This window comes from Lithobates pipiens, unplaced genomic scaffold (assembly GCF_037356315.1).
Source record: "Lithobates pipiens isolate NorthernLeopardFrog02 unplaced genomic scaffold, aLitPip1_a1.2 Scaffold_23, whole genome shotgun sequence".
In the NCBI taxonomy this organism is placed as follows: Eukaryota; Metazoa; Chordata; class Amphibia; order Anura; family Ranidae; genus Lithobates; species Lithobates pipiens.
In genome coordinates this window covers 300,606,294-300,750,472 of record NW_027507785.1, presented here as the reverse complement: position 1 = coordinate 300,750,472, position 144,179 = coordinate 300,606,294, and the positions used below count along the sequence as shown (strand labels likewise).

Below are 144,179 nucleotides of genomic sequence, written 5' to 3'. Positions count from 1 at the left end.
GGGTCAAGTGATTGATTTTTTTTTTTTCTTGATCAGCCGAGGGCTAGCGAAAAATCTGGACATGAATGGCTGAACGCTGAATAAAACCCTCCTTTAACCACTTAACCGCCCATTGCCGATTAACGGCTTCAGGGCGGTTGTTTCACTCTGAGAGGCCGTTAATTAACGGCCTCCCAGAATTCTGCTCTTGCGCGCCCCCTGGGGCGCGCACACGAGTTCACGAGATCAATCAATTCAAAATGTGAGAGCACCAAAAGCTGAAAATTGGTCTGGTTACTAAGGGTGTTTAAGTGCCCAGTGGTCAAGTGGTTAAAGCCAAAGAAGCTGCCATCTTAGCCTCTGTTTGATCTGCAGTTCCAATGGTGCTGCACGGGTGATCAGTTATGACCCCATTAATTTGATGCACAAGCAACTGTGAGAGTTATAATTCATAGCATGCCTTGAATGTAAATTTGTTTTGGAAAATGTGTAAATCCATCAATTTTATCTGTGATTACTGAAAATGGACTCGGAATCCTGCCTAAACCCCCATTGTAGCTAGAGATGCCCGTAGGTTAACTGTTTTCTTACTTTTTTTTTTTTTTTTTTTTCAGCCAACTGTCCAAATAAAAAAAATAAAAAAAGAATGGCTTCCTCCCATCCACATGAGCAAAGTGAAAGGAGGAATCCTCCCCACTGTGTCATTGCATTCTGACAGCGGGATTCCTCTGCTGTTGGATTACACTGATCAGACAAAAGTTTTCCAACATTCCAATTCAACAGAAGTCTATCATCTTCTGTCAAGCACAAAAGGCCATAGATCAAAATTCATCAAGTCTCTGCTGAACCGAATTTCGATCCATCTATGGCTAGCTTTATTCCCTGCATCATACACTGGAATTCTCGGCTATATCTAATTGGTTGCTCTCTACATACATGTGTACAGGAAGAAATGAATAATGGAATCATCACAAGAACCTCCTACTACTCTGATTTATCTTTATTTTCAGGTGTCTGATGGATTCTTTGCCCATTTCTATGCAGTCTGTGAACACATAAGTCCAGTTTTGGCCTGGGGATTCCTGGGACCCAAAAACTCATTAAACGATCTGTGCTGCTTCTATAAGGTACTGTAGACCTCTTCTGATGAACAGGCCCTCTCTTTTTATACATGGATTTGGCCTTGTATGAGAATGCAGTTCCTCTATTTTTCTCTTTCTGTTGTTTCTCTTGTTTGATGGTCTGTACAGTAGAAGTACTAGTATTTGTTCACAGAAATAATACTCTGACACTAGGAATGGAGCTTGCATACCTCCCAAATTTTGAACTTGAGAATGAAGGACATTTCAGGGAGATGATGTCCTGCGGTCACTATGGCACATGGAAGGCAGGAGGAAGAATCGCTATGGCACATGGAAGGCAGGAAGGATCACTATATTATATGGAAGGAAGAGAGAGGGATGGATTCACTCCAACTTTCACTCGCTCAAGGCTGGCTGGTTACCTGAGGCTCAGGCAGTAACTTCATGTGTACTGCTTCAAAATTCCCACCCACACAACTCCTTCACAGGCACAGCATTGGCTGCAAGCGAGGGGTTATGGGCAGACACAGGGGGGACATTGGGAGGTAAAGCAGACCTAACTTAACTCCTCTTCCATTCGTACAGGATGTAGAATGTGCGGGGAGGGGGGCTGTGTTCTGAGCGTGTCAATCTCAGCCTTGAAAGCTGCCACACGGCGCACACTGACAGGTAGAGTCAAGTGCCTGAGCTTGTTCCGGCACTGGGCTCCTCTGCTGGATTTGCGGGACACCAGGATTTACTTGAAATCCCGGGACAGTCCCGATGGGTCCAGGACGGTATGAGTTTGTCCAATAAGGTGCTGTCATTTAGGTTTGCCTAGGGGCAGTGTAATGTATAATACAGCATGTGATTGGTTGCTAAATATAATATCACATTGCTTATTGCTATTTATCTTGCAGTATAAAGTTCATTTTTAATATATTGAGAGAACATTTACTAAACTATGTCATTGTGATGGAATAATTGTATCCCTTTCTGTCCTATTAACAGGCTCAGGTTCTGCATTTTTTGAAGGACATATTTGATCTGGAGAAAGTCTGCTATTCAAATGTTGAAATCTTGATGGAAGATATTTTGCAGTGTCTCGAACACCGCGTAGAGCTGATCGAGACTTACTTGGAAAGAGACTCACTGAAACCTGTGCATGTCCCATCCCACATATACCAACCACCTAAACCTTTTCTAGCATAAATTATATATAGCTAAAACTGGCACTTACACATGGTGAAGTCAGCCATATTTTTTTTTCCCAATGATTTCATCAAAATTTTTATTTTGCGGGTTGGATGGCAAGGTCTTAATTAACATTAATATAGGGTAACAATAACATTAGGGCATAACCGAATTAATATCATTCTAGTCTTGGCTTACGAACGGGTTCCCCCAGTACTAAATGGCTGTCTTCCATGTGTACAGAACAGGTGTTCTTCAACCCTAGGCTTCCTTTATAGAGCAAGAAGCCAAACAATAAATTTATAGCTCATTAGTTTCCCACTGCCAAAATTGGCCTTCCACAATTTGTCACTAAATCTCTATACTTTTGCAAAAATGCATCACACCTTGTTTATGTTCTTTTCTAAACTCGAGTTAAGATTAACTTTATCTTATTTTATATTTCTTTGTTAATTTGTCTAGTTCAAAGTGAATGTTTAATATTTATTGTCCTCTTTCTTGGAGAACTCCGCCTATACATTTTTGGCAGAGGGCGGTAAACAAAAGGGGGTAAAGGTATGACTCCTCCTCTGGACCTTGTTCCCATAAGTCTAATATTTGCACATGTTCTGCCCCAAGCTCTTCCTTTTCCAGCCTGCTTTTATACAAGAATAGGAGGACGGATGAAAGTCATGCTTAAAGGAAACCTGTCATAAGGAGGCTGCATTTCTGACTTCTGCTTCTGAAAATGAGTTGCTTGGTTGTAATGCTGACACCTAAAGCACTTTCACACTGAGGCGGTGGAGGCATCGGCGGTAAAGTGCCGTTATTTTTAGCAGTGCTTTACCGTTGTTTGAGCAGCCCTTTTCAGCCACTAGTGGGCCGTTTTTAACCCCCCCCCCCTAGTGCCCATGTAGCGTGGCTGCTGAAGCGCTTTGCAGGGGTTTCGGCAGTGCTGGGCACCCCAAAGATGCTGCTTGCAGGACTTTTTTTTTTTTTTTTTTTTTTACGTCCCTCAAGCGCACTGCTCCAGTGTGAAAGCACTCAGGCTTTCACACTGGAGTGACAGGAGAAGCGCTTTACAGGCCTTAAAACTTTGCACCACTAACCCAAAACATGTATGCAGTTAAAGGATAAATTCACCTTTTTATGACATGTTACACTCATATTTAGGTTGTAACATGTTATGAAAGGACCGGCCCCGCTTTGGCAGATAGCGGGGGATCCTCTCCTCTTCAAATTGTCGGCTTGCTTGTATGGACATCTGCAGGAGACCTACACGGCATCAGTGATCTGCTGATTGCTGGTGCAATGCTTTACAGGCTCACAAAACAAAAAATAATAAATGTGTCAAAAGGTGAACTTATCCTTTAAAGCTTCTGAATTAATCTGATTCTCTTTATATGCGGACTTTTACTGTGTCAGAGACTTAGAAAAACGTATGATTTAAAGCCAGGCAACAAGCATTTTCAGAAGGGGGTCAGGAATAGCAACGACAGGTCTTCTGTGCAGTCTACTCTGCACTACTATAAATCATAATTGTGAATGAAAGGGAATCTTACACAAAGCAACACACCCATGTGGGAGACTATTTTCAGATTCTTAGATTGCTGCATGCTTGTTCCAGGGCAGTGGTGCTCCAGCTGTGACATCATAGCTGTAGAACTAGTCTGGGAGCTGGGGACTTATTTCCATCTGAGGCTTCTCACCTGGGTATTTTGCTTTATATCACATTCTCTTTTTACCATTTTGTGTTTTAGGACTTTGGGGGTCCTACAGAGGACTAAGAACCCTGCAGTTTAGTCTGATCAATATAAAGGACACTTTGCAACCCTAAAGTTCATCTGTCACTTATTTTAATAGAAATAAAAGTCCTGTCTTAGAACAGACAGCATAAGTTGTATGTGCCTCTCTTAGCCCCGGTTCACAGTGCCGCAAATTTTCATGCAACTTGAGTTCAAAGTTACATGACAAATTGCGCCCCATCACGGCAATGGAACCGTTCTAATCAGTGTGACTCAAGTCGCTCAAACTTAAAAAAAAAAAAAAAAAAGGCCCTGCACTACTTTGGTACGACTTGCATTGACTTCTGTTCAAGAAGTCATATGCAAGCCGGGATGAAGTCACGCAGGGATGTCGGTTTCAAAGTCGTGCGACTTTGAAGCCGCGGCAGTGTGAACAAGGGCTTAAGCTAGTTTAACTTTTTTACTGAAGACTGAGTTATAGGCAAATCCCCACCAACTACAGTACCTTTCACCTGTGGACTTTTTCATTGGTCACTAAAACAGAAGGCAAGTGGTGGGGGTTGGCCCACAAGTAAAGGCTGGTACACACAAGCTGAATATCGGCCAGTTCAACAGAAACCGGCTGACATTTGGCCCGTGTACAGCAGCCTGTCCAATAGAATCTGGTCTAATGACCAGCTTTTATCAAACGGGCATGCTGGAAAGCCAGCATCTGATCAGCGCTTGCAGCCAATAGAATGGTGTAGCAACCTCAGTTTTTTTTTTTTCTTCTTCAGCCTGCCGAGTTGAATAAAAAAAAAAAAAAACTCCCCGTGTGTACCTAGCATAGCGGAAGAAGTTACATTCCATTAGCAAAAAGAAACTAATAAAGGAGTTGCAAACCGAGGCCAAAAACTGACATTGTCTGGCTGATCTTGTGGGGTAGGCTGTTGGGCAAGACTTTTACTTTTAAAAGTTAAAAATGGATGACATGTTCAGTTTAAATAACCATAGAAGACGGATAGATTTGCTGCTCTACCCAGGTGCCCCACAGGAGCTGTTGGCTGTAGGAAAGGAAAACAGCCCAATCAGACAACTGTCATCTCATATCCATGTTTATCCTTCGAGCATCAAACCTTTACTGCAGTGTCCAAGGAGAGACAAATAGGATGTCTAACTTACTCATACAAGAGATTTCCTCTGTGATGCAATTATCTGAATTCCCTTTCCTTGTTATGTTGATCCAGAAGAAATTCATATAGATATGTTTATGTTACTAGAATTTTGCACCTAGGGGCCCACACGCAGCAATGTTCCATTTCATGTTTTGTGGGCTACAATCTATTTAAAAGTTCTATAGCCTTGGTGTGACTCAGTGTCTCCCTCCTCAAAGTGTTCTGGTGCATTTTAAAGGTTAGATCCACCTGAAAATAATATTTTAGCTTTTTGTGTATGCCTGGTGGTTGAATAAGCTGGCAGCATCCTTCATTTTGTGTGTTGGGTGCAGAATCCAAAACCCTCCTATATTCGTGGATGTGCCATAACCTTATAAGGCAGGCCATAGACCAGGAGTCTCCAAACTTTCTAAACAAAGGGCCACTTTACTGTCGTACAGACTTTAGGGGGTGCCGGACTGTGGCCAGTGGCAGTAGAAAATGTCCCAGTGTCAGTGGGAGGAATATTGCCCCATGTTTAGTATCGGGGGAGAAGTGTGCCATCAGTGGGAGGAATAGTGCCCCATTGTTGGTGTGAGTGGGAGCAAAAGTGCTCCATGATTGGTGTCATTGGAAGGAATAGTGCCCCAAGAGCTGAATAAAGGCATGCAAAGGGCCTCACCCAGCCCCCGGGCCACAGTTTAGAGACCACTGCCAAAGACGTTGCAAATTTCTTTCCTGCAATGGGTTGCAGGAAAGAAATTTGCATGATTTCCCCACCAAAACAGACAGCGCTGACAAAGGAATCACTCCTGCTGTGACATTGCATTCTCCCGACGGGAAAACACTGCGATTATTGCTAGCGGGGCTATAGCAGCCACAAGTAAATCCAGCAGGCTGGTTGTACCCAAGTTAATGGTACATTCAGCCTGCCCATACATTGTTCAAATCTCAGCCGCTTCCTGCTGAACCAGCTGCAATTCGAACCATCTATAACTGGCCTGAAATTGAGCCTCATTTATCATGTCCAAAATCAGAACTTGTGTTCCACCATAGCAACCAGTCAGTTTCAGCTTTCAGTTTGCCAACTGTCATTGACTAGAGAAAGTTTGAATAGGGCATAAGAGAATATTCTTTCTTTATGCCTCTGCAATTAAGTCAGATTGCTTTTGTTGCTAGATGGTAGTTCTGAAGATTCCAATCTACCTTGATAAATAAGAATGCGAGTATGGACTTTTGATACTGGTTGATCAGTTGGGTCATTGAGGTTTAATTTATGAAAACTGGGGCAAAGCATGTTATAGATATCAGTAGGATTATATATTCTGAAGCAGCCTTTCTCAACCTTTTTAACATGGAGGAAACATTAAAATAACTTTCTGGTCTCGGGGAACCCCTACTTATAATTAATATATCTACAGCTCACTGTATATTAGTATGATGGTCAGTGTGAAGAGTGGCCCTTACATTTGTGGTCAGTGGGATGAATCCTCCCTCTTACAGATGGCTAAAAAGATGTCGGTGGGAACGTATCTGAGAGGCAGAAATTGCTCCTTGTTCAAGGAACCCCTTGGCAAACTCTGGAGGAACCCTAGAATTCCACAGATTCCTGGTTGAGAGAGGCTGTTTTAAAGAATTGAATGCAAGTCCTATTTGCTTGCCATGGACAGCTTGGTTATTTGTTTCAAATGTGATATGTCGGGCCAGGAGCTGGCCAATAAGTGACTCCGCTCACCGGTATCCAATGCTAAAATATCATTTTTGAGTGGACTTGTACTTTGTTTGCTTTGTTTTTACATCCACTGGAAATGTGGTGGCCTTGACTGAGAAGGTGCTAACAGTTTATACTGTAATCTTGCAGTTTACATGGTTCTCAGGGAGATTCTTGAGAAAAACAAGACCAAGACATGTTGTTTACATTGGAGGAAGGCGGCCTATGACCTTCCTTCTCTTCTTCAGATCCCATCCACCATGCCGGCTGAATGGCATGCTGGGAATTGTTGATCAACAAGACAAGAGCTGGTTGGCCACAAGCTGACCTGGCTTGGTTTACATTCTTGTGTGTGTATATATATAACTGTAAATAATTATGTGGTTAATGTGAAGAAAAAAAAAATGTTACATGCTATTGCACTTTTTTTTGCAAAAAGTTTACAGAGGACTGCCATTGCTTTCTGGAGATACGTGTGATCTTTCCGTTTTCATTCACTCACTAGGGCCTTATATATTGCCTACAGCAGCCAATTAAACCAAGAGAATAGTAATAGTTAGAATTGGATTGGCTGCCTATGGAACATCAACAGCTTGGTGGTTGTTCTCATTGTACAAGTTTAAGGGTATTTTTGAAACTATTGAATCCCTTGCTGAACGTAAGTTAAAGTCCAAGTGATGTCATTTATGGCTGCAAAAATTGAAGTAATTGAGGGCTCCTTTTTCCTATTTTGTAGGGTGAATTCACACTTGCACTGCGTGAAATTGCAGAGCCGCAAGAGTGATTTGGCGCTCCAGCCGCACTGCGTTACTGGCTGCTAGGGGGCAGCACATTGCACTACTCCCTTTTTTTTTGTTTTCTGCAAGCTTTATTTGAAGTGTACAAAACATACACCTCATTCACTGCCATGTCAGACAGTGTGCTGTGATTCAGCCCGCTGCGCTGCGATAAAGTGCAGCATGTCTAGGCTGTGTTGCAGTGCGAACAGAACACATAAACACTGTGTGTCCCTGCAGTGACTGGTGATTTACCATGTGGCAAAATGTCTATCAATGCACAGTGTGTATAGGCACTTAAAGAATCCTGGTTGCTGCAGCAAGGGTAAAATGCCCTGTGCTAGCACCACACTAGAGCGTCCGAACGTTGCTCAGCACACAGCAGAGTACACCAGGTCCAGATTTGGGGAGTTGTTGAAATGCTGAAGATCCGGTCCACTGTGATCTTTGTGCAGCAGTCCAACTGTCTAGCACGCTGGGTTTTAAAAAAATGTAAAGTGAGAATCCGATTGCATGTTGTAAGTAATGCAATGAGAGTTAATTGGGGTAGTAGGTGTGGCGATGTTCTATAGATGAATGTGTCCTTTTAATAGGTGAAATATTTATTCTCAATTGGGTCTTGTTTATGTTGTGGTACTTCCTAAAATGTGTGTCAAATATTCTTAATCCACAATCATAATTAATAAATAAATAAAAAATAAATAAAACTTACAACTGTAAACCATATGCAAAATAAAAACGTAAAAAGTGACTGGTGCTCTTTTAAACAGCTAATCAATCTTTGATATATACAAATTAATAGTCTCTAGCGTGTATGCAATTGATTAGACCTTCCTTATATTTATAATGGTTATTCTTACGACGTATTAAGTGCTCATATTCCTTCCGAAAAAAATACACAGATATAAAAATTATTCCAAACCGAATATAAATGGACCTTTAAATGTGCAAAAAAGTGTTGAGTAATAAAGTGACTGGTGCTCTTTTTAAAACAATTGATCAGTCTTTGATGTATGCAGGCAAATTATGAATTTTTGATATATGCACAAATAGTCCTTATTTAAATTTTATTTACTCTGTGAATCGCGTGGCATGTGCTCTTCAGTTTATTACAAATTCACGAAATAGGGGAAAGATTTGGGACTTTATATGAAGCATGCAGTCGGGGAGGTATCACAAATAAAGTGTGTCTGGCAGGTGTGTTGTAGGTTAGAACCAAATACATTACATAATGGTATGATACCTACAACAAAGTATAATATGTAAAATTTATTTCATACATAATATATAGTAACGTGATCACATAATGGCATAGTAACATTGGTTCATATTATTGACATTATAAAACACCAAACTCATTATTTAGAGTCTCCACAATATAAAACCATAATTGAATAGGTACAAACCAAGGAAACCCGATCAGCAAAATTTTGATGACAATCTTGAGATGTAAACAAAGGGCAGCTATATAGCTTGACACGTTTGGTGAGAAGATGCAGGCTAGGTGTTAAGAGTCGGAAGCTGTCCAGCCCCAGGAGCTTAGGTAGTAAACCCCATGGAAAATTGATGGAAAACCACCAGAAGACAAATGTCCCTGAGGATAGGGAATTAAGGTTTTATATTGTGGAGACGCTAAATAATGTTTGGTGTTTTTATAATGTCAATAATGTGAACCAATATGTTACTATGCCATTATGCTATCATGTTACTATATATTATGTGTATATATCATGCCATTATGTAATTTATTTGGTTCTAACATAAAACACACCCGCCAGACACACTTTATTTGTGATACCTCCCTGGCTGCATGCTTCATATAAAGTCCCAAATCCTTCCCCTATGTATTATGTATTCAGTAAGGCCGCGTACACACGGGCGGACTGTTCGCCCAACTTTGTCCGCTGAACAGTGTTTGGGCGGACAGTCCGCTCGTGTGTGGGCTTTCAGCGGACAGTTTGACGGACAAGGTTTTTCGGAATTTCCGAAAAACTGTCCGCTGAAACCTTGTTTCAGCGAACAGTCCGCCCGTGTGTAGGCTTGTTCGTCAAACAAAGTTGCACGCATGCTCAGAAAGGATTTACACGCCGAAAGTTATAATGCAGTGTATAGGACGTCGTATTTTTCGTCCCGTCGTACGTGCCGTTCACGTCATCGCGCACGGTTTCAGCAAACTGTTCGTTCGTCGTGTGTGGGCATGTCCGTCCATGCTAATTTTGAGCGGACTGTTTGCCGAAACTGTTGGACGGACAAAGTTGGGCGAACAGTCCGCGCGTGTGTACGTGGCCTAACCAGGGATGGAGGTACTTGTCTCTATGTCCTGTGCCTCATAAAGTCCCAAACCCTCTTTTCTTTATTATTATTATTATAAATTCATGCTTGTGCTCCTGCTTGTTGTGCTCCCCCTGTGGTGCCAGACTCACCAAAAAGCTATCCCCTCAAGGGGGCGTCCCGCATTCACAGTGTATGCCACTGTGTAGCATGTCCCAGATTCTCACCTCTGTGACTGTCCTCTCCTTTCTCTTTTCAAAGCTCAGCCTCTCCGTCTCGTCCACGTGCAAAGAAAATATTGCATCCCATAGCATGACTCAGTTTTATATCCTTATTATTTGGTGTATGCAGTTGGAAATATACTCACAATTTTACAGTGTTAAGAAAGCATTTAAAAACCAAGTCCGGGACAATATGAGCTCCACGGCTTCAAACAGGAAGTTGCGCTCCTGATGATGTCGTGCTGGCGAAACGCATAGAGCGGAGCTTTCAGCGTCGCTTCATATATCAAAGATTGATTAGTTGTTTAAAAGAGCACCAGTCACTTTTTAGGGTTTTATTTTTTTTTTTTTGTTTTTTTTGCACATGGTTTAAGGTTCATTGATATTGTTTTTTTTAATTTATTTTAATTGTGGATTAAGAATGTTTGACACACGTTTTAGGAAGTAAAACAACATAAACAAGACCCAAATGAATATAAATATTCCACCTATTAAAAGGACACATTAATCTATAGAATTCACACTACCCGAATCAACTCTCCTGCATACTTTACTTTGGTAGTTCTATTAGTAGGGGGAGCAGTTCTCATAATAGATAACACCTAGCCATTTAGCGTGGAACCGTCCCAATTTTTTGTTTCCATGTTGTAAGTAATGAGGATAGCTCTTCCTTTGAATACTTGTTATTAGTGAGGTTGAGTTTGCCCACTATATGTCACTGATAGCCCTATGTACAGCACAATTTATAAACATTTATTCAACTTAATGATCACAAATTTGTGACGCTTGCACTCAAGGAAACTTAAACCTGAATTTAATACATAGAAAAAAAAACTTTGTTGTTCCATAATACATCTTCTGTATGAAAAACAGTTGATGATTCAGTTCTGTGAAGGAGCACACAGTGCGGGGAAAAGTTTAAAGTCAAAGTACATCTATCTGATTTTTTACCACTCGCACCAGTTTTGTGCAAAAAGCTTTGTTAACCCCCCCCACATTAAAACTGCAAACTTCTTTAAAAAAATTGATGACTTGATTAGAATTAAAGAATGGTGAAACAGTGTGTGATTCTGATCAGCGAAATGCTTCCCTAAATTTTAATGCACTTCAGGTTTAATTAAACCTTCACTTAACATGATTGAACATTTCACTTGTGTACATTCCTTCCGAAGATTTAAAAGCACATTTTTTTTATTCACCTGTTGATATTTTATTAGTAGAAAGAGTGTAGTTCTAAGCCTATTATACAGCAATACAACACAGTGCACAGGACTAAATAGTACACTGCAACAGAACATAATATATCACAGAGTAGCTTGTAGCAGCTATAAAAAGAATTATGGGTGCACTGGCACAGCAATGTAGCATATTGCATAAAACAGTTCAAGATATTGGGAGTACAAGATAAAACAGTGTGCAAAAAGATAAGGACATGCTGTGTATGGCAGGGTACCCAACCTTTTGAAGAGCGAGGGCCACTTAAGCGACTTGGTAACTGGTCACGGGCCACAATGAGCAGAGCGGGTGGATGACTGGTCCATGTCTGCTCCGCATATGCAGAGTGGACAAAGCCCACTCTACTCTACTGACCCTCTGATCCGATCCACCCAGATAGAAGGGGACGGATCCCCTTCTTTTTTTTTTTTTCTTTAGCAATTTGGAGGTAAGCGGGCATAAACGGACACAAGTCTGTTTACTTCTGCTGCTCCACAGGGGTGAATGGAGGGTCAGATTGGGTTGGACCAATCGTGTAAAAGGGGCCTAAGGCTGCTTTCACACTGATGCGCTGTGGTTTACCCACACCGAAGGTGCAGCACAGTGCACCTGTGGCTTTCCTGCGGGTTAGCTGCACTTGGCCATAGACCTCTATTTTATCTTGCAGGTGTGGTGCACTTTTCTCAAAGCTCACCAAACCCACAGGTAATAACAGAAGTCCATGGCTCAGTGCAGGTAACCCGCAGGTGAAAGCGGCCCAGTAGCCAAATAGATATGTCCATATATACACTGTAATTTTAGTAATAAACTTACAGTATCTCACAAAATGAGTATGCACCTCACATTTTTGTAAATATTTTATTATATCTTTTCATGTGACAACACTGAAGAAATGACACTTTGCTACAATGTATAGTAGTGAGTGTACAGCTTGTATAACGGTGTAAATTTGTTGTCCCCTCAAAATAACTCAACCCACAGCCATTAATGTCTCAACTGCTGGCAACAAAAGTGAGTACACCCCTAAATGAAAATGTCCCAAAGTGTCAATATTTTGTGTGGCCACCATTATTTTCCAGCACTGCCTTAACCCTCTTGGGCATGGAAGTTCACCAGATCTTCACAGGTTGTCACTGGAGTCCTCTTCCCCTCCTCCATGACGACATTGCAGAGCTGTTGGAAGTTAGAGACCTTAAGCTCATCCACCTTCAGTTTGAGGATGTCCCAGTTTAGATCTGGAGACATGCTTGGCCAGCCCATCACCTTTACCCTCAACTTCTTTAGCAAGGCGGTGGTCATCTTGGAGGTGTGTGTGGGGTCATTATGTTGCAATACTGCCCCGCGGCCCAGTCTCTGAAGGGAGGGGATCACGCTCTGCTTAAGTATGTCACAGTACATGTTGGCATTCATGGTTCCCTCAATGAACTGTAGCTCCCCAGTGCCAGCAGCACTCATGAAGCCCCAGACCATGACACTCCCACCACCATGCTTCACTGTAGGCAAGACACACTTGTCTTTGTACTCCTCACCTTGTTGCCACCACACACGCTTGAGACCATCTGAACCAAATACGTTTATTTTGATCTCATCAGACCACAGGACATGGTTCCAGTAATTCATGTCCTTAGTCTGCGTGTCTTCAGCAAACTTTGCCAGCTTTCCTGTGCATCATCTTTAAAAGAGACTTCCTTCTGGGGCAACAGCATTGTAGACCAATTAGATGCAGTATGCGGCATGTGGTCTGAGCACGGACGTGCTGACCCCCGACCTCTTCAACAATGCTGGCAGAACTCATACATCTATTTCGCAAAGACGACCTCTGGATATGACTCTGAGCTTGTGCACTCTCCTTTTTTTGTCGACCATGGCGAGGCATGTTCCGAGTGGAACCTGTCCTGTTAAACTGCTGTATGGTCTTGGCCACAATGCTGCAGCTCAGTTTCAGGGTCTTGGAAATCTTATAGCTTAGGCCATCTTTATGTAGAGCAACAATTCTTTTTTTCAGATCCTCAGAGTTCTTTGCTATGAGGTGCCATGTTGAACTTCCAGTGACCAGTATGAGAGAATGAGAGCGATAACACCAACTTTAGCACACCTGCTCCCCATTCGCACCTGAGATCTTGTAACACTAACAAGTCACATGACACTGGGGAGGGAAAATGGCAAATTAAGCCCAATTTGGACACTTACACTTAGGGGTGTGCTCGCTTTTGTTGTCAGCGGTTTAGACATTAATACGAGCTGTACACCCACTACATTACATTGTAGCAATGTGTAATTTCTTCAGTGTTGACACCTAAAAATATATAATAAAATATTTACAAACATGTAAGGGGTGTACAAACTTTTGTGAGATACTATAAGTGGGCAAACTTACAAAATCTGCAGGGGATCAAATAATTATTCTCCCCAATGTATAGATACAAAAAAGAATTTGTGAACCTATTGGTTCACCCCCCTCAAAAAAAAATTATACTGGTCTAGATCGCTGCAGCACCGATGCCAGCTGTAACTGTCTCCTGCCAGCTCTACCCCAAGAACTGAGTGATTAAATACCGCTGATCATTCAGTTCTCCCCCTCCACTCTGAGCAGAAAGCCATGGCCAACAGTGACCTGCTCTCTGCTCTGCCCCTCCTGCACTCACTGGAGCGCTGGGCTGCAAGAGGGGCTGGCTTGCCGGTCCAGGTTCTTGGGCAGAGATCCGGTCATATGGTGGGTTTTCAGAGCCTGTACTGGCTGAGTAATGTCAGCTGACAGCGGACTTTTTAAATGACATTGACATATTAAACCTTGTATGAGATTTTATTGTTTGGGTTTACTCTAGCTACTCTAAATAAACCTCATCTCTTGCATATTTTATAGGAACTATTTAAAGAGAGAGACTGTTTTCACTTACAAGGAAGGCCTGTTCAGAGTCCTGTAGTCCTCCGCTCATTACTTCTAATGAGGACTGAGTGAAGTCTGCACTTTTACCTTGATTCAGAGATAGTGAGACGGACAGGTTGGTGGAGAAAGTGATGTCATAGATACAAATAACATTGTATAGGCATCTATAATAGGGCATTCCCTACCAGCCGGATGATTTTAGATAAAGTTCAACTACACTAGACTAATCAGAAGTTGATGAGCGGGCAGGTGTAAATCTGTGGACAGCCCACCTCAGTGTGTGAGTTAAATGTTTTTTGGGGCATTTTTAACTTGACTGTTATTTATGTTATTTAAATATAAGTAAGTCCGCCCGCCATTACCTGTAGCTGCCCAGTATATCTCCTAATCCTGCACGGTTTAGGAGCCATCCCCTGTATTTGCATGTGCCGACGTAATCGGCACATGCGCACTGACACAAACTGAATAAATGGCACGTATGTGCCGTTGCTTGGGTGAGTGTGCCGTTACCGCGCGCATGCGCGGGAGTGACATCATCGCTGCTCCGGCCAATCACAGCACCAGAGCCACGATACCCGGAAGTAACCCCCGGAAGTGATGTCGCCGGCCGGTGCTGTGTGCGGGCACCGCAGCGAGGGCTTCGACCTCAGGTGAGTATTACATAATGAGCAAGTATGCTATGCATACTAGCTCATTATGCCTTTGTCTTGCAGGTGTTAGTTTTTTGATTTTTTCAAAGTGGGTTTACAACCACTTTAATGTAGATAATGTATTAAGGTAAAAACCTTGTATATTTACAACCACTTTAAATTTGGCCTGTGTTTGTTTTATAAATAGGCATTTAGCATATGACCAAATTAGCCTTAAGTAACCTGGGTTAGCTAAAGAGACAGCACAGCAGAAGTATCTCCCTTTTAGAATCCGCTGTCTCTGTTGAAGCTTTGAACTTATCCCACTGATAGAGACAGTAATTGTTCTGACTTTACATAATAATCGTATGACATATTTACTTCTCAAAAAGCTAAAACTGTTTTTCACATTATCCTTATTTTTAATAGAAAAACAAATATGTACAAAACCCCTTTAACCGCTTCAGTCTTGCAAGATTTGGCTGCTCAATGACCAGGCCATTTTTTTCGATTCAGCATTGTGCCGCTTTAACTGACAATTGCTCGGTCGTGCGACGCTGTACCCAAACAAAATTGACTCCCCCCCCCCCACAAATAGAGCTTTCCTTTTGGTATTTAATCGCCTCTGCCGTTTTTATTTTTTGCGCTATAAACAAAAGAGCGACAATTGTGAAAAAAAAAACACTTTTACTTTTTGCTATATTAAATATCCCACATTTTTTTATCAAAAAAAAATGTTTTCCTCAGTTTAGGCCGATATGTATTCTTCTACATATATTTTTGGTAAAGAAAATCGCAATAAGCATATATTGATTTGTTTGCGCAGAAGTTATAGCGTCTACAAAATAGGGGATAGATTTATGGCATTTTTTTTTCTTTTTTTTTTTAGTACACAGTAGTATACAGCGATCAGTGCTATAATAATGCACTGATTACTGTGAAAATGTCACTGGCAGGGAAGGTGTTAACACTAGGGGGTGATCAAGGGGTTAACTGTGTTCCCTCTGTGTGTTTCTAACTGTGGGGAGAGGGGACTGTCTAGGAGAGAGATCAGTGTTCATACTTGGTATGAACACACGATCTGTCTCCTCTCCCCTGAAAGAACACACTGGTCTTCCCAATGAAAAGCTGTAAGGGGGGGGGGGGTGTCACAACAAGTTTGAGCATTGAAAGAGAGCAGCCTGAGTTCCCAGCACAGCTAGAGAACTGACAACATTGAGCTCTCCTGCCTAGTGTGGTCAGTTTGCACTTTCTCATAAAAGTACAGCAGGCACATATCAAGAACTTGAAATGCTGTAACAAACGCTTTAAGGTGTACTATTAAGAAAGCAGCCACAACCTTATGTAGCAAAGCCTGTGCCCCACTGGCATGCTGTAGAGAAGGTCCCTTCCTCTTTGTGTGGAAAGAATGATCTCTGCCAAGGTCTGACACACCCCTGATGAGGCAGACCTATAATTGTGCAAGCAGCAGGGAAGGTTGGCTGATTGGAGAGCTCTAGCCCTGACTCAGTGGGGGGGGGTGTTGGATCTCTGCAGAGAGACCACTGCTTCTACACAGGGCAAGGGTCCTTCGCTACAGCATGCTGGCAGGGGACAGGCTGTTCTTGGCTGCCTTCTAAAGAGAATGACAAACGCATTTGTTTTGATGCAACTGGAATGTGTTTAGCGGATTTAAACGAAAAGTTCAATTGGGCTTTAATGTGAAATAAATCCATAACATAGAAACTAGTGTGTACTTTGGCACTTATTAAACTATTACAGTATCAACCAGTAGACTAAAGCTTTCTTGATATCCGTATACAAATAGATGCTTGTTGGGTCCTGTCAACATGGCCTGTGATAGTCAAAAGCAAAAACCTAACATCTTCTGTAGCTATACGTCGGCTATAACCTTCCACTGCTATGAATATTCAGGTTCCTGCCATGTCAGAACTTGTGGTCTCTTGCAATCTATTGAGCTGCCAATTTCCGTGTGATAGAATGCTTCTTTATATATGGCTGTGCCGTGTATGGAAAGATACTATATATTTGATATTTAATGTGGACATTGTATTTTAGCAGAATACTGCATGGACAGTTAGTTGAATGGGCCCTTTGTGCCACTGACCCGTCTAGTGAACTGATGAGTCGTTTTGTATCTTTAATAATAAAGGATACCTGCAAAAAGAGCGATACCTAGACTGCCACTGCTGGCCTCCTGGTAAAAATGCTAATTGCTTGGCTGTCTCTGCCTACAGTACTTTCTGAGACACTGACTCAGAGCAAGCGAACAGATCCAAAATCCAAAAGCATTTCTAAATTCATATTTGCAGTGGTGATCAGCAATGGCAGCCTCTATGCTTCCGCAGTACAGGCATTCCTTAAAGGGTCACTCCACTTAAAATCAATATAGATTGTTATTAGATACTAATGGAAGATCTAACTTTTTATGTTTCTCTGAGACTCCGGAGGACAATTCTCCAGCACAGTTTTTATGGATCTGCCCACCAAAATGGAAGTTCAATCATTCTGCTGCATTTAAAGTGTTGCTAAACCCAGGACCCTGCATTCACTATATTTGGTGTCCCACAGTACACAGAACGTGGAAATGCAATAGTTTTAGTAAATATAAACTGCTAAATACCTTTTGTCAGCAGCATATAGTCTTATGACTTCTGTCGGTGTCTGTAGCTTAAGCTTGTAGGAGTTTTCATTCCCCTGACTGTCCTATGAGGCTGCAGGACCCCTGACCCTCTGTCTGAACAGTGCACATGATCAACACAGGGCCAATCGGCACTTTCCAAAGAAAAAAAAAACCTCTCTAGCAATACACACCAAACTGAGCATGTGCAGAGTGTCCCAAGGGTTTGTTCTACCAGGAGATGGTTTGGGGACTGTGGAAGAAGGGAAGGATCAGAGAAGTCCGGATCAAATAGCCTTATTACACAATGCGGAAAGCATGCTTTACTGCAATTACAGACTGATTTTACTGTTGTGGGTTTAGAAACGCTTTATTGTATTGTGAGCTATACGTCATTGTATTGGCTACAGAAGGTGGAAAGAGATCTCTGTGCCCGAGTCCCTGAGATATGTAAAAAGCCTGTAAGGGATTCACCCCAATCATATCTGTACACAGCAAAAATATCAAGTAAAGGGCATCTGTCATGAAGCAATATGTGAGAATCCTTAGATGGAAGCAGCCATTCTGATGCTCTGCATAATAATTCCAGGGATGCCAACCGCAGTTAAGTGAGAAGTTTTGCCCTCGTGCACCCAACTGCCAGGGGCCTCATGACATACAATTTGTATGAAATTCTTGCCCAGGAGCAACAAGTGCCACATACAGCTGCCCATAGAAAGCAATGGCTGTACATGCCGGTACTTGTGAATGCATGTGTACGGATAGTCTACATCCAGGGTCATAAATCTACACACCTGTGTGTTTGTCTGAGTACCTGGGCATACTCGTCTTTTATGGGCAGCTGTGCCTCCTGGATAGAGAAACGCACCCAAATTTTCTCTTACAACCCCAAGCGTCGGTGTGCATGAGGCTTAACCGCTTCAGCCCCGCAAGATTTTACCCCCTTCCTGACCAGAGCAGTTTTTGCGATTCGGCCCTTGCGTCGCTTTAACTTACAATTGCCCGGTGGTGCGATGTTGCACCCAAACAAAATTGACGTTTTTTTCCCCCCACAAATAGAGCTTTCTTTTGGTGGTATTTGATCACCTCTGCGGTTTTTATTTTGTGCGCTATAAACAAAAGAAGAGCGACAACTTGGGGAAAAAACTTTTCCTCAGTTTAGGCAGATATGTGTTCTTCTACATATTATTGGTAAAGAAAATCACAATAACCCGCCAATTAAAGGGGATGTACAGGTACGCCCATTTGCCCACTGCTACTGTTGTGCCGACATATATCGGCGTGCAGCGGTTGGCAAGTGGTTAAAGATGGCCATACATTTAGACAATTTTCTTGTTCAATTTCCTTTAGATTTACATTCAACTATATAGTGCAAGGGCCTGACTGCATACAAACTGAAGTGTTTAGGTTTGACCTCATATTATATGTGTTGGTAAATCTAGAGGAAAATTGTGCAAGAAAATTTGTATCGTATATGGCCAGACTAAAGCCTCTTAAACACAGAAGGGGATTGTCTGTTGACAGACTGTTGTCCTAATATCTTACCGTTGGTGCGCTCCTTTTGACAATTGTTGTCCAGCGTTTGGCCAACAAATGTTGGATGACAGGCTAGTAAATTTTTGGCGGACAACGGTTTGAAGTCAGATTTTCGTATGGTCAGTACACAAATCCATCACACAAAAGTGGAAAGTACAAACACGCATGCTTGGAATCAATGCTCACCAAACTTGAAATTCGCAGAAGGGGCCCAAAAGGTGGCGCTCAAGAGCTGAAATTCCTTGTAGTACATCGCTACGTTCATGTTTGTGGCACGACAATTGTGTACCGTTAGTATGCAAGACAAGATCCTGACACACGCCCTTTTGACAAAAATCAGACGCTCAATTTGGGCAACAATCGTAATGTGTGTACGAGGCTTTACTGTCTGCAAAGAATATATCGGCTGGGTGCCATAGAAATGCATTTCTACCTACTGCTTCTCACACACAAATTTTGCTTTGTTGCAGATTGCCTTCAAGGGTGGACTGACCCTTTAAGTCTTATAAGGACAAGTGTATTACTACTGATACATAACATGACATTCTAACTGCAACATACTCAATTTGTACTAAGAAGAAAGGGTAGAGATATAAAATTATATGTACATTTTCTACTGTCTATATTTGGAATATACTGAATATATTTGCACAATGTTAAAGTTTGATTTGGTGACTTGTTACTCTTTGATGTACAGCAGTTGTATTTTTGTGTTCGTCTTGCGAGCGGTTTGTATCTATTACAGAAGAGGACAAATAAGCTAAATAACAATGTATATATCCTTGGTATGTTTTAGTAAATAAACACCAATAACAAAAAATATAACTTGTGTAATGTCTTCAGTGGAAATTATATTTTATTAAAGATTTTTTTTTTTCTGTGCATTTTCTATATTCTAAAATATGCCTACCACCACCTTCCAATGGTATTAGCCCACTATACTAGAAATATGGAATGGTGGCCACAGGGGGCCCCCAGGCTATGTGAGATCTCAAAACAAGGCACCCTTTTTAAAAGTATTGTACTGTGCTAATGGTTCTAAGTTTTCTGCACCCCTGGTGCCTGGGAGATACCTGGAATTAATAGTTTGTGTAATCTACCTGGAGGAGGGGGCAGGGGAGTAGGTTGTAGTCTTCTGCTTTTATAGACTGGTAACCTGGTCTTTCAAACCCCACATAAAAAAGACCAGTCAGGCTCATCCATGTCTTAATGGACCTTGCTTTGTGCACTGGTGCGAAGTCATATTGGAACAGGAAGAAACTAACTGTTCCCACAACGTGAGCATGAAATTGTCCAAAATGTCTTGGTATGCTGACGCCTTAAGAGTTCCCTTCACTGGAACTAAGGGGCCAAGTCCCACCCCTGAAAAACAACCCCCCACCATAATCCCCCCTTCCCACCAAATGATTTGGACCAGTGCACAAATCAAGGTCCATAAAGACATGAACGAGAGAGTCCTGACCTAAACCCAATAGAACGCCTTTGGCATGCATTAGAGCGGAGACTGCATTCCAGGCCGGCTCGTCCAACATCAGTGCCTGACCTCAAAAATGCACTTCTGGAAGAATGGACAAACTTTCCCATAGACACACTCCTAAACCTTGTGGACGGCCTTCCCAGAAGAGTTGAAGCTGTTATAGCTGCAAAGGGTGGGCCAACTCAATATTGAACCCTACGGACTAATGAGACTGGGATGCCATTAAAGTTCATGTGCGTATAAAAGGCAGGCGTCCAAATAATTTTGGTTATATAGTGACAGCTTGTGAAAACCCAAATTTCAGTATCTCAGAAAATTTGAATATTACACAAGACCCAAAAAAATAAAAAATTTTAATACAGATATGCTGGCTTAAGCCCCATACACACTATCAGTTTTTCTGCTCTGTTTTTCCTTCAGATTTACCAAAACCATGTAGTAGAAGGGCCGGCCTGATTGCATACACATTGAAACTCCTAAGGTTTGACCTCATATTATATGGTTTTGGTAAATCTGAAGAAATCAGCAGAAAATCTGATGGTGTGTCTGGGGCTTTACTGAAACATACGTCCAAGTACAGTATAGTATGCACTCAATACTTGGTCGGGCTCCTTTTGCATGAAGTCAATCAGCCTGTGGCACTGCTGAGGTGTTATGAAAGTCCAGGTTGCTTTGATAGCAGCCTTCAGCTCGTCTGCTCATTGGGTCTGGTGTCTATCATCTTGACAATATCCCACAGATTCTCTATGGCAGTGATGGCTAACTTTGGCACCCCAGATGTTTTGGAATTACATTTCCCATGATGCTCATCTACATTGCAGAGTGCTGAAGCATCATGGGAAATGTAGTTTCAAAACACCTGGGGTGCCAAGGTTCACCATTACTGCTCTATGGGGTTTAGGTCAGACGAGTTTGCTGGCCAATCAAGCATAGTGATACCACGATCATTAAACCAGGTATTGGTACTTTTGGCAGGTGCCAAGTCCTGCTGGAAAATGAAATTGGCATCTCCATTAAGCTGGTCAGCAGAAGAAAGCGTGAAGTGCTCTAGAACAGTGCTCACCAACCCTGTCCTCAGGGCCCACTAACAGGCCAGGTTTTCAAGATAACTGAAATACATCACAGGTGATATCATTTGCTGATCAGTGATTGCCGTATTCTAGTCTGCATCTCCCCAAGGTAATACATAAAACTTGGCCTGTTAGTAGGCCCTGAGGACTGGGTTGATAACCACTGCCCTGAAATTTCCTGGTAAATTTCCTGACTTTGGACTTGATAAAACACAGTGGACCAACACCAGCAGATGATATGGCTCCCCAAATCATTACAGACTGTGGAAAATGTTCAGATAAAAGTGTGTATAAGGGCGCTCTGAGTAACAGACCAGGAAGATATCAGTCTATGTAGAAATAGAAGAGGGACTTCAAGCAGCACTTGAAGGCCTGATTCACACCTATGCATTTTTAGTGCATTTTGCAGATTTCCACTACAGAACGTGTTCCATAGGAAACCATGTTAAATGGACCGTAGTGCAAATCTGAAAAATGCAAAACGCACTAAAACTGCATAGGTGTGAATCTAGCCGAAGAGAGAAGCAATCTCTGCAAGTAAAATTAAAATAAAAAAAGGCGCCTCTAAGTGCAGAATTAAAACTTTATATTTCCCAAAAGGGTTACAAACACTTACAAAAGGGTGAATGGGTAGGAGGACATCATATACATGCAACGCGTTTCGTAACAGCTAATTGGTTCCTTCTTCAATGACTTTGATGACATCACTTCCGGTTTGCTGTCCACACTGGTTGTTTGTATCCCTTCCCGCTGAGGTCACTTCCTGGATTCGGTTTCCATGCTGTCTCAGACAGCCTAGCTGTCTTTCCAGTATTCAGTTTGTTTTTTTATTCGTCTTTTGTAATTTTCAAATTTTTTGAGATACTGAATTTGGGGTTTTCACTAGCTGTAAGCCATAATAATTTAAAAGAATGAAATATCAATCTGTGTGTAACGCATCTATATAATGAGTTTCACCTTTTGAATTGAATTACTGAAATTTTATGAGATGTACCTGTGTGTACATATATAAATAAATATATAGACACACAAAAGTGAGTACACCCCTCACATTTTTGTAAATATAAAATATCTTTTCATGTGACAACGCTGAAGAAATGACACTTTGCTACAATGTAAAGTAGTGAGTGTACAGCTTGTATAACAGTGTACATTTGCTGTCCCCTCAAAATAACTCAACACACAGCCATTAATGTCTAAACTGCTGGCAACAAAAGTGAGTACACCCCTAAGTGAAAATGTCCAAATTGAGCCCAATTAGCTATTTCCCTCCCCGGTGTCATGTGACTCATTAGTGTTACAAGGTCTCGGGTGTAAATGGGGAGGTGTGTTAAATTTGGTGTTATCGCTCTCACTCTCTCATACTGACCACTGGAAGTTTAACATGGCACTTCCTGGCAAAGAAATCTGAGGATCTGAAAAAAAAAAAAAATTATTGCTCTACATAAAGATGGCCTAGGCCAGTGATGGCGAACCTTGGCACCCCAGATGTTTTGGAACTACATTTCCCATGATGCTCAACTACACTGCAGAGTGCCAGAGCATCATGGGAAATGTAGTTCCAAAACATCTGGGGTGCCAAGGTTCGCCATCACTGGCCTAGGCTATAAGAAGATTACCAAGACCATGAAACTGAGTTGCAGCACAGTGGCCAAGGCCATACAGCGGTTTAACAGGACAGGTTCTACTCAGAACAGGCCTCGCCATGGTCGACCAAAGAAGTTGAGTGCATGTGCTCAATGTCATATCCAGAGGTTGTCTTTGGGAAATAGACTTATGAGTGCTGCCAGCATTGCTGCAGAGGTTGAAGGGGTGGGGGGGTCAGCCTGTCATTGCTCAGACCATACGCGGCAAACTGCATCAAATTGGTCTGCATGGCTGTCCTAAAAGGAAGCCTCTTCTAAAGATGATGCACAAGAAAGCCCACAAACAGTTTGCTGAAGACAAGCAAAATAAGGACATGGATTATTGGAACAATAAATGTTCTGTGGTCTGATGAGGCCAAAATAAACTTATTTGGTTCAGATGGTGACAAGTGTGTGTGGCGGCAACCAGGTGAGGAGTACAAAGACAAGTGTGTTTTGCCTACCATCAAGCATGGTGGTGGGAGTGTCATGGTCTGGGGCTGCATGAGTGCTGCCGGCACTGGGGAGCTACAGTTCATTGAAGGAACCATGAATTCCAACATGTACTGTGACATACCAAAGCCAAGCATGCTCCCCTCCCTTCGAAGACTGGGCAGCAGGGCAGTATTCCAACATAACTACCTCAAACCCACCTCCAAGAAGACCACTGCCTTGCTAAAGAAGCTGAGGGTAAAGGTGATGGACTGGCCAAGCATGTCTCCAGACCTAAACCCTATTGAGCACCTGTGGGGTATCCTAAAATGGAAGGTGGAGGAGTGTAAGGTCTCTAACATCCACCAGCTCCGTGATGTTGTCCTGGAGGAGTGGAAGAGGACTCCAGGGGCAACCTGTGAAGCTCTGTTGAACTCCATGCCCAAGAGGGTTAAGGCAGTGCTGGAAAATAATAGTGGCCACACAAAATATTGACACTTTGGGCCCAATTTGAACATTTTCACTTAGGGGTGTATTCACTTTTGTTGCCAGTGGTTTAGACATTAATGGCTGTCTGTTGCGTTATTTTGAGGGGACAGCAAATTTACACTGTTATACAAGCTGTACACTCACTACTTTACATTGTAGCAAAGTGTAATCTCTTCTCAGTATTGTCACATGAAAAGATATAATAAAATATTCACACAAATGCAAGGGGTGTACTCACTTTTGTGAAATACTGTGTGTGTGTGTGTGTGTGTGTATATATATATATATATATATATATATATATACATATACTCACTGGCCACTTTATTATGAATGCCTGGCACCAGGTTGGAACCCCCCTTTGCCTTCAGAACTGCCTTTATTCTTTGTGGCATAGATTCAACAAGGTGTTGGAAACTTTCCTTAGAGATTTTGTTCCATGTTGACATAATAGCATTATGCAGTTGCTCCAGATTTTTCAGCTGCACATCCATGATGTGAATCTTGCATTCTGGCACATACCAAATGTTGAATTGAATTGAAATCTGGTGACTGCGGAGGCAATTTGGGTACAGTGAAACCAGCGTTAAATGATTTGAGCTTTGTGACATGGTGCATTATCCTGCTGGAAGAAGCCATCAGAAGATGGGTACACTGTATCATAAAGGGACGAACATGGTCAGCAACAATACTCAGGTAGGCCACGGTGTTTAAACAATTCTCAATTGGTACTAATCGGCCCAAAGTGTGGCAAGAAAATATCCCCCGCACCATTACACCACCAGTGCCTGAACCGCTGATACAAGGCAGGATGAATCCATGCTTTTCTGTTGTTTACGCCAAATTCTGACCCGACCATCAGAATGCTGCAGCTGAAATCAAGACTTATCAGACTAAGCAACTTTTTTCCAATCTTCTATTGTCCAATTTTGATGAGCCAGTGCGAATTGTAGCCTCAGTTTCCAGTTTCTTAGCTGACAGTAGTGGCACCCGGTGTGGTCTTCTGCTGCTTTAACCCATTTTCTTCAAGGTTCGATGTGCTGTTCGATGTGCTGTGCGATCAGAGATGGTATTCTGCATACCTTGGTTGTAAGGAGTGTTTATTATTTGAGTTACTGTTGCCCTTCTATCCTCTTAAACCAGTCTGCCCATTCTCCTCTGACATCAACAAAGCATTTTTGCCCGCACAACTGCCGCTCACTGGATATTTTCTCTTTATCGGACCATTCTCTGTAAACCCAGAGATGGCTCTGTGTGAAAATCCCAGTAGATCAGCAGTTTTTGAAATACTCAGACCAGTCACCAACAACCATCTCAAGTTTGAAGTCACTTAAATCCCCTTTCTTCCCCATTATGATGCTCTGTTTGAATTTCAACAATTCGTCTTCACCACATCTAGATGTCGAAATGTACAGAATTGCTGCCATGTGATTGGCTGGTTATCAGTTTTTGTTACCAAGGAATAGAGCGGGTGTACCTAATAAAGTGGTCAGTGAGTGTGTGTCTGTGTGTGTGTGTGTGTATATATATATATATATATATATATATATATATATATACACGCACATACACGATATTGTGCAAAAGTTTTAAGCAGGTCTGAAAAAAAATTTTGAATTAGGAATTCTTTCAGAAATAGAAGTGCTAATAGTTTATTTTTATCAATTAACAAAAAAGTAAAGTAAATAAACAGAAGAGAATATTTGGTGTGACCACCATTTCTTCAAAACAGCATCGATTCTTCTAGGTACACTTCCTAGGTCCTGACAGGAAATGACGCAATTTAAGGCAGTTGCCATAACAATGGGACGGAACCTTCCTCAGTCACCACCCGTTGTTATGGCAACTTTAGAAACAATCGGCGCCACGACTGCGGGTGAATCGCACATGCGCGAGTTTGAGAGGTACATGCTGGCATGCAGCTCTCCAATGATTATTCCAGACGCGTTATTGATTGGGCTTCACATGCCCACAATCATGATGGTAAGGGCCACAACAGGAGGTACAAAATTGTGAGTATAAAATATATATTTTAGCAACATCCACTATTAAACTTTTATAATATTTTTATTTTATGTAATAATGCATTATCCTCGGATCAATAAAAAAAAAAAAAAAAGTGTCGGGAACTCCGCTTTAATGACATTGGCTGTATGTTCTGCTGTAGAATAAATTTGGGGCCAATCATACATCTCCCTGATAGTATGGCAAGATCAGGCCCAGACTGGGACAAAAAGTAAGCCCGGTTATTTTAGACTGAGCAGCCTTATTTTTTCTTTTTAACCACTTCCAACCCACGCTATAGCCGAAAAACAGTTACAGGGCAGCTGTGATGTTCCCTGGGGTGCGCATCTGGCATGCTCTGTGATTGCTGTGTCCTTTGGCTGATCACAGATCATGTTAAAGGGCCCGTAATCGGGTCTGAACTGATCACATGTAAATAAACTTTCCAGTTATCAGCATTCCTTTTCTCACACGCTGTCACAGCATGAGGGTATGGAGAGACGGAAACCGGCAAGTGTGACAGGGGACATGCACACAGATAGGGCACTGCTTATCAGTACCCCCCCCCCCCCCCCCAATGCAATTTAGCTCTCTGCCCCAACATCCCAGTGCTAGCTAAGCCTGAAATCTCTGCTACTTAAATTGAAGGCACAGGGGAAAATGACCTCCAACAAACACCCACAGGGGCGAGGTCACTACAGCTGCCTGCTGCATGCCCCCAACTCCCGCTGCACTCACCCCTGGAGGTGCGGCCTTCTCCACTACCTCCTCCATGCCAATGCAATGGTGAGCTGTCCACCAGGCTCCCTCTGCAATCTCCACTCACTCTTCTGCAGTTTCAATCTACTCTCTCCTCCAGCAGTGATCCCCACTCTCCTCCAGTACTCAGTCACAGCCAAGATGGCCACTGAACAACAGCTGCGATCCTGGCACTCCTCCTGCTCCAGTTCATACCGGCCTCATGGTTTCACTGCTCCAGCCCCGATGGTCACCGCTCCAGCACCTCTGGCCTCCCCGCCTAGCACACAAAACGTACCATCACAGCACATCACCCTGCATTAAAGACGGCCCTTGGACATGAGGCCCACTGGGCAAATGCCCAGTGTGCCCAATGGCCAGCCCGGGCATGAAGTATCTGCCTGTATCTCTCATCATTGAGGACACTATTGATCATGACCGAATGTCCAACTCCATTTGCAGAAATGCAACCCCAAACTTGCACTGCACCTCCACCATGCCTCACTGTTACCTGCGGACACTCCATATTGTACCGCTCTCCAGCCCTTCGGCAAACAAACTGCCTCCCACTACAGCCAAATATTTGACATTTTAACTCATCAGTTCAGACCACCGGCTGAAATTTTCTGCACCCCAGTTCCTATGTTTTCATGTATAGGAAGTGGAAACAAGGCGAAGCAGCTCAACTGTGCATGAAAACATGGAAACATAGGAACTGGGGTGCAGAAAAATGGCAACAGGTGCTCTGGCCTGCAAAGCCAGCATCTCAGTCCAGGAAATAGATGCTGAGCCTGGATGACGCCTGAACCATCATCATCATCCTTCTGGAGAGAACTGCACTGCCAGGGGAAGTACTGTGATCGCTGTGAGATGTAATATACTGTATACCTAGAAGTGTTACACTTACACATAGCGTGCATGAACAAATATATCTGATGTTAGGACTATTTTAAAGCCAAACTTCATGTTTAACCACTTGAGCGCCAGAAGGTTTTACTTCACGATCAGGCCATCCTTTGCAATTTAGCATTGTGCTAATTTAACTGGTAATTTTGCAGTCATGCAACGCTGTACCCAAACACAATTTATATACATTTTTTTCACACAAATAGAGCTTTCTTTTGGCGGTATCTGATCACCACTGGGGTTTTAATTTTTTGAGCTGTAAACAAAAAAAGACCAAAATTCTTGACAAAAAAATCTATGATAGAAGACATGGATGGACAAACACAGGACAATCATTTTTTTAAACTTTACAAAGATTTTATATCTTCACGTTATTCATATCGATATAGGCAAAAACAAGAGTAATATACTGTACAGTTGTTTTATGTAAGTCATGTAGGATCACTGTGATCAGCCTCTCTTTCTGATCTCTTGCATTGTGGGAACAATCCAGGGTTCCGTGGAATTCCAGGGTTCCTCCAAAGGTTGCTACGGGGTTTCCAGTTTCTACTTCTCAGTTAAGTTTCCACTGAAAAACAAAAAATAAAAAACTATTTTTAACTTTTTGCAGTAAAACATCAAATAAAACAATTAAAACAAATACAATGTCTTATAGCGTCTACAAACTATGCTACAGATACAGACAGTTTTTTTTTTGTTATATACTATTAATGACACTAATCAGCGACTTATAATAGGACTGCAAAAGTGTGGCAGGCAATCTGACACTTAACTGACACTGGGGGGAAACTGACTAACTGCAGCAGACATCACCAGGGACACTAATACAGTGATCAGTGCTAAAAATATACACTGTCACTATACTAATGACACTGGCTGGAAAGGGGTTAACATCAGGGGTGATCAAAGCCATAAATGTGTATCTAGCAATATGTAATGTGTGAATACATTGTATTTGTGTTTTTTTTCTTTTTGTGGTGTATTTTGTTTAATTGATTTATTTGTCTATGTCTTTAAAGTGGAAGTAAAGTTGTATTTTAAACAAATGTTTGACGGGCACAATATTTATGACAGAAGAGACCCTTATTGGTCTCTTCTGCAATAAATGCCTCCTTCTGCCTGTTGGCTGTCATGTTCATTGGGCCACGCATGCACAGCTCAGGGAACATTTATGGCCCCAAATGTGCCGCAGCGATGTGACTCCCGTGTGCATGTGCGGGAGTGGCGTCATCGCAGCCTGACCTATCAAGTGGCTGAAGTCACGGGACCTGGAAGGAAGAGTGGGAGAAGATGGAAGCTGTGCTGAAGGACATCTTATGATAGGTATGTCTGCCATAATGTACTAATATGCTGTGCACACTATGACATAACCCTCCTGGGGGCCTTAAAAACAAATATAGCGGACTTTGCTTCAGCTTTAACACTTTTTCAAATAAAAGTAAATCTGAATCTAAAAAAGGGAGAAAAAAAAAACACAAAACGAAAAAAAAGTGCGCTGTTTTTGGTTCGAAGACAAATTGCCTTAAAGTGGATTTACCGGCACCGTCTAACCCTATCCAACTGGATATCTGATCTCAACAAGTGTGTTTCTGATGAGAGACACACACTTATTCTCTTAGAAACTCATTGAAGCAGTTTAATGCAATTTGGTCACCTTGGCTAGACCATATGAGCTCTGTATTGAGTTAAGCTGGCCATACATTATACAATTTTCTCATTCAATTTACATTAGATTTTATTCAATTTACATTAGATTTACCTTCAAGTACTGTATGTGCTGCAAGGGCATGACTGATTGCATAGAAATTGAAAGTGTTTATGTTTGACCTCATATTATATGGTTCTGCTAAATCTTAAGGAAAATGGTACAAGAAAATTGTATAATGTATGGCCAGCCTTAGGCTCTTGTCGGTTTAGCTGTATAGTTAAAACATTTTTTTAAAGCAGAGTCTATATGCAAAGCAGGCTGGTATTACTATGCTATTTAGACGCCTATTGTTATGATGGCTTTTAGGTATGCTCTATTTTTTTGTAGTGGTTTTGTATTTGTGTTTTTTTTTTGTTTTGTTTTTTGTGGTGTATTTTGTTTAATTGGTTTATTTGTCCATGTCTTTAACCACTTAAGGACCACCCACTGCATATATACTGCGGCAGGGGGGACCTATCACGTGAAACGTCGTACCTGTACTCTGTTTCGTGCACAAAACACTGCGGGCGTGCCCGCTGCATGGTGGGGGTGCCGATGCACAGGTCTTTCGGCAACCCGCGATCGCTCCTCAGAGAGGCCGAACGGGGATCTTCCTATGTAAACAAAGCAGATCCCCGTTCTGACAGGGGAGTACAGAGAGATCGTCTGTTCCTAGTGATCAAGAACAGCGATCTCTCTCTAATCCCAGTCAGTCCCATCCCCCCACAGTTATAAACACCTCCATAGGACACACTTAACCCCTTGATCGCCCCTAGTGTTAACACCTTCCCTGCCAGTGTCATTTATACAGTAATCAGTGGCTATTTTTAGCTCTGATCCCTGCAATAATGTCAATGGACCCAAAGTGTCAGAAGTGTCCAATCTGTCCGCTGCAATGTCGCAGTCTCGATAAAAATCGCTGATCACAGACATTACTAGTAAAAAATAAATGTAAAAAAATGCCATAAATCTATCCCCTATTTATAGACGCTAAAACTTTTTTGTACCAAAAATACATAGAAGAATACATATTGACCTAAACTGATGAATACATTTTTTTTTTACATTTTTTTATTGGATATGTATATGCAAAAAGTAAAATATATATTGTTTTTGTTTATAGCTCAAAAAATAAAAAACGCAGAGGTGATCAAATACCACCAAAAGAAAGATCTATACAAAGGTTCCTCTGACTGGCTGAGGCAGAGAGGCAGGTGGATGATATCACAAACTCTGAGCCCAATCAGAGGAAGCCTGCAGCGCTCAGCCTGACTTTATATTATGTTCTGGGAGTGGGAAGGGAAGTTCCTATCCCACTGCCGGAAAGCAGCGCTGTAGCCGAGGCTACATTCCCTTAATAGCACGCACCCAACAAATGAACCTGTTGGTGTAGTAAATTGTTCATTTGAGCCAGCATGGCCCAAACAAACTATTTAAAGGGACCTTAAATGTGCAGTTAGGCTTTAAGGCTTCATTTACATGGATGCATAGACCCTTACTTCTGTGGTGAGGATTGCGTTTATGCTCCCAGGGAATGACAGGCTTTTCATTTGCAATACATTATTTGATACAGATATATATCAGCCATAGTAGATTGTAGAAGAAAAAGTCTTCCACAGTTGAAGGACAAAGGGTTGGAAACGGGAGCATTTAGTGAACGTGGTAGTAAACTGCCAAAATGTTAAAAAAAAGGGTCTCCTGCAGGTTTTTGGCATAATGTAGCACATTAACACATTTGTCTGCAAACGGAAACGGAGCCCTCCAGAGCATGGCTCTGTCACGGCTTCCCCAGCGCTTCTATCTTCACCCAATTTTTCTTCCAGGTTCGTCGACTCCGCCATTGCACGGCATACTGTATGCCCTGAATGCAGAGCGACACTGCGCATGCGCGGGGGGAGAGTCATCGGCTGTTGCTGGTGTGAATATTACCTAAACGGTGCTTTATTGTAAGCTTATCTGTAGGTACAGGTTGTTTTTTTTGTACCACTTCCGCATATCTAAAGACAAAACTTATTTTTTCATTTTGAATAAAAGAGGGTTATATATTTTTTTTGTAAACTGTCCCATTGGGGAGATTTCCCTTCACTTCCCTTGGCTACAACAGGAAGAGAGGGAAAATCCCTCCAAAGTGAGGGAATCCCAGGCTGACACCAGACCTAGTGTCTCCATTAGAAGATTTCCCTCTATTCATTATCTGCTGACAGCCCAAAATTTGGGATTTTCTTTTACTTTCACTCTCATTGATAATGGTCACCAGAACAATTAAAAGGGGTGAATCTCCCTAATGGGGACACACAGCAATAAAAACCTGTCAGGCATTCTAATCCCTCTCCACACTAACAAAAATACAAGATTTTGCCTTTTATTACAATTTAACTTTCAGTTTCTGTTTCCAGACCGCAGGCTAGAGACTCCGCTTGTCCTGAACTTTTAGAAACTTGTTGTGAGGGAAGCAAATATCTAAGAAAAGTTTTGAAAAACTTCATAAAAAGTTATCCGCTTCCCTTTCTGCAAAGGAGGGGGGAGAGTCCAGGAGGTACGGATCCAAGAGACCTCATGTCTGGATGATGGGAGAACGGATCCTGCTTCCAGCATCCTGCACCAAGGGGTTAACCCCTTCTGTGCCACGGCTCCCATCACCCTACGCTCATTCATTGCCCAGGAATGAAGTGGTTTCCCATGCAGGGGGTCACAGTGGGAAGAGTCAAGGCTGTATGTATGTGTATGTGTGAGTGGTGAACAGCTGAGAGCTGCTTTTGGATTGTCTGGAATGTGGTAGATGACCTGACAGCAGGACTTTTATGGAAACTCGCAGGCTGGGAGTTAGTGCAGCCAAATGGCATCCCGTCTGATGAGAGCAGCAGACCAGGAGAAGGACAGCTCTGCAGCAGCACACAAGGAGCAGCTCAGTGTGGACTAGTGGAGGGGATCTGCTTCAGCTCAGGGTGACAAAGGACAAGCCAGGGTGCAGCTTAATAATATCCCAAGTCTGGCACAGCAAGAGGACAACTCAGCCAGGAATTACTGGAACTGTCTCATCCTAAGCATATAACTGACCATAAAGCTTTCCTCTGGAGCAAGGTAAGATCCTATTAACAACTTGTATGAGTAACCTCTTTGTACCTCCTGGGGAACTACAAGTCCTAGCATGGATTTAGAATCAAGCTTTGGGTCTCCAGTTATCCAGAAACTTTCAGTTCCCAGTTAATAATGGAAACTGCTGTGGAACCATGAGTCACAGCATAACCACCACTCCTTTTGTACCCGATTGTCCTTTGTAAATCAAAAGGTTTTTTGATGACTTTGCTATCAGATGATGTATAAAATGCCTCAAACGCAATTACATTTTTTTAAGCTGGACACCTTGTTTTTTTGATAAATCCTGGATTTTCAGACATCGAAGTTGCCAAGTTATCGAGGAGAAATGCTTGCAGTAGGGCTGAATTAAAGGAAATCTATACCTGCGCCTGGGCAGGAATATTGTTTTTTAGGCACTGACACAAAACTATATAGATCAGAAGACTGCAGCTGTCTGATCTGCGTTCTAATTTAGTGACTGAATAGCTGAAGCCATTGACAGCCAGGAAACAAGTATTTTCAGAAGGAGAGGTCATCAATGAAAGCCCCCTGACTTCTTCACTATAGGTTTCTCTTACTTCAATTCTTTTTTGACACATGGGCACGCAACTCTGTATGATGATCACATGTAAATCAACACGGTTTGCAGTAAACAGTGATGGATCATTTTTGTGAAAACAAATCACCAAAACAACAGTGTAACATTGTATGATGTCAGGGCTCATGTGGAGACAGTTGACAGTTTTCAGTTTTTACTAATAGAGAGCGTAAAGGAAAGAATACACCTAATTGGGGGTCAATAGAAAGTGAAGAGCAACAAGAGATAGCTCTATGATAGAAGACATGGATAGACAAACAGGTCAATCATTTTTTTTGAAACTTTACAAAGTTTTTATACCTTCACATTATTCATGAGTATAGCTAAACATACATACACTTTGTTGGAAGAAAAAAAAAAAAAAAAGAGGAGAGTATAGCTAAAAGAACAAAAGTAATATACTGTACAATTGTTTTATGGAACCCGTGCAGGATCGCTGTGATCAGCCTCTCTTTCTGATCGCTTGATTTTGGAAACTAAACTGTGTAACTGTATAGACCAGCCTTTCTCAACCAGGGTTCCATGGAATCCCAGGCTCCTTCAGAGATTGCTAGGGGTTTCTTGAAAAATAAGCAATTTTCTGCTTCTCCCTTAAGTAACCGCTGACAATAATGATCTTTTTGGCTATCTGGGGGATTCTTCCCAACGACCACAAGTGTAAGATGTTTCTCCCAGCGACCATCACATTTATATACTAATGTAGCAATAGTAATTATTAGTAAGGGCTCTCTGAGACCAGAAAGTTATTTCAATGGTTCTTCCAAACTAAAAAAAAAAGGTTGAGGTTCTGTGGACCCCTTGGGTTCCACCAGAGGTTGCTAGGGATTCCTGGAGCTGTCACCGATTGACCTTCAACCTGTTGGTGCCTGCATAGTTCGGAGTCTAACGCCACTTAGCGAAGCGAGCGGAATGGCACCATTTATCTTTTTTAAGCTTTCTTTAAGGGAGCATTCTTCCCACTGAACATCAATGTAAGGGGCGTTTTCTCAATGACCCCAATACATTTGTATTAGGAGGGGTTCCCTCGGACCTGAAAATGACAGGTGGCTCTAAAAAAATATTAGTATTGATAAAGATTTTTGAAAGCAATCTTCTGCAGGGAATGATTTTTATCATAAAGTTGGGAAATCATTTTGGCCGATATCACTTCCTATCCATCCTCAGTAATCATTTTGGTAGCAAGCTTACAATTGTCAGTTGTGTTTGTTGAATCCTACAAAATGCTGGTTATTTTTTGAACAACTACAGCCAGATGGAGTTTACGTTTTATTTAAAACAAACAAAAAAGCAGACTCTTTTTTTCCCTTTCTACTATATGGACAGGTTGGGTCAGGAGTGGCACTGCATCTTTGAGCTCTTTATGTAGAAATAAGGTATTGAATCTCACAGACTCGTCCTCCTCCTAAACCACAGGCACTCTCTCCCTGCTTTGGGCCCTTAAAGGGGTTGTAAAGGTTCAATTAAAAAAAAAAAAACATGTCATACTTACCTCCGCTGTGCAGTTGGTTATGCAGTGGCCCTCATCCTGCTCTTCTGGGGTCCCTCCGTGGCACTCCTGGCTCCTCCTCTTCTTGAGTGTCCCGTCGGAGAAGCGCTCGTTCGACACAGAAAACAGGACTCGGCCCCACCCCCGCCTCATTTTGATTGACAGCAGCAGGAGCCAGTGGCTGCACTGCTATCAATCTATCCAATCAGGACACGAGACACCAGCTAGAGCTGGTGAGCTTGTCCACGGGGAGAAGATATCCAGGTTCAGTTAAGTAAAACTGGGGCACTGGAGGGCTGCAGCACTACAGAAGGTTTTTCACCCTAATGCATAGAATGCATTAAGGTGAAAAACCACAAGGGTTTACAACTCCTTTAAGTAAAACTTGAAATGAAAAGGAGTGACAATAAGAAATTCTGGTAAGTTATTTTTATTGTTGATTAGTACCCCCAAAAGAATAACATATATATGGACGTCTTTAATTACTCTTTTTGGAGTTCTACTCTCTCTACATTACAACTTAAGATTTTTTTTACTTCATTGGGAGGTTAGGCTGTTTTTGACTATTTATTATAACAACCCTTTGACAAAAAAACGGGCATTAAAGGAAAGTCTTAAATGTTTTTCCATCTACTATTTTTCATACTCCTGTATGAATCTGAGTGCTTACAATACTAGAATATTTTAGCCTGAGGATCTCTTTGCTGTAGCTGACCGTATGGTTCTGGACTGTACAGAAGTTGACAAGGACAGGCTGAAGATTCAGATGGTGGGTGAGTCTTCAGAACAGGTGACAGCTGTCACTGTCATACTAACCCTCCTGGCTGACAGCAGTGAAGACAAATTAACCATTTAGCCCTAGCTGTTTCCTACAATGCAAGTGTGAACAGGGAACCAGCTGAAAGTTCATGGAGTCCGAGTCTTGTTTCTGAGTTCACTTTCCTCTCTGACCAGGCAATAATCATACTGCATCTTCCCAAATACAAGAGGTGATATCACTGTTGCAAACTGGTCAAAATTCTGACTATTTCTCAGTTGTAGGAATGCTTGTGTAGTGTTGGATTACTGTAGAGTTACGCATGGTGGCCTAGGCCTGTACCTGCAAAGGGGACCCTGATATTTCCCAGCTGAAGTACAGTTAGTGTTTGCAAACCCTCACCCTTGTAAAACAACCATAGTTGTGTGCAGCCTATTGCATTATAGTGTGCACCCCCAAGCTCATACAGACACACACACTCTTATAAATTAATGTAAACAAACTTTAAAATGTATAAAACATGGGCGGTGTAAGTGAGGCAGAGGTTGGTGTCAGTAGGGCAGTGGACAGTGTCAGGTGGCAGTAGACCAGTAGACGGTGGCAGTGGACGGTGGCAGTAGGGCAGTGGCAGTAGAGCAGTGGACGGTGTGAGTAGAGCAGTAGGCGGTGTGAGTAGAGCAGTAGGCGGTGTGAGTAGAGCAGTGGACGGTGTGAGTAGAGCAGCGGACGGTGTGAGTAGAGCAGTGGACGGTGTGAGTAGAGCAGTGGACGGTGTGAGTAGAGCAGCGGGCGGTGTGAGTAGAGCAGTAGGCGGTGTGAGTAGAGCAGTGGACGGTGTGAGTAGAGCAGTGGACGACTTTGTCATTACAGTGGAGGAGTGTCAGTAGAGCAGGGGAATGTGTCATTAAGGTGGAGATTACTGTCAGTAGAGCAGTGGATGGCACCAGTAGTTTTTTTTTACAATCTTATTTTTAATAATAATTTTTTTGCAAATTTTTTTAGGAGCCCCATTGGGAACCTTTCTCAGGGGGTCTAAAGAGAGCAGCAGCCGGAAGCAGAGAAGAGGAGGGAAACAGGAAACGATGCAGGGAGGGTGGGGGGCGCAAAGGGAAATCTGCACAACATGGGGCAATTAGGGTGTGCCAGTATGCACAGTATGGAGGACAAGGAGACTCTGAAAGTCTCCGAAGAACACCGTCTGCGCACTGAGTCTAGCTTGAAGCCCCACCATCCAAGTGGACATAGGGTTGCTCGTACGTGGGCTCGCTTCACTCGCCACGCTTCGCTCGCCGCGCTTCGCTCGCCACGCTTCAGGCACGGCTTCGCTATTTTATATTCTAACTCTATGTCCACTTGGATGGTGGGGCTTGAACCTGGACTCATAGCGCAGGCGCTGTTTATCTTCGAAGATGTTTGGCTTCTCCTTGTCCCCTGTACTGCGCAAGCGCAATACAGGGTGGACACTATGTGATGGGGGACACTATCTTATCGAACACCGGCTAACCCCATACACATTCTTAAAGAAACAACCGCTTTAAAAGATAAATAAAAGGCAAAGAAGTTGTGTATAGATATAAAAAAGGAAAAGGTATTTTTGTTTATTGCAAGTGATAACATAATCTCTGTTCTCAGCTGCAATAAAAGCTAAGGGAGGAGAAACAGCAGCACCAGTGAATGGCTGTGCACGGGGCATGTAAGGACAAGTCTGATCATTGGAGAAGAGCAGACTGAGTTCCCAGCACAGCTACAGTACTGACCATGCTGTGCTCTCCTGCATAGTGTAGTCAGTTTTTAATAGGAAAGCAGAAAGCCTGGCAGGAAGAAAGCCTGGCAGGGATTTCACACAAAGGAAGCAATACAAAGAGAACTGGAGACTTTTTCAGACAAATACATGGTACAGCAGGCACAAAATAGGAATATGAAATGTTGGGTTTACGTTTTCTTTAAGATGAGCCTCCCATTAAAACAGAAGTGAGAGGCCGTTATTACCGTGTCACCATCTGGGACTCTTTTAAATTGTGACCTAAAGCCAGTTATCATCAGAACAGAAAATAAAGAGATTTTATACAATTAAAAAAACAAATCTCCCAATGGACCCGTGTTGAGTGTCAGCTGGATTTCCTTTTCTTTGGGATGGCTTCCTCTTGTGTCTCCAGGACAGGTAATTAAGGGAAATATCTGCAATAAGGACACAGAACGAAAGATAGCAAAAAAAATAAAAAATGATAAAAATTACAGACAACCCCCCACCACTGTAACATCTATGACACGTGACTGTATAGTTTACCAGCATTCTAGCTGTCTTTTAAAAAGCACCAAAGTGTGTTGGAATTTTAAGCACACGCTATAGGACATTTTGGAAAGTATCTGTTTGGTAAGCTTTAAGGCTGGATTCACACCTATGGCATTTTTAGTGATTTTTGCATTTTGCAGATTTGCACTACAGAATGTGTTCCATAGGAAACCATGGTGACTGGACTGTAGTGCAAGTCTGCAAAATGCAAAAAGCACTAAAAATGCATAGGTGTGAATCCAGCATAATGGGGCAGATACCTACCTAAGTGCAAAGTGTAGTGTAATGTCTGCCCTTCTCAAATGTACCACTGGGACCTGCGATGATCAGATGTGTCCAGCAGCTGTTATTGGTGATTGTGCATTGAAAGATTCATATCCTTTCCTTCATAAAGAATGTAAACATAAATGATCTGTCAGGCTGTAAAAAATGGTTTGCATTTGATTATAGTTGTGGTATGTGTGGTGCTTTCTAACCACTCTTTGATTTCATATTTCTGAAACCTGAAGTTTCCAGCAAATCATTAAATGTTGAAAATCAACATTTGGATTGAATCTTAGCAGTATTAAACACAGAAACAAAAATATATATATAAAATGTATGTAAAATGTATACAAAATGTATATATTGCAGCTTACGTATTAATAAATGGAGTGACTGCATTCATTTTCTTTTATTTTTGGCTTTTCTCTCTTTATTTTCACCTGGTGATCCAGCCAATAACACACATGGTGTCTCTGCTCTAGATGGAGGAGCAATGAAGATGTCATTGGACAGCAGCATTGTCAGTCTGCAGAGAGGGAAGTTTCCATAAACTTCCACTTCTGTTAAAGGAAGTTGACATATAACAGATATACTGGCTGGATCAAAAGGTGAATACCACTTAAAGGTTAATACCACTTTAAACAAATACAGTGTAGCCAATCATATTTCAACTTTTTCTTTTCGGCAATTGCCATTATGCTATTTCCTGCCAAATCTTTTACAATGGTGGGGATTTATGGCTTTAACATGATATTTCCTTCTACTTACATATTCTGGTGGATGTTTGAAGTGTGATTTGAATTGTTTTTATGAATAAGGAATAGTCTGGAATGTTGGGAGCAGTTGCCTTTATGTTATATTTGTGGAATTTTGAGTTATAGGGTTTTTCTTCGTTTTGCTACTTTATATTGTTCAGAGCAATGTCTAATCTTAAGCATTGGGCTGACTTGTGTTTTAAATATTGAAGAAAAAAAAAAAAAGAAAAAAAAGCTCATTCCACTAGAAAATGCTTAATTATACTTATTTCTGGAGTCCTGTTGCTGGACGGGTAATGCAAACTGAAATGTTGACCATTGTTGCTTCCTCACTCTGGGGTAGATAGGCGGTTGTAAAGGTAAATTAAAACAAAAAAAACAAACACGTCTATATAGAATTGAACAGAGTGGCCACAAACCTTCTCTTCTCGGGTCCCCTGCTGGGGCTCCTGGTCCCTCCTCTCTGTCCAGTGCCACCATGGGAAGCCGCTTGCTCCTGAGCCCTGCTACTGCATCCATTGGCACAGACAACAGGACTCGACCCTGCCCCCTTCGTCACTGGTTTTGATTGACAGCACTGGGAGCCAGTGGCTCCTGATGCCCCAGCAAAGCCAATGAGACATGGAAGTGTGGTGAGAGAAGAGCTGTAGATGTGCACAGCGTTGGATCGAACAAGGGCCCGAGAAAGTAAGGGGGGGGGGCTGATGCCAAAACATTTTTTACCTTAATGCAAAGAATGCATTAAGGTAAAAAATGTTTAGGCTTTAGAACCACTGGTGGTCACCAGTGGTTGTAAACCCTCTTATATACCCAATAGCCTCAGGTGATACAGAGATGAAACAAATCCTCCTGCACAAGTTTTTCTTGTTTGGCGCCTTTCAAACGGGCTTTCCGATCAGCTCCAGGACCCTTCATTCACCCCTATGGAATGGCGGATGTTAGCGGTGACATGTCCGCTGACATCTGCCGCTATCCGATCCTGTCTGTGAAATCCTGACTGATGGAGACTCTATCTTCCATCCGTCTGGAGAATTGGATCAGATGAAAGCGGAAAGGCTGTCCGATTTCATATGATCTCCCCATAGAGAGCGGGACTTTGACAGGTCCGTCTCAGCACAGTGAGCGGAGACGGAACTGTCATCAGCCTGCTCAGCATGGGATCAATGAATCGATACCCCACTGAGCAAAGCAGAGTCTGTCGGGTGGACCGCCTGTGTGAAAGAGCCCTTAATCTGTAGTCTTCTTTTGATCCCTTCAAAAATGCATAATTGTTATAAAATCCTTCTTCATCTATCAGTATCACAGAGGAGGGGGCAGAGAGCTGTAGTTAGAGCTCATGTACTGTGTGTGAGAGCTAATTGGAGGAAAGGGACACACCCCCCTATACACATGGCACAGGAACAAAGGTAGAAGAATGAAGCACCAGACAGAAATGGCACTTAGAGCTTTGGAGATAAACAAGTAAAAACTACAGATATATGTGCTTAATTTAGACTTTGTGACTGAGGTTTACAACCACTTTAAGATGGCAATATGCTATTAAATTGCGGGCAGAACAGATGGACAAATCCCTCCTATCCGAGTAACGTATCCTGACAGCTGCCTGCAGTGGCTGTCAGAATACCTGAACGATTTACCACCAGTTTTTCACCAATCTTCTTTGGTTTTCTATTTGAAGGACATTGACAGGATGGGGCCAACAAGGCCACCCACAGTGTAAACTTCAGCCGTGTCATCAATGAAAATTGTATGGCCAGCTTTACTTCATTCACTTCACTCTGACATTCATCTTACTTTAGTGGGACAATCAGGCCGCGTACACACGCGGGGACTGTTCGCCCAACTTTGTCCGTCAAACAGTTTCGGCAAACAGTCCGCTCAAAATTAGCATGGACGGACATGGCCACACACGACGAACGAACAGTTTGCTGAAACCGTGCGCGATGACGTGAACGGCACGTACGACGGGACGAAAAATACAACGTCCTATACACTGCATTATAACTTTCGGCGTGTAAATCCTTTCTGAGCATGCGCGGAACTTAGTTTGACGAACAAGCCTACACACGAGGGGACTGTTCGCTGAAACAAAGTTTCAGCGGACAGTTTTTCGGAATTTCCGAAAAACCTTGTTCAGCGGACTGTTCGCTGAAACTGTCCGCTGAAAGCCCACACACGAGCGGACTGTTTGCCGAAACACTGTTCAGCGGACAAAGTTGGGCGAACAGTCCCCGCATGTGTACGCGGCCTCAGTGTTTACAGTGGTTTAGGGGGAAAAAAAAAACATTTAGCCCTAGTTTGCACTGTTTCCAAAAGCACTTTAATGCTTGACATTCAGATTTCTATGTTACTCTATTGCATCCTTCAACAAAATGGTGCCCATCCACAAACTGCCTTGGCATGTAGTGAGCTTCTCCTTTGAAAAAAAATGGCTTCAGCCTGGACTCCTACCCATGGATAGGAGTCCAAGCTTAAGCTATTTTTTTTACTAGGAGGAGCTCACTACATGCCAAGGCTGTGTGTGGACACGCACCATTCTTTAGTCCTAAAGCCGCGTACACACGGGTGGACTGTCTGGCCAACTTAGTCCGTCGAAACACATTTCAGCGGACAGTCCGCTCGTGTGTGGGCTTCAGCGGACTTTTTCAGCGTGCAGTCTGGCGGACTAAGTATTTCGGAATTTCCGTAATATTGTCCGTCGTACTTTGGTTTCAGCGGACAATCCGCTCGTGAGTAGGCTAGTTCGACGGACTAAGTATGGCGCATGCTCAGAAAGGATTTACACAGCGAAAGGTTGCATTGCTGTGTATTGGACTTCCTATTTCTAGTCCCGTCGTACGTGCTGTACACGTCATCACGCAAACTTTCGACGGACTGTTTTGCATCCGTGTGTGGTCAAGTCTGTTCATTCGAAAGTAGGACGGACTGTCCGTCGGATTGTCTGACGGACTAAGTTGGCCATACAGTCCGCCCGTGTGTACGCGGCTTCAGTGTGCTTGATAATAGGTTGAGATATTTTGAGCAGTATCCGTTTTTTTTATACTATTGGGTCCGTTCACATTTGAGAAATGTGCTGTCATTCAACATTCAGAAAAAGTAGAGAAGCTTCTTTGGGGGCACCCAATACACTTCAACGTGAGCACTAAAAAAAATGTAAATAGCGTATGTTTTTTGAACAATCTTGCACCTAATAGCTGTTTCCTCCTAGTAGCTACCTTTCCATTCGGTAAAACAAAAACACTCAAGCCTGAGAATGCACAAAAAATGCAAAAGAAATGCATATTTAACTGTGCAAAAAAAGCATGAAAAATAATGACACTCAAGTGTGAATATAATACGGGATAATTTTTTCACACTCTGCAAAAATGAATATTTTACCAATGGGTTGAGCATTCCTTTGTTTATTTTCAGAAACTTTGTACAGTCTTGGGCACCTCTACTTGTACTGGCCTAAATCTTGCTATGGTGACTAAAGACCCTATGTACAAAGTAGCAGTATGGCCTTACTGCCACATAACCAGTTTTCAGGAACAGTGAGGCATATTACAAATCTGCCTAGTGTTCAACTTGCATGAGGACACTGAAGCAAAAAAAAATAAAAAATGAAGAGGCCAAGAGCCATTTGACCTGTCAAAGTCATGCGACTGGGCTTTCCTCTAATCTCTCAGCTATATTAAGAAATAACTCTATAGGACACCACAGGTTTCACAACATGGCCTACAGATTTGGAACGGGTCATAAAATACAGGCCACAGTATGGAGTACCATTGCAGTTTCCAGCCTAAAGTAGCTATGGATATTCACTCTCCGTTTTAAATGGGCCATTGAGACAGAATATCTGTATCTATATCAATATCTGTGCTGATAAAGCCCAACTCCAACTGAAAATTCTTCTGCAAAGCTTGCATAGTGTGGGAAAGGTATGGAACGTTCCCCATGATTTCCAATGACAGCCATTCATATTAGTATGAGTTCAATTCATGCCGACTTCAAATTAATCCCTGCACCACTTTGGTCTGACTTTGATGCAAGTTGAGGTCTAGAGACCTCAAGTCTCCCTGAAATCGCGGCAAAATTGCAGTAAAATCACAGGACTTTGAAGTCTCAGTAGTGTGAAAGGGGCCTTAGGGAGATTTACCTCACTTCCTGTTTTGTTTGAAACCAGTCACCTGGACAGAAAGTGAGAAGTCTTCACATTGGGGACACAATTCTGTAAGCAATTCCAGCACTACTAAAAATGTGGCCAATAACGTTTCTTCTCACGCTTTGTTCTAAGAAAAAATATGGGAAATTTTAATGAATAACAGTAAAGCGGTATACATACAAAAGAGAAGGAAAAAGTTTGGGCTGGAGTTGTTGTGTGGCCCAGTCGTCTGCATCTTATAAACTGATGAGGGGTGCAGCCAATGAGGCAAACTAAGGTGAGAGCATCAGACAGCACAGAGCCTAGTGTCCATCCTCACTGCAGCTTGAGTAACAATGCCCTGTAAGCACATGGCAGCATTTCAGAGCTGGTTGCCAGCATGTTGGCACCACCTGTTCCATAACAACCAACGATGTTGTGTGGTCCAGTCGTCTGCATCCTATAAACTGATGAAGTTGTGTGGCCATGCCTCCAGAATACTAGCAACCAATGATACTGCCCGACACATGGCTGCATTACAGAGTTGGTTGCCAGGATGTTGGCACCACCTGTTCCATAACAATCAATGATGTCGTCTGCATCCTATAAACTGATGAAGTTGTGTGTCCTAGCAACCAATGACCCACAGCTGCACCGCATTATTGGTTGCTAGGGCGCTAGCAACTAGCCCACAGTGTCATCTGTTGCTGCTCCAGGAACCAAAGGGGGGGGGGGGGGGGGCAGCAAAAATGGCCACATGGAGTGGCAAAAATGGGGTTGCATTTAGAGTGTTCAAGGTACACAGTGTAGCATGGTTACCAGAAGCATTCAAAAGCTGGTATAATCTCCAGTGGGGTTCTCATTACCATGGTAACCCAACCCACAAACCACCAAACAAGAGGCAAAAACTAAAAGCAAAAATGTGCTCAGGCTGCAATTAATCTAGGCATGCTCCTGGTTCCAAGCAATGCCATCTGTAGTTCTCAGAAGGGGAAATAATACACACACATCAAAAAAATCATGTGACAAGAAGCTGCATACAGTATCTCACAAAAGTGAGTACACCCTCAAAATTTTTAAAAATATTTTATATCTTTTCATGTGACAACACTGAAGAAATTACACTTTACTACAATGTAAAGTAGTGAGTGTACAGCTTGTATAACAGTGCAAATTTTCTGTCCCCTCAAAATAACTCAACACACAGCCATTAATGTCTAAACCGCTGGCAACAAAAGTGAGTACACCCCTAAGTGAAAATGTCCAAATTGGGCCCAAAGTGTCAATATTTTGTGTGGCCACCATTATTTTTCAGCATTGCCTTAACCCTCTTGAGCATGGAGTTCACCAGAGCTTCACAGGTTGCCACTGGAGTCCTTTTCCACTCCTCAATGACAATATCATGGCGCTGGTGGATGTTAGAGACCTTGCGCTCCTCTGCCTTCTGTTTGAGGATGCCCCACAGATGCTCAATAGGGTTTAGGTCTGGAGACATGCTTGGCCAGTCCATCAACTTTACCCTCAGCTTATTTAGCAAGGCAGTGGTCATCTTGGAGGTGTGTTTGAGGTCGTTATCATGTTGGAATACTGCCATGCGGTCCAGTCTCCAAAGCGAGGGGATCATGCTCTGCTTCAGTATGTCACAGTACATGTTGGCATTCATGGTTCCCCCAATGAACTGTAGCTCCCCAGTGCTGGCAGCACTCATGCAGCCCCAGACCATGACACTCCCACCACCATGCTTGACTGTAGGCAAGACACACTTGTCTTTGTACTCCTCACCTGGTTGCTGCCACACACGCTTGACACCATCTAAACCAAATAAGTTTATCTTGGTCTCATCAGACCACAGGACATGGTTCCAGTAATCCATGCCCTTAGTCTGCGACTAACTGTTTGCGAGCTTTCTTGTGCATCATCTTTAGAAGAGGCTTCCTGCTGGGACAACAGCCATGCAGACCAATTTGATGCAGTGTGCGGCATATGGTCTGAGCACTGACCCCTCTACCCGTTCAACCTCTGCAGCAATGCTGGCAGCACTCATACATCTATTTTCCAAACACAAACTCGGGATATGACACTAAGCATGTGCACTCAGCTTCTTTGGTCAAGTATGGTGTGGCCTGTTCTGAGTGGAACCTGTCCTGTTAAACTGCTGTATGGTCTTGGCCACCGTGCTGCAGCTCAGTTTCAGGGTCTTGGCAATCTTCTTATAGCCTAAGCCATCTTTATATAGAGCAGGGGTCTCCAAACTGTGAAAAAAAGCAAAGGAAGAGGCGCCTCTGGGTGTAGAGATAACATACACTTTAATTAAAAAAACGTATTTAATACAGGCAACTGACATTTTGGATGTGGTCTATGAGCATTCAGTCACTTTAAAAGCTGAGCATGGATGTGGTCATCTGATAGTCCGTCAAGCTGAGGCGCTGTAGCCGCTAGTGGCCAGGAAGTGGCACAGACGCCGGGCGTGGAGCGCAGTTCAAAGCAGAGCGAAGTATGGAGCGCCGGCGGAGAGAGATGACATCATGAGGTGGGTGCGACCGGTTTCGTGAGCGTACAGGCTTTGCTTGATGAAGGAGCGCAGCTGTCAAACAACCTCAGCCTGTACGCTCAGCTTGACGGACTATCAGATGACCACATCCATGCTCAGCTTTTAAAGTGACTGAATGCTCATAGACCACATCCAAAATGTGAGTTGCCTGTATTAAATACGTTTTTTTAATTAAAGTGTATGTTATCTCTACACCCAGAGGCGCCTCTTCCTTTGCTTTTTTTCATAGACTTTGGAACATGGTTTCTGTCCTTCACTGATGGCAGCCCTGGATATGGAGCTCCTGGTTTTAAATGCTTTCCTTTGTTCTACTGGACAGTAGCTTTTATATTTATAATCATACGGATCTTTACATAATATGGACTCTCACTCATATAATTGGATTTTTGGTTTCAATTGGTGAGAGACTGGTGGACATTGGGAAAAATATTTGACCCTGTTTTTGCGCATTTACTTGTGTATAGTCTCCAAACTGTGGCCCTTTGCTAGCCTTTATGCGGCCCTTGGGGCACTATTACTCCCACTGATATGAGGCCCTTTTCCTCCCATTGACACCAACAATAGGGCACTATTTCTTCCACCGATACCAGTGATGGGATACTAGTCCTCTTACTAATAGGGTCACTACTCCTTCTCCTATTGACCACCAACCCTAAGGCCACATTTATTCTCACTCATGCTGGGGGCATGTCATTTTCTGCCCCTGCTGGCCACAATCCGGCCCTCCTCAAGTCTGAAGGACAATAAACTGGCCCTTTGTATGAAAAGTTTGGAGACCCCTGATGTAGAGCAAAAAAATTTTGCCATGAGGTGCCATGTTGACTTCCAGTGACCAGTATGAGAGAGTCAGAGCGATAACACCTAATTTAACACACCTGCTCCCCATTCACACCTGAGACCTTGTAACACTAACGAGTCATGACACCAGGGAGGGAAAATGGCTGAGTCCAATTTGGACATTTTCACTTAGGGGTGTACTTATTTTTGTTGCCAGCAGTTTAGACATTAATGGCTGTGTGTTGAGTTATTTTGAGGGGACAGCAAATTTGCACTGTTATACAAGCTGTACACCAGCGGTTCTAAACCTTCCTAGTGCCGTGACCCCTTGATAACATTTCCTAAGTTCTGGGGACCCCAAACAGTAGAATTATTTTGGTAGCGTGGATTGTCAGTACCCAAGGCAAGACAAGTAATTTGCACCCCTAACTCATGGATATTTAGTGCTCCCTGAGTCCCTTCCACTCATAGCGTATTAATTAGTATCTCTATGTTCTCCTTTCTTTCCCTTTTATCACTCTCTATCCTAATTTGTTTTTTCCCCCCCATCCCTCTCTCTAGTCGTCTTTCTTGTTCTGTCTCTTCTTCTTTCTCTCCCTTTTTCTTTGTTACTCCCTCTCTTTTCTTCTCCCTTCCATGTATTCTTTATATTTATTCCTTCTCTTTCTCATTGGTGGGGGGGGGGGGGGCGGAATGAAATGAGTGGCAGTGCTGGTGGGGAGTTGGGATGAGTGGTAGTGCTGGTGGGGGGTGGGATCAGTGGCAGTGCTAGGGGGAAGTTCTGATCAGCCAACGTAGGTGCTCTTGATCAAGGTCATCTCCTGATCTGAGAACTGTAGTGGGGAATTTTGATGGCAACTATAATTGTGGGTAGTGTTGCTCACTGTGTCTCTGACTTTGTGGTGTCTCGCAGCAGTAACACCTATGCCGAATTCAGGAGATAGGGTCTCTTTCAGCCCCTCCCACTTCACATTCCTCACCAGTCAGTTGACCTCTAGAATCTGCCCCCCCAGCCATGGCCTGAACTGAATAGGCGGCTGCTAAGAGGCTGAGTGGGTGGCCGCAGGCAGCAGGAACAGCCCAGCTGGGTGGCTACAGGCAGCAGGAACAGCCGAGCTAGGTGGCCACAGGCTCCAGGGACAGCCATGCTAGGTGGCCACGAAAAGGCTGGGAGAGTGCTGCGGGCTTCAGGAACAGCCCAGGATTCGGTGACCCCTGGCAAATCATCATTTAACCCCTGAGGGGGTCCCGACCCCAGGTTGAGAACCACTGCTGTTCTTTACATTGTAGCAAAGTGTCGTTTCTTCAGTGTTGTCACATGAAAAGATATAATGAATTATTTACAAAAATTGTGAGGGGTGTACTCACTTTTGTGAGATACTGTAGTCACACAGAAGCACAGTAAAAAGCTTGTTGAATCTGGCAACTATAAATTATGTAAAACTCTGATTAATTTTAATTCACTGGCCAGCTCACTTGTAGTGTTTGTTTAAGGACTGGTTTTGTTTGTTTCCAGTAGGTGTTCTACAAGCAACATGTGCAAGGAGAAATGGGTAGGCTATTGTTGCCGATGACCTTCTGAACATGCTATTTGCCTGGTTTTCATACAGCTCAAATGGCTTTAGTGTTTCCTGAGCCAATTACTTGGAATAAGCATAAATGCTGTCAAGCTAAAACCGATCCATACACTTGTTGAAGGTCAGTGCCTTGGAAAGTATGGAAGCCACTGTGCACAGCCAGGGAACTAGCATTTTCAGAAGGAAAGGTCAGCAATGGAGCCCAGATGTTAGCACAGGTTTCCTTTAGCCTTGTTTCAGCAACATATTAGACTCTCTTGTTCGCATGCAAAACTTTCCTTGTACGTTTTCGTTGTGCAGAATGCAAGGAGCCTCCTGGGACTCTACGGCTGTCTGCTGGCCCTGGCACAGCGCCACGTCTGAAAGAGGAGACTTCGGCGTACAAACTTATGTTCAGTTTGGCTATTTTGAGCCTCACACAGCTGAGACCCCCTCCATCCCCTCATGTCAGCTTCTGTTTTTCTAGACCTTTCTACTCGCTGGGAAACAGTTGTGTAGCCTTCTAGTAATCACACAGCACAAACGGCTTGCCTGTATTTGTCACCCTCCCTAAACAAACAGATTACCTAAATGGATTCTGAAAAGAGAAAGGTCTATTTAAATGTAAAAAGTTTGAAAAAAGATTCTGTGTTTCAGCCAGAAGCTGCACGTTATATGTATATATGTTATGTTTTCCTTTTATTTTTTGGCAGTAGAAGTCTGGATGTCCATGCCAGGAACACAGGCCTTTGTTTTATTGAATTTGGAAGCTGAAATTTACTGCAACGTGGCTTACAGTTTGCCTATTGTAGTGGGGTGTCTGAGAGCTGGATCTACAGCTTAATCTGGTCCTGTTTTGACAAATAAAAAGTTTTGGGCACACTGCAAAGCCAAATGGTTCTTGCCTAAATCCAAACTACAAGGATCATTCTTGCTAAAAAAAATCAATTTTGTTTATGTGGAATATTGTTAAAGAAAACATTCACCCCCCCTTTCTCGAACCATCCACTAATCTCCAACTCCCCCCCCCCCCCCCCCCACACCACACACTTACAAATTGTTGGCAATTTTTTTCAGGGTACCTATTTCTGACAGAAAACTCAGCACAAGGGACATAACTTATGCCGCGTACACACGACCGGACTTTGACGGACTTGATCAGGTGGACAATCCGACGGACTTAGCAGCTGAGGTCCGCCCGACTTTCAAACGAACGGACTTGGCCACACACGATCACTCCAAAGGTCCGACGGATTCAAACGTGATGACGTAGAATAAGGAAGTTCATAGCCAGTAGCCAATAGCTGCCCTAGCGTCGGTTTTAGTCTGTCGGACTAGCACACAGATGAGCGGATTTTTCGACTGGACTCGAGTCCGTCGGAAAGATTTGAAACTACTCTTATTTCTAGGTCTGCCGGACTTTTGGGAAGATAAAGTCCGCCAGAGCCCACACACGATCGAATTGTCCGACGGATTCCAGTCCGTTGAAAAGTCTGGTGGTCGTGTGTACGCGGCATTACTGTCAGTAGGAAATGTCCCTTGTGCTGATGCCTCTTCTGTTAACTTTACCCCTCCATCCAGGACCAGCACCGCAATCTTCTATGAATGGATGATGGCGAATAATTGATTGCTCTGCCCCCTCCATTCATAGATTATATTTCATTCACAGATGCTGTAGTACAGCTCCTATGAATGAAGGAGCTGGATGGAAAGGGAGGGCATAATTGGGCACTCTTTATGAGAACCTCTATTAACCCCCACCGCATCAGAAGAATACTGCGGTGAGGGAATACTGCGGTGAGGCTGGGGCAGGGTCAGAGGAGGAGTTATACTAAAAGAAGAGGAATCCACACAAGGGACACATCTTATTGACTGCATGTTATGTCCCTTGTGCTGATTTTTCCGTTTTTCTTTTTCATCTTAGCTGCACTTAGGCTTTCAAACGCAAGTCAAATGCATTGATTTGCGCCAATGGTTATATTTAAGTGTCTTAATACATGTTCAAATATGTGTTGATATTTTGATTTCAATGGAGAACTCGTCATGGAAAAAACGCAATAGTGTGTTCCCAGCCTTTGTCATCTATTCATGCCTATCACAGTTAGGTAGCCCCATCCTCATTTCTATCACACTCCACTTGTAGAGACCTATCACAATTAGGTAGCCCCCATCCTCATTTCTATCACACTCCACTTGTAGGGACCTATCACAGTTAGGTAGCCCCCATCCTCATTTCTATCACACTCCACTTGTAGAGACCCAGACTCTACAAGTGGAGTGTAGGCAGCAAACCACATGATCAATGCTCTGGCAAGTCACATGCACAGAACTGTTATACTGAACAATAGTAAACTGTTATTGTCTGATTCTGTCAACTTTATGGCCCACATTCATGAATTGCTTTATTAGGAGAAACTTATTTTTAGTGATAGTTTTGCTTTAAACTGGCCATTGCGCTATTTAATCCATTGTCAGTTTACAGTGGCCACCTCCACAAGATGAAGGTCAGGAGATCATTATTGCTTATCAGAATAATTGTCAGTGCATGAATGTTTATGTACCATGCGGACACACCATGAGACAGCCTAATCTCAAGAAATGATTGGGTGAGAAAAACCAATATGGCTTTTTGGTTCTTTGCCCAAGGTCAATTGGTCAGGGTCTCTCTGCACAGGTAGCATAGTACACACAAGAAATTACTTATAAACCAATCACTGGACTGCACAATGATCATGTCATGTTTGTGGGAACTTTAAAACTGAAAAGGTCCTCAGCTAAAGTGATATTAAAAGCTTTCTTCTTTTTTAAATAACAAACATGTCATACTTAACTGCTCTGTGCAGTGGTTTTGCACCAGAGCATCACTAATCCTCCTCTACTCGGGTCCCTCGGCAGCGCTCTTGGACCCTCCCTCCTACCTAGGACTGAAATCTCAACCTTATAAAACTGAACACATATTACACAGGTTCTGTGTCTGATTAAGGTGATATTTAAACTCACTTGGTGCCTTATCTGCGTTAAATTAGCGTCAGAACCTGTGTAATTCATATGTGTTCAGGTTTAAAGTGATGAGGTGACAACCCTACTCCTGTCCCAAGATCAAGCAGCTTGCAATGAGGACACCCAAGCAGGCTAGCTCATGAGCTGCAGCTCTGCATGTCCACTCACACACAGAGCCGCTGCTGGGCCTCTTTCTCCTCATTGGCTGTGATTGACAGCAGCAAGAGCCAATGGCTGTCTCAGCAGATGAGCGAGAGTTCCCGGAAAGCCGAGGCTCTCGTGCACATCGCTGGAGGAAGATTGGGATCAGGTAAGTATTAGGGGGCCGCTGCACAGGGGAGGTTTTTTGCCTTTATGCAAAGAATGCATTAAGGTGTAAAAAACTTTGAGCTTTTAGCCTAGGTTCACATTGATGCGATTTAGCATGCAATGTGACATGTTAAATCGCATGCCAAATCGACGGCTATTGCCAGCAATGGCACCCTCTGAATCTGTGTGGCGCTGACTTTGCGGCGCTGTACCGATTCCCAAAATTAGTTTCTGTACCACTCTTGGTGACTTCAGGGTGTGATTTGTATAATCTGTGCAGGGACCCCTGAAGTCGGACTGACATGTGAGAATTAATTTGTGCGAGTTCATCTGAACTCGCACAATTTCAATCCCGCTGTCAGTGTGAACCTAGGCCAGTGATGGCAAACCTTGGCACCCCAGATGTTTTGGAACTACATTTCCCATGATGCTAAACTACACTGCAGAGTGCATGAGCATCATGGGAAATGTAGTTCCAAAACACTTGGGGTGCCAAGGTTCGCCATCACTGACCTAGGCTAACAGCCACTTTAAGTGGACCCAGGTTTCATTTTAATTAGCTTTAAAGTTTAGTTAAAAAGTTTTTTTTTTTGGCTTGAGCTTTAATCACAGAACTCTGTAATGAAGTGAATCCCACACCATGTTGATTGCTCCTTAGTGTATAAATCTTCTCTCCAGTGATGCCGGTCCTTATCACAGTGCTGAACTTCCAGCACTGCATGGATAATTGCCTTGGGCCTAACATTGCAGTACATTGAGGAAGTTCTGACTGTTGTCAGGCCCTTTCTGGCCGCATTCATAAAAGTCCCTGCATTACTTTCACTGAATGCAACACATTCTGCGAATGGAGGAGAGGCACATAAATGACAGGTGACTTTCCCACCTATCATAAAACACGCTGCATCAAGTCATAATAATGCAGGAACTTTTATGAATGGGGTCCCTCCCACAGCTCTGCTCCCTGCACAGGGTATGTACAGCACAGGGATGACATCACTGCTGCTTTTACAAAGTCATTTGATGTACATAAAGGGGATTTTTTTTCTTTGTGTCTATTTAAAAGAAATTTTATGAGCCTGTAAATGTCTATTTAGAAAATGAATGCGTGTATGTATGAATGGTTAGTATAGGCCTAGTAGGATTGTGAAGTGACGTAAATGGTGACAGCAAGACTTAGGCCTCATACACACAATACGGAAATCAGAAGGATCGTTAGTACGGTGTTTTCGACAGCCGATTTGACTTTTTCATCAGACAAAAGCTGGATGAGAGGACTAGTAAATTTTTGACAAAGCACAGCTCAACGTCTGATTTTCGGATTGTCAGTTAAGAAATCCGTCACACAAAAGTCGAACGTACAAAGACGCATGGTCGGAACGAAGGAACGAGCCGGAAGAGTTCGGTCTTGTAAACTACTGTTCGTAATCGAGAATTAACATTCGTGACGTGGAAAATGTTGAAATGTCAAAATGCAGCGCACATTCTCATCTTCTTTAATGCGTTAATAATGAAGCTGCTTTCATAAACGTATTTTAACCACTTACCGACCGCCTCCTGTACATATACGTCGGCACTTTGAAGAGGAATATCTCGGTAACGTCAGCAGCTGCTGCCACAACCGTGATATCCATCTTTACAGGAGGCGGCCGTGTTTACGATAATGGTGGACTCTGCGGCGGGTTTGCAGCGGGATCACCGTTATCGGCGGCTGGAGAGGGGCCACCCCCTCCCGGCACTCTGTTGCGCCCTCCGCCGCTTACCGGAGCCGTCGGTAAGGGCGATCGGGTCCTTTCCGTGCTGGGATATGGAGACGAGTGAGACTAAGATGGCCCTCACTCGTCTCTATACCATAGGAGGGCGGAAGTGAAGTCAAAACGTCACTTCAAACCATACCTCTTAAAGGAAATTTTTTTCAAATGACTTTTTTTTTTGCATTTAAGTCCAAATATGAGATCTGAGGACTTTTTGACCCCAGATTTCATATTTAAGAGGATCTGTCATGCTTTTTTCTATTACAAGGGATGTTTACATTCCATGTAATAGGAATAAAAGTGATCCTTTTTTTAAAAAAAAAAACAGTGTAAAAATAAATAAAATCAAGTAAAATAAATAAGAATTTTTATTTTTTTTATTTATTAGAACACCCCGTCCCGACGAGCTCGCACGCAGAAGCAAACGCATATATGAGTAGCGCCCGCATATGAAAACGGTAGTCAAACCACACATGTGAGGTATCATCGCGATTGGTAGAGCGAGAACAATAATTCTAGCCATAAACCTCCTCTGTAATGCAAAACATGCAACCTGTAGAATTTATTAAATGTCGCTTATGGAGATTTTTGAGGGTAAAAGTTTGACGCCATTCCACGAGCGGGTGCAATTTTGAAGCGTGACAGGTTGGGTATCGATTTACTCGGCGTAACATTATTTTTCACAATATAAAAAAAATTGGGCTAATTTTACTGTTGTCTTAAAAAGTATTGCAATGACCGCCATTTTATTCTCTAGGGTGTTAGAAAAAAAACAATATATAATGTTTGGGGGTTCTAAGTAATTTTCTAGCCAAAAAAAATGTTTTGTAGTGATATAAATAATATTAATATTATGGCTGTTATGGTTTTTATTGTGCAGCAAAAAACCCAACACAAATTAAATTAGAGATGCTATCTGCCATCCAAATAAAAATAACTTAACAAAAAAGTGCGAATCAACGCTCACCAAACTTCTACTAACATGAAATTAGCAGAAGAGGCCCAAAGGGTGGCGCTTGAGAAATAAACTTCCTCTTTATACTCTCATAGTACGTCACTATGTTCGTGTTTGTGGAACGACAATTAGCGGATAGTTCGTATGCTGGACAAAATCCTGCACACGTGCTTTTGATTAAAAAAAATCAGACGCTCGTCGTACAACAATCGAACCGTGTGTACCAGGCTTAAGTCTGGTCCACCTGTTCCACCATAAACCAGCTGCAACTAGGACTGTTTTGACCTCTTCACAGTATTAGTAACTGGTGACCTGTAGTGTTTATTGCCTATCAGCTGTAACAACAAATAACGTACTCTCCCCTGTTAACCTTTTCTAAATTGGAGAGACCTGTTTGCTGTTGTCATTTATTCTCTAATGGAGCACTGACAACTGGGTGCACTGTTGTTCTTATATTTTTGTTGTATTATGACCTGATTTAGTAACGAGGTCTACTCAGTGGGGTTGATTTACTAAAACTTGAAAGTGCAAAATCTGGTGCAGCTCTGCATAAAAAAAAATCAGCTTACAGGTTTTTTTTTGTCAAAGCTTAATTGAACAAGCTGAAGTTAGAAGCTGATTGGCCACCATGCACAGCTGCACCAGATTTTGCACTCTTCAATTCTAGTAAATCAACCCCACTACCCCATAATGACAACGTGAAAACAGGATTTTAGAAATATTTGAAAATGTATGAAAAAGGAAAAACTGAAATATCACATTGGTATAATTATTCAGACCCTTTGCAACAACACTTGAACTTTAGGTGCCTTCCATTTCTCTTGATCGTTGCCTGAGATGTTTCTACACCTTGATTGGAGTCCACCTGTGGTAAATGAAATTGATTGGACATGATTTGAATGGCACACACCTCCATGAAAGGCCTCACAGCTGACAATGCATACTGAATCAAAGCAAAGGCCATAAAGTCAAAGGAGGTGCCTGCAGAGACAAGATTATTGCAAGGCACAGATCTGGGGATGGCTACAAAAAAATTCTGCTGCACTAAAGTTTTCCACGAGCACAGTGGTCTCCATTATTCTGAAATGGAAGACATCTGGCAAACCAGATGACCAAAAGCTGGTCACCCAACCAAACGAATCAATCAGGGAAGAAGGGCCTTAGTAAGAGAAGTGACCAAGAACCTGATGGTCACCTTGACTGAGCTCCACAAATCCTTTGTGGAGATGGGACAAAGTTCCAGAAGGGCAGCCATGACTACAGCCTTCCACCAATCTGGGCTTTATGGCAGACTGCCTAGATCAGTGATGGCGAACCTTGGCACCCCAGATGTTTTGAAACTACATTTCCCATGATGCTCATGCACTCTAGTGTAGACGAACATCATGGAAAATGTAGTTCCAAAACATCTGGAGTGCCAATGTTCGCCATCACTGGCCTAGATGGATGTCTCTCAGTGCAAAATACATGAAACTTGGAGTTTGGAAAAAAGTTCCAGAAGGACTCTGAATGTGAGGAACAAGATTCTCTGGTCTGATGAAAGCAAGATTGAACTGATTGGCCTCAGTTCTGAACATTATGTCTGGAGAAAACCAGGTACTATTCATCACCTGCCCAATACCATGCCAATAGTGAAGCGTGGTGGCGTTAGCATCATGCTGTGGGGATGTTTTTCAGCAGCGGGGACTGGGTGACAGGTCAGGGTTGAGGGAAAGCTGAATGGAGATTTCCTCAATGAAAACCTATTCCAACAGAGCTCGGGACCTCAGACTGGGTCGAAGGTTCACCTTCCAACATAACGATAACAAGCACACATATATAGCAAAGAGAAATAGGGGAGCTAATAAGCTACACGTCAGTAGTTAAGTATAGGGGGAATAAATGAATTCCAATTAACCCTTAAATCAATCGTCACTTCTCAATAAGAGATAAAACTCCTCTAGACTAAAGAAACAATAATTAGGAGGACTGCAGATCCTCAAGAATCAAATAGGAATGATGTGGGTTATATTACAAATAGAAAATGCTGTATTGAAAAAAAAAACATTTATTATAAAAACATCAAACACTTTCACCATTCCAATAGTTAAAATATGACGTTGTTAGCACAGACAAGCAGCTGCAACAAACATGCCTCCATCCCCACACATACACCTGAATCTAAGTATGCAATATGGGAAGTAAGATTGATCTGTGAAGGAATGCCAATCAGTCCCGAGGACCACAATAGCAGTAATGCTGGGGATGTCAGTGTGAAAAACCAGACCTTGGAGACAGGAGCCAAACACAGTGTTTATTTTTCAATAAACCATTTTCTGTTTTTCATATACCCCGCATCCTTCCTTCTTTGATGATTCTCTTGAGGATCTGCAGTCCTCTTAATTATAGATCCTAAGCACACAGCCAAGACAACATGGCTTAGGGACAACTCTGAGTCCTGACTTGAACCCTATTGAACATCTCTGGAGAGACCTTAAAATGGTTGTCCAACGGTCCCCAATCAACCTGAGATTGAGAAAATTTGCAAAGAAGAATGGCAGAAAATCCCCCAGGTGTGCAAAGCTTGTCCCGTTATACCCAAAAAGACTTGAGGCTGTATTAGCTGCTAAAGGTGCTCCAACAAAGTACTGACTAAAGGGTCTGAATAATTACAGTAAGTACATGTTTTTTTTCTATTTAATAAATTCACAGACATGTTTTCACTTTGTCATTAAGGGGTAGATTAATGAGAAAAATACATGTAAACAACTGTAGCGTCAATATTGCCATTATACCGGTTTGTGAAATCAGTCTTTGATGACTTGTAACATTTTGGAATGTATATCTTCCTGTTTGGGACAATAAACACTTTCTTTCTGAACAAATGTACAAAAAGTGAAGGGGGTCTGAATACTTTATGAATGCACTGTATATATGGTATAGCAGTGTTATAATTAAATCTAGTTATTAGGTCAAGTTGAGGGGCTATAAGAACACCTTTTGAGATTTGGGGTGTTCAGATTTCCCTGGGATATTGCCTAAAGGATATTGACATCACTCCCAGCACTACATTAAATGGGGAAAGGTCAAACCCCTGAAAGTTTATCTTTGCTGTCTGTGTACCACTGGGACATTTTTCCTCCATTCTTGTTCCAGAGATGCCAGTTTCTCATCTTTTATCTGTATTTTTGTAATTTCAGTTATTCTATTAATTCAGGCCTGTTTTCTGTTGTCATTTAGTTTTTGCTGACTCGTTCCCCTTGCATGCTGTAATGCCTTTTAACTTATAATCTGGTTTGAGCATGCCTCCTTTTTACATATTTGCAGCTCCTTGTCTCTGGTATGATATGTCATGTTGTGTTTTTTTTTTTTTATATTTGGATTTGGTCAGCTATTCCCCCTCTCCTATATATCTCTGACAGCATCAGACATTAGAGAGAGCTGTTATACGACCCCATAGGCCCATACATCTGACATCATTATGCTATTCTGATACCGCTACGGGACTTCCGGTTTCACTATGCGTTCCATGCTGTCCCTAATGGCATCCATACATCCGCAGCTGCTTCCTGGCATCACTTTGCATTACCTGGTCACTACCCCGATGAGCTCTGCATATGCTCTACAGCTGCTTTCTGCCATTACTCTGCAACACCTGGTCGCTTCTCTGGCGAACCCTGCATATGCTCTTGGGACAGTCCAGTGGTGATCCATACATTGAAGGATGATGTGCCTACTTTTATCTCATCACATGTGAGTGCATATTGTCATTTTAACCTTATATTTTAATAAATATTCACTGTCTTTTCCTTTTCTTTATAATCATCATGTCTAATGGTCAGGTCAAATTTACTAAGTTTAATAATTAGGTCTGTATTGGAATCATATTGTAATGATGTCCATTGGTAATGTTGTATTACTGTAGCACCCATCCCTGAAAAGAACTGCTGGATTTTATGGATCCTCCTAGCCTTTCTACTGGTGATCTGGCCTACAGCTGCTCCAAAAAACTTACTGACCTACCAGCAGTGACCATAACACAGACATCCACTCCGTCAACTTTCCTGGCTCAGTGCTCAAGGGAGAGAGGGTTAGGGGGCTACAGGATAACCAAAAGCAGCAACAAAAATTCCCTCTGTTCAGTAATACCTTTTAGCACAGGTACCCTCAGCCCTTCTCACAGGCTAGTGAACCTTTAAGCCTAGACCCTCAGTCCCTAGTTGTGGACCTTTAACCGGACACCAGAATTAGACTGAACATAACTCTTCTGAAGGTGCTCCCCATTAGTAACCACCTTCCGGTACATAGGTCATATTACACTCCACTTAAGCTGTTTAGGTTTGGGAGAAGACAGGATGCAGAATGCCAAAGATGTGGAGACAGAAGAGGGGATCTGATACACATGTTATGGCGATGTCCAAGGCTATACAGATATTGGAAAGAAGTAATAGGAAAAATAAATCAGGTGTCTGGGACATCATTAGAAGCAGAGGCCAAAATCTGTATACTGGGTTTGATAGAAGGGGAAGGAGTGTTGGAAGACACCCAGGAAAGAAGCACCTACAGTAAAAGAATGGATGGAAATAGTAAAAGATACGATAAAGAAAGAGGAATATATATATAGAAAAAGAGGTAATTATAGGAAATATGAAAGGATATGGAAAAATTGGTGTGAGAGGGGATAGAAGTATGTGCAGGAGTGGAAGGGATGAATGGTGAAAGGATGGTAGAAAGTGGGAATAAGGGGAAGGGGGGGGGGGGGGGAGGGGAGAGGGAGGGAATAATGAAAGAAGAGACCGCTTACTTTTTTATTGTAATGATAGGGGTGTTCTTTTTTCCACTCTGTCTTGACAAGTTCTGTATTTATTGTCTCCTGTTGGGGGTATAATTGTTTAAAAGGGAAGGAGGGTACACATAAAGGGAGTTCTTGATGTATGTTTTGGGAAACATTTGTATATTTTGTGGTTGTCTATTTCTTAACTCAAATAAAAAAAAGGAATTGATTAAAAAAACTACCTTCCGGTATTTCCAGGCCCTAGCATAGACTAGGTTCCTATCCTTTGGCTTGGCCCTAAAACTGTGTCTTCCCTAGGCAGCAGGCCTGGGGGACAGAGGTAGCCTGGGAGGCAGGAGCACAGAAGGCTAAAACCAGGATCCCTCACAATAACATACTCTCCAGGCAAATCCTGGGGGCGAAGGACTTTTGTAGGTCTCCTTAAATCTAGATTTTTTTTTTCCATAATTTTTTTCATTAGGTGTTTTTCAAGACAATAAACCAGTGTATTGTAGGCAAATAACAGTAAGTGAAAACACATCCGTGAGAGTATAGGAACAAACAGTAAAAAGGAAGGTTACAGTATTATAAATCACATGCCAATTACAATATACTCTTCTCAAACAGGTATCCCAAAATGATTGTCATGGCTATGCAGTAGTTTTTGTCTGTCAGCTTACCTCTCCATGTGTTCAGATTAAGAGGCCAGCCACTCTCACCTGGCTGCTTAAATAATCTCTACTCAAAGCATGGCCTCACCTCAGCCCCTATCGGGGAACTCCATATTAACCTGCGCACTGCAAGCCAGTCCTGCTGATCAACTATTGTGATTTGGCTTCCGTGTGCTCATTGCTCTTATGTCTGATTCCAGTTACCGATCTTGGCTTGTTCTCGACTATCCTGCTTGTGACCCTGACCTTTTGCCGTGTTCCTTGTCTATCCTTGTCTGCTAGTCTCCCCAACCTTTTGCTTATCTCTTTACTATCCCTTGTCCTGGGCTGCTGCTTCCTCTCTGTCCTCCTGTAGCCTACCGGGAGCTGGGAGACCCTGGGGGCCGCGCCTTGGAGTCAGTTGCAGCACAGTCCATCCTCACCACTGGAGGCTCTGGTGAACACCTGCTGGCTCTTAGACTCTGTGCCCTGGGGAATATTATGCTCTAGCTCCCAGTGGGATCAGTGTTGGTCTGCAGTGGACCTGCCTTCCTGAACCACCCAGAGTTCCATCCGCAGCAGTCAGCCATAGGGTCCATTATCTTAGTGGTGCACTCCTGACTCCAACAGTGTGCATCTGTCACCTGGACTCAGGTGACCTGACAATGATGTTGTATATGAGTTCTCATGACATAGCCACATGAGGAAGCCCAAAGTGTGTGCAATAAAGGTGTGCCTGATACCCAAAGGTGTTACAAGGCTAGGTTCTACAGAAGCTTTGCAGTGTTGTACTCCAGGGTCTCTGTCAACTAGAATCCTTTAGGAGTTGAGATGGGTTGCTGCAAATGGTGTATGCATGCCTGGGAAAAGGGGGTGCTCAGGCAGAAGGAGGGCCAGCTATACTGCCTTATTGCTGACAGGTATGGATTCCCCTGCAGCACTGCCAGCTTCTGCAGGTGTAATTGGTTTTAGAATCTGCACCCCCTTCAACCCGCTGTTGGCCCTCCCCTGTGTGCCCCTTTCCTCCCGCAGCGCTGTCAGCTTACCCCCCCCCCCCCCCCCCCGGCAGCTGCTGCAATCAATCAGGGGTATGTTTCAGGATGGAGAGTGGGGGCCAGAAAATATGTAATTTACCAGCCCCTTCCTTTTCTGGATGAACACCAAGAGCGATTGGTCCAGATCGTTCCTTTGTCCAGTCATCACTAAAGCATAGTAAACATTGTAAATGAACAGGAAGCCTCCAAGCTTTTCCTATTCATTTACTGTCCAGGGCAGTAAATAAATAGGCAGAGAAAGGGACTTATGAATCTCAGCCCTCAGTCCCTTTCTGTTTCAAATGTAACTCAAAAGGTCTGTTTAGACCCCTGATATTTTAACAAAGGCCCCTTCAACAGGGCATTTAAAACATTAAAAAAAAAAAGTTAAAAAAAGCAGTCAGCATTTGTATAGCTCTTCACAGACAGGCAGCGAGGAGGCATATTGCCTCCTCACTGCCTCCTTTAATGCCACACTAGCACACTACAACTGTGTACTTTGCACACCGATGCGGGGTGTTTGCAGTGCTATTCAATTGATTGATGAGGGTATCATTTCTGCGGAGCATAGCATCATGGCCATGGCATTTTATCAAAAATAACATTTCATTTTTATTGGGGGGGGGGGGGGCTTCCTGTCAAGTAGGCTGTACAGGGCCCCCGTGATTTCTAACAGCATGCCTGGGTACAGCACTGGGCAAAGTGAAGTCAGACCAGAGCATTGGGACTTCTGAGGATTGATGACCATTGGTGTCTTCTTCAACACAACATGCATTCAGTACATTAAACATAAAACTTGCAGAAGCCCAAATGATAAGTATGCAGGACAGTGACAGGGTTCAGGGGGCCAGGAATCTGGTGGGAGTGATGGCAACAGAGTGGGTATTAATTCATGCTGCAGGAGATAACAGAGGAATTTAGTCTTTAGCTCTGATAACATTTCAGATTGGGAACATGACCCAACTAACAACTCACATACTCTCCTGGCAGCTGTCCACCTCTCATAATGCTGAGATATATGAATAAAGCACAGAACACAGATACATGAATATGTGTGCAGAGCATTATCTTTTTAAATGATAATGAAATTAGTTGTCTGTCTGAATCTTAAAGGCTGGTTCAAAAAGAAAAAGTTGACCTTCTAAAGAAGACCATGGGATCCATTACAGTCTAAACTGCCTGTAAAAAAAAATCCTGCTTACTTTAGGACCTTACGATACATTTTCGTATAAGCAGTTTTCCTTGCCTAGACACAATTCAAAAGAAACTTGCCAAAAATATGAAAGTTGGTATAGCTGACTCGTTGATGTTATAGGCTATGGGCCTGTCATTCTCACTCCCTCTACTACTCAGTATTATTATAGTACAGGATTTATATAGCGCCGACAGTTTACGCAGCGCTTTACAACATTAGGACAGACATTACAATACAATACAATTTAAGACAGGGGGGATCAGAGGGCCCTGCTCGTTAGAGCTTACAATCTAGGAGGGAGGGTGAAGTTATACAAAAGGGTAATAGCTGTGGGGGATGAGCTCATGGAGAAAATAGTGCAGTTGTTAGATGGAGGCAGGATAGGCTTCTCTGAGGAGGAAAGTTTTCAGGGATTGCCTAAAAGTGGATAAATTTGGAGACATTCTGACAGATTGGGGTAGTGAGTTCCAGAGGATGGGTGAGGCTCGGGTGAAGTCCTGGAGGTGGATATTGGAGGAGGTGATGAGGGAGCTATAGAGCAGGAGGTCTTGGGAGGAATGAAGTGGGCGATTAGGTTGGTATTTTGAGACTAGGCTAGTGATGTAGCTGGGGGCAAAATTGTGGATGGCTTTGTAAGTAAGTGTTAGTATTTTGAATTTAATTTGTTGGACAAGTGGCAGCCAATGGAGGGATTGGCAGAGAGGGGTAGCAGACACTGTGCGGTTTGTAAGGTGGATGAGTCTGGCAGCAGCATTCACGATGGACTGAAGGGGGGATAGTCTATTTAAAGGTAAACCAATGAGGAGGGAGTTGCAGTAGTCAAGGCAAGAGATAATCAGGGAGTGAATTAGGAGCTTTTTGGTTTCATTGGTTAGAAAGGGACGTAATTTAGAGATGTTTCGGAGGTTGAGGTGGCAAGCTTTGGAAAGTGATTGGATGTGGGGCTGAAAGGAGAGTTCAGAGTCCAGGATAACACCTAGAACCCTGACATGTGAGGATGGGTTGATGGTTGTGCCATTGCTCTTGACAGAGATGTCAGGGGAAGAGGTACGTGGGGGAGGAAAAATTATAAGTTCGGTTTTGGACAAGTTGAGTTTGAGGAAGTGTTGTGACATCCATACAGATATGTCTGTTAGTAAGTTAGTGATGCGTGAGGAGACTGATGATGTGAGTTGAGGGGGTGGAGAGATAGATTTGTGTGTCGCCAGCGTGGAAATGATATTGAAAGCCGTGAGGGGCTATCAGCTGACCCAGGGAAGAGGTGTAGATTGAAAATAAGAGAGGTCCAAGAACAGAACCTTGGGGGACTCCTACAGAGAAGGGAAGAGGAGTGGAGGAAGCAGAATTGTGCCACTGAAGGTGCGTTGGGATAGGTAGGATGAGAGCCACTGAAGAGCACAGTCACGGAGACCAAGGGAGTAAAGTTTTTTGAGGAGGAGGGGGGTGGTCAATTGTGTCAAAGGCAGCTGAAAGGTCCAGAAGTAGGGGTACAGAATAGTGTCCGTTGGTTTTTGCAGTTAGTAGGTCATTTGTGAGTTTTAAAAAAGCAGTTTCTGTTGAGTGCGAAATCCAGATTGAAGGGGATCAAGAAGGTTATTTTTAATGAGGTAGTCACTCAGTTGGTTGTAAACCAGGCGTTCAAGGAGTTTAGAGGAAAAGGGGAGCAAGGAGATAGGGCGTAGGTTGTTAAGATTGGTAGGGTCCAAGGACGGCTTTTTAAGTATGGGGTGACTAGTGCAAGTTTTAGAACATTGAGGAAAATGCTAGAGGTGAGGGAGAGATTGAGATGTGAGTTAGAGAGTGTAGGATAGAGTCAGATGGTGACCGTAGTGTTTGAGGGGGAATAGGATCCAGGGGGCAGGTGGTTAGGTGGGTGTTAGAAAGGAGTTTAGCAACTTTGTCTGTAGTGGCAGTTTTGAATAAGGGGAGTGTTAAGCGTACCTGTTGTAATGGGGTCTTAACTGGGGGGAGATACCTGTAGAGTGGAGATTTCATCACGGATTGTATCAATCTTGTTTTTGAAGTGATTAGGAATCTCCTGGGCAGTGAGTGAGTCAGTGGGTGGAGGTAGTGGAGGACGAAGTAGAGAGTTGAAGGTAGAGAAAAGTTTACAGGGACTGGACGAGGTGTTAATAAGAGTTGTAAAAAAGGTCTGCTTGGCAGTGTGGAGGAAAGAGAAATATTTTTGGAGGGCAGATTTGTATTGGTTGAAGTCTTTGAGAGACTTAGTCTTGTGCCACAGATGCTCAAGTACGCGATTACGTTTTTTGAGAATTCTAGTGTCATCTGTTTGCTAGGGTTGTAGGGGTCGAGGCCTGATCCTGCGTGTAGTGAGGGGAGCGAGCTTGTCCAGGGTGGAGGACAGGGATTTATTGTAGATGGAAGTGGCTTGGTTGGGGCAGGACAGGGGAGAGATTTTGTCATAGAGGTGGTCAGCAGCAAAATAGAGGAGAGAAGAGTTGAAGTTGCGAAAGGGTGATGGTTAGGCGATTGGAGGGAAAGGTGTTGGAAGACAGGGAGAGAGAGAAACTAATAAGGTGATGGTCAGAGAGAGGAAAAAGATTATTTTAGAAGTTGCATGGAGTGCAAAGGTGGGAGAATACAAGGTCAAGGGTGTTGCCATCAGAATGAGTAGAAGCCTGTACCCATTGCTTCAGATCAAATGAAGAGGTTAGACTAAGAAGTTTAGAAGTAGCAGGAGTGTTTGTATTAGCAGGGATGTTGAAATCACCAAAAAGGATTGTGGGAATTTCTTAAGAGAGAAAGTAGGGTAGCCAGGCAGAGAACTCATCAAGGAAAGTCGATAATGGTCCAGGGTCTAATGGTCTCAGTAATAGATTCCTGGGTAGAACAAGCATTCAGGGTGAGAGTTCTAAATTTATAGATTGGTTAGGATAATGCCGCGTACACACGACCAGACTTTCCGTCAGACTAGGTCCGACGGAATCAGTCCATTGGCCAAATACGACACAAGGGAAGCTATTGGCTACTGGCTATTGAACTTCCTTTTTTAATCCTTTTCTAGTCCTGTCTTATGTCATCACGTTCAAAATAGCAAATAAAAAAAATAATATAGCATATACAATTGCGACATGAGTCATACTGTAATTGAATGTCATTAACCGCTTGCGCTATAGCCGAATGACGGCTACAGCGCGGTCGGCTAGTTCTGGGAGGCCATCATATGACAGCTTCCCGTGATTCCACTCACCTACTGTGGGTGTGCTCTGTGATCAGTGTCCTCTGGACACTGATCACAGATTGAGGTAAAGAAGCAACCAGCGGCTCTTTACCACGTGATCAGCTGTGTCCAATCACAGCTGATCATGGATGTAAACAGAAGCCGGTTATCAGCACTCCTTTCCTCACGCTGACAGCATGAGGAGAGGAGAAGAGAGCCGATAACCAGCTTTTGAAAAAAAGAACATATACACTGATAACCAGTGCAGTCCCACCAGTGCTGCTAATCAGTGCCCCCTTATCAGTGCACATCAGTGAAGGAGAAAAAAAATTACCTGTTTGCAAAATTTTATAACTATGAAAACCTTTATTGTTTTCTTTTCAGTCTTTATTCGTTTATTTATCAAAAAATAAAAACCCATTGGTGGTTAAATACCACCAAAAGTAAGCTTGATGTGTGAAAAAAAATGATAAAAATGTAGACAGCGCTGAAAGCTGAAAATTGGCTGAAGGGCAGAAGGGGGTAAAAGTGCCCAGTAGCCAAGTGGTTAAAAATGACCTTTCCTTTTCAATTTGCAGCTCTGTAATTTTCTGTAAAATGCAATATGGCTACCTGGAGGTGTTCTGTACACCTGTGTGCAGAACGTCCCCAGAAAATTCATTTCCTTCTTGTGTGATTGGCTCACCGATTTTCCCAGAAGTCTGCACTAAGATACAAGTCAGATTTCCATCATCCTCCGGCATCTCATTTTTGGTGAGATACTCCCAATAGGAAATCACGTCTAAAAGGACGCAGATCCTGCAAATTTCCTCATTACAGCCCTGCAGGTGCAGCAGCCGGTTGATAATTATGAAACAACTCCCTTTAGATTTACTTTTCACATGGACACAGACATGTTCAGAATAACAAAAGGTAGAAATCTACAACAAACTTTGTTTAAATCCTTGTAATGTACATACTGTAGATCACCCAGAGGCAAATATTTTTTTTTTCCCTTTAAAGGAAGTGGTACAGCTTGTAGGGTGTATGGCGAGCCTAAGGGTCGCATTGTGATCATAAGCCAAAATAAAAACAAGTCAATCTCCTGTACATAAGTGTGTAGCCTGATGAGGGGGACGGGACAAATAGCTAGATAAGCGATTATAATTTAGGCATTTGTGAGTGTATTTTATCTTGTTTTAATAAACATTGTGGGATAATGCACTAGGCCGGTGCGCCCTCTTTTGGTTGTTTTTTTTTTTTTTTTAGTGCCATTGTGATCACCACTGTAAGGGGGGCATTCTTCTCACCGATTACCAATGTAAGGGTTATTTTCCCACTGACCTCCAAAAAAAATGGTTTTAGTAGGGGAATTATTTGAAGGCTGCCTTTAGGATAAAAAGTTTGGTCAAGGCTGCCTTAGATTAAAAGCTCCTTGAGGGCAAGGACTGATGTGTAACTATTATATCCACTCATGGTACAATATCGTCAACAGCTGAACTATAAGAATAAATAAAAGAATACGTAATGTAGCATACTTTGCATATTTGACACCAAATCTATATGAAAATTATTTTCTGTAATAGTAACAAAATAAAATAAAAATAATTAAGGTCAGAAAAAAGGTAGATAGTGAACATTGCATTGTTCCTTGCAATTAGTGAAGGGACTGGTGGTCAGAGGGAAACAGGCCACCTTACATTGGTAATCATTGGGAGAATGGCCCCATTACATTTGTGATCTGTGGGAGAAGGGCCCAATCAAACTGGTGGTCATTGGAAGAAGGGCCTCATTACACTAGTGGTATGTGGGAGAAGTTTTGCCTTTAGGTATGCTTTAATGATGTTCAGAGACATTCCCAGTACAGCTTCGTTTTCGGTGTCTGGTTCTTTAGTTATTTGGATCTTACAGAAAGTTTTATTCTGTGTGTGCAGAATGGACCCAGCCACACTAGTCTTCTGTAAACAGGAAATGAAAAAGCTTAACATGATGTATTTTGTATGATTTCAGGCTGAGTGAGAAAAAAAATCTAATTTCCGGGGGAACAGAAGGGAAGGGATAATAATCATGAATGACGTGGCTCAAAAGGCTGAGGTAGGTACAATAAATTTGCCAAACATGAAAATGGATGTATAATAATAATTTAGAGTAGCATTTTCACTTTTTAAAAATTACTGTATTCATTTTCTTTCAGAAACTGATATGTGTAACGAATCACTGAAATTTTACTAACCAAAACTGAAATGAACATCTAGGGAATCCATAGTACAAACCAATGTGTACATAAAATATTTATACGTACAGTACATACAGCAGGAAAAATAAGTATTGAACACGTCACCATTTTTCTAGGTAAATATATTTCTAAAGTTGCTATTGGCATGAAACTTTCACCATGTCTTTAACAACCTATGCAATCCAGAAAGGGAGGTGCAAATAGGCATGGAAAGCCAAGACACCAGCTGAAATCTATCAGTAATTAGAAAGCAATCCTGCCCCATGTCAGTGCAAATTAATATCAGCTGGTTCAGTGTCAACCGATGGCCTATAAAAAGGTGTCTCATTACCAAGGTGTCACACAAGAAACATCTCATGATGGGTAAAAGCAAATAACTCTCTCAAGACCTTTGAAAACCTTATTGTTGCAAAAAATACTGATGGCATACAGTAGGATTTGTAAACTTCTGAATGTTGCAGTTGGAACTGTTGGGGCCATAATCTGGAAGTGGAAAGAACATAATTTCACCATAAACCGGCCATGACCAGGTGCTCCTTGCAAGATTTCTGACAAAGAGTAGTGAAAATAATTATCAGAAGAGTTGTCCAAGAGCAAAGAACCAATTGTGGAGAGCTTCAGAAAGGCCTGGAATTAGCAAGTACAAGTGTTTTAAAGAAAACAATAAGTAATGCATTAAACCGCCATGGCCTGTATGCGCGCTCACTGTACAAGACTCCATTGCTGAAGCTTGTTTAAAGTTTGCTGCACAACATTTAGACAAGCCTGTGAAATACTGGGAGAATATAGTCTGATCAGATGGGACCAAAATTGAAGTCTTTGGATGCCATAATACACACCATGTTTGGAGGTCAAATTGCGCTGCACATCACCCCAAAAACACCCCCCCCCCATACCAACAGTGAGGTTTGGAGGTTCAAATGGCACTGCTGCACATCACTGCAAAAACACAATACCAACAGTGAGGTTTAGAGGTGGGAACATCATGATGTGGGTGGGGCTGTTTTTCAGCATACGGTACTGGCAAACTTCATATTGTTAAAGGAAGGATGAATAGAAAAATGTATCAAGACATTCTTGATAAAAATCTGCTGCCATCTACCATGATAATGAAGATGTAACGAGACTGGACATTTCAGCAAGACAATGATCCCAAACACAAAGCCAAGGAAACTCTCAATTAGTTTCAAAGAAAGAAAATAAAGCTGCTAGAATGGCCCAGCCAATCACCCGACTTGAATCCAATAGAAAATCTATGGAAAAACTAAATATCAGAGTTAATAGAAGAGGACAAAATCACACCTGAGCAATGCATGCGACTAGTTTCTCCATACAGGAGGTGTCTTGAAGCTGTCATTACCAATGAAGGATTTTGTACCAATATTAAATACATTTCAGTTAATTTCGGTCAATACTTTTTTTTTACATTTTGGTCAATACCTTTTCCCTGTGTCATTCCATTTTTATTACACTTGACTTAATTTCTGAACGTATTTGATTTGGTTTCTTTGTGTGTATGGATTGCATGTGTTGTTATCGACGTGTGGTGAAAATTTCATGTCAATAGTACCTTTAGAAATATATTTACCTAGAAAAATGGTGATGTGTTCAATACTTATTTTACCCACTGTGAGAAATGTCAGAATTGGTACAGTTTTCATGTGGTTAAATCAGCATTTTTTTGGTAGAAAACTACTTAAAACCCCCAAATATTATAGTTTCTTAAAGCACAGACCTTGGTGAATAATATGGTGGTTTCTGCCATTTTGTATGTCACATGATATCTGTGCAGCCCTTTATCATATGCAAATGTTCAGGAATAATACATTAAAATTAATTTTATTTTACACAATATAATACACTACCACAATATAGTGCCCTCTTTTTTTTTGTAAAATAGAAAAGATGATGTTGTGTCAACTAAATGGATAAATAACATGCCAAAATTGTATACACCTGAGAAATTGTAACAAACTACGGTACATAAAAAATTTCTTAGGCTACGCTTTAAAAGTCTTTACAGGATGTCAGTGTAGAGTTAAACATGAATGATGGCCCTAGAACAGTGATGTCAAACCTTGGCACCCCAGATGTTTTGGAACTACATTTCCCATAATGCTCACTTACACTGCAGAGTGCATGAGCATCATGGGAAATGTAGTTCCAAACCTTGGGGTGCCAAGGTTTGCCATCACTGCCCTAGAACTATTGCATGTTCCTCCGTCTCCTCTGTGTGAAGTGATTCTGGCCATTTACTGTGGTCTTATGCCCCCTTACCTTATGGGTAATAGAAGAGCGGGGACTCACTGTGGGGGGCTTTCTTGGTACCGCAAAAGTGACTGGGCAGCCACTGAGCCACTTGGATCAGATACCAAGAACATAGCTGCAAATATATATTATATATATATATATATATACTGCATGTAGTCAAAGAAGTCGCCAAAAGGTTCTTCTCCAGAAAGTTTTAGTAAATCAACCCCATTGTTTTTAGCTCCATAGTACTGGGACGAAAAGAAGGAAGTCACAAGTGGTAGTGTTCAGTAGGGGTATTGGGCCCCCTTACAAGTATTTTGTAATTGTTTACAGATTGTATTTCAGGTGTGGTAATACTAGACTTATAGTCTACATATGCACACAGGAATGTAATTGGAAAGGGTGCATGTGGGTTTTGATATACAGTATGCCAATTCTCAGACACCATTAGGGAAAAAATTTACTAAAACTGATACAGAAAATCTTGCTCAGCTGTGCATAGTAATCAAACAGCTTCTAGGTTTTTCTTTTTTCAGAGCTCTTTTTGTCAAAGCCGATTGGTTATTATGCACAGTAGCACCACATTCTGTGTGCATAATTTTAATTAAATTCCCCCCCATGTATATCTTTTTTTTTCTAATACTACCACAATGCTCTGTATCATGCCACAGAATTGTGTGCAGCTGCATAACAGGTAAGGCACAAGAGTGTACATATTGAGTTAAAGTGTTACTAAACCCTCAACAGTAAAATCAGTTTGTATATGCAGTAAAGCGTGTTTGTTATACTGAGGAACCTAAGGGGTTAATCCTCTGCACTGTGTAAAAAGGCTGTTTGATTCGCCTGCTCTGATCCTCCCCTTCTTCCACTTTCCCCAATCTCTCTGCTGATAGAACAAACCTGTGGAGTCAATCTGCACATGCTCAGTGTGGTGTGTATTACTAGAGGTTTTTTTTTGTCTTGAGAGTGCATGTGATCAGCACTGGGCCAATCAGGGGAGAATGAAAACTCCTCCTACAAGCTTTAACCAGACACTGATAGAAGTCACAAGACTGCTATGTACTGCTCCTGAGAAAAGGCATTTAACAGTTTAGGTTTACTAAAATAATTGCATTTACATGTTCTGTGAGAGGCCAGATATAGTGAATACAGGGCCCTGGGCTTTGTAACACTTTAATGAATTGCTAGTTTATACATGGCAATGCTGTGGCCTTTTCTGCTATATATGTGTACATCTTCAAATAGTAGTTATTAGCCTGAGGGTATTTTATGATTGCCATAAAGAGAGGCAAACAAAAATGTAGAAAATAAGTCTGGTATTACCACACCTGAAATACAATCTGTAAACAATTACAAAATACATGTAAGGGGGCCCAATACCTCTACTGAACCCAACCACTTGTGACTACCGTCTGTTTTGTTCCAGTACTATGGAGCCAGAAACAATGGGGTTGATTTACTTAAAGTGATTGTAAAGGCAGAAGTTTTTCGATCTTAATGCATTCTATGCTTTAAGATAAAAAGCCTTCTGTGTGCAGCATCTGCACCCAACCTCTATCAAGCGATGTCCACGAGGGAATCGGCCATTCGGAACTATTCCTCCTGATTGGCCGAGACACAGCAGAGGCGCCATTGGCTCCCGCTGCTGTCGATCAAACTCAGTTAGCCAATCAGGAGAGAGAGGGGGCAGGGCTGAACCGCAGCTTTGTGTCTGAATGGATAGACGGAGCTGCAGCTCAGGTTCCCCCCATAGCGAGCTGCTTGCTGTGGGGGTACTCAACAGGAGGGAGGGGGCCAGGAGCTCCAGACAGGGACCAGAAAAGAGGAGGATCTGGGCTGCTCTGTGCAAAACCCCTGCACAGAGCAGGTAAGTATAATATATTTGCTACTTTAATAGAAAAAAAAAAAAAACAAGACTTTACAATCATTTTAAACTGGAGAGTAAAAAATCAGGTGCAGCTCTGAATAGAAAGCAATGAGATTCCATTTTTTTTGCCAAGGCATTAGTGAACAAGGTGAAGTTAAAAGCTGATTGGCTACCATGCACAGCTGCACCAGCTTTTTCACTCTCCAGTTTGAGTGAATCAACCCCATTCTGTAGTACTCAGAGGCCAGCAAATGCTTTCCCAGGTCAACCAATGCTGTCCAATCCCACGCTGGCTCAGGAGTTGCACTCTAATTTTCCACTCCAGCTGTCAGAGTTGTCTTCCCTGGTCAAATTCTCAGATAGGGCCCACAAGCTATACACTGTCAACACTGGAAAATGCCATAAACCAACCCCACCAGTCTCAATCCCAGGCCCTATCTGTTATCATTTTGCTTCAAAGGAAAAGCTTCTTTTGCCTCCTGCTCCCAGCCAGGGTTAGTCACACTCCTCCAAGGGGGAGCCTTAGTTCAAACTACTTACATATTTGTATAATCTTTCTCAAAGTAAGAGTAAGGAGGAGCTCCTCCTCACTTTGTCTCTCTACCAAGCATAGAAGCGCCTGGCTCCCTACATATTTTGCAGCCTGGGAAATCTGTGACAACACACTCCCATAGCAATGACCATCTCTAAAAAGGCCATTCGGACCAAGTACAAAGTGTAGTACCCAAAGCCAGTATCCATCTGTTCTGGTCCATCTTCACGTGAATTCTGATTGGTTACTGCAGATCACTGCTCTTTGCACTTAGCTATTTGTTCCTTGCGTTGTTTACTTCTAATGAGAACTGAAGAAGCAGCTTGGATAAACATCTTTATTACAAAGCTAGTCCAACTGAATGTGAATAACTACTTCTAGCTACTTCAGGCTGTACTTCTCACCTTGAGAAGTGGCTGCTGTTTAAGAGGTTTAAGATAACTGCAACAATTACTTCTATAAGAAACAATGAGATATTGCATGTTGGTATAGAATAACATAATACTCTTCAAGTATAGACATTTATCTTTTCAACATATTTTTCATTCTCATTGAGTTTTTCTTTCTCATCTGCACCCCAATTTATCTTCCAGCTGATATGTCCTGGACTTAAAGCTGAACTCCAGGTATAATCTTAACTGCACACTGGCATTGGTCCAGCTTGGACAAATACTAATATGCAGATCACATACCAGAAGAACGGTTAGGGAAGCTGGCAATCACTGTAGTAGTTGGCAATACTATATGATCTTCCAAGTCCTGCGCCAAGTGGCACCCTCTGCACATACAGAGCAGGGAGTCGCTCATTTGGCAAGGCTGCCATTTACAGAATGTCTTGTATTTAGTTTAAATAAATAGACGGTGTTCTCTGAATGAGATGGAAATCATGATGTCACTACCCCACCTCTCCGATCAAAGAACATTCTTTATTTCTCCTCCACCCCCCCCCCCCCCCCCCTTATCAATAGGCTAATGACATTACTAATTAAAGCGGAGGTCCACCCTAAAGTGGACCTTCCGCTCATTGGAATCCTCCCCCCCTCCGGCGCCACAATTGGCACCTTTCAGGGGGGAGGGGGGTGCAGGTACCTGTACAGTACAGGTATCTGCACCCACTTCTGGCGTAGATTCTGCAGAAAGGAACGCCCCTTTCAGCAGAATCTACGCCCCTTTCCGAAAGTCCCCCGCTGCCCGCTGGGAAACACACGGATCCCAGAGACAGCGGGGACCATCCTTATTGCGCAGCGCGACTCGTGCATGCACAGTAGGGAACCGGGAAATGAAGCCGAAAGGCTCCACTTCCTGATTCCCATAACCAAGATGGCGGCGGCAGCACCCGAGAGGCGATCGAGGGGTGGGCTGGGCGGGTAAGTGTCCTTATTTTAAAAGTCATCAGCTGCAGTATTTGTAGCTGCTGGCTTTTAAAAAAATAAAAATAAAAAAGGCGGAACTCCCACTTTAATAGAGCTTTCTTTACATACCTTATTTTAGACCCATTGATGTAATTCCTGGATCTCTGTGCAAAACAGACAGATCATGGCCTGTGAGTAGAGCTGTACATAGATTCCTGAAAACATCAGCATGCCCTAGATAATGCCCCCCTGCCTGTGATTCAAAGGACTAAAATGCACTGAAAAAAAGGGGGTTTTCCAGTTCAGCTGGGGAGGAAATAGATAATTGATACTGGACATCCTCAAGCAGGAAATGAGACTGGCTCTGTCTCATTTTCTACAGCTTCTGATGCACATGGTGAGAAGCTCACAGTGTGCAGTGCAATCAGAGGCAACAATTTTAGCACAGGAGAGGAGCCTGCACTACTGTGCAAGGCTGAAAGTAAGGCCGGAGTTCAGCTTTAAGCAGAATTGCAGAATGAAAGCACAAGCCCTGCTACGGACTCACTTCTACTATCCATCTTCTACTGCCTAATCTGTCACGCTTTTCTGACTTTTCCTGTTTTTCTCATCTTCAAGATTCTGCTCTCTTCAACTAAGCCTGTCCAAAAATGCTACGTCCCCAAGCTTGAAAAGGGAGATGTAATGAACAAATTTGAAGCCATGCATAAAGCCAGAGAGGAGAGGAGCCAGAGGAAAACCACAGAGGAGAGACAGCGGAGGAAAGAGCAATATAACAGAGAGAAAATCTGGAACAAAAGGAAGCAAGAGGTTCTCTGTCCAGATAATTCACTCTTACACTAGTGTGTTTAGATGAATTAGATATCATTGACTTGACCATGGGACAAAGTACAAGAGCACAACTTGACTGCTTTTTTACAGATCACAGAAATTCATTAAGTTAATTTTATTTTGGATGGGGGGTGGGGGTGTGTAAGGGGTTACATTATCCTACATTAATGCACCACATTTACTTCAAACTGCCTAGACCAGCCTTTCCCAGCCTCCTAACATGTAGTAACCCTTGAAAAAACTTTTCGGGCCTCAGGGAAACATTGCTAATAATTGCTGTATCTACTGCTCACTGTACATTAGTGTAATGGGCAAGAAGAATGCTCCTTACATTTGTGTTAACTGTTAAAAATAACCTTCTTATAGATAGCTAAAGAGATAATTGTTAGTGGTTACTCAACTGAGAGGCACAGGTTGCTCACTGCCTTAGGAATTACCACCGCTGTTTCATCTGAGGGAAATCCTAAAAACATGACCTATTGGGGTGCCTTGAGGACTGAAGTTGAGAAACACTGGCTTAAGGAACCCCTAGCAGCATCTGGAGGAAACTTAGTTGAGAAAGGCTGTCCTAGCCCTTGTACACACGGTCGGAGAATCTGTCGGAATGAGTCTTATCGGACCGTGTCGTCAGATAATCCGACTGTGTGTGGTATGCATCGGACTGATTCCGTCCGAATCTCCGTCCGACCCAATTTTCCAACATGTTGGAAAGATTTCCCGACCAACTTGGCCGGACGGACCTAATCCAATCATGTGTAGAGTATTTTCATCGGACCAAGTGCCACGCATGCTCAGATCAAATTCCTACATCAAAGCTATTGGCTACTAGCCTGAATGTAGTCCCATCGTAACAAAATTACGTCATCACCTTCTGAAAGATCGGATTTTTCGCCAACTTGGCCCGACCGTGTGTATGCAACAGTTTCGGACACAATCCGTCGGACTAAATCCGACGGGCAAAATCCGACGGATTTGGTTGGCAAAATCTCCGACCGTGTGTACAGGGGCTCAGACTATGGCTATCTCTAGCACCAATGATTATCAAAGCTTCCCTCATCAATCAATGTAAAAACTTACATAGGAAGTGAAAATCCCATGGCCACTCTCCTACACAGCTGGCATGTACGGCATCCTTCCATGTTGCTCATTAGCAATGAGTGTCTTGCATATTCCACTTGCAAATCAGGGGTTTGAAGTGCAGCTTGGAGGCTATCAGTGCTGCTGGCCCTTCTTCATAGCATTTCTTTGGTTTTCAGTACAAGCTACCTGTATGTCACACTAGTGCACTAACATCTGGAGATGGGGGTAGTTTCTGTGTATGGCAATCAAAAGTTTAACAGCTTATTGGTTGGGTTTGAACTGGAGACTACCATTGGACAGCAGCAGGGAAGAATTGAAGACAGATACAGCAAGGCATTTTAAGAAGGCCCTCATACTTTTCTTGTGAGGGGTGTACTAAAAGCTGCAGTGCCAAAAGTGTCTACAGGTGCACTCACACTGGACACGGTTGAATTGAACGATGCCAACATTTGGTTGTCCTCTCTCCCAGGCGTTCTGAACTCTCACTGGGCTAAAGCAAGTGTTCCTGGGCACACTAACATCAACACCTCTGCCAACCAGACGGCAGTGATCTTCACTTCTGTGTTCAGTTATCTATAGAGAGTTCTGTGCTCTGGCACAGTTTGCGGTCACACTGAAGCAAATCCTATCAGATCACATGTAAACTGTTCCCAGGACCATCCCTTCCAAGGAGTCCCGGGCATTGTATGCCTAATGTTGTTCCCAGACACGGTTTGGAGCACTCAAACTACACAAACAAACTAGACCAAGGGGTGAACCATGCTCAGATAATTTGCCAATGGAAGTTCACCCTAAAATATATTTTCCTGTCTGCCTATACAAGTTTATATTAAGTACCTAAACTTGGATATCAGTCGTGCAGGGAATTCTGTAACTGCCATTAAACTGTACTTCTGCATTTTGTCCTTCACTAAACTATTAGCTTACAAATAAGGAGATGAACAGAATTAAATGTAGAACATAAATTTTATGGTACTATTGTTCAGTTCTACAATACAAGGACATTCTAAGAGGTAAACTCATTCTTGGAAACACATTTCCAAAAGCTAAACTCCAATTTAGGTACCGTCAATGGAAATTAAGGGAAATTAAGGACCAATGACAGTTATTGTATATACTGTTCTCTTTTGTCATAATCTCCCCTGCAAAACATTTTTCAGTGTCAAAAAAATGACAATTTGGATACAGTGGGGTTGATTTACTAAAGGCAAATAGGCTGTTTAATTTGCAAAGGAAGTTGCCCTTTGCAAGGATATTCTCCCCAGAACTTAGTGAATGTGGTAAAATGTTGCTTTGCAAAGAATACCTAATCACTTGCAAGGAACAAAAAAAAAAGCATTTTTGCTTGCAGATGATTGGATGATGGAAATCACTACGCTCTCAGAAAATACCCCTGCCAAGTGCAACCTCCGTTGCAAAGTGAATTGTTTATTTGACTTTAGTAAATAAACCTCTGTATCTGTAATCTAACATTTTATTTCTTCAGTTAACCAAGCTGTCTTTTCCATTTGTCCAGATGAAAGAACTGCTAGCTTCTGATGATGAAGAAGATAAACCTAAACAGGTAGAAAAGGGATATGTTCCAAAACTCACCGGTAAGTGATATAATTAAATTATACAAAAAAAATTAAAAATCTAAATTCACCTGATGTCATTCTAATGCCCCCTTGTGGTCTTACACAATGAATACACCAATGTTAAAGACATGCTTATTGGATACATAGGTGCATGAAAAAGAATGTAATTAAAGGTGCTTTAATAAATTATCAATGGGGTAGTATGGAAAATAATGTTTTGGGTTGGAGAGTATATTCCGTTATTGCATTTTTTTTAAAGGAAATATTACAAAAGTATGTGCTTTTGTTTCCAACCTTCTTCTTCTGAAAATGCCAGTGACCCAGCCATTTTACTGAATCTCTGATCAGGAAGTACAACAGTTCTTACTTCACTCTATATATACAGTGCTCAGCATAAATGAGTACACCCTTTTTGAAAAGCAAGATATGAATAAATATCTCAAAAAACAATTTCCATAATTTGACAAACTAAGTTTCATAAAACATGTGTTTAGCTCATGAAAGTAAGAAGTTTAAGATTAAAAAATCTTTAGTTTTACTTAAATTAGTTGATGCAAAAATGAATACACCCCACAACAAAAAACTACATCTAGTATTTTGTATGACCTCCGTGATTTGTAAGGACAGCACCAAGTCTTCTAGGCATGGAATGAACAAGTTGGCAACATATTGCAATATCTATCTTTTTCCATTCTTTAAGAGCATGGATGCTGGATGGAGAGTGATGCTCAATCTGTCTCTTCAGAAACTCCCCATAGGTGTTCGATTGGGTTCAGATCAGGAGACATACTTGGCCACTGAATGCACAATGATCAAGGGCAGTGATGGTAGCATCTTCTCTTTCAATATAGAGCAGTACATCTGTGAATTCATGATACCATCAATGAAATACAGCTCCCCGACACCAGCAGCACTCATGCAGCCCCACAGAAGGACACCGCCACATGGTGTAGGCACCATGCATTTTTCTTTGTACTCCTCCCCTTTGCAACGCCACAGTTTTGAAGCTATTAGTTCAAAAAACATTTATCTTGGTCTCATCACTCCAGAGTACAGAGTCCCAACAGTCTTTTCCAGCATGGGCCCTGGCAAATTCTGGGCGGGGTTTTTTTGTGCATTGTCTTTAGGAGAGGCTTCCTTCATGGACAACACCCACGTATGTCATTCCTCTGCCATGTACGCCATATTGTGTCACAGGACAAGCACCCTAGTTTGGCTTTCTACTTCTTTAGCTAACTGCAGTGAACTTACATTGCGATTTTCTTCAATACTTCTCATCAGAAGACACTTGTGTCGAGGTGTTAACTTCTGTGGATTGCCAGGATGTCTCTGTGAGATGGTTGCAGTACCAATTTTGTAAAATTTTTGTATCACTTTTACTACAGTATTTTCACTGATAAGTAAAATTTTGCTGATTTTCTTATAGCCTTCATCTTTCTTGTGTAAACAAAATTATTTTCTTTCTCAAACCATGTGACAATTCTCTTCCATGTGGTGCCATTGCTGACAGCAGAAAATGGGAAGGGGGGTTTCTTTTTGTTAAGTAACACCCTTTAATAATCAACTGTCCGCTGGACACCTGTTTATTGAATAATTAGACTCACCTGTAGTTGAATTCTTATTAATTAGAATTTTGTTGTCTAAAATTTAGCTTTGCTCCTAAGACTTTCATTGAGATGTATTAATGTCTGCAACGTGGTCCATGTGGTCTGAATTAGGAAAAATACTTTTCTGTGTGTGCAAATGAACAAATCTTGGTTGCAATCAATGTCCCGCATTTATGGGAGTATTTTATAGTATGGTGTCCCATTGAAAATGTTAATTCTGAAAGGAAAGTAAAGTTTTTTGACAAATTGTTGTGGTGTACTCATTTATCCTGAGCACTGTACATGCAGTGAGTCTACAAATCAAAAATCATTGAGGCAACAGGATCAATATGCCAGACAGACCACTAGTACTTTCATAAAGAAGTCATCAGTTCAAGCCCACATATTCTATTCATGACAGGTTATCTTTAATTAAAGGCTCATGAGAAAGAATATAGAAGCAGTAGCTTCATGTTCATTGAGCAATAGTACCTCTGGCTCCTAGAGATGCTCTTGCCTGGCATCCTCTATTTAAAGCATATGCTTTGCCAAAATGTATTTATCTATTTTTAGAGCAGGGAAAGAGAAGAACTCTTGTGGGTTTTTTTCTGCTATCTGGGGCTACGTTATGAAGATTTTACCTCACCTACTGTCCTTGCGAGGATAAAACTCCAACATGGACAAGAATGGAAATAAAAGTTGGTGGGGTTCTAGCTTTTGCCTATTCTACTACAAAAAGTATTGGTTGTACAAATACTTTAAGTGGTATGCAATAGTGGTGTTCATGGAAACTGGAGCTTGTACGCGTTTGTGACTCCTAACCCAATCAGCCCTTTCTGTTCAGGTACAGTTAAAGGGAAATTTGCAGAGATGGAGAAGCAAAGACAAGATGAGGAAAGGAAAAGAATGGAGGAAGAGAGAAAAAGGAGGCTTGAACAAGACTTAAAGGAGAAAAGAAAGATTCAGCGTGAACTGGCCAAGAGAGCCGAACAGGTATGACTCAAATACTCAAACATGCACTTGATCAAAGTGCTGACAGCAGTTCACGGATAACAACATGCAGAATGTGTTGCTATGCCTTTGGTCCTAGTTCTTCTGTACCACACATACTATAGACTGAATTCATGGGTTACCTGCTGCAATATAGATACAGAAAATTCCTATATTAAGCCTTAGCTAGAACTAACCATCTAATTGTTTATAAATGAAGTCTGCAGCTGACATTTAGTATTTTTAGGCATGTTTTGCAGCTTGCAACAATGCATGTTTAACACTGCTCAAAGGTGGTAAAGAGACAAGGAAGATGACTGTCAAGAGTGTACAAGTATGCTTGTTAGTCGACATAGTCATCGAGAAAAAATGTTTATCCAAGTGGCAGCCAGCACAAAAGTTCTTACTCTAAGCTTTCATGTGCAGATAAGCATAATTAAAGATACAGCGTTCTATATTTCTTGCTCCTTTGATTTTTTTTTGTGCACATGTTTACACGCTACAGTGACACTTACTGGAGTGCTTTTCTAATAAAAGGATGAAAAAAACAGAACTAAAAACAATTGTAGAACCTTGGCCATTTTTTGTTTACTTTTTTTTTTTTAGCTATAAGCTTACAGATCTGTATTTTCAATTTCAGGAGTTGTTTTAAATTTAGAATTTTTTTTAACAGAATTACATTCTTTCCAGTGCACCTGAGATCTTGAGCTGTTCAGAAGAGATTATTTTTGAGGAAGAAAAAACATTTTTTTAATTTTGTATAAGATAAGCAGAAGGGTTTGACACTTTAAAATTCTCATTTGATAGATTGAGGACATTAACTGTGCGGAAAGTGACTCGGACATGGAGGTAAAAAGATAATATTTATTCAATTAAAAAACCCTTTCTTCCTTTGCTACTCTTCCTATTTTTCCACTTTTCTCCACTAACACTTACTGGATAAGGAAATAGCCTGCTTTTAAACTCACAAGGTAATGTACTGGTGAAAATGTCTACAATTTAATTTTAACCACTTTAGGACCGGGCCTCTTTTTTTAGATGTGTTGTTTACAAGTTAAAAAACATTTTTTTTTGCTAGAAAATTACTTAGAACCCCCAAACATTATACTTTTTTTTAACACCCTAGAGAATAAAATGGAGGTTGTTGCAATACTTTCTGTATTTGCGCAGCGCTCTTACAAGTGCACTTTTTTTGAAAAAATACACTTTTGTGAATTCAAAAATAAGACAACAGTAAAGTTAGCCCAATTTTATAATTCTGATAAAGTTAGGCCAAGTAAATTGATACTCAACATGTCACGCTTCAAAATTGCACCTGCTTGTGGAATGGCGACAAACTTTTACCCTTAAAAATCTCCATAGGCGACATTTAAAAAATTCTAGAGGTTGCATGTTTTGCGTTACAGAGGAGGTCTAGGGCTAGAATCATTGCTCTCACTCTACCGATCCCAGCGATACCTCACATGTGTGGTTTGAACACTGTTTTCATATGCGGGTGCTACTCATGTATGCGTTCGCTTCTGTATGCGAGCTCGGCGGAACAGGGCGTGTTTAAAAAAAAAATTCTTATTTATTTTACTTTTTATTTTTACACTGTTTTTAAAAAAGATGAATAATTATGTCACTTGATCGCCCCATTACTAGTAAAAAAATTTATAAAAAATATCCCGCAGTTTGAAGATATAATTGTTGCGCCAACCAATCAATATACGGTTATTGGAATTTTTTTAACCAAAAATATGAATACATATGGGCCTAAATTAATGAAGTTCGATTTTTATTTTTTATTTTGTTTATTGGATATGCTTTATAGCAGAAAGTAAAAAAAAAATATTTTTTCAAAACTAAGTCTTATAAAAAAAAAAAAAAAAACAGAGGTGATCAAATACCACTAAAAGAGAGCTCTATTTGTGAGAAAAAAGAACATTAATTTAACTTGGGTACAGTTTTGCACGACCACTGAATTGTCAGTTAAAGTAACGCAGTGCCGTATCGCAAAAAATGGCCTAGTCGGGAAAGGAGTTAAATCTTCAGAAGGTCAAGTGGTTATACAAGTTAAAAGTATGAAAGTTCCTCATATTTTTTCAGTATCAAATTAGTCTACCAAAAGGAGTGATGAAATCAGGTCAAATGACACATCTGCAAGATTTATACCTGCCGTTACTGTTCCTTGATGAAGATGCTCTGACAACAAGGTCATCCTGTGTTCCATAATAACTCTTCCTGTATCATATAAACTTACATTCTTTTGTTTTCAGAGTTGAATTTGTCAACTTAGACACACAGGTTTCCTCTTAGCAAAAACAGTGGTTTTAAAACAAATCCACTAACCAAGAAGAATGTTTATTTCAAACAGGAAGGAAATGAAGAAGTTGAAGTTGCGGTCACGCCAGAAAAGGCAGTTAGATCTCCTGGAAAAATAAATATTCATTTTGAAGATTTGGAAAAAGAGAGGGAAGAGGAAGAAAAGAACAGACGTGAAGAAGAAAAAAAGAGAAGATATGATGAACATAGGAGGTCATTCAGAGAAGCAAAGAGACGTTCCTCTGCTATGGTAATGGTTAGATATACTGGAAGTGTTATAGCTTTTGTCAATTGATAAGACCAGAAAACTGGGTTTAAACTGAGAGGATCACATCTACATAGAGGTCATATCATTCTAGCCACATGTTGTAGGCAGGAATTCCAAAGTCACAAGAAGAGAAATGTCTCATGTGTTTAAGTTGGTTTACTTGATGGTAACACACGACCATGGTTTTATGGTATTTGTGGTTGCTTCAATACTTTTGTTAGCAGTCAATATTTCAACTTCGAAAAAAAATTCCCAACTTATGAGAGCACATCTTATTTTCTAAGGATGATACAGAAACCCAAGACAAGAAGAGCAAAGAACAAACGACACCTGGAAAACTCAAATTAACATTTGAGGAGATAGAAAAACAAAGGCAGGAACAGCAGAGAAAGCTAGCAGAAGAAGAGGCTCGTCTACGGTTAGAGGAAGAGAGACGGGCATTTGAAGAAGCAAGGCAATATGCGGTAAAGAAAATGGAATTGTTTTAGTCTTCGGATTCTTGATTTATTAGAAGGTTTTTGTTTACAAATGATTTTTTGGGTACGTTTTAAGCATATAAGAGAAGATCATTTCTCATCTTCCAAGCTTAGAGCTATCTACCTAAATACACTGCCCACATTCCCTCAATCTTTTGACCTTTTTTACCTCTACCCCACGATAGTTGCTTGGGATGTGTTTCCAGAGGTACAGCTCCTTAGCCTTGATAATAGGCATGTTAAATTTTTGTCTCTTCTCAGTTAGATGAAAGGGTAATTATCTGTAATATTTAGTTTTGTAGACATTTTGATTTCCTTTGGGTCTTCAACTTTCCATGTAATAATCTGAAATGTTGCTGTGAACCTAAACAAGAAATATCTTTTGCTACAAAATGAGGACAACATAACGTTCTAGCATCTGTTTTCCAAAGGTCAATGACGAAGACGAAGAACAAGTCAACACACACAAAGATGAACTCCGTCCAGGAAAACTGAAGTTGAGTTTTGAGGAGTTAGAGAGACAGAGAAAGGAGGAGGAGAGGATAAGAGCAGAGGAGGAGGCAAGAAGGAGGATGGAAGAAGAAAAGAGAGCATTTGCAGAAGCAAGGAAAAGCATGGTAGAGTAGAAAAATATTTTTTAAACTATGATGGGGTAAAAGAAGGCTCGTCAACGTGACAGAAATTAATTTTTTCAAAGCTAGTTCCAACAGTTCTCCAATATGGCCAACAAATGCATTTTACAAAGTTAATGTGCCTTCTATTATCGTTGTATTTAGTAGTTGGAAGAACGCAGCAGGTGAGCTTGAGGCAAGGAGCTTGGCTTTAACTAGAAGTTTTTACACGCTCTTCTAAACAAACTACATTTAGTCAACTCAATTTAACAAAAAATGAAAGCATTCTGATATATTTACCTGCAGAATGCTGCTGCAGTTCTTAGCTTCTTGCTATAATTATATAAAATGGCTGCTGCAACGATTATTTGTCAATCACTTTCCTACTGTATTTCAGTGCATCATTAATTTGGGGCGCTTTTTGGTACTTGCATTTAATAGATGGCTTTTTCAAATAATGCCAGCTTGCAAATTACTTATGCACTTTAACTTGCTTTCCTTTTTAAAAAATAAATGCATAAGATAAATCATTTGCTGTTTGGCTGCCTGGGGTTAAAACTAATTTTGAAATCTTGCTGCTTTTTTTTAAAAGCTGAACTGCAGGCAAACAGCTTCATATACAGATATAATAAATAAATATAAATATATATATATATATATATATATATATATATATATATATATATATATATATATATTACACGCACTATATTACCAAAAGTATTGTGACACCTGCCTTTATAGACACACACACACACACACACACACGTTTTAATGGCATCCCAGTCTTGGTCCGTAGCCCTCAATATTGAGTTGGCTCACCCTTTGCACCTATAACAGCTTCAACTCTTCTGGGAAGGCTGTCCACAAGGTTTAGGAGTGTGTCTATGGGAATGTTTGACCATTCTTCCAAAAGCGCATATATGAGGTCAGGCACTGATGGTGGAGAGAAGGCCTGGCTTGCAGTCTGCTCTCTAATTCATCCCAAAGGTATTCTATCAGGTTGAGATCAGGACTCTGTGCAGGCCAGTCAATTTCCTTCACCCCAAAACTCGCTCATCCATATCTTTATGGACCTTGCTTTGTGCACTGGTGGGCAGTCATGTTGGAACAGGAAGGGGCCATCCCCAACTGTTCCCACAAAGTTGGGAGCATGAAATTGTCCAAAATGTCTTGGTATGCTGACACCTTAGGAGTTCCCTTCACTGGAACAAAGGGGCTGAACCCAACCCTTGAAAAACAACCCCACACCATAATCCCCTCTCCACCAAATGATTTGGCCCAGTGCATAAAGCAAGGTCCATAAAGACATGGATGTGCGAGTTTGGGGTAGAGGAACTTGAACAAAGTCCTGAACTCAACCCGATAAGAGCACCTTTGGGATGAATTAGAGCGCAGACTGCGAGCCAGACCTTCTCTGCAACATCAGTGCCTGACCTAAAAAATGCGCCTCTGGAAGAATGGTCAAACATTCCCAAAGACACACTCCTAAACCTTGTGGACAGCCTTCCCAGAAGAGTTGAAGTTGTTATAGTTGCAAAGGGTGGGCCAACTCAATATTGAACCCTACGGACTATGACTGGGATGCCAATAAAGTTCATGTGCGTGTGAAGCCAGGCATACTTTTGGTAATATTGTGTGTGTGCAATTATATATATATATATACACACACACATACATACATACAGTGCCTTGAAAAAGTATTCATACCCTTTGAAATTTTACACATTTTGTCACGTTACAACCAAAAATGTAAATGTATTTGGTGGAATCTTATGTGATAGACCAACACAAAGTGGCACATAATTGTGAAGTGATAGCAAAATGATAAATGGTTTTCAAAATGTTTTACAAATAAATATGTGAAAAGTGCGGCGTGCATTTGTATTCAGCCCCCTTTACTCTGATACCCCTAACTAAAATCTAGTGGAACCAGTTATCTCTAGAAGTCACCTAATTAGTGAGTCCACCTGTGTGTAATTTAATCTCAGTATAAATACAGCTGTTCTGTGAAGCCTTCAAAGGTTTGTTAAAGAACCTTAGTGAACAAACAGCATTATGAAGGACCAGAAACACACCAGACAGGTCAGGGATAAAGCTTTGGAGAAGTTTAAAGCAGGGTTAGATTATAAAAAAAATCCCAAGCTTTGAACATCTCACGGAGCACTGTTCAATCCATCATCCAAAAATAGAAAGAGTATGGCACAACTGAAAACCTACCAAGACATGACCATCCACCTAAACTGACAGGCCGGGCAAGGAGAGCATTCATCAGAGAAGCAGCCAAGAGTCCCATCTTAACTTTGGAGGGGCTGCAGAGATCCACAGCTCAGATGGGAGAATCTGTCCACAGGTCAACTATTAGTCGTGCACTCCACAAATCTGGCCTTTATAGAAGAGTAGCAAGAAGAAAGCCATAAGTCTCTTTTACAATTTGCGTGAAGCCATGTGAGGGACACAGCAAACATGTGGAAGAATGTGCTCTGGTCAGATGAGACCAAAATTTAACTTTTTGACCTAAAAGCTAAACTCTATGTGTGGCGAAAAACTAACACTGCACATCACCCTGAACACACAATCCTCACCGTGAAATATGGTGGTGGCAGCATCATGATGTGGGAATGCTTTTCTTCAGCAGGGACAGGGAAGCTGGTCAGAGTTGATGGGAAGATGGATGGAGCCAAATACAGGGCAATCTTAAGCCGCGTACACACGGGCAGATTGTCTGTCCAACTTAGTCCGCTGAACCGTGTTTCAGCGGACAATCCGCTCGTGTGTGGGCTTCAGCGGACTGTCTGACGAACAAAGTCTTACGGAATTTCCGTACCGTATATACTCGAGTATAGGCCGACCCGAATATAAGCCGAGGCCCCCAATTTACCCCCAAAAAAACTGGCAAACTTATTGACTCGTGTATAAGCCGAGGGTAAGACATGCCTGTCCATCCCTGTGTGTGTGTCCGTCCATCCCTGTGTGTCCGTCCATCCCTGTGTGTCCGTCCATCCCTGTGTGTCCGTCCATCCATCCCTGTGTGTGTGTGTCTCCATCCATCCATCCATCCCTGTGTGTGTGTGTGTGTGTGTGTGTGTGTGTGTGTGTGTGTGTGTGTGTGTGTGTGTGTGTGTCCAGCCTACCTGTGTCCTGAGCCTTTGTCCCGAGCCTCCGTCCCGTGCCGAGCCTCCTTGCCTCCGTGCCTCGCCGCCGTGCCTCGCCGCCATGCCTTGCCTCCGGTCCCGTCCCGTCCCGTCCCGTGCCGTGCCGTCCTGTGCCTTGCCTCCGTCCCGTGCCCTCTTCGTTCGTCGGCGGCCATTGTAAAATTCAAAAGCTGCGCCGCCGCCTTCGCCTGTGATAGGCGGAACACTGAATTTCCCAGCAGCCTGTGTTCCGCCTATCACAGACGTCGTATCATCCTCGTCCGTAGTACGAGGATGATACGAAGTCCGTGATAGGCGGAACACAGGCTGCTGGGAAATTCAGTGTTCCGCCTATCACAGGCGAAGGGGGAGCCGGAGGCGCGGCTTTTGAATCAGAATGGCCGCTGTCTGTCTGCTCGACACGCTGATCGAGCGGGCAGACAGCGATGACTCGAGTATAAGCCGAGGGGGGCACTTTCAGCCTCAAAAAAGAGGCTGAAAATCTCGGCTTATACTCGAGTATATACGGTAATTTTGTCCGTTCAAACTTGGTTTTGTCCGTCCAAACTTGGTTTCAGCGGACAGTCCGCTCGTGTGTAGGCAAGTTGGACGGACTAAGTATGGCGCATGCTCAGAAAGGATTTACACGCCCGAAGGTTGCATTGCAGTGTATAGGACGCCGTTTTTCTAGTCCCGTCGTACGTGCTGTACACGTCATCACGCACGCTTTCAGCGGACTGTCTGCTCATCGTGTGTGGTCAAGTCCGTTCATTCAAATTTTGAGCGGACTGTCTGTCGGATTGTCTGACGAACTTAGTTGGGCAGACAATCCGCCCGTGTGTACGCGGCCTTAGAAGAAAACCTGTTAGAGTCTGCAAAAGACTTGAGACTGGGGCGGAGGTTCACCTTCCAGCAAGACAACTACCCTAAACATACATCAGAGCTACAATGGAATGGTTTAGATCAGAGCATATTCATGTGTTAGATTGGCCCAAAGTCCAGACCTAAATCTAATTGAGAATCTGTGGCAGGACTTGAAAATTGCTGTTCACAGACACTCTCAATTCAATCTGACAGAGCTTGAGCTATTTTGCAAAGAAGAATGGGCAAAAATGTCACTCTCTAGATGTGCAAAGCTGGTAGAGACATCCCCAAAAAGACTTGCAGCTGTAATTGCAGAGAAAGGCAGTTCTACAAAGTATTGACTCAGGGGGGGCTGAATAGAAATGTACACCACACTTTCACATATTTATTTGTAAATACATTCTGAAAACCATTTATCATTTTTCTTCCACTTCACAATTAGGTGCCACTTTGTGTAGGTCTATCACATAAAATCCCAATAAAATACATTTACGTCTTTGGTTGTAACATGACAAAATATGGAAAATTTTAAGTGTTATGAATACCTTTTCAAGGCACCTTGTTGGCACATGAGCACTACAGCACAACTGACTTCTTGTGCTGCTGCCCTTTCTTTCTGAACTCTGCTATGCAGATACTAAGATATAAATTAATTAAGTATTTACACCAATTTCTTTTAAAACATACACTTAAAACAGAAGTCTAATTGTTTTTTATTTACTTAAATGCCCAGTGCCTGATAAAATAAAAAAAGGCAGCATTGCTAAAAAAAAAGCTCACCTCGAGACCACATATGTGCCCTGCAGTACTTCCCCACTATAAATCCTCAAAACTCTTAGGTTGTCTGCCTACTTCCTGTGAGCCCAGGCTGTCATCACATTACTCCTGGACTGAGCTCTGCTGAGTCTAGATAGAAGGACTGTTCCCCTACATCAAAAAAGAGGAAAGACCTGTGACATCAGACTGGCTAGTTCAGCTCTATGTAAGCCCAATGTCAATATTTTGAGATGGCCAGGAAGTTGCTCAGTTTAACACGAGTTGGGAAGCTTCTTGTAATAGTTTTTAAAATGTTTGGGAAAGTAAATATGTTGCATTTACAGGCTTCCAATGAGGAGGAGGATGAAAAATTCAGACTGGAAGATACAAAGGAGTACAGCCAACCTGGCAAACTGAAACTAGGTTTTGAAGAACTGGAAAAGCAAAGAAGAGAAGAGGAGCACAGGAGAGCAGAAGAGGAAGCCCGGAGGAGACTGGAAGACGAGAGGAAGCAGTTTGCAGAGGCAAGGAAAAACATGGTATGTCTTCAACTAAAACAGCCTTAGAGATTGTGGGTATAAGGTACTCTTGCTCTCTTGGATGTGCATGCATAAACTATTACAAAATGCTCCATAAAATGAAAAGTTTTTTTTTTTTTTTTTACACTATTCAAAAACAGGTAAACTCTTGAAGCTGTGACAAAAAAAAGTCAGGCAAAGGGCTAGTGTCCAGTATTGGCTGTGGTCCTCTAAGGCTGCACTTTCCCCATTACTGACTATCAAGCCTTATTCTACACTGGGGTTGATTTACTAAAACTAGAGAGTGCAAAATCTGGTGTGGCTCTGCGTAGAAACCATCAATCAGCTTATAGGTTTTATTATGAAAACTTAAAGTGGTTGTAAACCCTTACAACCAACTTTGACCTACAGGTAAGCCTAGATTAAGGCTTACCTGTAGGTCCAAGAAATATCTCCTAAACCTACACGGTTTAGGAGATATTTGGCGAAAGACAGGCCCCGCTGTCTACAGCGCATGCGGCGGGCAGTCGCACCACGGTCAACGGCGATATGCCGCGAGTGACGCGCTCCCGTGCGCATGCGCGGGAGTGACATCATCGCGGCTTCGCCGAATGACAGCAGCGGAGGAGCGAGACCCACCGAGAAGATGGATGCGCCGGACTACAGGGGACAGCGGTGACTTCGCTGGCTCCTGTGTCAGGTAAGTGACAGATAATGGACTACTATGCGATGCATAGCAGTCCATTATGTTTTACCTTTGCAGGGAATGAAAGAGGAAGTAAACTCATCAGGGTTTAGTTCCTCTTTAATTGAACAAGCTGAAGTTAGAAGCTGATTGTCTACCATGCACTGCTGCACCAGGTTTTACACTCAACCCCATTGTGTTTGGCAGTGGCAATCTTGGTAGAAGCAAGGCTTTTCTTTCTCATATCAGAGCCTCTAGCAGGGAGAACGGGGAGGGAGCAGCACATCTTAAAATCATCTAAAACTAGCAGACCAATATAGCAGCGCTTTAGTTTTATGCTGCAGTTATACAGCTATTAGATTGTAGGCACAAGAGAAACTGCACTGCTAATTTTCATGAGGGATTCAAGACCAAAAGGTACATTTTTCAGGAAGCGGCTAAGAAACAATTAACACTTCTCGATGTTCCCTGTAACATAGCAAACCATGCACCCATTTGAAAAAGTCATGCACAAAACAAACTTGGCAGGTGTTTAATAGACTAAGCATAAAAATCTAAATAAGTGTGTATTGATTGGTTTGCATGAAAGTTATAGCGTCTAGAATCTATGTGATTTATGCTGCCATTTTTAGTTATTTTAATTTTTATACTAGTAAATGCAGTGATCATCGACTTATAGTGGAACATGGCGCAAATTGACACTAACTGACACTGTGGGAACTGCAACCGACATCACCTGTAACATTATTACAGTGATCAGTGCTAATAATATGCACTGTCACTGTAATAATGACACTGGGCAGGAAGAGGTTAACATCTAGGGCAATCAAGGTGTTAACTATGTGCCCAACAAGTGTTTATGTGTGTTGCTTTTACTGTGGATCTAGTTGTTTGAAAGAACAACTAGATCCCCTGTCATGGAACACATTTCTGTGTTGTTTACACTCACAGAGCTGTGTTCTGTGAAGCCCAGAGCCGATCGATGGGTGCCCTTAGTCAATCACTGGCAGGGACCCAGTGATCTGCATGTGTTGTGACAAACTACTTCACAGCTGGGCAGGCGCACCCCCTACCGGGAAATGCAGAATCACGTATATATATATATATATATATATATATATATATGTGATTCTGCACAGCCAGCCTGTCGCAGTAAATGTACATTGTGTGGTCGGCAAGTGGTTAAAAAGATGGATGCATGTAGCTGTTGTGGATGTTCACTTTGTATTTACTCCTCAGTACATATGGTTGCCGTGCACATCAAGCTTAACCAGAGACCATTTCGACTAGGTATGGCAAACTAGCATTTTTTGGGCCACTTGCAACCCTCCCTGAACTGAACCTCAAGTTCATAATTGGGGTGCTGGCAATTGCCCTGAGGAGGCATCAGCGCATTTAGCTTCATTCCTTGCTTATGCAACAGGTAGCCAAAGCAGTTTTAAATGTTATTCATACTGTGCAATCATGTGTGAATGTGTTGCTGTGGGACACACTGTATAGCGTTGTACAAAAATGTAACATGCATCATTTTAGCACAGTGCATAGGTGTGAATAACACTAATTGAAGGCAATGTTATTTCCCTTGCTATTGTGTTGTGGTTCTTTGGCAAAGCCAGCCAAGGACAGAGAAGAACCATGCAGCAACATTACACTGTGCTAAATTGTTAAAAAAATAACTATTTCCAGAAGCCAGGCAATAGCAGCCTTGACTGTAATCCCTTTACTCATTAGACAGGGTCTTCTATCATGTAGGAAGGCCAAACAAATGAATGTTATTTGTTGTTCCCATCAGGAGCCAGATGAAGATGACCTGCCTCTCAGTAAGACCACATCTCAGGAGACACTTGCACCAGGTAAACTGGATATAAACTTTGAGGAACGTCTCAAACAGAAAAAGGATGAAGAGAAAAGATTAAAAGAAGAGGAAAAAAAACAAAAGCTGGAACAAGAAAAACACGAGTTTGCTCAGTTACGACAGGAGATGGGAGAGGTACACTGCTTCTAAACTATTAGCCCTAACTGTAATTACCACCATGAAGGCTTTTACCTTTGCTCCCGTATTGAGATGAGGCCTCATACAGTCCACAGGACAACATCAAACACCATTGAAAATATAACTATGGCCTACCATTTAACAATATATGCTGCAGTAGACAAAGTGGAATCCAAGGCATCACCTAACTAATCCTAAAGCCGCGTACACACGGGCGGACTGTCTGGCCAACTTAGTCCGTCAGACAATCCGACGGACAGTCCGTCCTACTTTCGAATGAACGGACTTGACCACACACGATGAACAAACAGTCCGTTGAAAGCTTGCGCGATGACGTGTACAGCACGTACGACGGGACTAGAAATAGGACGTCCAATACACAGCAATGCAACCTTTCGCCGTGTAAATCCTTTCTGAGCATGCGCCATACTTAGTCCGTCCAACTAGCCTACTCACGAGCGGAGTGTCCGCTGAAACCAAAGTTGGACGGACAATATTACGGAAATTCCGAAATACTTAGTCCGCCAGACTGCACGCCGAAAAAGTCCGCTGAAGCCCACACACGAGCGGACTGTCCGCTGAAATGTGTTTCGGCGGACTAAGTTGGACAGACAGTCCGCCCGTGTGTACGCGGCTTAAGGCTTCCCGTACACAGGACATTGACAGTTAGTAACTTGACAGCTAGTAACCCGACGTATAAAAATGTCAGTTTTGCCACTTTTACATGCCGCGTTTAGTGGCGTTCATGAGATCAGATCGCTTAAAATCGTATTTTCCATATTGCCAATGGTGGGAAATGTTTCTCCATTAAAAAGGGCCTATAAATGAAAACGCTTATAAACACGGTTTAAAGTGTTTAGACTCGTTTACATGCTGTTACAAGCATTTGGCGTTTCAAATGGCAATAAAATACCGTCCTGAACGCAATTTTTGCTTTTAAAAAATGCCACTAAACTCAACCGACTCTAAACAACTCAGTGCACATGGACAGATAAGATAACATAGAGGAGAGTTCAGGAGCTGCTGAAATAAATGCCCAACTGCTAACATCCGTTTATCAGCAGCACTGTACATGAGGTCTAACAATGTCCCCCCCCCCAACACCTATACTGACTTACCTGTGTAAGAAAAAATAAGAAAAATTTGTATATTTACCTATTTTCTGGCCACTTCAGTGTGTTTACATGATCTCCCATGTGTAGCAGCGGCAAAATGGCAGTACAACAAACTGGAAGCAATCTTCTTCTATTGCAAAATGTAGAATGTCCACAGATGCCAAGTATTCTCCTCTCAGAGAAGCAATAACTAACTTTGCAGATTTAAATGTGAAATGTTGGAAATTAAAGGTATTCGGTTAAAGTATTTTAGGTCCAGGATTAGAGGTCGACCGATATGGGTCTTTCTCTGGCCGATGCCGATATTTAGAAATCATGGCAGCCGATGGCCGATATATGATGCCGATTTTTTTGGGCCGATTTGTTAGGCCGATTTTTTTTATTTTATTTTCCTTTTTTTTTTATCCCCCTTCATCTCATAAAATCTAACAGACACCTTTCCCACTGGGGCGTTTTTCAGGCGCTTTTGGACTAAAAATAGCGCCTGTAAAACGGCTCCCCTGCAGTCTGTGTGAAAGCCCGAGTGCTTTCACACTGAGGCGATGCGCTGGCTGGAAGTAAAAAAAAAGTCCTGCAAGCAGCACGTTTGGAGTGGTGTATACCGCTTCTCCACCACTCCTGCCCATTGATATTAATGGGCACCACTGCCGAAGCGCATGTAATGTGATTTGGCAGCGGTGCTTCACGGGCGCATTTAACCACTTCCTCGGCCGCTAGCTGGGGTATATGCGCCCCACTATCAGCCGAATAGCACCACTAAAATGATGGTAAAGCGCCGCTAAACTAGCAGCATTTTATCATCAACGCCTGCCCGCTCCAGTGTGAAAGCAGCCTTAATAAGTGATACAGAAAATTTCTTACAATTAAACATTTATTAAACAAAACAAACCTCCAATCAGTTTACTTGTATGTATGATTTACAAAAAAAAAAAAACTATATATTAAATAAAAACAGGTAGTCAAAACTTTTGGACGAAAAAAAAAATGGGCTAACTTTACTGTTTTAGTTTTATTTATTTTTTAAAATCATTAGTGTATTTTTTTCCCCCAAAAATTGTATTTGAAAGACCGCTGCGCATTGCAATATTGCAACAAACGCTATTTTATTCCCTAGGATCTCTGCTAAAAAATATATATAATTTTTGGGGGGTCTAAGTGATTTTCTGGCAGAAAATACAGGATTTTTACTTGTAAGCAACAAGTGTCAGAGAAGATTTAGTCTTTAAATGGTTAAACTGAGAACTCTACACACTGAGTTCAGATCATTCATTCAAGTGTAAACATTGTATCTCTTTACTCTTTTCTTGGCAGACTGCCCAGAGAGGAGGAGTCACTTCTATGAAGACTCAGGCAACTTGCACTGACTTCAATTACAGAAGTCATTTGCAAGTCTTTCTGTAGTTCTAAATCAGCCTTTTTATTATCAGCACAATCGGCCAATGCCGATTAATTAAAAAACGTCAAATATCGGCCGATATATCGGTCGACCTCTATCCAGGATAGTGCAAATGTCTGTTGGGTTTTAGTACCGTGAACAGGTTTAAATATATTCTCCGAACCAGTCCACTATAGCAGGGGTCCCCAACTCCCAGGCTGCGGACCAGTACCGGTCTGTGGCCTGTTAGAAACTGGAGGAGGTGAGCAGAGCAGCTTGATGTTTAATTTACAGCCACTTGCTGCCATAGAGGAGGGCAGGAGACGTTAATGGTCCCGGGTGAATGTCACCTGTTGTGTACAGGAATGACACTTGCTGTGTACAAGAATGAGTGCTGCACAGCCCTGCCTCCTCTGGTACGAGCCTCCTCAGTGCCTGGCATCAATCTCCACCTCCACCCCTGGTGTCCCGCCCAGCGGCTTCCGCTTCTGGTAATTGTGACACACCTGCTGCAGGACAAGGGAAAGAGGTGGTCTGAGATTACAGATAGGAATGAGGAATCCGCTGCTATAGTGGCCATAAAAAAAGTGCTCGATCCCCTGCACTAATATGTGAAAACAAATAAACTTGTAATACTAGTGACAGAGTAATGGTGGGGTCTGCTGCTATACACCTGTATGTGTTCCCACATAAATTAACACTGTAAATGGTAAATGATAAACCACTATCCACTATATTATATTTTAAAACACAACAAATACCCCTAAATAAAATTATAGGGAGGTAGCTACAAATAGCAATTATTGATAATACTATGCAGTATATATTCAAACAATTATTAAGTAATGTGAACCATAAAAAATATTAAGTGAAAGAGTATCATAATAAATACAAACACATCAAATATCACACTGCTTAGTGGTATCACTCCATGAGATAAAGTTAAAAATATAAGGCTGTGAGCAAAGTCCATATTAAAAAACACAATCGTCTGTAAATCAGGTTTTTGTTAGCATGAATCCCCTTACGTGCTGCTTCAACTTCCAAACTATGTGCTCACCTAATTGCAACAATTTCTGGGCGAAGTGGTGCATTATCTTACAGAAATGCATGGGTGCCAATATTTTTGGCCATGACTTGTCCCCATTTGTGCATGAGCACGGGGCGCTTAAAAGAAAAAAACATTTTTTTTACACCATCTCTAATTTTTTTTATTGACTTTATCGCGATCACAATGGATGAACAACATCTCTTGTGATAGCATGGGCAGTTACAGTTCCTCTTTACATAGAGTTCTAGGGTCTATCCGGGGCAGACCCCCTTTCACTGCCTGTAAAAGTGATCACTTTTACCTTGTACTGAATTGCCAGCTGAAAAGATTATTAGATCATGGCTGGTTAAATAAGTACTGCTAAAGCTTGTTTGGCTGTACTTCTGCTGCTGAAGCCCACTTATCGACTAACTTCACAGAGCCGACCCAGGCTGGGGAAAAATCGTGACCATATTTTTGAGATCCACTTGGAGCCTGGACTGGCACCTGGCTCAGCCTCTCAGCAAGTCGCTGAGAGGCTGAGCCAGCCGCTCCCACCCCCTTCACAGCTCAGTGCTCCATAGAGTGAGGTAGGGGGGTTGGGTTGGCAGAGAAGAGAGACGGTAACTGACAGTCACCAGCTCTCTGCTCACAGAGCACTGAGAACCATGCGATCTGCGTTCTTTGATCGCTCAGTTATCAATCTTAGAGCCGGTGGGGGCCGATGCTGCATCCGGTAGACTTCCAGTAGACTTCCTTTTTAGCATGCATGTGAAAACTTAAAAAAATTGCCCGAACAGCAAGTGCTTAATAAATCAATGAAAGTGCCTCAAAGAGACATCCACCTTCAGCTGACCAGGTTTTGAGCCATGTTATTCTGTGTAAGTGAATAAATATCACAGCCATTCTGGAGATTTGTGTAATAACTTTTAAAATGGTTGTAAAGTCACATGTATTCATTACTTTGATTCTCTGTTTTAGGCCCTTGGTCAGTACAGTGTGTATGTATTCCTAAAATTATAATGCTAAATAACTTCTTTGCAGAGCCCTGCTGTCCTGTCATGTGACCTCCCTCTGCTTCCCTTTCTGAGTGAGTACAGTGGGAGGGGCTGAGATTTCCATCTGATGAATGCAAGCTAGTCACGTGTCTGCACTGCAGGGCTCTGCAAAGAAGGTATTTAGCCTTATAATTTTAGGAAAGCACACACACTGGGGGTTATTTACAAAAGGCAAATCCACTTTGCACTGCAATTGCACTTGAAAGTGAACTGAAAATGCACTTGGAAGTGCAGTCGCTCTAAATCTAAGGAGTAGATCTGAAATGAGTGGAAGCGCTGCTGATTTTATCATCCAATCACGTGCAAGCTAAAATGCTGTTTTTTATTTTCCTTGCATGTCCCCCTCAGATCTACAGCGACTTTACATCCATGTGCACTTGCAGTGCAAAGTGGATTTCTTTTAACGACTTAAGGACCGCCGTATTACCAATGTACGTCATTACAATGGCACAGGCAGGCACAAGCACGTACATGTATGTGCCTGCCTTCCAGCGGGTGGGGGGTCCGATCGGACCCCCTCCCGCTGGATACGGCGGTCCGTTTCCCTCCAGGAGCGATCCGTGATGAGGGGATGGCCGTTGGTTTCTGGCCACCCCCTCTGGATCGCTCCTGGCCAATGACGAACTTCCTCCCACTGTGTATTGTTTACACAGGAAGTCTTTTTGACCGGACTACGAGGAGAAGACTAAAAGTAAGTGCACCAAAACACTACACTGACACATAGGTACACAAACCCCCCCCCCATCGCCCCCCGACCCCCATCACAGTGTCACTGATTGCATTGATCATTTCTTTACTGATCAATGCATTCAGTGTCAGTTGTAAAAGTAAAAACTGTCAGGGCAGTTAGTGTTAGGTCCAGGGTAGCCCCCTATCACCCCCCAATAAAGATTTAACCCCCTGATTGCCCCTAGAGTTAACCCTTTCACCCCCTTTTGCCAGTGTCACTAAGCGATAATTTTTCTGATCGCTGCATCAGTGTCGCTAGGTAGCTAGTTATTTTTTTAGGTTCACCGCCAGGTTTTTATAGCGCTAGGTACCCCGATATACTACCCAATAATGGTTTTAACATCCTGATTGCCCCTAGTTAACCCTTTCACCCCCTTTTGCCACTGTCACTAAGCGATCATTTTTCTGATCGCTGCATTAGTGTCGCTACTGTCGCTAGGTAGCTAGTTATTTTTTTAGGTTCACTGCCAGGTTTTTATATCGCTAGGTACCCCGATATACTACCCAATAATGGTTTTAACATCCTGATTGCCCCTAGTTAACCCTTTCACCCCCTTTTGCCAGTGTCACTAAGCGATCATTTTTCTGATCGCTGCATCAGTGTCGCTACTGTCGCTAGGTAGCTAGTTATTTTTTTAGGTTCACCGCCAGGTTTTTATATCGCTAGGTACCCCGATATACTACCCAATAATGGTTTTAACCCCCTGATTGCCCCTAGTTAACCCTTTCACCAGCGATCACAGTATAAGTGTCACTGGTGACGCTGGTTAGCCAGTTAGTTATTTAGGTTCCCCGTCAGGTTTTTATATAGCGCCAGGAACCCCCATATACTACCTAATAAAAATTTGAACCCCCTGATTGCCCCTAGTTAACCCTTTCACCACTGATCACCGTATAAGTGTTACGGGTGACTCTGGTTAGTTTGCTTTTTATAGCATCAGGGCACCCACCATTTATTACCCAATAAAGGTTTAACCCCCTGATCACCCGGTGGGTGATATCAATTAGGTTTTAGGGTCAGGGTCTGCGTCGCCCCAGGCAGCACTAGGTTAGTGCCAGTACCGCTAACACCCACGCGCAAAGCATACACCTCCCGTAGTGGTATAGAATCTGAACAGATCAATATCTGATCTGATCAGATCTATACTAGCGTCCCCAGCAGTTCAGGGTTCCAAAAAAAACGCATTGTTAGCGGGATCAGCCCAGATACCTGCTAGCACCTGCGTTTTGCCCCTCTGCCCAGCCCACCCAAGTGCAGTATCGATCGATCACTGTCACTTACAAAACACTAAACACATAACTGCAGCGATCGCAGAGTCAGGCCTGATCCCTGCGATCGCTAACAGTTTTTTTGGTAGCATTTTATATTTAAATCTGGAAGGCAGTGCTTGGTTTTCGGGGTCCCGTACGTGGCTAGGCTCCCAAAAAGTCCCCCACATGTGGTATCCCATACTCGGGAGAAGTAGCGGAATATATTTTGGGGTGCAATTCCACATATAACCATGGCATGTGTGAGCAATATATCATTTAGTGACAACTTTTTGTAAAAAAAAATTTTTTTTAAATTTTTTGTCATTATTCAATCCCTTGGGACAAAAAAAAAATATTCAATGGTCTCAACATGGCTCTCAGCAAATAGCTCGGGGTGTCTACTTTCCAAAATGGGGTCATTTGGGGGGGTTTTGTGCCATCTTGGCATTTTATGGCCTTCAAAACTGTGATAGGTAGTGAGGAGTAAAATAAAAAATGTATGCCCTTAGAAATCCTGAAGGCGGTGCTTGGATTTCGGGGTCCCGTACGCGGCTAGGCTCCCAAAAAGTCCCACACATGTGGTATCCCCGTACTCAGGAAAAGCAGCAGAATGTATTTTGGGGTGTCATTTTTTTTTTTTTTTTTTATTCTTTTTATTGAGGTTTACATTGTAAACAAAAACAGAAAAAAAATAAAAAAAGAAACCACAAAAGAAGGACCGCGCAGGGTCCAGTCATTCCTGACTAACATTGATAACTCCTAACTACCACCCAGAAGACCCCTCCCCCCCACCCCACCCTCCCCAAACCCCCTCCCATATTGTCACAGCTCACAGTGGATCACAGAGACCCAAGTCAATAACAGAATGTCCCCATTAAGTACCTTCTTATATTGCCATTCGCAGATATGTCTTCAGCCATTATAGGGCTTACCCCTCACATAATTACAACCCAAATTCTCCCCCTTCCATGCACCATACCATGTCCAGTTGTGTCATAGGGGTCATTGTACATACCATAAATCAGTATCATCATCCCCAGGAGATCAACACCCCACAGTGTCGTCAGCTTCATACCACACCCTCCACACTCTATCAAATTTCTTAAGACACCCCCTGGCTATATATGTAGCCTTGTAATATGGCAGCATACCATTAACCAAGCCTTTCCAAAAGTTAAGATCAGGAGCACAAGCATTCTTCCATTTAAGTAATATTGCCTTTTTCCCATAATACAAAAGGATAGTGAGTAGGGTTCGCAAGGCCCTCGTGGGTACTACCTCCTCTACCGACCCCAGCAGGCAAACCTTCACAGTCAGTGGAATGTGCACCATCAGGAGACCTGAAATACATATCGTTACCTCCTTCCAAAAATCTTGTATGTGTGAGCATAGCCAAAAAATGTGCCCGGCATCAGCCGGGGCGATTGAACATCTCCAGCATTCTGCCCGAGCATGCCCATAAATCTTCGCCAGTCTTGCTGGCGTGTAATAGCTCCTGTGGAGAAATTTAAATTGGATTAGCCTATCCCTGGCAGATATCAGGTGTTTAAAGGGTTGAGACCACAAATCATTCCAATCATCCCCTTGGATGTCCGGCACCTCCAATTCCCACTTAGCTCTGCAGTTCAGGACAGCCTTCGGCGTTAACTTAAAGAATTCCTTGTACGACACCGAGAGAACCTTTTCAAGGTCCTCTCGGGACAACACGGACTCAAGACATGATGGGAGGGACTCTATCCTTAAATCCCCAAACTGTTTCTGGAAAGCATGCCTGATCTGAAAAAAGCGAAAAAGATATGTGTTAGGTAGATCATGTCGCGACTGGAGTTGGGGGAACGTCAGCAAATCACCAAAAGAGGTGATATCCTTAAGCGTTTTTACTCCCCTCACCGCCCAAATCATCGGATCCGGCAAATTGTAGAAGTAAGGTAGTAAGTGGTTCATCCACAGCGGAGTGGACGGGGAAAGTCCTCTATAACTAGGGGCCGCCAGTCTCACCGCCTGACCCCAGGCTCTAATAGTGGCCCTCATTGTTTGTGTCAGAGGCAGGTCTTTTGGGGTGTCATTTCACATATGCCCATAGCATGTGTGAGCAATATATCATTTAGTGACAACTTTGTGCAAAAAAAAAAAGTTTGTAATATTCCCGCAACTTGTGGCAAAATATAAAATATTCCATGGACTCAACATGCCTCTCAGTAAATAGCTTGGGGTGTCTTCTTTCCAAAATGGGGTCATTTTGGGGGGTTTTGTGCTATTTTGGCATTTTATGGCCTTCGAAACTGTGATAGGTAGTGAGGAGTGAAATCAAAAATTTGCACCCTTAGAAATCCTGAAGGTGGTGATTGGTTTTCGGGGTGCCGTGCGCAACTAGACTCTCAAAAAGCCCCACACAAGTGGTATCCCCATACTCGGGAGAAGTAGCAGAATATATTTTGGGGTGCAATTCCACATATAACCATGGGATGTGTGAGCAATATATCATTTAGTGACAACTTTTTGTAAAAAATTTTTTTTTTTTTGTCATTATTCAATCCCTTAGGACAAAAAAAATAAATATTCAATGGGCTCAACATACCCATCAGCAATTTCCTTGGGGTGTCTACTTTCCAAAATGGGGTCATTTGGGGGGGTTTGTACTGCCCTGCCATTTTAGCACCTCAAGAAATGAGATAGGCAGTCATAAATTAAAAGCTGTGTAAATTCCAGAAAATGTACTCTAGTTTGTAGACGCTAGAACTTTTGCGCAAACCAAAAAATATACGCTTATTGACATTTTTTTTACTAAAGACATGTGGCTGAATAAATTTTGCCCTCAATGTATAACTAAAATTTAGTTTATTCGATTTTTCTTATAACAAAAAGAAGAAAATATCTTTTTTTTTCAAAATTTTCGCTCTTTTTCCATTTATATCGCAAAAAAAAAAAAATCGCAGAGGCAATCAAATACCATCAAAAGAAAGCTCTATTTGTGGGAAGAAAAGGACACAAATTTAGTTTGGGTGCAATATTGCATGACCGCGCAATTACCAGTTAAAGCAGCGCAGTGCGAAATTGGAAAAAGACCTCTGGTCCTTAAGGTGTTTATTGGTCCGGGGCTGTAGTGGTTAATAAATAACCCCCACTGTGTATGCAAGCTCTTGGAAGGGATGATAATGGACTATATACAAGATTTAAGTATTGAAAACGGTATCATTAGCAATAATCATCATGGACTCATGAAGAATCGTTCTTGCCAAACCAATCTATTAACCTTCTATGAGGAGGTGAGCTGCCATCTAGATAAAGGAAGGCCCGTAGACGTGGTGTATCTGGATTTTGTAAAGGCATTTGATAGTTTCCCTTAAACATTTACCGTACAAAGTAAGGTGCATTGGCATAAACTGTAGGGTGAGTACATGGATTGAAAACTAGCTACAAGGGCGAGTTCAGAGGGAGGTGATAAATGGGGAGTACTCAGAATGGTCAGGGGTGGTAAGTGGGATCCCCCAGCATTCTGTCCTTGGACCAATCCTATTTAATTTGTTCATAAACGACCTGGAGAATGGGGTAAATAGTTCAATCTCTGTATTTGCGGATGATACTAAGCTAAGCAGGGCAATAACTTCTCCACAGGATGTGGAAACCTTGCAAGTAGATCTGAACAAATTAGTGGAGGGGGCAACTGCATGGAAAATGAGGTTTATTGTCGAAAAATTAAAAATAATGCATTTGAGTGGCAAAAATATGAATGCAATCTATACACTGGGGGGAGAATCAAGGATGGAAAAGGACCTTGGGGTCCAAGTAGATGATGCAATGCCAAGCTGCTGCTAACAAAGCAAACAGAATATTGGCATGCATTAAAAAGGGCATTATTTAAGAGATAAAACGATAATTCCCCACTCTACTCTGGTCCGGCCTCACCTGGAGTATGCTGTCCAGTTCTGGGTACCAGTCCTCAGGAAGGATGTGCTGAAAATGGAGCGAGTACAGAAAAGGGCAGCCATTTGCAGACCAGGCAGCAGGTTGGCATGATCTCGCAAACCATCGTACGCCAGCTCCTTTAAGCGGGATAGCAGGTGTGTGCTCACTGCACTGCGGGGGTGCCGATACACATGGCCGGAGGTCGTGATGATTGCCGGCCACGTGCAATCACGGGCACACCCTTAAACTAATACTTTGTTAAAGCACCTTGATTTTATTAGTCTTTTTAGGTATGAGTCTATCAGCATGGCACATCTTGACTTGGCAATATTTGTCCACTCTTCTTTGCAAAAACACTCCAAATCTGTCAGATTGCGAGGGCATCTCCTGTGCACAGCCCTCTTCAGATCACCCCACAGATTTCCAATCTGATTCAGGTCTGGGCTCTGGCTGGGCCACTCCAAAACTTGAATCTTCTTCTGGTGAAGCAATTCCTTTGATCGGGAGTTGGTTGGCTGCTGGTTTTCCAGCATGGTCATCCGACACACACAAGCCAAATGTCGGGCGCATTTTTTTTTTAACCGGCCAATGTCTCCCGACATTCGGCCCGTATGTACTCGGCTTTAGCTTGTGTTCTGTACTATACAATTAAGGTAATTAAATGTTTTTTAGTCCTGAGCAGAATATATACAGACCCTACTCATTACCTTTAGGCTGGGTTCACACTGCGGTAGGGAGCAGCTCACAGCATGGGTCTGATTTTGGTCCGAATTTTTGGCTGAATTGGCACCTGAAACACACCAGAAGACGCACATGATTCCTGTGCAATTTGCTCCAGAGATGTGTAAACCGGCTTCATTGAGAGCCAGTCACAATTTCTGACATGTGAATTGGATGCAGCGGGAAAACTGCATCCAATTCGCAATAGTGTGAACTCAGCCTTAAGGGAGCATGTGCATTCCTTTCAGTAAATGCAGTAATAAAGGTGATATTGCATAGCAGGTGAATAGTAACGGGCCAGTTGAAAGAAAGTTCTGGAGTCAAATTGGACTTCCTGATATATGTTCCAGTTATGTATGGTACAAAAGGTAGTACTGAGGCTCATGGCTGCATACACACAAGCAACCGGAGGATGTCCGTTTAGGTTGGTCTAAATTACCTTGAATGTGCACTGCATATTTACTTTTTATACAGGAATTATATAGTGCCAACAATTTGCTCAGTGCTTTACAAAATGAAGGCAGATATTAGCTACAATACAAGTTGGTACAACAGGAATCAGGGGGGCCCTGCTCATTAGAGTTTACAATCTAAGAGAGAGGGTCAAGTGATGAAAAAATGTAATAACTGTGGGGGATGAGCTGATTGGGAAAGTAAAAAAAAAAAAAAAGAAAGGGGGGGTGGATTATTTACTTAAGGCAAATCCACTTTGGACAACAAGTGCACTTAGAAGTGCAGTCGCTGTAGATCTGAGGATATGTATGCAAGGAAAAAAACAAAAAAATGCCATTTGACCTTGCACATGATTGGATGGGTGATAAAATCAGCAGATCTACCCCTCAGATCTACAGCGACTGCAATTCCAAGTGAACTTGTCCTGCAAAGTGGATTTGCCATTAGTAAATCAACCCCACAGTGTATTAGTTAGAAGCAGAATAGACTTATTAAAAAAAAAAATAAGTAAAAAGGCTTTTCAGGGATCGTTTAAAGCTTGACAGGTTAGGATATATTCGGACAGATTAGAATAAGGAGATCCTAAGGATGGGAGAAGCTCAGGAAAAGTCCTTGAGGCAAGCAGGGGAGGAGGTGACAAGGAAGCTAGAGAGCAGGAGGTCATGTGAAGACCGAAGACATTGGTTTGGATGATATTTTGAGACCAGATTGGTGATGTAGCTGGGGGGCAGAGTTGAGGACAGTCCTTTATCTGTATTACATATTTACATCACGAAAAACTTTACAGGTTTAGGGCTCACACCAGCAGTGCTTATGATCAGCATTCATTCTGAATGCTACCCCACTCCAAGTAAGCCTGGATTTATTTTTTAACCAAGGTGCCTTGGCAAAATGTCTACAATCCAGCGGGTGGATCAAGCCTTTTAGTTACAGAAGTTTTTTTTTTTGTACACCATTACAAGAATTTCAGCCGCGCCTGTACAGCATCCTTGTTTGTCCTTCATCAGCACTGGGATCACATTAGTTGGGTGAGGGAGAATAGAAACAATGGAATACTAGTCAGTACCCATGTTTAAAAAGGTGCCTTAGTGTTTTATTTTCTACATTTTAGGATTCGGTGCCTCAATGTTGTGCATAATTTTAAAAGCTGCATTGACTGAAAGAATGTTCAGAAACACCTAGAATATAGAATCTGCATTGCACAGTTGTTTTATTAGCTATAAAAGCAGTCCTATATACTGTAACTTTTTCTTTTTCCTCCAGGAAGAAATAAATGAAAGTTATGAGGTACTAAGTAGAGAGTATGAAGAATTGATTAAACTAAAGCGGGCAGGCTCCATTCAAGCCAAAAACTTAAAAAGCAAATTTGAAAAGATTGGAAAACTGTCGGAAGAAGAAATACAGAAAAAGGTGGAGGAAGAAAGGTTAAGAAGAAAGGCCGAGGATGAGGAACTGAAAGAAAGGGAAGCTGAACATTTTCAAGAGGTCAGTTGCTTGTACAGGATGTGGATCGCAAACAAAAACATTATAAACTGGTGATAATACTGAATGACCATTGTTCTACTTTACAAAAGGAACAGTAGTGGTCAAGAATGATTTTTCAAAGAAAGTATAGTAACTTTAATCATGTTTCAGGATGAAGAGGTCGATGTGAGGCCAGCAGCGAAGAGCCATGCCCCATTCTCACATAAGGTTAACATGAAGGCTCGATTTGAACAAATGGCAAGAGCTAGGGAAGAGGAGGAACAGAGGCGAATCGAAGAACAAAAGCTCTTAAGAATGCAGTTTGAGCAGCAGGAAATTGATGCTGCTTTGCAGAAGGTACCATAAGGAAAAAAAAAAAAAAAAAACAAACAAAAAAAAACAACTACCACATAAATTAATAATATCAGTTTAAAGAAGAAGTCCACCCTGGGCTCATTCGGCTGGGCTTCTCCTATGGGTCACAGGAATACTATTAGTTGCACTCCTGTGACCCATTTTCAGCAGAGAGCGGTCTGAAGTCCACTCTTTACCAACGTCAACAGGATCAGGCTAGGCACCGCACCATCCCTACTTCCGAAATCTGGGCCCACCAGGAACCTGGACTGAGACAGCCGCTCCTCACCCCTCCACAGCTCATCGCTCCAATGAGCGTGGAGGAGCAGAGCAGGACAGCTGCAGATTGACAAGTAGCAGCTTTCCGCTCCGGGAGGTGAGAGAACCGAGCCATCAGCAGTGTTCGTGGCTCAGGTCTCAGTGATGAGGCGGCGGGTTACCACTGCTGCATCCACCTAGGCAAGTAAGACTATGGGATGAAAATCCCATACTCTTTTAAAGGAAATACGTAGGCTGCCAATTGCTGATCTTTTGGGTTTTAGTTCAACAAAACAAGGGTGCGTAGCCCCACGCACCTTAGCCAACAGTATAAAATATATATGTGACTGTGTACATTTAATTCATTTAAAATGGAGGCGTTTGAGTTTTATTGGGATACAAAAGAATAAGCAGTGGTTACTGGTCAATTGTGCAGACATAAGATTATAAAAGAAAAAAGGAGATTGCCATCAGCCCTTCTACCAGAGCATTGGTCTTCCATAGACTATAGTAGGCGCAACTGATGTCATCTTACAACCGAAGGGTTACAGACAGTATCTGACCGTTTGCAGTTTTAACCAAGTCACACCCACCTACGACCAATGGAGAAAACCATCACGAATAATGACCCCAAATCTACTTCTGAATATCTGCCTTTATAATCCTGTATGCTGGCTTAGGAGATATGAGCAATAGAGGTCCCCCTGCCTGTGCTCGTTGCCTCATACATCTTGTGGAAAATCCTATATACTGCCTGTACTGATAGGCCTCATAAAAACTTCAGACCACTGCCAAGACAAAAGCTGGGTTCACACATATGCAGGCTTTTCCACATCCAATTCACATGACAGTAGTGTGTGACCGGCTCTCAATGGAGCTGGTTCATGCAGATTCCGGAGCGCCCACAGTCCGTATTTAAAAAGGGTCTTGTGCATCTTTGCCTGAATCGGTGAACGGGGATGCACCAGACCCCAATGCTCAAACTTATATCCACCATTAACTCCCTCCCCACAAAAGCCACATGTACATGTGCCCACATATTTATTTGTATTTTTTTCCTAAGCTGGCCCTCCAAGCAGCCCAATGACATAACCACACACATTGCATGGTATGTCAGGTGTCAAAACATGCGTGCCATTCATACTCTGCAATGCCATCTTGTGGAGGGAAGCCAGAAGGATATCCCCTTATTAATAAACAAATACAGTAATACCTTGGCTTATGAGCATAATTCATTCCAGAAGAATGCTTGAAATCCAAAAGCACTGATATCAAAGCAAGTTTCCCCATAGGAAATAATGGAAATAGGTAAGCCGTTCCACAGCCACTGCTAGTCTATGCAGTACCGCATGTGGCCAGAGGTGCTTGAGGAATGGAGTGTTTCAGGGCGTCTCTGGCACCCCTGGCCAAATGCAGTACTGCACACCCCAGAGGCTTGAAGCCTGCTCTTCTTGCGAGAAAACGCTCACAGTCTGAATTTTTTTGTTGGAAATCTTGCACCGCTAGCCATCCAGTGACTAATGAAATGGGGGGGATAAAATAAAAAAGCAACACAAAACCAGAGTATTGTATTCTGACAGCAGGTGCTTGCCCATCAGAATACACAGATCACTACTGCAGCTACTGGCTGTAAATGATGGTTTTTCAGCATGACCATTTGACAGAAGTTGGTCGTTTGTTCAGTGGAAGCTAATGTGAGAGGAGTAAACGCAGACTGATAGTCAGCCGGATCCTACAGAACCAGCTGATTATCGGTACAAGTGTACCTGGTTTTAGTCTGCCTGGAATTGCCATACTTGGTAGAGAGCAACACAGTACTAGAAAAACAGTGGCATAAACGGGAATTGCTTTCTTTCCCTCACTCCTAAGCTGCTCATAGATGGGTAGGAAATGCAAACAAAAATTGTTAGGAATATAAAAGTTCTAAGAGCTTTTTTTTCTAAGCATTAGTGGGTCAAAGCAGTGACAAATTTTGAAGGATCAGGATGGAAAAATGTCATTGAACAAATTTCAAACAGTGTATATGGATTTTGTTTTAGTAATGTCCATTCAGTCCAAAATCAAATGTTAAACTCAAACTAGGTTCACACTTATGCAACCTCAGAGATCGCATGCAATTTCTCACCCCAAGTGCTGATCACATGCAATGCGAGTTCAGCTATACAGTTACATGGCTAAACTCGCATTAGATACTCAAAAAGTGCAGGGACATTCTCCCCTGCACTGAAATAGAATTGCATGGGTGTTTTCACCTATGCAATCTGATTCCTGTGCAAGTTCACACTGCGATCTGTAAACCAATCTGGGGGTGTCATTGACACCCACAGCAGAGGGCAGTGTGAACTGCCTGCAGGAGAGATGTGGGAACCGGCGCTGTAATTGCAAGTGTGAGTGAACAGAACATTTTTGAGAGAATTAAAAGTCTAGCTGTCTATGGCTAGCTCACACATGCAGCCATAGGGCAGTAAAAGTAGGCGGTTAAGTCACAGCCACCATGGATGGCTTTTCAGTGGGGTGAGAAGGGCTGTCACACTAACGATCTCCTCCGCTCGGGAGCTTGGTCAAATGAGTAGGTGGTGTAGCCCACCCTTATGAGACAGTATATGGAATGTCAGGTCTTGCTGCCCTCGACAGAACAATGGGTATCCTTAGAACTGAAACAAATAAAAAAAAATAATAAATAAAAAAGGGCACGCCGACCTTGTGCATTACCAAATATAAAATGTATTTATAAAACACAAGAATTATCCAAACAAGGCTCATCAATTGTGAGCAGTATCTCTAGACACCTACAACCTGGACCAGATATTTGGAGAAACTAGATGGCATCCCAACCGGCTTGCGCTTTACGAGGGAGGACCCTCTTTCTTCAGAGCCACCCCAATGGTCCTCCCTTGTAATGAGTAAGCCGTTTGTGATGCCATCTGGTTTCTCCAATGTAAAGATCCCTTGTGACAGTAATAGGTGGGGGATGGGTACTTTTTATGGAGGGAATCGGGGGTGTAAAAGACCTCCAATCCCTCCTTTGCATTTCAAAGTATTCAGAGTGCCGTTTTCAGCGATTCTGAATAATGTATATTTTAAAAACCGGCAGCATTGGCAGCCGAGTAAACAGGAAGTAACGTCGCTTCCGTGTTTATAATCAGGAGGCTGGAGCGAAGCCATTTCCAGTCTGTCAATAGCTGCCAGAAGTGGCGCTCTAAACAACCGTACCGTGATGATGCCTGCAGCTGCGGGCATCCCGATATAACACCAAAAGTAGAGTACGTGCGGCGGGAAGGGGTTAAAGCTTGTTTTGGAGTATAATTCTTGTTATAGTTTATAAATAAATGTTATCATTGGTAATGCAAAAGGAAGGTGCACCCATTCTACACATTTACAAGCCTTTAGTAGGCTTTATTGTTCTTCAGGCCTGCTTCACACTGGTAAGACATGCACTCCGACTTGAGAGCATTGTCCCATGACACGTAAAAACCAAGCATTCCCTACGAGGGCCATCTTTTTTTCCCCCAATATCTTTATTATATTTAAGTAGAAAAAAGTTCCAATAAAGTTTAACACTCGAAAACATTCTCTACAGTTAGATACAAAATTACCTCAAAGCTTTTAAAAAAAAAAAATAAAAAACCCTCCCCCCATTCTCATACTATCCTTTCCCCTCTCCTGCTCTGGAGACATTTAATGTCGCTTACATCTATCTTGGTACCAGCTCTTAACATCTCTGCGAACTTCAAAGTAAGCTTAAATGAGTGCCAGTTCTTGCATTTTCTCTCAAATCCCACCCAAGCCTCCTCTCCACTAAATCTCAGGTACTCCAAATTATAGATATTCTATTACTCCAGTTCCTCTGCGTGGGGCTATCTGGACCTTGCCAGTGTCCAGGAATTAAACTTTTGGCTCCGTTCAGGAGTGAGGGGAGCAGGGATTTCAGATATTGGTTAACTGGTGTTTTTGTCCAGTGGAATAAACACTCCCAGGGATCATCTTAGACTTCCTCTTTTGTCATCTAATTTTCTGAATTCTCTCTCCAAATGAGAGCCATCTTAACTGGTCCCACTTTGGAAAAGTTTCCTGTGCTACTCTGGTCCGACTTTCGTCCAATTTCAGCCCATAGCATTGAATGGAAGTCGCATCAAAATCAGATCCTAATTGATGTGATTTGGATCCGACATTACAGGATTACACAAGAATTCCCTGTAGTTGCATCTAAGTCACCTGGCAAAGTCATGCGACTTTTATGTCAGAGCATTGTGAACCTGGCCTTAAAGATAGAGCAGATATTCCCTCACTAATGAACTAGATCTTAAACTCTGCTGTGCAAGTGCTGTCACAATCCCTGAGACACAGAATGGCAGTTTCTGCTTAAAGATTTTTTTTACGTATTTTGCCCTACAAAATTAAGTTTTTTTTTTTAACAAGAATAAAGTTATTTACAGCTGTGGAGTCAACTTTTTTTTTCTTTTTTAAAGAAGGAAGACGAGGATGAGGAGGAAACCAGTGTCAATGGCTCACAATACGAAGATGAGGAGCTGGCTCGTTCAGGGGCTCCTTGGTTTAAGAAACCATTAAAGAACATGTCTGTGGTAGATGGGGAACCGGTAAGGTTTACAGTAAAAGTCACTGGAGAGCCAAAGCCTGAGGTGACGTGGTGGTTTGAAGGAGAGATGCTACAAGATTCTGAAGACTATCAATATATTGAAAGAGGGGAAACCTATTGCCTTTACCTACCTGAAACCTTCCCAGAGGATGAAGGAGAATATATGTGTAAAGTAGTGAACAGCAGGGGCACCGCTGCAAGCAGCTGCATTCTCAGCATTGAAAGTAAGAGTTAATGCTTTAGGATGTCATTGCATGCGTTCTAACACTTGGCAGGACACTCATTCTACTCTTTTTTCTTGCTTTCTAGCTGATGACTATTAACCTGCTTTTACTGGAGACTTCCTTTGACTCTCATTGCATCCAGCCTTCCTTCAGTGGGCCAAGGGACACGGGAAACTCCACTGCCTATTAATATACCATTCCTGTAGTGCTGGCCTTACACTGCATGTGTTGCTACTGTTGAGTAGAGACGCTGAACAGTGATGCAAGGGCTTTACAAGAAACACCGCATATGGGGAAAACCGCAGGATTTCATAGTGTATTTAATTGTCTTTATAAACTTCTCATGCCAACTTGATTTTTATAAAACATTCTTTGGGAAATGAGATGCGCCAACTTTTTGTTTTAAGACTGACATATGTGAAATTGAATGAATGCCTTGATTTCTTAATAAATGATTTGTTTAAACTCTGTCATCTTGTACATTTATTAAACTTAAATGCAAGTTAAAATAAATAAAAACACAATAATTAAGACAAAATTGGAGGCAGGATCATTTGTGTTTATTCTGTACAATGTTAAAATCACAGTAAAAAAAAAAAAGCAGCTTCACATGAATCATGCATATGCAGTTGCAAACAATACAGTTTGAATATCCAATTTTAACCTTACACACTTTTCAGGATGTGCAGTACTCAAACCTAAAATCTTGATAACTAAAAGCTTTTCATTATGTAGTAATCCTGAGCAGTTAAACACAAACTATTTAGAATCAATTTTATAACAGTTTTATTTGTACTATAAAAATGAATTCCATAGCTTCCCGGAGGGGGAAAAAATAAAAATAAAAATCTATAATCTTACGTTGTCTACACTACGGGTTAGAGGTTTCTTGACAAAATGTACCATTGCCTATTGTGGAGAATGCATATACTTATTAAAAATGCATTATAGTATACCACTAATTTTAAAAAGAATAAACAGATAACTAAAGAATCTTTGCACGCAAACTATTTTCAGGTAGGATTTTTTCCATTTTTTTTTTTTTTTTAGCAGAACAAAGTTCTTAATTTTGGCTAGTGTGGAAAGTTAAAAGCAGGCATCAGTATTTTAGCGCAAAATTTGTTTTTATTGCTGTGTCGCCTTTGGAGAGATATTCCATCAGTTCCTGTCCCAATGAAAAATGTCCAAAATTTGTCACAGAAAACAAGCTTCAGCAGCATTTACCTTTCACCACTCTAGCCAAAAGTGAAAATAGGCTGGAGGCAAAAAAAAAAAAAAAAAAGCAATATTCTGTATTTAAACATCACCCTTATTCCTACAGGAAAACAGCAGACCACTTGTGGCACATTTCTGACATTTTGATAGGCACACAACTATGTAAATATTTGTGTACATACAGAATAATGCATTACAGTTACCTCAATCCTTATGACGGTCGACTAGGATACAGGCTTAAGACGGTCGACTAGGATACTGGCTTTAGGCAAGATACAAGGGCCGATCTTCTGTAGTCACGGCCACTTATCATCCGTGGGCATCATTTCACAAAGAGCAGAAATGCATTCACATTTGTGTGACACTCATGTGACAGCACATTTGTCAATATTAAATACCCACAGAACTGATATTTAAACTATTAATAGTTAGCAAGCCACAGCAAAAAAAAAAAAAACTATGTATAAATATATAACAGGGTTAGTAACTTACAGCATCAGAAAAAAAAAGCTGCATATCCTAAAAATAAAGCTATGAAAGCTGCTCAAATCAAGACATTTAAAAGAAATGCATTCAAATAAAATCCTCGAAATTCTAAATCTTCTCAATATATTTTCAAGTAAGGCTAACCTGGAGCAATAAATGAATTCTTAAATATGAAGAACCCCCCCCCTGCCAAAAAAAAGTAAAAAAAATAAAAAATAAATCGCAACTAGTCTATCAAAATGAAAGAGAAGAGGGCAATATTAGTCTCTTTCCCCTCCATTTTTGTTATCAGACTCTACTGGGTTGACTTTACTCTGTCCCTGTGACACCAGAAGAATGGAGGGACTGGGTGTCACTGGGCACAAAACATGCCAAGAAAAAAAAAAAAAAAAAAAGTCTACCATTTTTTTTGTCAGTAGCCAACAGTCAGACAGGAAGTGCAGGGCAAATCACCTGAACTGCCAACTAGACAGGAAAAAAAAGAAAAAAACACCCCCACCCTCTAAACACACAAAAAATAAAATAAAGATAGAGCTATACACACACACCTGTGCTGCAGACGATCCCATGATTTTAAGATCATGAGGCAGGGGAAATCTAGTTCCACAGACAAAAAAAAAAAAAAAAACTTTTATAACCTGGATCAGCAGTCCCAATATAACCCAGTAAAATGTTTATGGAGCACTTAGGCACATATAAGGTGGTATAGAACATATTAAACTGACCCAGTCACTAGAATAAAATAAAAAACTAAGTGCCTCCGGCAAAGATGACAGCTTAGAGGGAGTCATGCACACAGCTGATTAGGACTATACACCTCTCCAGATCAACATGTGGTGGATAGATCTGCACCTATAGATGCAGACTGCTAGCATTCAGGGACATTTTCTTTACGCAGGTAATTGATGCAGAGTTAAAAATTACACATGAACAGCTGCAGATATTGGCAAAAATACACCGATGTGGGTTGTGTGTGGCTCAAGCCCCTAATGTGCATTAAGGCCTAATTCAAACTACTGCAGCTCTGCGAGATGGGTCTGCACAAGCACAGCAGACCATTCATTTGAATAGGCTGCTGTGACTGCATTTTATGCAGGAAAAGGGTTTCTGCACCATTTTTGAAATGCAGCGGGAGGGAAATCCCATGGTGCTTTTGCACCATGTGATTTTCTGGTGGTTCCCATGCCTGTAAAACACGCTGTGTTTTTTTTTTAAACATCAGCACGTTTTTGGCTGCAGCAACAGCTGCTATTCCCGCACACATGTGAACCTAGGCTAATGCCCCAACTCTCATGCTGCCGACCCCAACTAGACTGCAGACATGTGGTTGTCTGAACAATCTGACAGTTCTAAAAAGTACTAGATTCCCACTGGCCCCATACATTGCCAAAGACCACTGATGTACGGTCAAACTTCTAAACCCCCAGCAGGGGAAAAATGTGAAGATAGTCTGTATGGAGGGGGGAGGCATGAATGAGCGCTCTTTACAGGAGGCACCAAGTCTTTCAATTTTATTTCAGTCGCTTTAAACAGTCTTTTACAGGAAGGTGGATGCAACTGGTTGAACTGCACAATTTGTTTGCCACAAAAAAACAAAAAAAAAAAAAAACACACACACTATAAACTTTGCCAACAGGGGACTCCTTATGAAACCGTTTTCCTTGGACGCTGGCAAAATGATCACAATGTCTACACTGATTTTGGAAAAGGCAAGTAAAAGTCATACACAAGTTTTATTGAAATAGCTGGAATAAGCCTTCAGGTGCAGCAAGTTCTAGTACAGTGATGGCAGACCTTGGCACCCCAGATGTTTCGGAACTACATTTCCCATGATGCTTAACTACAGTACAAAATGCTTGAGCATGGGAAACGTAGTTCTAAAACATCTGGGGTGCCAAGGTTCGCCATCACTAGTATATCAGAGCTTGAAGTGCCACATCAGTTAAAAAGCGATACATTTACTGCTGCTTTGGGTATACTACAAACTACCTCTGTACCACTCATCTGTCAGTCCAGAAGGAGAATTATGAAGATGTACCTGCCTTGAGTCAAGCTTGGCCAGTGAACCCAACACCAGGTACATATGCAAGCTGTAGCCCACATTGCTGCAATCCAACAATTGCTGGAAGATAAATTGCATACATCCTGGGGCTAGGAAACTAGCTTAGAACATTTATTGATAAAAATAGAAATGCAATGTCAAATCCTTGAACCTGCAATTGTGAACCAAGTTCTTTTACTATGAAAAGGGCATGTTCTGTATCACAGTAGTTTAAAATCTATATGCAACTTAACATCAGTTTAGATTTTATGCTCAATACAGTGGGAGAGGAAAAAGTCAGTATTCTACTCTGCATTAAAGGACTAGTAAGGTACAATAGCCATTACAAAAAATAAAAAATATATCACTTCTCAAATAAAAATCAGGATAGCTTTATCAACAAGGAACAGAATTGGCAGATATATGAACACTACCTGTGACTGTAATTTGGAGGGCAAATAAAAGTTTTTAAAAAAATAGTATGACAGCAATTTTGATGGCAAATATGTTCAATAAACATTGCACTTTTAATAAACTACAAAAGGAAAAAAAAAAAAATATATACATCCCTACAACCAATTGCAAAAAAAATACATCACTTCTCAAATAAAATCAGGCTCATTCGGATAGTTCTATGAACACGGAACATAATTGGAAGAGATATGCACACTACTGTATGACAGTAATTTAGAGGGCAAATAGTTCAAAAAGCATCAATAGTGATGAACGACAATCTGCACTATTATGCATCATTATAGTGTTACCTTCTACATGAGCCCTTCTACGTCCATGCTCATCGGCTCACCAATGGCATACACAGAAAAGGATTCCTCCTTTTGGGTGGGAACTACCTCAGGACCTGATTTTATGAGCTATCAATTGCAGCATCTTCAGCACTGTGTGTGAAAATGAAGGCAGGGTTTTGAAACTCTTGTAAAAAAAATGTACAAAATATGCAGGACTTTTTAAACGATAGAATCAGTACATTTCTAGGAAACTGTAAATAAATGATCTTAGAGGAAAAAAATAAAAAAAAATAAAAACACAACAAGATCATACTCTGCTCATTGGCATACAGTCAAATGCAACGAGAAATCCTGACAAAGAAAATACATCTGCCATTGCAAGGTAATGTAACTTTATGTACAAAGCCCTAGCAGAGAAGACAAATGGGGTCCTTTCTATTTTGTACAATAATAAAACTGTTCAGGAAAACAAAAAGCAATAAATGTGTGAAAACTAAGGAACACAATTTGCTTAGAGGAAAAAAATAAAATAAAAAACAAACAAGACACCTCCCTAATAAATGGCATCAATATGCAGTCCAATTGCATGTTAATGGAGCAGATTTCAGAACAAACAAGCACAAACCTCAATGGGACAACATCACTGATATAATGCATATGTTTCCTTAGGTTGTGCTTACCTGAGGTACTTTGCAGCAAAACCTAAGGTGGAAGATCTGGGAAGGCACTGAGGATTAAATAGTTTTCTTTCCAACTATATAGATATATTAAGACCTGGAATTAGATTGACAGCCTCCAATTTCAATGGTCACAAATGTCATGTGAATTTTATCGGAACATGTCAAGGCTCAAAATTTATCAAGAAATATCGTCACACAAAACTGCACAAAATTTCTCTGCCTATTTCCGAGTCAGGTATGAGGTGGAGGAGAAACAAACACTGGCATATAACAAAAAAATAAAAAATAAAAAGCCATCAGAGACTATTTGAAATTACATTGCAGTTCTAGAAATGCACAGGTTCAACTATATGAAAAAAAGACAAATATGAAGCAGCGACCTAATGGGATCATCACAGTATGTCACCAACTGAACTGGACTGCAATAGCAATAAAATCTGCAATTTTTTTAAAATAAAGCTAGAAGACTGGCAAGAGAGAAAAAAAAACAAAAAAAAAAAAACTTCCTGCAACTAAGCCTACATACTTACCCGACAATCCACATTAACATATTATGTAATATACAGCACTGCACAGCAAGATCATTGCGCAACATTGGATCATTTGAGGTACTTACAGTGCATGTATCTAGGGATGATGCACAGTTCTCCTCACAATATTACAGCTACTCCTATACTGGATTTACTTCAGAGAATGGGCAAAAGACTGCATTTGATTGGGATCTAATAGAACAGAAGCAATAGTGAACTGGCATGTTATGCAGAGTATGCATTGAATTACTTACACGGACATTTAAATAACGTCTACCATCATATTTATATCAATGCTGTCCCAAACAAATGGATCATGGTATGCATTACATTATGCTTTCCATTCTAGTTCAACTGCATTATTGGTGAACACAGGGTTTTGATGGACTAGTAAGCATAAACATGATTATTTCATCAGAGCCCTAGCATACTGGCACTTAATTTTGTCATGCTGTGACGTTGTACCGGCTGAGTACAAGAGCGTACAAATGCATTAAAAATAAAGAAAACACAAAATGAACCACTGAAAAGGAGGCAATAGACTTAAAACTTCCTTTACGTGGTTCCAGAGCCATGCCAGAGTCTTTACAAATGTAAATGCCAGTGGGCAGGAACCCTTAAAAGAGGGAATTTCCAGGAAAAATGGAAATCCCCATTTGCTTATGAACCCTCCTTAAACAAAAAAGCCCTCACCTCCCTGCCACCCGTCTAAATACAGTGCTAAAGTCCCCGTTCACTCTGCCGCAACTTGAGAGTTTAAAGGTGCATGACAAGTCGTGTCCCATTAAACAGCAATGGAACCGTTTGGTGAGACTTCAACACGACCTGTATTGACTTCGGTTAATGACATTGTATGCAAGACGCAATGACGACACACAGGGATGTCGGAATCAAAGCCACAGCAGTGTGAACAAGGGCTTAATCTAAAACCTGACCGGTTTAAAGGGTTCTACACTATTTTGTATCGTTGGGCAGCTATATACGCGATGCAAGTAAAATCTGTTAAATGTACAGCTTAAAGTCATAGCAAACCACAGAAGTTGATTAAGGGGAGGTCCACAAATAAAGGACTTCCTTTTTCTCCTGGAAACCGCTTAAAAAGGTTCTCCACGAAAAAGTTATGCATCATTAAGTCACAAAGGATTCTTCTTTTGGTTCACAGCCCCCCCGATTCATTAATTAGCACGGCTGTGCTCAAGGCAGAGTTAAAATTTTGGCCCCTTACCTGAAACCAGTCAAGTAAAGACAAACCAGTACTGTTGTATCAACTACATAACCCCATCAAAAGAAGTCAGTCAACTTTTCCATACAAAAATGAATTAAAATACATGCGGTGACACCCTATAGTAACCGCATACAATAAAAACATGGATAAAGTGTAGAACTGTTATAATAGATACCAAATTTTTTTTTTTTAACCATTTTACAGCTGGTAGCCCCATTTCTATTATGCATGGGTCTCCTGGGCAGCACAGTGGCTTGGTAATTAGCATCCTCTGCCTGGCAGGACATGAGGTTCATTAGTTTTAACACTAACCCTACCTGCCTGGAGTTTGCATGCTCTTCCTGTGCCTGCGTGGGTTTCTTTCCACCCCTCAAAGACATGTTGGTAGGTTAATTAGCTCAATACGTATGAAGATAAAGAAAGGAATCTTTGAGTATTCTATTCACATCAGTCCCTACCCTCAAGAAACTTACAATGCATGCTGCATGTATGTATGCATGTATGTGAAGAGCTGCACAAACTGTTGCAAATATGCATTTAATGGCAAAAGTCACTTTGCATTTTTAGTGCGTTAAATGAACTGTAGTGCAAATCTGCTTAGGTGTGAATCGGGCCTTACGCAGGTAGACGATTTCTATGAGGTCACTTCTTAGAATGTGGTCACAGATATTTCTTAAATTTCCAAAACACAGACATTTAACAATCTGATCACCAACCTACTCTCCATTTTGGAGGTGTTCTAAAGGAGGCAACATTTGTTGCCAAACACCTAGAGCCATATGATGCTAGACTTGCAGATATAAACATGGAGAAAAAAAAAAAAAAAAAAAAAGTGACAACGATCGTTACACTTGTCCCAAGTTTTGGATCTGTATGGGATTGCCAAGGGGCATTCTACAACACATTTAAAGGGTATTCATACTTTTGTACAGAAACAATTGAGTACTGTGTGTGATAATTTGCAGTGTCCCCTTCTTCAAGGTCCAAGCAGTACTAATGCAAAGTTTTAGCAGAATGTTAAGACACCGAGGTATAGGATTTTTTTCCTTTTTTTTTTTTAAACAAAGAATCCTACACCTCTGTCTTAACATTCTGATAAAATTTGTCATTAGTACTGCTTGGACTTCGTAGGGGACATACTCCAAAGGCTTGCACTGAATGTTAGTGCTATAATCATCTCCATTCTTTTGTATAAATTCTAGGATTTTTTTTTGTGTGGAATGTTGACTGAGTGCTGGAATTTAAAGTCCCATTTTTGATGGTAGCATGTAGTAACCACGCAATTAAAGAAGGCTGGGCTTCACACCAAGCTGTGCAACTTTGTAGTAATATTGTACATATAAGAAGAAATTGAAAGCTACAGCAGTATTGCTTCTTCACAGCATGACTGTTTCCAGATCAGGTCCCACAGTCTATTTGATGAGCCGGGGAGGGGGCTCATTAAATTGACCATAGGAGGTTAATTATCACAATAATTTTGTATCATATTCCAGCAATGTCTCAAAACAGCAAGAGAGATGGATTTGCCCACCAGATATAGTGTTAAGAATGCTTTTTAAAATGCAGGTTGATGTGTTTATGTAATGGATGATAGGTGAATCCATATCTTCACTGTGCTGTACACAGGATGAGTGCAAAAAAGTTTTTCATGGAGAACCTCTGAATGGAACAAATCAAAACAGAAAATCACGGCAACTGCTGTTGCCAACATTCTGAGGGATGCTTCCTCTGAGACCAGCACCCTGCATGCATCCTTCATTGTATGGAGAAGTCAATGACCTGGTGCACTTGTGTAGAGGCACACGATCATGAAAAGGCTTGTTCATATTCTTGTCACATGCAATGAAGGAAGGAGCACAAAGTCAGCAACAGAAAATGCAGTTCTATATTAATCAGTGCCCTTTTAAAGTCAGTGAACTGTGTCCACTACAAAGTCAATATTGGCTCTCAGGTCGTAAAATGAAAATAAAATAAAGCCTACATTATTATTCGTCCTTCAACTACACCATGTTAAAAAAAAATAAAGTCAAGCGGCACACAAACAGTCTGGAAATATATCAATTTATGAAAAACAAAAAGAACGGTATGAAGAGTGCTTTACAGGTCATAACAGTGGTCTTTTAAATGTGCCTGCTTTAAAGTTATATACATGCAGGAAAAAAAAATAAAAAATAAACACATATAAAGCTTACTACAGCATAGATTATTCCAAACCTACAAGAGCATAAAATACATTTCTCACAAAGAGAAACTGAAGAGGAAAAAACAAAAGTATTCATGTTATAAAATACTTCCATTACCTTGTTATTTAACCATTAATAAAAAAAAAAAAAAAAAAAAAAAAAAGCATTTTCCTTTTAAATACTCACATATCCAACTTACCGACACAGGAGGTTTCATATTATTTATTGTAAAGCACAAAACAGGCATTTTTTTAAAAGTGATGAAGTATACATTGAAAAAGTACATTTGTATCACAAAGCATTCTTTGACCACATAATAGTTGCAAATACATTTGCTGGAATGTGTACATCTACACTAATACTAAAAACAAACCAATTTGTCATTTCTACACAGAAATATAGCCTCCTATCAGTCAGTAGTGATAGTTTCTGTACATTTTTCAAAAAAAAAAACTTTTAAACCAAAACAAAAACAAAATTAAGATCTTCATCAAGGCGTCTGCATCCAAACATTTAACAAAGGTTTTCCCCAACACAATGAAGCAAATACTGTACTGTCCACTTCGCATTACTGGCCCTGTGCAGAGGAAATACATAAGACATACAAAGTGTTAAACTAGACATTCCTTTTAAAGGAAGCCAACTCAGGAGAGACCCTAAGGAAAGATTGGTTAACAAATGTTGGCTGCTTCCTGTATGGTTTCATTAGCCCTGAAAGGGGAAAATGTTGTGATCACACAGAAACCACATGTTGCACAGGAATTTTTTTTTTTTTTTTTTAAGTCGTTACTATTTATCAAGGGCAAATAAAGCTCCCCAAAAATTAAGACACATGTACAAATTTTAATGACGTACCTGAGGTGCAGGAGGGTGCTGTGGCATTGTCTGGGGACTTGTGGTCTGTGCGTAATATGCGGCCTGTTGTCTGTAGTATTCTGCCCAGGCAGCGCTGTAATCAGGCTGGCCAGCAGGTGGTGCTGCACCTGCAGCTGGAACCGTTTGGCCTAAAGTAGGAAATAAATGAATTGTTAAGACTGAGAAAAACCCATTAGTTACACAAACTCTCACCAAGAGCCCTTTCACACTGACAGCACGGTCGCTTTACCATAGTTTTAGAGCTTTTAACACCGTTAGTGGTTGAAATAAAGGATTAAAAGCGCTTGCAAAGCACCGCTTCTCACAGATTTAAATAGGCAGGGGCTCTTTTGGAGCAGTCCTAAAGTGCCCCAAAGATGCTGCTTGCAGAACTTTAATGTCCTGCAAGCAGAGGGCTTTCACACTGGGACTGCAGATGTGGCATTTTTCAAGCACTTTACAGGCACCATTTTTAGTGCTAAAGTGTCTGAAAAACTCCTCCAGTAAGAAAGACCAGGCTCTAGCAGCACGCAACGTCAGCCAGACTAAGTGGGAAGGGCAGGTCGGACGACATTACACTCCAAGAGTCGGCCAGAGGAAGCTTTATATTCAGTCACAGAATACAAAGCTGCCTATATTCTGTTTTGCTCTGTTTGTGAGATGGGAAGCCTGCCTCACAGGCGGAACCCAGCACTGCGTACTGTATGTAGCTGATGTTACATACAGTGTTTAGGCTCACGCCAATATACGTTTGCAAAGTGGCACATTCCTGCAAAACGTATGGTAGCTTAAGAGTCGGAGACGCATGCCCCCTGCACTGCGGGGGACCCAAAGCGCATGGTCAGCAGGCACGATGGCCGATGGCCACCCACAATCATGGACGCAAGAGTCAGAACAGGAATGTGTGCGTGTAAACACACAAATCCCTGTTGTGTCAGGGGAGAGGAGACAGATTGTTTGCTCCTAGTAAGTAGGAACAGTGATACAAGTCTCCTCCTCCATCCAATCCCCTTTCACCCGCCCCCCTCCCCAGTAATACTCATGGAGGTAACAAATTTAACCCCCTAGTGTTAACCCCTTCCCTACCAGTGTTATTTACACAGTAATCAGTACATATTTATAGCAATGATCACTGTATAGAAGTCACTGGTGCCAAAAATGTCCAATCTGTTTGCCAGCACTTCCTGATGCAAATAGTTTGTTTGGACCAGCTTGGTTCAACAAAAAAGTGACAAACCATGCACATCAGCTTTAAAAAAAAAAAAAACGGAGGGTGTACCATCACTCCAACACTAAGATGCAGGTGTGAATGGAACAAAGGAAAACTGCATTGCTTTCACTTTGCTGAAATGTTTTATTTATTGTGTATGAGAAAGTACAACTTTAAATCAAAAATACATGGGAGGGGATAGTATCTGCAGGGAGTCATGGAAAATACCACCTCCTTATAAGGGCAACCAGAAATCAAGTTGATTTTAATGCAAAGCAAGCATTACTGACAAACACTGCAACATACAGCACTATGCATGAAGGCTCAGCTAAAATATCAAAAATCTGGAGAATAAATCCTGAATAAACTTGCCTTGCTTTTTGTAATATTCTTCCCATGCTTTGGAGTAGTCTTGAGGTGGGGCTTGCTGGCCTAAGAAAAGAAAGAAAGATTAATAAACAGGCTCACAAAAGTTCTGCTGTACAATATTTTGTGCGCTAGCAAGGCAATCTCTACAGTGATGCTAGATATGTGCAGTACTCGCAACTGGGTCAGGTAGCTGCAAAATATACAATGAGTGGGCCTGGGGCTATTTGCTAGGAATGGTATCAATCAGGCTTTGAACCAAGTAGCAAGTATAATTCTGCCATGGTCCGTTTTAAGCACCAGGCATGTGTTCTAGTTATTTCAGACCCAGATTTATGGCAGAACTGCACTGGACAAGGAAATCTGTCTTCACTGGCCACACAACCCAGCACTGGGATCTGGAGCCAGTGTTCTGCCGAGAAAGGACCACCCCCCCCCGGCAGATGACCACCCTGTACTGCGCAGGCTCATCGCTTGCAGTACAAACCACAATGGAGCCGCCGAAAATAGCAGAAGCTGACCTGCGAGTCACCTGTACACGGCGCTCACTTCGCTTGTCACGCGTCGCTCGGCATACATTTAATCTATGTCCACTTAGATGGTGGGGCTTGAAGCTGGACTCAGAGCAGAACGTAGTATTAAGGCGCCGTGTAGCGCGGACGACCAGCTGTTAATTTTCTGAGACTTTTGGCGGCTCTGTAGTCATTTGTATTGTGCAAGAGCTGCGCAGTATGGGGGGGTCCTTATCTGCCAGGGGACCTTTTTCATAAGGACATCGGTCCACAGAGTGTACAGATGCTTCCCAGCATAATTTTATTTAAAAAAAAAAAAAAAAAAAAAAAAAAAAAGAGGCAGCATATGAAGGCCTCTGTGCTCAGCCTCTGACGCAGTTATCTATACTGAAGACACAGGCTTGATCAATCTCCTTGTATGTAGACATTTAAAGTATTATAATCAAAACAGATTTGCATGAAAAAAATGTTTATTTTTTATAAAACAGGCCAGCACAGCTATAGATATGATTGGTTACTGAGAGTTCTAAAGTTGTCCAGTACAGAGTTTTTCCAAGACATATTTAATACGGCAGTAAGCCCTTTATGTCAAGTCAGGTCTTATGACAAAAAACAAAAAAACACAACCAGTTATGGTTTCATTTTTTTTTTTTTCCTTTTACAAGGCTAAAATGGGAAATCATTTTTGTTGCTTTGCAACCACACTATCGATACCATTGGTGCCTTTACAGCGCGGCTGAGGTTAGTTGTTTCAATAGAAGTAAATGGGGGCAGTTGCAAAGAGTCAAGGTCTGCCAAACTCTGCAAGCAGCGTTATTTTTGACTCGCAGCAACACTGGCTGCGGTGTGAACACCTCCATTGTAACAATTCTGTGTGGTATTGATAGGCTTTTGGGAAGTGTTAAAATCGCAACCCAACCACCTTTGTCCGACACAGCCCTTAAAGTTTTACTAAACCCACAACAGTAAAATCAGTCTGTATATACAGTAAAGCACGTTTGTTATAATCACTGTGAAACCTAAGGGGTTAATCCTCTGCATTGTGTAAAAAGGCTGTTTGATCCTGATCCTGTCTATCTCCTTTCATGGACAGAAATATAACCCGATATTTACAGTCTATGGAGTCAGGCTGCACATGCTCAATTTGTTGTGTATTGCTAGAGAGCTTATTTTCTTCTTGGGAGCGTACATGTGATCAGCAAAGGCCAAATTAGCACTGTTCAGACAGAGCATCAGGGGTCCTGAAGCAATCTTGGGAGAAGTGAATACTCCTCATACAAGCTTTCAGCACACACTTATACAAAAGATTGCTCTGCTATATACAGCTGATGAAAAAAAGGTATCAGTTTATATTTACTATAACTATTGCATTTCCATGTTCTGTGCGAGACCAGGTATAGTAAATGCAGGTTCTGGGTTTAGTAACACCTTAAAGAATTACATTTTACAACCATATTAGTTAACTACACACAATAAAAAAAAGCACCAATATATAGATGTCACATACCCATTTTTTTGTAATACTCTTCCCATGCTTTTGTGTAATCCACTTGGCCACCTTGAGGGACAGCTTGAGGGGCTTCCACTTGACAAAAAAAGGAGAGAAAAATAATAAGTGAGAACTTCAGCATTGCTAAATACACACAGGAAAAGAAAGTTACATAAAAAAGGAAGACACATATCCGCTACAGGACACTCACACATGTGCATGCAAAGCATGTAAGGTGCGCAAACAAAATTAACATGCCACCTAAAAAAGGCAATCCTCATAATGCCTTAACCAAAATAATGTCTAATGGTAACATTTTCAAAGCTGCAACATCCACACCACACAACAAGTTTGGTGGATGTAGAATTCCAGCACTGTTGCCCACATTGCATCCAGTTGCTCTCCGCCACAGAATGGATTTCCTTTTAAGTATTATAACTGAGATGCTACCTTGTCCATTAGTTTGGGTTGGAGCTGGTCCAGCAGATGGAGCTGCAGGTGGCTGAGGTGCTTGCTGCTGGTAATAGTGAGCATAATAAGCTGCCCATGCTGCAGAATTGGGGTCTGTTCCTGCTTTACCTAAGAAATTAAACATCACACTCTTATAGTGTATTGTATGTAAACAAACCTGAATAAATTTACCACCTATATCCCAAACCCATCCACCCCACCACATAAATTTAAAGTAGTTATCTCTATATATTTAAAATACTTATTAATTCTCCCATGGGACCAAGTATCTGGAACTCCTGGTCCCGTTCTGATTCGTGCTGCCGTTCACGAGCTGGTAAGGTCAACAGTAGCACCATTCACAACAAAAAACGGTGGGGCTGTGTTATCCATTTGCAGATGCACTGAGGCTCTGTTCACACCAGTGCACTGTGCGAGATTGCATGTGATTAGCACTGCAATGTAAATCACATGCAATGTCTGTGCGATGTGAATTCAGTCATACAGAATGTATGGCTGAATTCGCATGGTATTCAGACCAATCGGGCAGGACCCTTTTTTGATCCACACCAGAATCAGATCTCATGGGTGTTCACACCCACATGATCCGATTCATGTCCGAACTGTCAGTCCGCACTGTGATATGAAAACCGATCTGGGGGTGTCATTAACGTTCTATTGACACTCCCAGCGGTTCGCATAAGGTGGTGTGAACTGCCTTGCCAGTCAGGTGCAATGCAGGAACCCGCTTTGGAGTGTTCCTGCATCAGACCTATGAGAGCCGAGCCTGAATGTCAACTCTCAGTGGTTAGATCGAGTACAGTCTAGCCCAGTGATGGCGAACCTTGGCACCCCAGATGTTTTGGAACTACATTTCCCATGATGCTCCAATACACTGCAGAGTGCTAGAGCATCATGGGAAATGTAGTTCCAAAACATCTGGGGTGCCAAGGTTCGCCATCACTGGTCTAGCCAGAGACGACTGAACTTTTACTATCTGAGTGAACAGTCAGCACTGGCAAAGCTCAGCGACTGATCCGCCAGCTACTAGTCAACATTCACTACACTAGCAGAAAGATCACAGCCCCACCACTGCAGACTATTCATCCACAACAGTAAAAGGTCAGTCAGCACTGGTAAAATCATGGGGGCTATCAAGGAGCCAGGAATGCAAGCTGCAAGAACCAAGGGAGGTGCCATCTGGTGGCGAGCTATGCAGGTTTATGGAGTAGATGATGTTCTGCTGCAGGGACTGGAGGACCTGCTAATTTCCCTGCATTTTACTATTGTGAGCTTGGGGAATGTCTAATAGCAGCCACTATTTGAACTCTTGTTGTCAAGTCACACACCACGACAGTGCTGCCTGAACATTTAAACTATTTTAACATGAGGTCTGCACTCACAATAGTAAAGGATCAGCCAATGCTGACAGGGCTGGCTAGCAAGAGGAAAACCAGGGCAGTGTGGGCAAAGCAAGAACCAGAGAAGAAGGGGTGGGCTTTAGTTCCACTCATTCCCTCATAGGAACACCAATAAATTAGGCTTCAGCCTGGGGTGGTGCTACAAAAAAAAAAAAAAAAAAAAAAAAAAAAAAAAAAAAAACTCTGGCGGATTTAACTCAAAACCACAGCACAGATCAGAACGTGACCAAGCGCTATGAGCACTTGGTCCCCTGGAGGATTTAACAGGCATTATTAAGCTGTGGTGATACTTGAACACTCAAGATTTTCCTGTTTGGATTAAAATATATACACCAGAAAAGGATAGAGACTGTTGTAACCTACCCAAAATGTAACTTACATTGAGCTTACCGATAACCACTAACCTTTGTGGCTGCGTTTTCCCCCATATTGCAGGAAACTGGTGTACAGAAAATACCATGGAAACATTTCCTTTGCATGCCCCATTACCACTTATCTATGCTTGCCCAGGGCCTTTGTGTAAAATGATTTTCCCATAGCTTGCACTGAATTTAGGATCTGTTAGGCTGAAATGTCATGCCCATTAAATGTACAGCACAGAGAAGCATGTTCAATGACTGCAGTGAAAATCCAAATGAAGCATTATGATCACTGCTGCAATCAACTAAAATCGTCATGAGCATTCCGCTACTCAATGAAGCACATGCACGGATTTTTTTTTATCCTATAAAACTAGACAAAATGTAAAATGTAGGACTCCTTAGAATATAAATGTAAAACCATAAACCCAAATTTTGTGTAAAAATGATACCCATATCAAATGAACACATTACAAAATCAAGGTAAAAAAAATAAAATAAAATGCAAACACAGACAAGACAACTTACTTGGGTCTGGCTGAGCTGGCTGCTGCCAATGTGGGTATGTGTTGCCCCAGCCCTGAGGGGCGTATTGTGCGGGGGGACCACTTTAAAAAAAAAAAAGATAATGAAAAGCCTTGGTAAATACACCCGATCATAAATACAGACAACCTAGCAATTCATACAAAAGGGTACTGTTACTTACTGTTGTTGTGGACCTGGAGGCCCTGGGTTATATTGTGGAGGGTTGTATGGTCCCATTGGAGCACCGGGGCCTTGGGGTCCAGGAGGTCCATGAGGGCCAGGCACACCTCCAGGAGGTCCGTGGGGAACTGGAGGCCCTAAAGGATTAACTGGGCCCTGACAAAAGAAGATATTAAAATTAAGAAAATATTCAGCCTTGACTGGGTTGAAAAATCCTCAAAGTTTTATCATACATAAACAGTTATATGCCATTTAAAATGTTAGAACAGTCAACAGCAGTTTAAACAGCTGACCTTATTTGTGTTTAGTATTGTGTGTTTAGTATTCTATTTGCGGTGTTTTTTTGTTTTGATTTTAAAGGGGTACATCATTTAGACAGCCGCATGATCAGGCTTGGAATGTTTGCTGTACTAGCAGATTTAGATACACTAGCAAATTGAAGTCAAACTCAAGCAAATACTTAGTGATTGTAAGGCCTCTTTCACACTGATGTCCCGTTCAGGCCCGCCTGTCAGTTTTTCAGGCGGACCTGAACGGGTGCTCCATAGAGGTCTATGGAGCGTCGGATGTCAGCGGTGACATGTCCGCTGACATCCGACCCGCTCCGATCCGAAAAAGTGTAACGGAGGAAAAAGCTATTTTTCCATCCGTCTGCGGATCGGATCGGATGACGACGGGCACTGCGGTCCGTCGTCATCCGATCTCCCATAGGGGAGAGCGGCGCTGTGACAGGTCCGTCCCTGCGCAGTGTGCAGAGACGGAGCTGTCATCTCCCTGCTCAGCGGGGATCGGCGGAGTGATCCCCGCTGAGCAAACGGATATCCACGGGGCGGATCAGAACTGATCCGCCCCGTGTGAAAGGACCCTAAAGGTTTTTTTTTTTTTTTTTAACTCGTTATACCTGCTCTGTGTAAGGGTTTTGCACAGAGCAGCCCCAAGATTCCTTTTCTGAGGTCCACCCTCAGCTCCTGCCCCCCCCCCTCTTCGAGTGCCCCTGCGAAGAGCCGCTTTTCATGGGGTCACTAGTGCGGGCGTGCTACCGAGTCCCACTGCTGCGTCCATTGACACAGACAGCATGACTCAGCCACCCCCCCCAGCTCCTGTGTCACTGGGTTTGATTGACAGAAGCAGGAGTCAATGGCTTCTGCAGCTATAAGCCTATCCAATGAGACCCGACACAGCGGCTGGAGCTGTTGGGCTCGTCCTTGACGCTGGAACAATCAGGATCTGGTGGGGGGGGGGGGGGGGGGGGGATGCTGCAGTACAGAAGGTTTTTCACCTTAATGCATAGAATGCTTTAAGGTGAAAAACAGACTTTAAAACTTTAATAAAAGCAGTTACAGCACACAGCTTTTTTTCCTTTTGGGATAAAAAGTCTTACATTAATAAAATCTGACTATTGTGAGCAACTGTCAGTGGTAAATTTTCTCGTCCCTGTTATATCTGTAAGAGAACTTGCTCTTTCTAAAAACAGACTTACTGGCCAAAGTAAAATAGAAGAAAGCAAGCCCAAGAAAATAGGGGGAAAAAAATAAAAATAATCTAGTCATCACATCTAATCATTGGTAAGCAATACGTATGTTTTTGGGCTTAAAGGAAAAATAAATGCCCATTTTTTTGCAGGTAAAAAATAAAAACGTGCATTTACTATTTTGCATAGCACCAGCGATCATCAGATCACAGGGGTCATGCAGTACCCCTACAGACTGTCGGAGTGAGCTGGCTGCCCCGTACATCGTTCTGCCAAGCAGGTTCACACCGACAGGAAGACTCATACTACCACAGCGCCATGGTAGTTCATAGAAAACAACAGGCCGACAACTGCAAAGGATTTTGTTACTTGTTCATTCATACACAGTTCTGTGAATAAATGATGCGGCCTTGTGGGCAGAGCCCCAGCACGGCTTTCAAAAAGCGGGGGGAATTGTCAGAGGGCAGCGGCGAGCGGCTGAAAGTGGGAACATCTTAAGAATGGGTGGCACATGTAGCATGCTCCCAAAAGGTAAACTTATCCTTTAATACTGCTCGAATCTTTTCTCCTTTACGATGTATGCTGCACACCATAAAAAGTACAACAATCTAAAACAAGGGGCGGATCTCACTACCTGCTGCTTTTCACCAGCAAATTAGGCCATCCGCAACAATGCAGCCATTCTGAGCATTATACATACCCCTATTTTTTCTTCAATTAGTTGCCTTGCATAGTCTATCTGTTGTGGAGAGCCACGGACAGTAAACAACTTCATGTTTGGATCGGAATTTGGTGGAGGGTTTCTCTGAAGCTCTATTTTGGCTCCCGACTGTTGACTTATGTTCTTGATAGTTTCACCGCCTGAGGAATGCAGATCAAAGACAATAAAAATGCAACTGGACTTTAAAGAGCCATTAAATTACATTTACAGACATCTCATTAAAGGCTAGAACTGACAAATACTACAAGAACTTCTGAAATACACTTTAGCTGCAATTACTAAACAGTATTCTAAAAACAGCTGTCAGCCAGCTAGCTCTACGTTACAGTCATTATCAATCCCGCCTAGCAGCACTGGGGTCATTGGTTTGAATCTCAACCACAGCACTACCTATCTGGAGTTTGCATGTTCTTCTTGTGCCTGCATTGGTTTCCTTCCACACACCAAAAATATCCTGGGAGGTGAATTAGCTCTGTCTAAATTGGCCCCGATATGTGTATGTATGAATGTAAGTTAGGGACCTTAGCAATTGTAAGCTTGAGGGCAGGGAGTAATGTGAATGAACAATATATATGTAAAGCTGTGTAAAATTGACAGCGCTATACAACCGTAATAAGCAATCAATACCTTTTCCAATGATGAGCCCAGTTTTTACTGTGGGAACCGCAAAGTTAAATTCCTGCAGACCACCTGGAGGGCCCATATTCCAGTTTCCTTGTCCTCTACCCCTTCCTCTGCCACCTGGACCAGGACCACCATTATTTCCGGCCTACATGTAGTAAAAAGAAACATCAAAAGAAAGTTATATGAAAGCAGTGTGAAAAAGCATAACAATATAAAAAAATGTAACAGTTAAAGTGGTTGTAAACCCTTACAAACCACTTTGACCTACAGGTAAGCCTAAAGTAAGGCTTATCTGTAGGTCCAAGAAATATCTCCTAAACCTATACCGTTTAGGATATTTACCAAAAGACCGGCACCATCTACAGCACATGCGCAGACGCACTGAGCAGGCCGCAGATCACTGCGATATGCCGCTCGTGTTGGTTCCCGTGCGCATGCGGGAGTGACGTCATCGCTGCTCCTGCGAATCACAGCGCTGGAGCAGAGACCCAGAAGTCACTCCGGGATCCATGGCAGCGGCGAAGATGAAGACGGAGGACCGCGTCGGGGGCTTCGTTCTCAGGTAAGTTATTCATAATGAGCTAGTATGCTATGCATACTAGCTCATTATGCCTTTGCCTTGCAGGTTGCTTTTTTTTTTTTAATAGCCTTTACTTCCTCTTTAAAGCAGAGTTCCACCCTATTTTTAATATACCATCCCCGGAGTTGCTGATCAGACATTTTTTTTACCTTTTTCTTCAAAGCATTATCTTTACCGTTAACATCTTGATTGTACCTTGCCGTGGCAAGGCAAGTAATATCCTGTCACCAACCCCAGAAGTCAATGGGCATTCTGCACTTTTAGCTTTGTTCACACTGCGCAGGATCGAGAGGCACAGGCTTGCTAGCCAGCTGCACTGTATCCCAGTATCCAAGCGGGCTTCAGATACCCACACTCAGAATGGCAGCTTACTGTATCCAGAGGGTAAAGTAAAAATGTCTCAAGTTTTATGTAAGAAGTTTCCCCCGAACCATGGAGAAAAAAAAACCCCACTTGTACCGTAACTATACTGAACTTTAAAAAGTTTAGGACTTGCTAAACAATCCTACCATAATGCAAAGTATGCCAACATGCTGTCACACAAAGACTGCACATAACTAAGTGAAGTCTGTGAAACAAAGAAAGCTTCCTTAAAGAGGCTTAGTACACTAAAAAGGTGAGGGCCTAAGCAGTAAGAAAAAAAAAAAAAAAAAAAAAGATTGCTCCTTAAATACAATTATATTATGCCAGGGCTCGACAAACCCCGGGCGCCAGGTCGCATTTGCGACTAGAATTAGCGACCTGGTGCATCTTCATGCGACACCATCCCCCACCCCCCCCCTCCGGTGCACGATCGTGTTGGGCCACGCAGGTAATTGAGGCCGCGGCTTTTCTGCCTTCTGCAGACCTATGGTTCCTTCTTGAATATGGCGCCATCTTGTGGTGGTCGTTGGTATGACAAGACAACCACCTATGCTAATTGAGCTTCCCCTGCCTGTTTTCCTTCCCATCTCCTTCCATTTACTTAGAACCCCTAAACATATTTTTTTATTCTAACACCCTAGAGAATAAAATGGTAGTCGTTGCAATACTTTCTGGTACACCGTATTTGCACAGCGGACATACAAGCGCACTTTTTTGGGGAAAAAAAAATAAAACAGTAAAGTTAGTCCCAATTTTTTTTTAATGTTGTGAAAGATAATGTTACGCCGAGTAAATTGATACCCAACATGTCACGCTGCAAAATTGCACCCGCTTGTGGAATGGCAACAAATTTTTACCTTTAAAAATCTCCATAGGCGTTTCAAAACATGCAACCGGTAGAATTTTTTTTAGTGATGGGGCACATTTAAAATGATTCTTATTTTTTTTACTTTAATTTTTTTTATTTTTTCACTTTTAAAAAAAAATTGTGTCACTTTTATTCCTATTACAAGGAATGAAAAAATACCTTGTAATAGAAAAAAGCATGACAGGTCCTCTTAAATATGAGATCCGGGGTCAAAAAGACCTCAGATCTCATAGTTAAACTAAAATGCATTAAATAAAAAAGAATTGTCATATGAAAAGAATAAAAGTAAAATGTCCCTTTTTAAGAGCTATGGAGACGGGTGGGGGGGCCATCTTCCCCTCACTGGTCTCCATGTCAGGCCAGGGACACGTCTGGATCGCCTCCACCGTTACCGACGGCCACGGTAAGCGGTGAAGGGCACCGGAGCGGGGGGGGATGGGGCGGGTTTGTTGGTCGTAAAAAACAAAAACACACCTGGCTCCTATTTTTTTAGCTGGCTCCTAGATTCCAAGCAAATTTGTCAAGCCCTGTATTATGCACACAACCTCCTGTAGTTCCTACCCTCACATTTGAGAAATTCTAGAACAAAGTCTGTTAAAAAGGTTCACCAGTTTAGAAAATGCACCCCGAATACTGCTTATCCAATGAAGTTGTAAAGGTTCGCTTTTTTCCTGCCTGTGCAAGGGTTTTTCACAGAGCAGAGCCGATCTTCTGGGGTGCCTGCCTCCCCTTTATCGGGTGACCTCCCATGGAGAGCCGCTTTCCCTTGGGGCACCTGTGCAGGCATGCTTCCGAGTCCCACTGCTGCATCCATTGACAGCGGGACTTGGCCCCACCCCCCATGTCACTGGATTTGATTGACAGCAGGAGCCAATGGAACTTTACAACCAAAACCAAGAAAGAGGTAGACCAACTTCTCACATGACAGAATAGCATGCACAGGATCAACACTGGAAGGGGCAGTTTGGGTGGAGCTGTATGATAAAAGAGCCTATAGAAAAGGAAAGCCGTTAGCCAGGATGTGGCTATATGGGTGCATGATGGGGTGTGCGGCCCATTACTTGCTCCATAATGAAATCTGTGCTCCAATATATGCCACACAACGAAAACACAGTATTGTACAAAGAACTTGTGTCAATATGACAACAGCGACCTCTAAATTCCATTCAATGAACCGTCACATTTTTGCTAGTCTGGAAGTAAAACAAACCTGGACACTGCGCAGCAAGTCCGTTATGATCTCTGCGGCATGCTGACATCTGTCTGGGGGACCTGTGATCTGTGCTATTCTTTCTGGAGTTGAGCCATCATCTGCAAGAGAAACCTTCTGTCAGGAAACTCACATCACTTTCTAAAGCAAGTAACTTCTCAAAAGAAAAATACAAACCTGGTTTAAATTGGATTCTGACACCTGCATCGCTCTGAATTTTCTTGATCATTTCACCATTCCTGCCTATTACAATTCCAACAGCAAACCGAGGTATGGGTACCTGGAAAAAACAAAAACAAACAGGGACTAAATATGGCACCAACAAAGACTTCCCCAATTTAATCACTGCAAGAAACTGCATTTGTCAGCAGAAAATCTTGTATAAACAACTGACAACCAGAAATTACCATGAGCGTGCCAAAAGTTTGCTCACTGAGCCCATGGACCCAGGTCACACACATCTTGAATTTGCTCAGAGTACGTCAGAGCTAAAGACGTGATTTGCTTAACACAGCTTCTCTCAACCTTTTTAAAACAGAGGAACCCTTGAAATAGTTCTCGGGTCTTGAGGAACCCCTGCTAAAAAATAGAAATCTACAACTCATGATACAATAGTGTGATGGTCAGTGGGAATAACGGCCCTTAAACTTGTGGTCATTGGGAAGAATTACCTCCTCACAGATAGCTAAAAAGATCAATGGTGTGAGTGGGAACTTATCTGAGGCAGAAATTGCCCAATGCTGAAGGAACCCCTAGCAACCTCTGGAGGAACCTTAGGGTTCCACAGAACCCTGGTTGAGAATCACTGGCTTAACACATGCCCTGAATTTATAAGCGGAAGGCGTGTACCAGTTCCCTGCAGGATCAGAGATCATAAATACTAGTTTATACGCAATTTTATTTTCAGCCTAGATTCACATTGTAGCATTGTCAGACAATGCGAGTCCAGCTGTATGACTGAACTCGCATTGGTTTGGGGGGGGGGGGGGGGGTAGTGCAGGGACACCCCCCCACTGGAATAGGATTGCATTGCCATCTTTGAACCGATCTTGGGGTGTCATTAACATCGTATTGACACCTGCAGCGGTTTGCAGAGGGCAGTATGAGCTGCTTGCGGGAGAAATGCAATGCGGTAACTGGCGCTGAAATCGCACTGGTTTCCGCATCGCTACAGTGTGAACCTAGGCTCAAGATTACTTTGTCAGTGCAAGCAAAAAAAAAAACCAAAAAAAAAACTGCATGACTGTAAAATTCCTCATTTCATAACAGAAATACACCCATACTTACATCAATTCCTTCATTCCCGCCTATTCTTGAGCCATAATCATTTCTTTGCTCTCTGAAGCCTCCCTGATCACGTATTAATTCTAACACCATATCCTTAGCTTGCTGTAAAAAAAAAAAAAAGAAGGGGTTAAAAATCCGTTCACCTTACAGGCTGATCACCACATTATCACATTGTTATTAGTACCTGCACTTTGTAAGGATCCCCTGTGATTCTTAATGGCTTGTCTGCTCCTGTGTTTTGGGGTCCATCCTGAATCATGACCATCTTAACTCCTGTACGTTCCTGAGATAAAAGTAAAAAAAAAAAAAAATTATAAGTAAAACCCCACACAAACTTACTTTGCACAGAGGCAGCAGTAAAAATGTATTCATTCATACCTGAAGTTGTTTAATAGTTTCCCCTCCTTTTCCAATGACTAATCCAGCTTTACCAGCCGGAATCATGATTTCCTGAACTGCGTTCCCAGGGCCATCTCCATGATATCCAGGAGAGGGCCTTCCCTTTTCAACAATTTGATCAAGCATTCTCTTTGCTGACCTGCAAAAAAATAAAAAAAACATTGTGTTAGTAAAGTTGAAGGAAGTTTTAACGCTCAGTTTTCCCAAGTGGAGGAAGTGATTACTTACTGGACAGAATCAGGGGTTCCAGTTAACATGCAGGATCGGTCAGGCATTCCACCACTATCTGAAATGGTAACAGAATAAATTTATAAGTCCTAAATAGAAACACTTTTCTTCAAAAAGGACAATACGAACAAACAAGCTTATGTCACAAATTAAAACCATGTTCAGGTTGCCAACCCCTTTGGCTCCTTTCACACTTGTGCGACAAGAAAGTTGTGCCATTTTGACGCAACTGAAAGTAATGCCTGTGGAGTCTTGAAGTCTATGGACAACAAGTCACATCAAAGTTCGACAAAAGTAGTGCAGGGACTACTTTGTACAGATACGAATGGTACTTATTGTTAATCATGGGGTGCGACTTATGTGACTTTGCTGCCTTAAGTCGCACAATTGTGAAAGGGGCCTTAGGCTGCATACCAAGTGTGGTGCAGTTAAAGGACAAGTTCACCTTTGGAACATGTTCCATGTTTCATTCGTATATAGGGTGGAACAAACAACATGTTCCAGCTGCTGCCGCCTCTGTACCACCCTCCTTCTCCCCACACAGCCGAATCATAGTTTAGCAAACAAATTAACTATAAGCAGTCTGCCTTTGCAGGCAACAGCTTGTAATTCAGTGAACTGAGGGCGCTCTCATAACCCATTTGGCCATTTAGTAACTGTCTGCCCATATTGGAGGTACAAGTAGACAGTGTGCAGGATCCAGGCATTGCACACACAATCTGCTGATAGCGAACACAGTGCCTTCCAGGCTGCAGAGTAAAAAATAAATGAACATTTTTTTTTTCTCAGTGAAATGTGCATTTGTTTTTTTTAAAAGGTGAACTTAGCCTTTAGGCTGAACCAATTCAGCTTCAAAGCAAGCCAAAAGCTTCAGATGCATGCAGGTATGTTGCTTCATGAAAGAATCACTATAAAAAGTAGATACTAAAATGCAGCAAGCTGCCATACTAAATTCTGCATACGGTATGGCGCTTCAGAGACGTCTCCTATTACAAGAGCTAGCCCCATGAGTCCCAGTATTTTTAATTGCCTCCAAAACAGCATGTTACAAGAGTTCATCATGGCTCAAATACCAAGAAATTTTCAAAAATTTTACTGTTTAGGAACGTGACGTCTAGTCACAAAGGTTTTTTTTAAACAGAGTCTCACATGCCAGTGTGGAAGACCAGAGAAAAACACTAATCCTGTTCTGAACTGCTAGTCAGAGACGTGTTGGCCGTCACCAGGCCTGAAAATCTAAAAGGTTTTAAATTTTGTCACTAGCACATGTATATATAGAGACACTCTTCTGCGCTTCCATACTAGTAAGAGCAGAACTTACCTGGAGCAATCTGAATCTTGCAGCCAGAATCCTGCTGAATGCGTGATATCTGTTCACCACCTCTACCAATTACTAAAAATACACAACAAAAAAAAAAAAAAAAAACCCACCATTTTGAAACCATGCAAAACAAGGTAAAAGATGTATGAAAAAAAAAAAAAAAAAAAGTTAACATTAGGCAATACATACTGAATCCAACCATTCCATCTGGAACTTTGTACTCTTCGGTAAGAACGGATCTGAAGAAAAAGATTTAGATTTTAGTTCCTCTGAATGTCACTACACAAGGTTTTGATTTTTTTTCTCCTCTATCCAATCATTTTTCCATGATACATTGCTAATGTGCTCCCCTCCACCATCTAAAGCATTACCATTTTTGCATCCTCCTCACCCAAGATGTACTCAAACAAAAAAGAGGTGAGGTGAACTGCAGCAAATTGGTTTATGTTGCTATTTTTGTGCCATTATAAAAAAGTTACAGAACTTCTTGCTAATCAGATAAAAATGTCTATGCCTCCAAGAAAGTCATAATCATTCTCTGTCTGTAGTAAAGCCATTCATAGAGAACCAAAACATACGCCTTGTTGAGGAATGTTCAGGGGCAGCTACATTCTTTTTTGGGCCGGGGGCACTAGTAAAACAAGGTATTAAATGCTTAATGCAAGCACTAACAATGTTAAACACCATTTTCAATTATTAGTGATATCATTTACAATGTAGTTAAACACAATCCATAGCCAACACATGAATATGGCTTGCTGGTTCAGCAGGAACCAGCCAAGATTGGAACCAAGTATGGGGGCAAAGCTGGATCGACTTGTCAGATTTTTTTTGTGATTATTGCCAGCAGCTACACAGCCACTAGCAAAATAAATAAATAAATCACTGCTCTCCCAGCAGTGATGGCAATGAGAAAACAATAGCTCCTCGGGGTGGATTCCCCATCAACGCTGGCTGTGTTGATGGGAGAAGGCAAGTGATATTCTTTCCTGTATCCCGTGGTAGCAGGAAATAGAAATCACACCATCTATGGCTGGCATCAAGCTGTACTTCCCTCCTAAAAATGCACATTTACAACTGAAAGACTATGCATTGGCAAAAAAATATATAAAAATTTAAAGGGGAAACAGATTCAAATTATGTAGACTACAAAGCTCCTTTAGCCCATGTTCACATTGAGCCAATTTAGCACGTTAAATTGGATCCTTATACAGACAATGGCATCGCGCGAACCAGTGCAACGCTAGACATCTGAGCGCGAACCCACACAGATGTCTGACAAAACTGAAATACCGGTTGGAAATCATGCTAATTCAGCTGAACCTGCACGATTTCAAACCGGCTCTCAACATGAACGTGGGTGTTCAAGGTTATCCTCAATACTGCCTAACGGTTGACACCTATCTGCATTGGGCCAACAACATTAAGTGAGCTTTGAGAGTCCCCTGGCTACCTACCCAAATCTATTAAACAAATCTGTAGCGATAGCCAATGTGCCCTGATAGGAGCTGAACCAATTCAACAGATAACCATAAGAATAATCAGAATGAGAAAGTGCGAGGGCCGAACCTACCCAAGGATCACCACACGTTTGAGGAATCAACATAGTTACTAAAACTATGTAATATATGGACCTAATTAAACTAACCAATCAATATGCAACCAGACAGGTTCTTACACTGCAGAGTGGTTGGTAGAGCTAAAGGAGATTTCAAAGATTGTAATGTGTGGTAAAGTTCCAATCAACATTAACTATTTTTAATCCTTTTGCTGCCAACATTAGTAAGTAGAAAGAAAAAGGTATATTTACTTGTTTTAAAAACTTTTATTTTTTTTTACATTTGTTCAGTTACTTCCTGGTTTCCAGGCCTAGCAAAATATTATACATCCCAGGAGTCTTCTGGAGGCATTAGCTAAGCACACCCTCCTGCCTGCATGATTGAGCTAGGAGCAGATGGATTCCAGGTGGATTCCAGGAAGTAAATGCTACATGAATCCTCTACCCTTACTCAAGATGACCAAGACCAAAAATGCTAGAGGGAGACATTTTCACGTGATTTTTCTGCGAAATAAAGCATGCAGATATGGCTTGCTTTGAATATTAAAAATTTTTGTTTGTGGTGCTCAGATCCAGTGTATTTCTACTTTAACGGTAAACAATAATGCCAAACAGAACAAATATACACAAAGCTAGTGTTCACACAACACGTACCTCTGTTGTTGATGCATAGGAGGTCCAGAAGGTTGAAACGCTTGAAGAGAAAAAAAAAATCAATATGTAAATTTGTATTTGTGATAGTATGTACTAAAAAGATTGAAAAACTAAACAAGCAGGTTCATACAGCACTTACAGTCATTTGTTGGAGCTACTTTCTTTGCCTCTGGCTGATCTAAAATAAATGAAGTAAAAAAAAAAAAAAAAAAAAATTTTACCATCCAGCAACTAACTCCTCTTCAATTTAAATCTAGGCCTGCTAACTACACCACTGTCAAGAATGCTAAAGAAACATCGAGACAGATCCAACAACCCAGGAAATAAAGCAAGAGGTCTTTTCTTAACTCCTCCCTGTTTGGCTCTAATATAAATCTAACATAGGAACTAGACAGCATGGTCACAGGGCTAGGGATCTGCGATTGAGAAAGAGAGGGGGGGGGGGGGGTCACAGTTCATAAGATAATGAATATGAAAATATATATTTCATTATTTGTAACTTTATTTTGTGTCTTCCCTTCCTCAAAGTATAACTAAACTGGCAAAACTTTATTTTTCAGTTTTGGATAGAGTGAAGAGGGATTAGAACATCTGTAAAAAATGTATTGCTAGCTGTGTCCCCGTTAAGATCACTCTCTCAATATGGCCCATTTACCATGATCATTAAGAAAGTATAAGAAACTCCCCAGAAAAGTAATAGAGGGGAAATTTTCCAATGGGGACACTAGTTCTGGTGGCCTGGGGGTCCCCAGGGAATTCTCTTAATTTGCAGGGATTTCCCCTCATATACTAAAAACATACTGTCTGACGTCAGACCCACTCAAGGTTCTGGAAGGATCCCGACCACTTTGTCAGGATCCACCATGCTGCCTGAAAGCTGGCTCCGGCTCTCAATGCATGGGCCGAAAAACCATCTGCACCCACCCCCCCAGTTTGAGTGCTGGAACAACACAGCAGAGAGTGGTGACTAAACAGTTACTGCTCTCTGCTCAGAGCTGACTGAGAAGGGAGCGATCAGTGGTCAATGTGCATGGGCTTAGAGCCGGCAGGGGACAGCTGCAGCATCAGACCAATGCTGTAGCCTGGAGGTGAGATTTTTTTTTTTTTTTTTTTTTAAGAACCCCAAACTTCTCAACTATGCTTCACTCTGCTTGCATTCAAATATCAGTTGACACGACTTTGCATTCACTTACATAAGATATATATTTCTACTAACAAAATTGATCGCATTCTTGCTTTTTTGATTGGCGTAAACAGGCACACATAAGCATGATGTGGATGGCCATATGAAAAAACTAATCCAATGTATATCAAGTGTACAATATAACCGCTATTCTCAGTTTAAACGAGGCTCAAAAAGGTCAGAAACTAAATCATTGCTCATTTAAATCTAGCAAAACCTAAACTTGTTTACCAGTTTAAATATTCATAAACAAAATTAGGATTTTTTTTTTTTAGCAACATTCTAACATTGATTACTTTATAAAAACTTCACCTACAAAAAACAAACACACAAACCTCCATCATCTAATGGTCTCTTCTGCCCTGTAAAGTTATAGTCATTTGAATTCATGGGTTGTGGTGGTGCGTCTCCTCCTATTTTTGCAGCAATCTGAAATAAAGGAATAATAAAAAAATAAAAAAAGCATTAAAATCTGTTTAGAATCATTCTTCACTGTTGTAGTAGCTCAGTGCTGCTGCAATAAAGGTGACAGCAACCCATACATGTACAGGAATTTGGAACGGAGAGGGTTCACTCCCGTATTAGTGGTGGCAAGCTGAAATGGGAGTGATTATCTTTGCAAAGTCCTTGCAAGAAGGCAAAAAAAAAAAAAAAAAAATTCTACTGAGGCCCCTTGATTGGATAGGCCACTTGCTGAAAAGGGTGAAGTTGGGTTCACGTTGCAGCATCAACATTTGTTTTAGGTGCGCTGCACACATGTTCAAGTTGCATCAGGTAACGCCCCCTCAGAATGTGTTTGTTTTTTTAACAATGCTAAAATAGGAAATAATTACTTTTGATCATTTGCAACTAATCCTTAAACCTGATGTAAATGCCATAGGTGCACTTCAATAGAAGTTAATGGAGGTGGTTGCAAAGTGTCAAAGTCAGCCCCAAATCTGTAGGCAGTGTTATTTTTGCCTTGCTGTATGTACATCTCCATGTAATGGCAATTGTTACTTTTGCCTTGCTTCGTGAACATCTCCATGTAATGGCAACTGTACGCAGCCTTAAAAGGCGATCAGGAAGTGTTAAAAAAAAAAAAAAATTACCACAAATCACACATTTTAACACTTGTGTTTACAAGGCTTTTGCTTCTAAACACAGGAGAAAGTGATCCAGGAAGTATACAGTTTCTAGTTTGGGGAAAAATTCTCAGGGGTTGAAATAAAACTGAGTACTAAGTAAATGTAACAAAACACAATGGAGTGTATGAGTGGGCCCCGAGATCGTGTAATACAAGGGTACCTGGATATGAATGGGTAAGTCCTGGTTTGTCCACATAGAGCGGTGGTAAAGGTACACACTAAGAAAATCAAGTGAACTTTGGTCCAGTTTTCCTGGTTTCCCAGCAAGTCTAAACCAAGGATGGAACTAATGTACAAAAATGTTTATAGCGTAGTAGTTCAGTCCGGGAAAAATGCAGCATGTTCAACTTTTTTTTCCCTGGAACTGCAATCACTGGTGTGAACCACATAACCTACTTTACATGCATTTTTGATGCAGAAAAAAAAAAAAAACATGCACTGGACTCCACGTTGTGTGAACTGGCCCTAAAAATAAACAGGAAGGGCCAGTTCCCACCACATGCAGTCCAGTGGGTTTTTTCCTGCATTAGGCCTCATGTACACTGCTGGTAAACAGACATTTAGGATCAGTTGGGCTTTTTTTTTTCAGCCGCCTCTGAACCCTCCACGGTTGTCTTATCAGTACATGTACACAGGGCCGTTAAAGTGGTGTTGCCACCAAAAAATTAAAACTGCTTAAAATTCGTAAAAAAAATAATTGGCAAAAAAAAATTTTTTACTCACCTCTAAATACCGGTTGCTAGGGGGTCCCTCGTAAACTGCCTTCCTCATTGCCCGGGCTGGTGACATCACTTCCCCTCGCGCCGCACATTCACCTGCGACCCGTCATGTGTCCCAGGTGACTGTACGGTGTATCACGGCGCCCTGCGCCGCTCGCGCATGCGCAGTGGGTGCCCGGCTGTGAAGCCACAGCCGGGTGCCCACAGTATGCATGCCGGCGCCGCGAGCGGGGAGCGAGGGGGGGCGCTTCGTTCCCCCGCATCGCTGGACCCTGGGGCAGGTAAGTATCCGATTATTAAAAGCCAGCAGCTGCAGTATTTGTAGCTGCTGACTTTTAATTTTTTTTTTTTTAGGGGGTACCCCACTTTAAGTGTCATTTCTAGGCAGTTGAGTTTAGAGGCTTTTTTTTGGAAGAAAAAAATTGGATTCAGAAGCCGTGTTTACAGGCATGTTCATGCGTCAAATGCTTCTAAATGTGGCAACTTGCGTTTAGCCACGTTTCCTTTACAGGCATTTTTCATTTTTGGTTATTTAAAAAAAAAAAAAAAAAAAAAAATTTAAATGCTTCTAAAAAGGGCAAATGCCACGAAACGTGGCATGCAAGCCAGACATTTTAAACGTGGGTTACTATCTGTCGAGTTAAACCGCTCAGGAGAGGTTATAAAAACACCTCGTCTACATGAAGCCTTAGGCCCCTTTCACACGGGTGGGGGGCGTCAGCGGTAAAACATCGCTATTTTTAGCGGTACTTTACCAGCATATTTTTGAGGGTACCTTTAATCCCCTGCTAGCAGCTGAAAAAAGGTTAAAACCACCCGCAAAGTGCTTTGCCGGCGGTAGTGCCGCGCTGCCCCATCAATTTCAATGGGCAGGAGCGGTATACACACAAAGATGCTGCTAGTGGGATTTTTTTTTATTACTGTCCTGCCAGGGCGCCGATCCAGTGTGAAACCCCTCGGGCTTCCACACTGGAGACAGCAGCGGATGTTTCAGGGTGCTTTGCTGGCGCTATTTTTAGTGCAGTGGCGCTTTGCAGGCGCTATTTATAGTGTCGTAGCGCCTGCAAAGCACCCCAGTGTGAGGGGGGTCTTAAAAATGCATGAAAAGTAGGTTGTATGGTTTTCAATACTATATAACCTACTTTCAGTGCTTGCAGTTCCAGAAGAAAAAAAAAAAAAAAAAAAAAAGAGAACATGCTGCATTTTTCCTGCACTGGAACGCTGTAAAACGCATCAAGAACACACGAAGGGGTAGATTATAAGCTCTAACGAGCAGGGCCCTCTGATCCCTCCTGTATTGAATTTTATTGTAAGTGTACTGTCTGCCCTCATGTTTTAAAGCGCTGCGCAAACTGTTGGCGCTATATAAATCCTGAATAATAATATGGATTTCAATTGCATAATTTACAGCAGTGCATTCCAGAAAAAAAAAAAAACAGAACATGCTGCATTTTTCCTGCACTAAGCTGTACTGGAACGCTGCGAAAAGCATCAAAATTGCACGCTCTTATGTAAAAATGCACTAGAATGGCATCAAAAACACATGAATAGGATATATGGTGTCCAGAAACAGTTCACAGCAGTGTGGTCAGTTCCAGGAAAAAAAAAAAGTAGTAGTAGAACATGCTGCATTTTTCCTGCACTGGAACGCTGTAAAACACACGTCCTTGTGTAAGGTTAAGAAAAAAAAAAAAACACACACTGGAACACGTCAAAAATAGGCATGTAAAAATGAAAAAAAATAAAAAAGGATAAAAAAAATGCACCGGAGTGCGTTAAAAAAATCACACAACCAGAAACAGATCTGGAGTTTTTTGTGGTGCGAACTGGCCACTTAAAATCGAGAAACGGATTTGTTTGGTGTGAAAGGGGCCTATAAAAAATAAAATCGATGTCCCTCTCTAGAACGATTTTTTTTGTATAGAGCCTACACAACTTTCCACAGCCAATTCCCACCGAAAAACTTCCCCCAAATTCTCTCATACGGGAACCAAACGATTTTTGTAGATAAATCGGATACGAAAGATTAGGCAATTATATATATATATATATATATATATACACATACATACATACACACACACACATACACACAGACACACTGTAATAAAAGCCTGTTTCGTACGAGAACTTTCCTGTATTATTTTCCTTCCTCAGGCCCAACTTGGTGGGAAATAAGGGGGGGAAAACCCTCAATCGTTCGTCACTCTCACGTGGGGAGAAGAGATGAAGGATCGGATTGTAGTGTGTGTGGCCATGAGGTAGACGGAATGGGATTCTCCTGAGGTGATCGGGAGATCTCCCACAATCTATAGGAGAGGAGATCTCTCTCACACACGGGTAGTATACAGGGGAGATGTGAGGGGAATCGCATGTAAAGTCTCCTCAGATGAGGCCTCTGCGGCCTACTCCGTCCTCCCCGCCCGCCCTCCTCACGTACCCCGGGCCTCCTCCCCTCCCCCGTGTTCCCTCTCCTCACCTGTCTCGCCCTCTGCAGCGCGTCCAAGAAGGCGTCGTTGACCCCCCCGGCGTTGCCGGCGTTGGGTGGAGGGACGGTGGAGTAATCGCTCATGTCCGTTGTTTCCTTCGTTTTCTCGGCGGAGCTCGCAGCGTGCGTGGTAACGAGTGACTAGAGCGGCCGCGCAGTGTGAAGGGAAGAGAGAAAATGGCGCCCGAACTCCCTCGCGCTGTGGCGGTAACCCCGTGTCGCAGAGTCTCGCGAGAGGCGAAGCTCCAAGCTTCTTGGATGCCGAAGATCTCGCGGGAGCTGGAAGCGGCCGAGCCCCTGTGCTGATCTCGCGAGAGTAAGTGAGTGAGCGCGTTTGTGTGTGAGAGAGAGAGGAGCTCGTGATGTTCTCTCCGCCTTGCTCTGAAGAGAATGTGGTGCGCGTGTGTGTGAGGGGGGCGCCTAGGAGACAAGATGGCGGCGCCCTGTGGAGGAGAGGGGAGGTGTCCTTGGGAGGCTGGCGTTCGGTTACACAAAGGGGAGGGCACTGTTAATGTTTTTTTTTTTATTCACACCCACCTTTTTGTTTATAGTAGATGAATGTGGCCGCCTGAAATGCGGTTTCCTGGGTGTGTCCCCTTCACACACAAGGACCTTTCATTTCATCAGTTCAGTCACAAAGGGGGTTATTTACTAAAGGAAAATCCACTGTCAGCTACAAGTGTAAAGTGCACTTGGAAGTGCAATCACTGTAGATCCGAGGGGGACATGCAAGGAAAATAATAAACAGAATTTTAGCTCTCACATGATTGGATGATAAAATCAGCAGAGCTTCCCCTCATTTCAAATCTTCCCCTCAGATTTACAGCGACTGCACTTCCAAGTGCACTTTCAGTGCAAATCCACTTTGCACTTGTAGTTTGCATTTTGTAGTGCAAGGTGGATTTGCCTTTAGTAAATAACCAATAACCCCCCCCCTCCCCCCATGTTTACGTCCGTTTCTCATCAGTTTTCACATCCACTATCAACGCAAAAACAAACCGCTTTGTCAGTTTACTTAAATTTTTCATCCGTTCTGTGTTTTAATCCAACAAAAACTGGGCTTTGATCCTTTTAAAAAGCCCTTCTGAGTTTTGTTTCCACGTAGCCGGTGTCTATTTCACCTGAGTGGATCCGTACTTACCTAGCCCCAGGAGATGGGATGGTAGAGGAGGCAGACACCAGGCTAAGGATGAGCTCCGGCGTGTTCGCATGCTCCATGTGCAGAGCCCGCCAGGAAGTCGGCGCTGCGCTAATCACAGGCGGTGAGACATTCCCCGATCAGTCCAGCCGGGCATCGGGGGAATGTCTCACTGCCTGTGATTAGCGCAGCACCGAGCTGACTTCCTGGCGGGCTCTGCACGTGGACCATGTGAACACGCCGGAGCTCATCCCTACACCAGGCTACAAATACACCAGGAACTCTGTCTGGAAAGGAATATGGAGAAAGCTTCCACTCTTTGAGCGATCGCCCAGTTTTGACACTCTGACATGCTGATTACTAGGGATGAGCTCAGGCGTGTTTGCATGGAACACGTGCAGAGCCCACCAGGAAGTCGGCGCAGCGCTAATCACAGGCAGTGAGACATTGTCCCAATGTGCGGCTGCAGAGATCGGGGCAATGTCTCACTGCCTGTGATTAGCGCAGCGCTGTGCCGACTTCCTGGCGGGCTCTGCACGTGTTCCATGTGAACACGCCTGAGCGCATCCCTACTGATTACTTTACACCAGTGAGGTAGGAAGCTAGTACACCTGTGGGTGTTTTTTTACACTGAAGATTCCACTCTCTGCAGTCACTGAAGATTTCAAAACTCCACCAAAGTCACCATTATCACCTTTTTATGCTATTTAGCACTTTATCACTATATTTGCACTTTATCATTTGTTTATTGCTCCATTGTTGGCACTTTATTTATCATATGGACTTTTATGAACTGAATTAATTAATTTATACATTTGATGCTAATTTATTATATTGCACCGATCACGTTTTAACCACTTCCCGACCAGCGCACGACGATGTACGTCGAC

The 144,179-nt window shown here is 42.1% G+C and overlaps 3 protein-coding genes across 14 annotated transcripts in view; 2 read left to right on the top strand and 1 right to left on the bottom strand.

Moving 5' to 3' along the window:
* The window catches only part of MIGA1 (mitoguardin 1), a 151,267-nt gene extending 148,454 nt beyond the window's left edge, over positions 1-2,813 (top strand). Inside the window, exons 15-16 of the mRNA XM_077450420.1 lie at positions 990-1,106; positions 2,052-2,813. Of these exons, the coding sequence (XP_077306546.1) occupies positions 990-1,106; positions 2,052-2,252 (318 nt within the window). The 3' untranslated portion in view covers positions 2,253-2,813. The remainder of the gene's footprint in view (positions 1-989; positions 1,107-2,051) is intronic.
* Positions 2,814-27,907: 25,094 nt separating this feature from the next.
* FUBP1 (far upstream element binding protein 1) lies at positions 27,908-142,483 on the bottom strand. Of its 6 annotated transcripts, none has more exons than XM_077450413.1 (21): positions 142,143-142,481; positions 138,153-138,246; positions 136,774-136,812; positions 136,635-136,674; positions 134,612-134,661; positions 134,423-134,494; positions 133,102-133,159; positions 132,853-133,012; positions 132,659-132,757; positions 132,475-132,576; positions 131,365-131,467; positions 131,188-131,288; positions 128,170-128,311; positions 127,522-127,682; positions 125,352-125,506; positions 125,174-125,253; positions 122,866-122,994; positions 122,434-122,511; positions 120,421-120,480; positions 118,839-118,987; positions 27,908-28,266 (listed from the first exon to the last, which is right to left on the bottom strand). In XM_077450413.1, exons 1-21 carry the CDS (start codon positions 142,233-142,235, stop codon positions 28,252-28,254), a joined length of 1,980 nt encoding a protein of 659 aa, XP_077306539.1. In that variant the 5' UTR covers positions 142,236-142,481; the 3' UTR covers positions 27,908-28,251. The 6 variants fall into 6 exon arrangements, with proteins under 6 accessions (XP_077306539.1, XP_077306542.1, XP_077306541.1 ...); XM_077450414.1 differs by lacking the exon at positions 27,908-28,266 and adding an exon at positions 117,845-118,560 and having other exon boundaries at positions 142,143-142,477; XM_077450416.1 differs by lacking the exon at positions 134,423-134,494 and having other exon boundaries at positions 142,143-142,482.
* Positions 31,962-109,342, top strand: NEXN (nexilin F-actin binding protein). Of its 7 annotated transcripts, XM_077450404.1 has the most exons (15): positions 31,964-32,466; positions 66,441-66,524; positions 73,289-73,480; positions 76,098-76,176; positions 78,589-78,737; positions 79,542-79,583; positions 81,091-81,288; positions 81,591-81,770; positions 82,214-82,399; positions 87,492-87,686; positions 90,143-90,340; positions 103,244-103,465; positions 103,616-103,801; positions 108,526-108,877; positions 108,963-109,342. In XM_077450404.1, exons 2-15 carry the CDS (start codon positions 66,498-66,500, stop codon positions 108,974-108,976), a joined length of 2,220 nt encoding a protein of 739 aa, XP_077306530.1. In that variant the 5' UTR covers positions 31,964-32,466; positions 66,441-66,497; the 3' UTR covers positions 108,977-109,342. The 7 variants fall into 7 exon arrangements, with proteins under 7 accessions (XP_077306531.1, XP_077306538.1, XP_077306530.1 ...); XM_077450405.1 differs by lacking the exon at positions 108,963-109,342 and having other exon boundaries at positions 31,962-32,466; positions 108,526-108,888; XM_077450409.1 differs by lacking the exon at positions 73,289-73,480 and having other exon boundaries at positions 31,965-32,466.
* Positions 142,484-144,179: the final 1,696 nt, after the last annotated feature.

Coding starts and splice junctions, on each gene's coding strand:
- NEXN (XM_077450404.1), top strand. CDS start 66,498: ATGAATGACGTGGCTCAAAAGGCTGAG. Junction 81,771..82,213: donor AAGAAGCAAGGCAATATGCG/GTAAAGAAAATG, acceptor TGTTTTCCAAAG/GTCAATGACGAAGACGAAGA. Junction 103,802..108,525: donor TTGATGCTGCTTTGCAGAAG/GTACCATAAGGA, acceptor TCTTTTTTAAAG/AAGGAAGACGAGGATGAGGA.
- FUBP1 (XM_077450413.1), bottom strand. CDS start 142,235: ATGAGCGATTACTCCACCGTCCCTCCACCCAACGCCGGCAACGCCGGG. Junction 133,013..133,101: donor GGAACCCCTGATTCTGTCCA/GTAAGTAATCAC, acceptor ATTTTTTTGCAG/GTCAGCAAAGAGAATGCTTG. Junction 118,988..120,420: donor AGAATATTACAAAAAGCAAG/GCAAGTTTATTC, acceptor TTCCTACTTTAG/GCCAAACGGTTCCAGCTGCA.